At 47.4% G+C, this 140,433-nt stretch overlaps 3 long non-coding RNA genes across 4 annotated transcripts; 2 read left to right on the top strand and 1 right to left on the bottom strand.

The window, feature by feature from the left end:
• Positions 1 to 28,540: 28,540 nt before the first annotated feature.
• Positions 28,541 to 43,983, top strand: LOC141071298 (uncharacterized). The gene is made up of 2 exons (XR_012226678.1): positions 28,541 to 29,221; positions 37,267 to 43,983. It is a non-coding gene; the product is annotated as an uncharacterized lncRNA (long non-coding RNA).
• Positions 43,984 to 47,650: 3,667 nt separating this feature from the next.
• Positions 47,651 to 96,617, bottom strand: LOC141071271 (uncharacterized). 2 transcript variants are annotated; one of them, XR_012226676.1, is made up of 4 exons: positions 96,465 to 96,617; positions 59,673 to 59,763; positions 48,247 to 48,295; positions 47,651 to 47,991 (listed from the first exon to the last, which is right to left on the bottom strand). It is a non-coding gene; the product is annotated as an uncharacterized lncRNA (long non-coding RNA). The 2 variants fall into 2 exon arrangements; XR_012226675.1 differs by having other exon boundaries at positions 47,651 to 48,295.
• Positions 96,618 to 130,653: 34,036 nt separating this feature from the next.
• Positions 130,654 to 137,563, top strand: LOC141071249 (uncharacterized). Its single transcript, XR_012226673.1, has 2 exons — positions 130,654 to 131,565; positions 136,442 to 137,563. It is a non-coding gene; the product is annotated as an uncharacterized lncRNA (long non-coding RNA).
• Positions 137,564 to 140,433: the final 2,870 nt, after the last annotated feature.

The following is a 140,433-nucleotide window of genomic DNA, read 5'->3' on the forward strand; positions in this document are numbered from 1 at the left end:
CCAGGAAGACCCCACTTCTTACCCCGAGACATAAAAAAGCCAGGCTGGAGTTTGCCAAAACTTACCTGAAAAAGCCTAAAACGTTTTGAAAGAATGTTCTTTGGTCAGATGAGGCAAAAGTAGAGCTTTTTTGGCAAAGGCATCAACATAGAGTTTACAGGAGAAAAAAAGAGGCATTCATAGAAAAGAACACGGTCCCTACAGTCAAACATGGCGGAGGTTCCCTGATATTTTGGGGTTGCTTTGCTGCCTCTGGCACTGGGCTGCTTGACTGTGTGCATGGCATTATGAAATCTGATGACTACCAACAAATTTTTCAGCATAATGTAGGGCTCAGTTCACACTGAAAGCTGGGTCTCCCTCAGAGGTCATGGGTATTCCAGCAGGACAATGACCCAAAACACACTTCAAAAAGCACTAGAAAATGGTTTGAGAGAAAGCACTGGAGACTTCTAAGGTGGCCAGCAATGAGTTCAGACCTGAATCCCATAGAACACCTGTGGAGAGATCTAAAAATGGTAGTTTGGAGAAGGCACCCTTCAAATATCAGGGACCTGGAGCAGTTTGTCAAAGAAGAATGGTCTAAAATTCCAGCAGAGCATTGTAAGAAACTCATTGATGGTTACCGGAAGCGGTTGGTCGCAGTTATTTTGGCTAAAGGTTGTGCAACCAAGTATTAGGCTGAGGGTGCCAATACTTTTGTCTGGCCCATTTTTGGAGTTTTGTGTGAAATGATCAATGTTTTGCTTTTTGCTTCATTCTCTTTTGTGTTTTTTCATTTAAGACAAATTAAATGAAGATAATAATACCAAAGAATTTGTGTTTGCAATCATTTTCAGGAAGAAACTGAATATTATCTGACAGAATTGTAGGGGTGTCAATACTTTTAGCCACAGCTGTATGTCCACAACGTGCATCAAATAATTCACATACACTACATTACTGCATGTTAAAGAGATTGTCCTGCTCCTCCTTTATTCGTTTGTACTTCGGTCATGGAGAGGCACTGCTATAGGTGATCGCGACAGTTGCCAGGACAGTCATCTGATACTCAGCCTGTTACTTCAAATTAATAGGGCGTACTGTTAGACAAAACAAGCTTGGAATTGGATGGTTGGTTCAGCAACTGTCAAAATTGCTTACAGTATTGTCTCCTTAGGGGGTTTTCACATTGCGTTCAGGCACCAGTTCGTTGGCCTATCAGGGCTTGCATCCGTACCCCCACAAAACGGGATACGAGCATATGTGCCGATGGGGCCACAGACTATAATGGTGCCAACAGAGCGAATGTGTGCTCTGTCATGCATCATTTTCAGGCGTGTATGCCTACTGGAGGTGGACACTCAGACGTAGTAGACTGCATCTGGGTGTCCATGTCCAGTTAGTGTACTCTCCTAAAAATGATGCACGACAGAGCACATGTTCACTCTGTCGCCACCATTATAGTCTATGGCGATTTTATAGGGGTCAGACGTAAGCCCTGACTGGGCCAATGAACGAGTACCTGAACGCAATGTTGAAAGCACCCTTACACCTGATGTCAGATCAGATGGTAAAGCGAAAGGCATCGCACAGCCCTTTTAAAACTGTTTACTTATCATAAATAAACATTGTATGAACGTATTTCCTTGTGTTTGGATCTATAATTTTTAATTCTACATTAAGATATTGCTAAAATGAAGTTAAGATAGAACTAATACTCATTTTATAAAAAACATAGTAAATGGGAGATACACTAACCAAGATTTGGTTTTAGAAAATATAATTTCATAAGGCTTTCATAGGACATATTCATATTCAAAGTCTCTTTTCCCTGCATAAATTGTTCCGCTGTTCCCTCCTTCTCCCTGCCAGGAACTTTTGCAGTAACTCATGTAAGGAAAAAATACTTCCTGTTTCTACAAAGAGCTTAGAAGGATTCAGTTAGCCAGATTTTAAAGGGGTTGTCCACTACTAGCAGAATCCCTTCTTGATCAAATTGTTTAGCCCCCAGAAAATAATAAAGCCTATACTAACCTCTCGCAGCGGCACCGTTCCTGCAGTGTCGGCAGTCGCTCTCCCTGGGGCTCTTGTGCGGTGTTGTGACACATGACACTGGGGCCCAGTCAGCTGATCCTGGACTTCCTCTTGATGTTCAATTTGTACAAGCGGGGACAGTGATGCCAGTGCTGACTGGGCACCGGTGTCACGTATCACAACACTACATGAGAGCCCCAGGGAGAGCGGCTGCCGAAACCGCAGGAACTGAGCCGGCACGGGAGGTGAGTATAGGCTTTATTATTTTATTGGGGCTAAGTTAGGGTTATGACAAGAAGTTGTTCAGGTAGTCGACAACTCCTTTAAGCATGTGATATCATAGACCTAATAGAAAACAGAATAATTAGCTGGGTAGAAGGGCAAAACATGCAATTGTAAATGCACAGTGCTGTTTAATATGATGATTGCAATATATTAAGAAGATAAAAACTTTGATGGGAGTGCTTCTTTAAATGAACCAGACTAGAAAATCTCTCATCCATCTCATCACTATGGTTTTAATGCCACAAAAATGTTTTATGACAATGTATAAGTATGATGTTGCCACTGCTCATCTATAATATAACGCTGTAAGCGTCACTCTGTCCGAAGCCTTTATAGACTGCGCAAGCGCGACGCGCCTGCGTAGTCTGGCTCCAGACAGAATGAGGCATCCAGCGGTGAGGAGCGTGTATGGCACCGGAGATGGCGGTACGGGTAGACACTACATACCGCGATCTCGGGCACCATACTTGCCTTCGGCCGGAGACCGGGGCAGAAGTGTGGCTGGAATCGCGCATGCGCATAGCACTATCCAGCACCATTTTACTGAAGACACATTTGCAGTGTGTCTTCAGCAATATGGCGCCGGACAGCGCGGTATGGGCATGCGCGTACTCCGGCGCCACACTCCTCCCCCGGCTTCCAGCAGAATGTGACAGCACTGGAGCACAGGAAAGAAGGGTGAGTATAAATGTTTTTTTTTTGTATGTGTGTAGTTTAATAGGGGTGAGGGGGACCATACATATCAGGATAAGGGGGGGTGATGGGACCTTGCATACCAGGAAAGGGGGATGAGGGGACCATGCATACCAGGATAGGGGGGTGAGGGGACCATGCATACCAGGAAAGGGGGATGAGGGGACCATGCATACCAGGATAGGGGGGTGAGGGGACCATGCATACCACGAAAGGGGAGTGAGGGGACCATGCATACCACGAAAGGGGGGTGAGGGGACCATGCATACCACGAAAGGGGGGTGAGGGGACCATGCATACCACAAAAGGGGAGTGAGGGGACCATGCATACCACAAAAGGGGAGTGAGGGGACCATGCATACCACAAAAGGGGAGTGAGGGGACCATGCATACCAGGATTGGGGGTTGAGGGGACCATGCATACCAGGATTGGGGGTTGAGGGGACCATACATACCAGGATTGGGGGTTGAGGGGACCATGCATACCAGGATTGGGGGTTGAGGGGACCATGCATACCAGGATTGGGGGTTGAGGGGACCATGCATACCAGGATTGGGGGTTGAGGGGACCATGCATACCAGGATTGGGGGTTGAGGGGAGCATGCATACCAGGATAGGGGGGTGAGGGGACCATGCATACCACGAAAGGGGAGTGAGGGAACCATGCATACCAGGATAGGGGGGTGAGAGGACCATGCATACCATGATGGGGGGGTGAGGACCATGCATACCAGGATTGGGGGGGGTGAGAGGACCATGCATACCAGGAAAAGGGGGTGAGGGGACCATGCATACCAGGATAGGGGGGTGAGAGGACCATGCATCCAGGAAAAGGGGGTGAGAGGACCATGCATCCAGGAAAAGGGGGTGAGAGGACCATGCATACCAGGATTGGGGGTGAGGGGGCCATGCATACCACGATTGGGGAGTGAGGGGTACTATGCATACCAGGATAGGGATAAGGGGGTACCATGCATACCAGGATAGGGATGAGGGGGTACCATGCATACCAAGATTGGGGGATGAAGGGACCATGCATACCAGGATTGGGGGGGGTTTGAGGGTACCATGCATACCAGGATAGGGATGAGGGGTGCCATGCATACAAGGATAGGAGGGGGGCAGCATATACCAGGATGGGAGACCATATACCAATAAAAATGCTCGCCAGCCGGGTATAGAATGGGTTCAATAATAGTGTTAATAAGATCCAAAAGGCACACCCCAAGGGTAACAGGAACTGTAGATCTAAGACCTCAAGAAGAATGTCAGTAACTTCAGCCCAAAAGATACAATACAATGACAGAACCATACTAGATACAGTGAATCAGCATTGTTTTCCTTGCATCGTGGATCCTCTATGTGACCTCATATTGAAGATATCCTAATTACCTGAGCCCCCTGATGAACCACCTATGGGGAACGCGTTGAAGTGTTAGATATGTGATAAGTAACCTCTATCCATAATATTACATTTACTTAATATTTTTAATACAATGACTGATTTTAGTTGCTAGCCAATATGTGGTATTGATTCATATGTCTATACTGTGACAGTTTGTGGAGAAACACTGATTATCGGGTTACAATACGGAAAAAGCATGGATATCTGTTGCCTATGAGCTATCTCTTTTTTATATGCAATCCATTTAGGACAACACTGATTAGCCACACAGTATCATAGAGAGACTTTAATAGCAGTATGTCTTATGTTGTCATGTTTTTAATGATGCTTTAATAATTGAATGAGCGTTGATTTTTGGCTCTATGGATCTCTAGGAGCACTGACACTTTAGCAAGTCATTTGCACTTTTTCCTGTTGAGGAGACATTATAGAAAGAAAGATTAAACACACTTTATCCTCTTGTGGGAAACAGTGAGATTCATTATTACACCCTTATGTGACCTCCATATATACGTATAGGTGTGTAGATACTGAGAATGACATCAGGCATTTAGTCCTTGTTGATTGGTTTCTCAATAGAGTGTTGAGATTATACCGTGCACTGCTGTTCAATACATTGAGTGTTTATATATGTCCTTGTTATTAGGAATATGAAGAACTCAGCCTATTACCTTCCTCCCTTCCTTATCCTGATGTACTGAGTGATTGATTTTTTTTTCTCTATTATCTCCGAGTCCAGAGACAGAAATTAATAGGGATTCATACTGTAGGTACAGCCATTGTGGAGCGGGGACGCCTTTTGTTGCAATATTTAGGAGGACAACCTCCGCTAAAAGCTAGACTCAGAATATAGGGCTACTTAGGGCATCGTTAGGGTGGTTAATAGTGATTATAGCTAGTTGTTGGTTTTTGTTCGTTAACTGTATATTATTTATTTTCATTTTTAAATATATTTAATAAAATTGTCAAGTTTTATTTTTTTATATGTTTGATGACCTTCTTTTACTGGTGCTTCTCACAAAATATCAAAATGTTAGTTTATTTCAGTTCTTCTATGCAAAAAGTGAAACTCATAAAGAGTCATTACAGAGTGATCTATTTCAAGTGTTTATTTCTGTTAATGTTGATGACTATGGCTTATAGCCAATGAAATCCTAAAAGTCATTATCTCAGTAAATTAGTATAATTAACAAAAAACACCTGCAAAGGCGCCTAAGCGTTTAAAAAGGTCCCTTAGTCTGTTTCAATAGGCTCCACAATCATGGGGAAGACTGCTGACTTGAAAGAAGTCTAGAAGGCAGTCGTCGACACACTCCACAAGGTGGGTAAGCCGTAAAAGGTAATTGCTAAAGAAGCTGGCTGTTCACAGAGTGCTGTATCCAAGCATATTAATGGAAAGTTAAGTGGAAGGAAAAAGTGTGATTGAAAAAGGTGCACAAGCAACCGGGATAACTGCAGCCTTGAAAGGATTGTTAAGAAAAGGCCATTCAAAAATTTGAGGGGAGATTCACAAGGAGTGGACTGCTGCTGGAGTCATTGCTTCAAGAGCCACCACACACAGACGTATCCAGGACATGGGCTACAAGTGTCGCATTCCTTGTATCAAGCCAGTCATGACCAATAGACAATGCCATGCCAGAAGCGTCTTACCTGGGCCAAGGAGAAAAAGAACTGGACTGTTGCTCAGTGGTCCAAGGTGTTGTTTTCAGATGAAATTAAATTTTGCATTTCACTTGGAAATCAAGGTCCCAGAGTCTGGAGGAAGAGTGGAGAGACACACAATCCAAGCTGTTTGAGATCTAGTGTGAAGTTTCCTCAATCAGTGATGGTTTGGGAGCCATGTCATCTGCTGGTGTAAGTCCACTGTGTTTTTTTAATCAAGTACTTTTCATTAAGGCATATATCAAAAATCTAATACAGTCTGACACAAACTTCAGACAGATACCAAAATTACAAATCAGATTGAAACATTTTCATTTAACATGAACTAGCCCCTATACCCAGTACCCCCTCTCCCTCCCCATACCCCATCCCAATATCCTTTATTATCAAAACTGGTATTTCTCCGCTTGATAAATTTATACACCACTAAAGCTCAGCCGCACAAGTACAATTTCTGCAGCGGTAATTAACCCACTCCCGACCTACGCAGGCAACAACTCAACAGACGCCACACACCTCTTCAAATTTTGTATGTTGACCTCTCTTAATGTAAATATTCCTTTCCATGAGGACAATAAAGTTTATTTTATTCACAATCTCATTTTTGACTGGTGGTTTTTCATCTAACCAATGCATCGCAATAAGCTTCCTAGCAGCATATTGCAATCTTGCAATAGCCAGTTTCCCACATTAATCCGTAGCAATATCATCCATACATCCCAGGAGGCAAGTCAGCGGGATACGCACAATATTTACCCCTTCACTTCTTGAATCAGATTGAGCACTTTCACCCAAAAGGGCTGAAGGCGAGAACACGACCACATCATGTGTAGAAGGCCGGCTCCTTCCTCAGAACACCTTGGACATTTTGAGTCCCTTCTCAGACCTGCCTTCATCATCCATAACGGGGTCCTGTAAACTCTATAGATTAAATATAGCTGTGACACCCATTTAGCCTCACTTAAAGAAACCTTGGAATATATTGTAATATGGACTCCCACTGAGACTCCGATAAAGGACCAAGGTCCACCATCCATTTTTCCCTCAACATGAACGGATGTCTCAGTAAAAAAGTTTCTAACACCCTATACATCAAAGTGATGAACCCCCTGTAATTCCTCCGAGGTCCTATGAGATTCAGCAAACTATCTGGCTGCAGAACCAGACGTGACACCTCATTTTGTTTATTTAGGGCATGTCTCAGCTGCAGATACTGGAAAAACATCTTCTGGCTCAGAGGAAACTCATTCTTGAGCATTTCAAATGTTTTAATAACACCACCATCGAACAACTGAGACACGAACAAAATGCCAATACGCCTCCATTGACCAAACCTCTGCAATCTCATGAGCTCCATCATTCTAGGGTCAAACCAAATTGATGCATATCGAGTAAATTCTGTCACCCCCCTCCACTGTTTAATTTTTTGCCAAACTTTCCCCATCATAACTGGGAATTTTTCTGGGTTCAATCTAAATCTACCTGCTTCCAAACTAGCTAACAATGGCCCCTTCCCCACTATATATTCAGTGATTATCCCAGCTGATGTATTTTGGCTAGATTCTCCCCAGCCCAGCATATGCTGACATTGGGACGCTATATAATATATCCAGGGGTTAGGGACCGCCAAACCACCCTCGTCCTTTGATCTCTGCAGATGCTCTAATTTAATGTGTGCTCGTCCACCCTTCCAAATCAGATCCCTAAATAGAGTATTCTATAAAATTTGCTCTGTGCCAGCCATACTGGAGCATTATGCAGTATATAACGGAGCTGAGGCATAAGTATCATTTTGATCAGCTTGACTCTACCTGCCACAGACAGAAATAGTTTCTTCCAAGTTCCAATCTTCCGCTGAAATTTCCCAAGCAAAGGAGTCAGGTTGAGCCGCACATAGTCCTCTATTTTGTCCGAAACCACGATACCCAACTATTTAAACTCATGTACCACCCTTAAGGGGATCCCAGGGTCAGTTCCATTGTGTTTTATTAAGGCCAAAGTAAGCGCAGCCGTCTACCAGGAAATTTTGGAGCACTTCATGCTTCCCTCTGCTGACAAGCTTTTTGGAGATGGAAATTTCATTCTCCACGAGGACTTGGCACCTGTCCACACTGCCAAAAGTACCAATATCTGGTTTAAAAACAACAGTATCACTGTGCTTGATTGGCCAATTTCAAAAACTGACCGTCACATCCAAGCATAAGCATAGTGTGAACAGGTGCTTAACCTAGTCACCAACTCATATACTATTCAAGCAAAAAAGGAAGCACACTGTAGCGCCAAACCATGCAAACATGGAAAATGAATAATGAATTGCATTACTGCATTAGAAGCACTCTACCTGTTAGCTGCAGGCATTTTTAATCAAACCAGGGCCATTTCCCCTCCACAGAGACATAGACTTCAGTCCTAACAGAGGATTTTTCATAGGTTCCCATTCAGATGGAGACTACAGTCTTAGTGAGGATTGGCATAGAATAGGGACCTGGAAAACGAGAAATGCCTTAACGTGGCTTCCAGGTACACATAACTTGGCCATTTTATGCGCTAAACTTTCTCAATTTTTCATACTTCTAATGCAGTAATGCAATTCATTATTCATTTTTCATGTTTGCATGGTTTGGCGCTACAGTGTGCTTCCTTTTTTGCTTGAATGTGCTTGATTGGCCAGCAGACATGCCTGACCTTAACCCCATAGAGAATCTATGGGGTACTTTCAAGAGGAAGATGAGAGACACCAGACCCAACAATGCAGAAGAGCTGATGGCTGCTATCAAAGCAACTTGGGCTTCCATAGCACCTCAGCAATGCCACAGGCTGATCGCCTCCATGCCACGCCACATTGATGCAGTAATTGATGCAAAAGGAGCCCTGACCAAGTATTGAGTGCATTTACTGAACATACATTTCAGTAGGTCAACATTTCAGATTTTAAAATAATTTTTCAAGCTGGTGTTCTAAAGTATTCTAATTTACTGAGATAATGACTTTTGGGTTTTCATTGGCTGTAAGCCATAATCATCAACATCAACAGAAATAAACACTTGAAATAGATAATTCTGTTTGTAATGACTCTAATATGAGTTTCACTTTTTGCATTGAAGACCTGAAATAAATTAACTTTTTGATGATGTTCTAATTTTGTGAGAAGCACGTGTATATACAATATACTTCTGAGAGCATCTATGATATTGAGAAGTTGGAAGCTACTCTACAAAAGTCATAAAGGTGTGAGAAAACATTTGTCTCTGGGGGCATGTTCCTTTTTCTATAAGGTCAGAAGAACATGACTTCTGTGAGACGTAATAAAAGACGGTCCTTCTATCAGCCCTGATTTCTTCAGATACTGTGTATTCGAGCTGAGAACTGGGTTTGATTACAAACACTTCCAGGTTTCCTCTAAGGGCAGTAATTGTGCGGGACAGTAGACTATAACAAAGCTGAGTGTGATTACAAACACTCCCAAATCACCCTTCACAGTTGTCAGTGTTTGGGGGGAGGGAGAATACTGTACAGCAGAATTGTGACCATAAACTCTTCCAAGCCGCCTGTCAATGAAGTATTAGTGTGTGGGAAGGACAGAGCTATTAAACGAGAGCTGCTATTGCATATGTGTTTGTAGTGACCCATAGCTCTGTTGTGATGTATTCACCTTTCCCCACATTGACCACCATGAAAGAAAATCTTGAGGTATTTGCAATCGTATTCAGCTTTGCTGTATTACCGCTTCCGTCACACTAACTGCAGTGAGAGGACATCTGCAAGTGTTTGTAATCACACTCACTGACTTATACTGTGCAGTAGGTGCAGAGATCAGGGCATGTTCTTTTTTTTCCCCCTGTATGACAACTCCCACTTGTGCTTTGTCAACATCATGCAGGGGGCAAAGTACACGCCATTACAAAAGAATTTCTGGTAACGCCCCCTTGGAATTGCCATAAATTACAAAATAAACTTTACAAGCTAATATCTCAGCAACTGATATAAAAAAATAAAAACGACATTTTACTCAGCTCTGCAGCCACTATGTGATGTGAAGGGTCCAGTTACACATGCTAAAACTGGTGAAAGGTCCTTTAATAACGTTGTTGCACATACAGCATTGAGACTGAGACACTCAGGCTGAATGGTGGATGAGGGATCTTTTGATGTCCCTCCTCCAATTTTATATTTGGAGGCGGATACAGTTTAAATCAAAACGTTGTGCATAGGTAAGCGGTATGGCATACAGATCTTTCCAGGAATTTGGATGTCCTGGCCCACGGGCAAGACAGAAAGACAGACAGATGTGGCTCGCAGGCCTCAATTTGCCCTGATCTGACATATACTGCAGTCACTATTTCTAAGTGCAGATTAAAATTTCAAGGAGTGATGAAAATTGATAGGTAGTACATGTACTGGAAATTGCAATTTTTTTTGCAATAACAAATGAACAGATCTTTCTGCAGGTTCCAAGCTTATCCGTCACTTTGGAAGCAGACTGATCTTTGATGTTAAAAATGGTGAACAACTTCTGCTTCCCAACATGATTAAATGACAAATCAGTGGGAATAACTTGGCAGTAGCCAGAAACCATGAGTATGAAGGGCTTTTAATACTTTTCTGTAGCATTCACTGACAGCTGTTGCCAATCAAGAGACGTGAAGCAGCCATATCTATACTAATATGCTTGAAACACATCAGAAAGGACCTTGAGGAATCACACAGAGATCCTTAAAGTGATGACTATGCTGTACACTATATGTAGACCTTCAGTGTTCCAACACGTCCAAAATTTGTAAGCCAAAATCAGCAGTGAAACAATCAGAGGAACAGTATAATAGAAACACATCACCACTTCTGGATTTATCACCCACTCCTGGTTTGGGCTTACAAATACTGATGTAAAATACTGACCAAATACTGAGCGTGTGAATGTGGTGTTACAGCGAGCCGGGAAACTCAACCGCTCACTGCACTTGCGTTAAACTCTATATGTATAGTTCTCGGAAATTCTAACAAAGTGCAAAAGATGCACAGTCAAGTGGCATTTGGTACCTTTAAAAAAATATAACATTTTGAGGCAAGTATTCTGGAGTAATAGTAGATGATATCGCAACAGAGTTGAACTTGAGCAAAGGAAGAAGTCAACTCATCCACCACCATCACAAGAGTCCTCCATACCCTGAGGCCTCTGATCATGTGACCCCCTAACTCCACCTCATCACAAGTCCTGTATGCATAGAACAGCCATAATAGGCTCTGAAGGTGGAGGTATGTGGAGATTCTCAATTAACTCCTTCATTGCTGAGCCTAATTAGGTGTATTTGTGTCACCGCATTGTAAGTTCCCAAACTTTTTTTTATTTTTTTTACTTTTCCTCTGAAGTAGACACTTCCCAATAGTGAAAGGCAGGGAACAGTGACACATATTTCACACACAGTATAATAACTCTTTCATGACACCACTTAGAATGAAGCCCCTCATCCCCCCCACCACAGTACATTGTACCACAGCGCCGTACCCCTCCTCCTTGAAATAGTACACCATCCCATGATACACGAAGAAGATCAATACGTCTGCTCCACTGCATTCTGTGGGTGGAGCGGTGCAGCTGGGGTTATATAGTAACGTCATTGGACATACAATAATGACGAGGCACTGATGGCGCAGAGGCCACTGAACACAAATACTATTGAAATTGGTTTGTGCTGCTGAGCACCTCGGACAGCTTCTAAAATTTGCTTATGTCCTGCTGGATCTGTGATGGTTGGGAGGAACAATTGATGTATGAGGGGCGATTATTTCTATTATGACCTTTACATTGTAATAGAAATATATTGGATTGGATGCATAGAATTCCAGAAGCTAGCAGTATTTTTGGGCCATTTCATTTAGACTGGTGTTGGGCACGCAAGACTTAAAGGGGATAGCCGTGACTTAGTGCTTAGGCACATTTTTTGTTTTTCACAGATTGTTGCTACCTACCTAGCTGTTGTGCTCGGAACCATTCATCACCAGCACAGAGCTGTCACAAACCGCTCCTGACGGGAATTATGCTGCCTCTTCTGACATCATGTTGAGAGCGCGTCAGCTTTTTTTCCGCCCATGCTCTGATGACGAGGCGTGACTTCAGACGTTATTCTTACTGACAGTCGGCTCCCCCAGTTAGGCAACAGAAATCAGGCTGTCAGTCAGAATGACGTCAAAGTCCTGCCCCGTCAACAGAGCAGAGCGAAAATGAAGCTGTCACTCTGTCGACGTGAATCCCCGGCAGGAGCGCCAGGCACAATAGGCTGGTAGGTAGTGACTACATGCCTGTTAGGGCTTAGGCACATTTTTTGTTTTTCACAAAGTCCATGCTATTCCCTTTAAAGAAGGTGCGCTCTGTAATACAGTGCAACTAATTCATTAAAGGGAACCTGTCACGTGATAAAATGCTATTAACCTGCAGATATGGGTTTGATCTACAAGTTAATAGCGTTTTGAACCTCCAGATGTTTGTACTCAGATCCCTGCTCCTGGGACAAAATGAACTTTATTCCTCATGGCAGCATTCAGCTATCAGTCACTGTGGGCGGCGCCATTGCAGTTTCAGTCACCATTCTGTGTATAGAGCGCAACAGTGGTAACCATGTCCTAATGCTGAGCTGCTGTCAGTCAGTGCCAGGGCGTGATTACAGTCGCCGCTCTCTATAAACAGAGTGGTGACTGAGCCTGCATCGGCACTGCCTTATAACTGAACTCCAAATGCTGCCTGGAGTTTTTTAGTTCATTTCCCACCGGCAGCAAAACTCTATTTTCGGGCGCTGGACAAGTTAAGAACGCTATTAACCTGCAGATTAACCCTATATCTGCAGTTTAATAGCATTTTTTACTTATCATGTATTTGATGTGAGGGAGTAGCCACTACCCATGTCTGCTCATGCCACGCCCATATTGGTGCAGCTGGCTCGGGACTGTTGTAAACGCCAAATGCTGCAATATTTTTGTGATGCTGCCAAGTGTCATAAATGTATTACAAATTATTAAGGTCTTTTACTCCAGAATTTATTTGTAAGGTCTTTGTACTCTGCCCCCTCCGCCTGTTGGAGTATTGTGCCTTTAAGTCGCTGTGTGTTTTCTATTAGGCTTGGAAATAAATAATTGGCATCAGCCGTTTTGTTGCCATTCTAGGGCAAATAAATAATTTTTCTAAACCGGTGTGTGTTTTCAAGTAGCCTGAGAAATGAATAATTGCCATCAGCCATCTTGATGCCGTTATAAGGCAATATACACTCACTGGCCACTTTATTAGGTACACCTGTCCAACTGTGTGTTAAGACTTAATTTCTAATCTGCCAACCACATGGCGGCAACTCAGTGCATTTAGGCATGTAGACATGGTCAAGACAATCTCCTGCAGTTCAAACCGAGCATCAGTATGGGGAAGAAAGGTGATTTGAGTGCCTTTGAACGTGGCATGATTGTTGGTGCCAGAAGGGCTGGTCTGAGTATTTCAGAAACTGCTGATCTACTGGGATTTTCACGCACAACCATCTCTAGGGTTTACAGAGAATGGTCCGAAAAAGAAAAAAAATCCAGTGAGCGGCAGTTCTGTGGCCGGAAATGCCTTGTTGATGCCAGAGGTCAGAGGAGAATGGGCAGACTGGTTCGAGCTGATAGAAAGGCAACAGTGACTCAAATTGCCACCCGTTACAACCAAGGTAGGCAGAAGAGCATCTCTGAACGCACAGTGCTTCGAACTTTGAGGCAGATGGGCTACAGCAGCAGAAGACCACACCGGGTACCACTCCTCTCAGCTAAGAACAGGAAACTGAGGCTACAATTTGCACAAGCTCATCGAAATTGGACAGTAGAAGATTGGAAAAACGTTGCCTGGTCTGATGAGTCTCGATTTCTGCTGCGACATTCGGATGGTAGGGTCAGAATTTGGCGTAAACAACATGAAAGCATGGATCCATCCTGCCTTGTATCAACGGTTCAGGCTGGTGGTGGTGGTGTCATGGTGTGGGGAATTTTTTCTTGGCACTCTTTGGGCCCCTTGGTACCAATTGAGCATCGTTGCAACGCCACAGCCTACCTGAGTATTGTTGCTGACCATGTCCATCCCTTTATGACCACAATGTACCCAACATCTGATGGCTACTTTCAGCAGGATAATGCGCCATGTCATAAAGCTCGAATCATCTCAGATTGGTTTCTTGAACATGACAATGAGTTCACTGTACTCAAATGGCCTCCTCAGTCACCAGATCTCAATCCAATAGAGCATCTTTGGGATGTGGTGGAACGGGAGATTCGCATCAGGGATGTGCAGCCGACAAATCTGCGCCAACTGTGTGATGCCATCATGTCAATATGGTCCAAAATCTCTGAGGAATGCTTCCAGCACCTTGTTGAATCTCTGCCACGAAGAATTGAGGCAGTTCTGAAGGCAAAAGGGGGTCCAACCCGTTACTAGCATGGTGTACCTAATAAAGTGGCCAGTGAGTGTATATAATTATTCCGGACCGGTGTGTATTTTTTAGTAGTCTGGGAAATAAATATTGGGCATCAGCCATTTCGTTGCCATTAGTAGGCCAAGGAAATAATATTTTCTGGACCGTTGTATGTTTTCTAGTACTGTTTTCCAAAACTGAGAAGAGCATCAAATAGGGAACGTGGCTGTAGTGGTACTGGTGTAGCTGCTGATGGTGGCGATGCTTTGGCTGATGCAAGTCATTCTGCACCTATGTGGCCAAATACAGTATCTACCTATGGTGTATGCAGGCAATAGTACGTTATGTGTCCTTTTGTAGTCTTGAATACCACTGCATGAATGGTGAGGTCACAAGATGTTGAAATGATGTTAGATTGGATGACTGAGAGTATCTCCAGTTCCTTTGCATTATCTTCTACCCAGCCCACTGTAGAAAGTGCATAGTTGGCACCTGAGGACCATGGCCATCCGGCGTCCACCTCACCCCCTTGAAAATCAGCCAAGCAGTCTACGTCCAAGTCATGCAGCAGTCTCTTCTGCTTTTTCATGACTCTGCTGGCTGTGGTTCCATGGCCCATCCACTTGGCCCTGACCAAGAGTGAAAGAGACTGAGTGCACTGATGCCCAACCACTTGTTATGTTGGAGGATGAGTACGTGGGAGGGCTGCTGAGTGTACACGGTCAGTGGATTACCACAGGACATGTCAGGTGATGATCAAACTCCGTTACCAACTGTAGTGTCTTTCTGCAGTGTGCCGACCCGCAAGGAGGGCAGAATTGAGATGGTGGAAGATGATTTGGGGGATGATGAGGTCCTAGACACAACATGAAGCAGAGGCCATCCTAGTGACATGCACAGATTGAAGGAAGAGGAGGTGGCCACGCTGCCACAGCAGTACAGCAAATGATGGAGAAAGGTGCAAAGACACAGCACCTAGCCAGTACGTTGGCTGCTGCTACCACTGCACCTCTCAAATCAGCACACCAAAAACAGCGCAAAAGAGCTCCCTGGTGTGGCATTTCTTGAGGGAATGTGCTGCCAACAAGCGACAGGTGGTTTACACGCTGTGCCTTCAGACCCTGAAGCGAGGCATAAATGTTCTGAACCTGAGCACCACTTTTATGATGAGGCATGTGAATTCCAAGCATGAGGTGCTGTGGAGCACACGCCTTAAAAAAAAATGACAGATCTGAGCCTCCTCCTGCTCCCATGATCAACAGGGCCACCTGCCTCCCTGCAAAGAGAGGATATGACAGCATCACCACCAGCGTCACCAAGCATCTCCACATCATACCATGGAAGTGTTCACCTTTCCATCACCCAAATCCTCAAAAAAAAAAAGAGGAGATAACCGACTTGCCACCCATGAGCCTTGTTTTTGAATTACAGAACTTCGAAATTACTGGCCTTTTAAATTTTTTCATTCCAGTTGATGGAAACGGACAGTTTTAAAAAACTGATGGCGGTGGCTTTGCTGCAGTATTGTTCCCGCCTTTACTTTTCCAGGTGGGCCATCCCTACCCTGCAAAAACATGTTGAGGACCAAATCTGGTGTGCAGTGGGCAACGCAATCAGTGCCAAGGTCCACATAACCATCAAAGCATGGACCGACCAGTTAACACAGCCAGAGTAGTTGCATCTCCTTAACTGCCAATGGGTAAATGTAATGGTGGCTGGGACAGAGGCGGAAGGTGTTGTAGACCATGTTCGAGCTCCACCGAGGATTGCATAACGTTTATCTATTCAGGTTTCCTCCTCCTTCTACTCCGCTTCCTCCACCACCTCCTAATCTGATCACAGTAAGACCTACACCACCAACTTCAGCACAGCCAGAGGGAAATGACAGCAGGCTGTTCTGAAACTCATCTGTTTGAAGGACAATGTGCAGGAGCTTTGGACTGGGATCAAACAGCAGACAGAGGACTGGTTGGTGCTGGTGACCCTCAAACCTGGCCTGGTGGTGTGCAATATTGGGCGAAATCTTGTAGCATCTCTGGGCCTTGCTGGTTTCACACACATCCCTTGCCTGGTGCATGTGCTGAACTTGATGGTGCAGAGCTTACTGATAAAACTACCCACACATGTCAGAGCTGCTGCTAAAAGTGCTGTCAGAGTGTGCAAACTTTCGGCGTTCTCACTCTGCTGCTCCTCGCATGTCTGCGCTGTAGTGTCACTTCTGCCTTCCCGCTCTCGTGCTCATATGCTAACAAGGTACTCCACCTTACATATGCTGGAGTATCTGCATGAACAGCAGCAGGCAATAGTGGAGTTTCAGCTGCAGCACGCACAGCTGAGTCACTCTGCAGAAAAACACCACTTCGCCACCATTGAGTGGGCCTCCATGTGGGACATGTATGTGTAGGGAAGTGGACTGACCTATGGACCTGTCTGCAGCAGGAAGGTGAATGCAAAATGTGCAGTAAAAGTACTTGACGTGAACTGGTGCATATGTATGTGGGGAGACAGCTAGAGACAGTGAAACATGATGAAGTACTGGGTTTTGACCACTAGGGGGAGACCAAGAACAGCAGGAAAAGGAGGCGGTGGAGTACTAAGGTTTGCCACAAGATGGAGGCAGAGAGCAGTGAGAAAAGGGCTTAACAGCAGCTTAAGGCTAGGAAACCGCATAGTCATGGTGGGAATTCCCAGGGAGGGGAATAAAAAGGCAAAGAGAGTTCCAGAAGGAAGCCAGTCCAGGAGGAGGAGTTCAGCAGAGGAGGAGACTGAAGGAGGAAGAGACTGAGAGGAAGAACTCTGGGAGGAATTGGAAGGAGAAAGTCAGGGGGGTGGCCCTGACAGGAGAGCTGCAGGACAGAGGAAGCCCGGGGGTACCAGACAGATGGACTCAGACAGGCGAAGCGCTGTGCTGGTAGGTATAGGGCAGCCACAGTGATAGAACCGCGAAGATCGTCGCTTTCAGGGAAAACAGGAGGTGAAAAGTACCCAGTCATGTGTGTACGGAAGCTGTTGTGCTGCTGTGGTCGTCAAGAGGACGGCCAATAAAGAGGACCTGTTGAATGTACACCGGTTTCTGTCTCCAGTCTGTTCGCAGCCGAAGGGGACCACCTCCAAGTCGGCACACGATCCTACAAGTGGCGTAGTCGGCAGGATCATTACCGCCTAATGCACCAACGCCAGCAGTGAGACCGCGCCGAAGATCCAAAGGCCCCAAGCTGAACGGGTTGAAGATTTACCGTTGTGGATTACAAAATTGGACTGTGTTTGAGATTGCTGGCTTTAATCAGAAGAACCTTGAACAAAGAGGACTTTGTAGAAATGGCTGTGGCATATAAGCGCCTGAAAGAATCGCAGGACTTTGCTGCCAAATTGGACTACCAGGGGCTGTGACGAACCCGCCCCTGGGGGGAGCGGTGCACATCTAGTGACAGCCGCCCCTTCCCACTGAATGCTGACAAATGGGTGGAGGGGCTGACCAATGCCCCACCTAAGAACGGGAGTGACCCTGGTGAAAAGGCTGGGTGCGGCTGCTTGGCGCCATTAAGCTTCTGGACATCGGACACGATGCAAGGCTGCAGCTGCCATGGCCTCGGATGCATGGAATGGAAATGGAGTTAGGAGGTCGAGGCCCACCATGTCACTTGCGCCTGGGAGTCACTGCTGGCGTATCGGACACTCACCCAGGAGGAAGACTGACCAGGGACTCCACTGCAGCTGCCGACTCTCCCAGCGGAACCATTGGGCCTGGAGGCTGGTCCTGCCAGATGGCTGGATGAAGAGCAGCGGTATGTTCCAGATGACGGGACTGGGAGCTGCGGAGGAGCAACGGACACCAGCGACACCTCCGTCCCTCCAGTCACACGGATGCGCCGGCTCCTGGAGGAGCCGCGGGATGGCCTGTGGGGAGCCGCGGCGCCGGGGAAAGTGAGCGTTCCCCTGGCCCAGCCGGCGGCACTGCAGGCAGTTCCCGCCCCCACGCCCCGTGCACGAGACAGGCCCCAGGGCCGCGACATCGGCCCTCAGCTCTCCCGCTTGGCCTCTCCTCGTCCAGCATCCCCGGCTCCCGAAGGATCCGCGGTACACGCAGGGCCGACCAATGTCCATGTCATCAGCCCGAGCTGCCCCGCCCGGCAGCGCCCCGTCCCGCATCGCCGGCGCAGAACGGACCTGCGGCCTGCCCACCAAGGCCCGCGGTCACCCCTGCCGGGCTCCACATCCCGGCGGCAGACTACCGGGACTGCTGTGCGCTGTTGAGCAGCATGGGGACTGTTCCGCATCCCCTTGGGGTAAAATACCCAACTCCTGATGCGGCAGGAATGTGTGGGGGTTCTTCCCACAAAGGAAGGGGGCGCACCACTGTTTGAAAATTGAAAAATGTTTGAAATAATTACCTCATAAAAAAGTTTACTAATGATGTATGGTTTAAAAAAAAAATAGCTAATAAAGGAATAAATGTTATCTGTGTAAAAAAAACGGAGATGTTCAACAGGTCCCGGGTACTAAGTTGGAGAAAAAAAAAGCTTGCAATGACTGATCTTAACTGAAGGTACAAGATGGTTTATAGAATTGAAACAGATAGCGGTCCATAGATCAGCTCCTAAGTAGCACAAACACCCCAAAATGAAAGAGGGGAGCATGTGGTAACCTGGTAGGCCAGAGCCTCGGTCGTTGCGCTCCAAATTTGAAAATGGTGCTGAAAGTGAGAAAATTGAGGGGAAAGCACCCATTGAGAAGTCCGGGTGGTCCAATCCCAACAAGAAGGAATTGTCATAGTGGCGTATGCGCCGGCGAGTAGCCGTAAGCTACTCGGAACATGATTGCTCCCGGTTCTGTTCAGCTCCCCGTGTATCATGGGCTTTGCTCAACAACCGGTCAAACAAAAAGGTGGGGAAGCTTGAGAAGGGAAAAGAAAGGGAATGAGATTGTCGAGGATGACAATGTTAAAAGGAAAGGAGTATGTAGGGAAGTGGACTGACCTATGGACCTGTCTGCAGCAGGAAGGTGAATGCAAAATGTGCAGTAAAAGTACTTGACGTGAACTGGTGCATATGTATGTGGGGAGACAGCTAGAGACAGTGAAAGATGGTAAAGTACTGGGTTTTGACCACTAAGGGGAGACCAAGAACAGCAGGAAAAGGAGATGGTGGAGTACTAAGGTTTGGCCACAAGATGGAGGCAGAGAGCAGTGAGAAAAGGGCTTAACAGCAGCTTAAGGCTAGGAAACCACATAGTCATGGTGGGCGGAGTTACAGGGACTCTAGAAGGGAATTCCCAGGGAGGGAAATAAAATGGCAGAGAGAGTTCCAGAAGGAAGCCAGTCCAGGAGGAGGAGTTCAGCAGAGGAGGAGACTGAAGGAGGAAGAGACTGAGAGGAAGAACTCTGGGATGGACTGGAAGGAGAAACAGTCAGGGGCTGGCCCTGACAGGAGAGCCACAGGATAGAGGAAGTCCGGGGGTACCAGACGGACGGACTTGGACAGGCGAAGTGCTGTGGTGGTAAGCCTAGGCAGCCACAGTGATAGAACCGCGAGGGTCGTCGCTTTTAGGGAAAGGTACCCGGGCCTGTGTGTACGGAAGCTGTCGTGGTGCTGTGGTCGTCGAGAGGACGGCCAATAAAGAGGACATGTTGAACGTACACCGGTTTCTGTCTCCAGTCTGTTCGTGGCCAAAGGGGACCACCCCCCAGTCAGCACACGATCCTACATATGCCATCTTGCACTGCTTCAAATATTCCACCAATAGTGCCAGCGCTGATGATGCCATCATCAGAGTTACTATATCACTTATATGCCTGCTGAAAAAATACTATTCAGGCCATGTGCTGGAAACGAAGGAAGAGAAGCAGGGCCAATTCACACTGTTATCGGGTCTCTCGTCAACACATGGCTCTGAGGGTAGGTCCCAACAGTGGCCAGGTACCCAACTGTACAGCCAGGGGACAGTTTGGAAGGATAAGGAGGAACAACCGTGTTCAGAGCAGGGTGACATTCAGATCAGCTAATGCGAATCACTGGAGCATGGCTGGGGGATATAGAGTACCCAGATGATACACCTCCCACCGAGGACACCTTGTCTTTGCCTCTGGGCAGCCTGAGACACGTGAGCTAATAGATGCTGCAGTGGCAGTGCCTACGCAACTACCACCGAGTTGCTCGTATTGTCAGCCAGTGCAAATGCCTGGGTGACCCACTGTGCTGGATCCTCGCTACATGGACAATATACCATCAGTACTACTGTCACTGGTGCGGGAGCACCAAATGTGTGAATACAAGCAGATGCTGGTAGAGAAACTACTGATGACTTTCCCACCTGACAGCAGGGGCTCAGTGGAAAAACGAGGCGGAGGAGGGATTCGCCAGCTTGAATACCGCCAGCACCTTGGAAGGAAGGTTTAGTGAATGTGGTAAAAAATATGGCAAAACTATATGAGCCAGCCACAACATACAGCACCATCATCTAATAGGGTCCGTATTAGCAGGAGCCTTCATTACAACAACATAGTGAAAGAGTACGTAACAACATGTTGACAGATGGGCCTGACGCATTTATCTTCTGGGTCTCCAAATTGGACACATGGCCTGAATTTTCCCTTTATACCTTGGAGGTGCTCGCCTGCCTGGCGGCAGGTAAAATGTCGGAACGTGTGTTTAGCATGGCCAGGGGTGTGATCGAAAAACGGATGCATCCGCCTGTTCAAATACAATGTGCGAAACCTAACATTCCTCAAAAAGAACCATGTGTGGATTCCATACCTTTGGATGACTAGACAACTATGGCAACTGCACCCAGCCATTATTCAACTCTATTTGCCTTTTGTTTCATTTGGGTGCCTCCTCCCCAAATAAAAAACCCAAGCAACCATGTTAGCTACCTCCTCCTCTGTCTCTTCACCTATACCACGACCTACACCTCTAGATAGCTAGTTTTAGTTTTGTTAAATCTAGATTGTTTCAAGTCAGTTCCATAAAAAAATACAAAAAAAAATGCAAAAAAAAATACAAAAAGAACAAAAAAAAATTGGATTAGTCCTTCCTTGTCTCTTCCATCCATACCCCCACGTCCACCTCTTCTTCCACTTGGACCTATGCCTTGTGGTCTAGATAGCTAGTGTTAGTTTTGTTAAATCTAGGTTGTTTTAACCCCTTTACGACCTATGGCGTATAGGTATGTTTTAAGTCGCCTCCCCCTGTTTGATGCTGGCTTCCGCACTGAGCCCGATTCTTTTACGGCACATGACAGTTGATTTCATCAGCTGACATGTGCCCCTAACAGCTCTGGGTGGAATCGCGATCCACCCACTGCTGTTATCATGTTAAATGCCGCTGTCAATCTCTGACAGTGTCACAGTCATATGATTGCGGGGCACCGATGGATTGGTATGACAACTAGGGGTCTGTAAGAGACCCCTGTGGTTGTCATTGCTGCTCTGCTACGAGCGCCGCCCAGTGGTTGGCATTCATAGCAGATGAGCATTTCTGCTACACATGGTGGGGCTGAAGATTGCAGCTTCAAGTCTCCTAGGGAGACAATTGAAGAATGTAAAAAGTAGAAAAAAAAATATTTTTAAAAATATAAAAAAATGGAAAAAATTAAAATTTTATTTTATATTTTTTTCTCTAAATAATGGGGTGACAAATGGGGGATTTGATTTCCTATTTTTTTTTATTTTGATCAATATAGGGTCTATCACAGTGATCAAAAGGAACTAATAGGAAAAATTCCGTATTTGGCAGATCTCGGCAGGCGTCATTTTTTTCCTGGAAGATGACGTGGAGGGCCTGGGGTCGAATCAGGAGGACCCGAGAAGGGCGGAGGTATTGGGGGGGTCTCGGGGGGACCACAATTATATCAGAGGAGAGAGAAATGAATTTTAAATTGGACTTTATTTTGTGATCGCCGTTTTTTGGACAATAACAATGATCACAAGACAGAGGACTGTAAAACTGTCCCTGATCATGTCTTCCAGGGTTTCAGCTATCCCCGGTAGCTGTGACCCTGGAGAGTTTCTGATATTGGGGGGCTATACCCTTATTTCTGAGCGCCATTAAAAAGCAGCACTGAGGAATAAGTACCCTTAACTGCCGCCTTTAAAAGGCATATTGGCAGTTGTTATGGAGTTAAGTCAGTTCCTTTACAATAAAAAACTGTTGGCTTACTTCTCCCTTGACTCTTGCACCTATACAGCCACGTCCACCTCTTCCTCCACTTGGATCTACGCTTCCTGGTTATAGGTTGCTAGTTTTAATTTTGTAAATTCTAGGCTGTTTTAAGTCATTTACAAAAAAAAAGAAAAACAATGAAAAATAGAAAAAAAGATACAAAAGATCCGTTATTTTATTTTACTTAGTTATACAGTGCTGTGCAAATTAATTGAGACAAAGCATTTTTTTAAGTAAAAGCGTAAGTTGGTTAGGCCTGTTTCACATTTCAGTTATTTGACATCAGTCAAAATCCGCCAGGTTGTGAAAAAACGGATCCGTTATTTGACGGATCCGCTTTAGCAGGTAGTGACCGAAATTTAAAGGAAAACGAGAGAGAGAATTTTCCGCCGCCAGAACGGCATTCGGGGTTAAATTCGGGCAAGGAAATCCTTCCGGGCATGCTCAGTGTAAAAAAGCAGATCAGTATGTCTTAAGAGTGTGGGAGGAAACCCACACAAACATGGGGAGAATACTGTATACAAACTCATTGCAGATGTTGTTCTTGGTTGGATTTGAACCTAGAACCCCAGTGCTGTGTAAGCAGGTTGCGGGATGCAGTGACAGACAGAAAGCAGAGCAAGGGTTAACCAAATGTAACAGTTTAATAGAACAGGGTATTCACTCCTCGCAGGGAAGTAAATGGTTAAAGAATGGGTAGTAATAATAATAATAATAAATTTGATTTATATAGCGCCGACATATTCCGCAGCACTTTACATTTCAGAGGGGACTTGTACAGATGATAATAAGAATAAGAATAATGGAAGTAAAACAATAGCAGTCCAGTTAAGGAACTTATTGTGTCCTTTATACTCCTCTGCAGGTGATCCCACTATGGTATATAACCCAGTATGGTATACAGCCCAGCATGGTATACAGCCCACCATGGTATATAGCCCAGCATGGTATATAGCCCAACCCCACATGGTATATAGCCCAGCCCCACATGGCATATAGCCCAGCCCCACCATAGTATATAGCCAAGCCCGACATGGTATATAGCACAGCCCCACATGGTATATTGCACAGCCCAGCATGGTATACAGCCCAATATGGTATACAGCCCAGCATGGTATACAGCCTGCCATGGTATATAGCCCAGCATGGTATACAGCCCACCATGGTATATAGCCCAGCATGGCATACAGCCCAGCATGGTATATAGCCCAGCATAGTATACAGCCCAGCATGGTATACAGCCCAGCATGGTATACAGCCCAGCATGGTATATAGTTCAGCATAGTATACAGCCCTGCATGGTATACAGCCCAGCATGGTATATAGCCCAGCATGGTATACAGCCCAGCATGATATATAGCCCAGCATAGTATACAGCCCAGCATGGTATATAGCCCAGCATGGTATACAGCCCAGCATGGTATACAGCCCAGCATGGTATATAGCCCAGCATGGTATATAGCCCCGCATGGTATATAGCCCAGTATGGTATATAGCCCAGCATGGTATACAGCCCAGCATGGTATATAGCCCAGCATAGTATACAGCCCAGCATGGAATACAGTCCATCATGGTATATAGCCCAGCATAGTATACAGCCCAGCATGGTATATAGCCTAGCATGGTATACAGCCCAGCATGGTATATAGCCCAGCATAGTATACAGCCCAGCATGGTATAGAGCCCAGCATAGAATACAGCCCAGCATGGTATATAGCCCAACATGGTATACAGCCCAGCATGGTATATAGCCCAGCATGGTATATAGCCCAGCATGGTATACAGCCCAGCATGGTATGTACCCCAGCATGGTATACAGCCCAGCATGGTATATAGCCCAGCATGGTATACAGCCCAGCATGGTATATAGCTCAGCATAGTATGCAGCCCAGCATGGTATACAGCCCAGCATAGTATATAGCCCAGCATGGTATACAGCCCAGCATGGTATATAGCTCAGTATAGTATACAGCCCAGCATGGTATACAGCCCAGCATAGTATATAGCCCAGCATGGTATACAGCCCATCATGGTATACAGCTCCCTCAGAATAGCCGCTAGCTGGGGGCCCCTGGGGGGAGCGCGGGCCCTAGGCAGCTGCCTGGTCTGCCTGCCCCTAACGCCGGCCCTGAATATAGTTAGCATGTCTTACCAGGAAATAACAATGAGATATAATGGAGGAGGCTCTATCACTGACAGTGACCTCAGATATAAAGGAGGAGGCTCTATCTCTGTCAGTGACCTCAGATATAATGGAGGAGGCTCTATCTCTGTCAGTGTCCTCAGATATAATGGAGGAGGCTCTATCTCTGTCAGTGACCTCAGATATAATGGAGGAGGCTCTATCTCTGTCAGTGACCTCAGATATAATGGAGGAGGCTCTATCTCTGTCAGTGACCTCATATATAATGGAGGAGGCTCTATCTTTGTCAGTGACCTCAGATATAAAGGAGGAGGCTCTATCTCTGTCAGTCACCTCAGATATAATGGAGGAGGCTCTATCTCTGTCAGTGACCTCATATATAATGGAGGAGGCTCTATCTCTGTCAGTGTCCTCAGATATAATGGAGGAGGCTCTATCTCTGTCAGTGTCCTCAGATATAATGGAGGAGGCTCTATCTCTGTCAGTGTCCTCAGATATAATGGAGGAGGCTCTATCTCTGTCAGTGTCCTCAGATATAATGGAGGAGGCTCTATCTCTGTCAGTGACCTCAGATATAATGGAGGAGGCTCTATCTCTGTCAGTGACCTCAGATATAATGGAGGAGGCTCTATCTCTGTCAGTGACCTCATATATAATGGAGGAGGCTCTATCTTTGTCAGTGACCTCAGATATAAAGGAGGAGGCTCTATCTCTGTCAGTCACCTCAGATATAATGGAGGAGGTTCTATCTCTGTCAGTGTCCTCAGATATAATGGAGGAGGCTCTATCTCTGTCAGTGTCCTCAGATATAATGGAGGAGGCTCTATCTCTGTCAGTGACCTCATATATAATGGAGGAGGCTCTATCTCTGTCAGTGACCTCAGATATAATGGAGGAGGCTCTATCTCTGTCAGTGACCTCAGATATAATGGAGGAGGCTCTATCTCTGTCAGTGACCTCAGATATAATGGAGGAGGCTCTATCTCTGTCACTTACCTCAGATATAATGGAGGAGACTCTATCTCTGTCAGTCACCTCAGATATAATGGAGGAGGCTCTATCTCTGTCAGTGACCTCAGATATAAAGGACGAGGCTCTATCTCTGTCAGTGTCCTCAGATATAATGGAGGAGGCTCTATCTCTGTCAGTGACCTCAGATATAATGGAGGAGGTTCTATCTCTCTGTTACCTCAGATACAGTGGGTGCAGAAAGTATTCAGACCCCTTTAAATTTTTCACTTTGTTTCATTGCAGCCATTTGGTAAATTCAAAAAAGTTCATTTTTTTTCTCATTAATGTACACTCTGCACTCCATCTTGACTGAAAAAAAACAAAAATGTAGAAATGTTTGCAAATTTATTAAAAAAGAAACACTGAAATATCACATGGCATGAGTATTCAGACCCTTTGCTTAGTACTGAGTAGAAGCATCTTTTGATCTAGTACAGCCATGGGTCTTCTTGGGAATGATGCAACAAGTTTTTCACACCTGGATTTGGGGATCTTCCTTGCAGATCCTCTCCAGTTCCGTCAGGTTGGATGGTGAACATTGGTAGACAGCTATTTTCAGGTCTCTCCAGAGATACTCAATTGGCTTTAGGTCAGGTTCTGGCTGGACCAGTCAAGAATGGTCACAGAGTTGTTCTGAAGCCACTCCTTTGTTATTTTAGCTGTGTGCTTAGGGTCATTGTCTTGTTGGAAGGTAAACCTTCAGCCGAGTCTGAGGTCCAGAACACTCTGGAAGAGGTTTTCATCCAGGATATCTCTGTACTTGGCCGCATTCATATTTCCTTCAATGGCAACCAGTCGTCCTGTCCCTGCAGCTGAAAAACTCCCCGATAGCATGATGTTGCCACCATGTTTCACTGTTCGGATAGTATTGGGCAGTGCCTGGTTTTCTCGCATAACGCTTAGAATTATCACCAAAAAGTTCTATCTCCGTCTCATCAGACCAGAGAATCTTATTTCTCATAGTCTGGGAGTCCTTCATGTGTTTTTTAGCAAACTTCATGTGGACTTTCATATATGTAGGGGGTAGACTGACCTATGGACCTGTCTGATGAAGAGGGAAAAGTAAAGAGGATGATGTATACAATGCTTTATTCTGACATGCATGGGTTTGTGAGGGACAACAGGTAGAATTGGGAAAAGACAGTGTAGTACTGGGTTTTGGCCACAAGATGGCGATAGACAGTAGTGAGAAAAGGCCTTAACAGGCAGCCTTAAGGCCCCGTCACACATAGCGATCTCGCTAGCGAGATCACTGCTGAGTCACAAGTTTTGTGACGTAACAGCGATCTCACCAGCGAGATTGCTGTGTGTGACAGCGATCAGCGACCGGCCCCCCTGCCGGTATCGCTGATCGCTCTGGGAAATCTCTGGACATTTTTTTTGTAGCTGATCTCCCGCTGGCCAGCACGCTTCGCTGTGTGTGACAGGCGGGAGACCAGCGATCAGCGATAAAATAATAAAAAAAAATAAAAAAAATATTACTATTCTCACCTTCCGACGTCCCGCGCAGCATTCCTGCCTCTCTCCACGCTCCGGTCCCAGTAATCCTTTGCAAGAATGACCGCGAGACTTCGCGATCCTGCGAGAACGGACGTCATCGCGGTAATTCTCGCAAAGGATTACTGGGACCGGAGCGTGGAGAGAGGCGGGAATGCTGCGCGGGACATCGGAAGGTGAGAATAGTAATATTTTTTATTTTAATTCTATTTTTGACATGAATCAGCGCTGAACACAGCGATGCCGCACACGCGGCGTCGCTATGCTAATCGCTGGTGAAGCTGTCTGTTTGACAGCTCACCAGCGATCACATAGCGATTCACCAGCGATCCTGACACGTTGATATCGCTGTTGGGATCGCTGGTGAGTCGTTATGTGTGACGGGGCCTTTAGGCTAGAGAAACCGCATAGTCATGGTGGGCGGAGTTACGGGACGGAGAAAGGGATTTCTAGAAAGAGGAGATATAAGGAAGGAGAGTCCCGGGGGAAGGGCAGGCACCCAGGAGGTAGAGAGTAGTGATGGGCATCCGGATCTTTTTGGTGATCTGGCTCTCACGGCTCTGCTCACCAAAAAGAGTCGGCTCTTTTTGGATCCTAAATGGAACCCTATTGCTTACGTGCTCAGGAGTCCATAACTCCGCCCACCTGCCACATAAGCCGTGATAGTTGACTTTGTGGAACTTTCTACCATCTCACTACTGAATCTGTGGAGCTCAGCCACAGTGGTCTTGGGTTTCTTCTTTACCTCTCTCACCAAGGCTCTTCTCCCATGATTGCTCAGTTTGGCTGGACGGCCAGGTCTAGGAAGACTTCTGGTGGTCCCAAACTTCTTCCATTTAAGGATTATGGAGGCCACTGTCCTCTTAGGAACCTTGAGTACTGCAGGAATTCTTTTGTAACCTTGGCCAGATCTGTGCCTTGCCACAATTCTGTCTCTGAGCTCCTTGGCCAGTTCCTTTGACCTCATGATTCTCATTTGGTCTGACATGCACTGTCACCTGTGAGGTCTTATATAGACAGGTGTGTGCCTTTACAAATCAAGTCCTATCAGTTTAATTAAACACAGTTGGACTCCAATGAAGGAGTAGAACCATCTCAAGGAGGATCACAAGGAAATGGACAGCATGTGACTTATGTCTGAGTGTCTGAGCAAAGGGTCTGCATACTTATGACCATGTGATATTTCAGTTTTTCTTAAGAAATTTGTAAAATTTCTAAATTTCTTTATTTTTCAGTCAAGATGGGGTGCAGAGTGTACATTAATAAGAAAAAAAATGAACTTTTTTGAAGTCTAAATACTTTTTGTAACCACTGTATAATGGAGGACGCTCTGTCAGTGACCTCAGATATACACACGGCTCCGCTCCGTACACACATGGCTCTGCTCTCATAAACTTCCCCTCACCCAGCACCATGCCAACCAGCACAGCAGAGTCCTGCATACACTGAGGCCCCTGATCATGTGACCCCTGACTCCACCTCTCCTGTGACCTCATCACAGGTCCTGTGCGCACAGAGCAGCCATATATGTGGTGTGCGGCTCTGCAGGTGGGGATGTGTGGTGTACAATGTGCTTGGTACACTGTAGTTCAGGGATGAGTGCGCGATCCTGCAGCGACCAGAGCCCGAGAGTGTGAGGCCCCCCTGGGGGGAGCAGTTGCCCGGTGAGGCCCCGTACTGTGCGCCCCATGCCCGGTCCGCGAGTATTTGTTTGGTAGAGGCTAAATCCAAGTCGGCTAAAGGACCTCTGCTGACGTCATGCCCATGTGACCAGAAGGGGCGGCGCCTCTTCCTCCATAGAACAGAGCAGAGAGAGGAAGCTGCGGGTGTCATGGCGGGAACTGGAGCATTTTGTGCGGATTTGGAGGGTCATTCTCCATAGAGCACATGTCATAGCGGGATTTGGAGTGTTTTGGGGTCACAGATCAGGTAAGTGAATGTTCATGCACGAGCTGGGGGTCTGCCTGGGCAGAAGGGGGTGATGTTGCTTGCATGGGGCTGCATGTGCATGCTGGAGGGGGGTCTGCCTGGGAAGAAGGGGGTGGTGTTGCTTGCATGGGGCTGCATGTGCATGCTGGGTGGTCTGCCTGGGAAGAAGGGGGTGGTGTTGCTTGCATGGGGCTGCATGTGCATGCTGGAGGGGGGGGTCTGCCTGGGAAGAAGGGGGTGATGTTGCTTGAATGGGGCTGCATGTGCATGCTGGAGGGGGGTCTGCTTGGGGAGAAGGGTGATGCTTGCATGGGGCTGCTTGTGCATGCTGGAGGGGGGGTCTGCCTGGGCAGGAGGGGGTGATGCTTGCATGGGGCTGCATGCGCATGCTGGAGGGGGGTCTGCTTGGTGAGAAGGGTGATGTTGCTTGCATGGGGCTGCTTGTGCATGCTGGAGGGGGGTCTGCCTGGGAAGAAGGGGGTGATGCTTGCATGGGGCTGCATGTGCATGCTGAGTGGTCTGCCTGGGAAGAAGGGTGATGCTTGCATGGGGCTGCTTGTGCATGCTGGAGGGGGGGTCTGCCTGGGCAGGAGGGGGTGATGCTTGCATGGGGCTGCATGCGCATGCTGGAGGGGGGTCTGCTTGGGGAGAAGGGTGATGTTGCTTGCATGGGGCTGCTTGTGCATGCTGGAGGGGGGTCTGCCTGGGAAGAAGGGGGTGATGCTTGCATGGGGCTGCATGTGCATGCTGAGTGGTCTGCCTGGGAAAATGGGGGTGGTGTTGCTTGCATGGGGCTGCATGTGCATGCTGGAGGGGGGTCTGCCTGGGAAGAAGGGGGTGGTGTTGCTTGCATGGGGCTGCATGTGCATGCTGGGGGGTCTGCCTGGGAAGAAGGGGGTGGTGTTGCTTGCATGGGGCTGCATGTGCATGCTGGGTGGTCTGCCTGGGAAGAAGGGGGTGGTGTTGCTTGCATGGGGCTGCATGTGCATGCTGGAGGGGGGGGTCTGCCTGGGAAGAAGGGGGTGGTGTTGCTTGCATGGGGCTGCATGTGCATGCTGGAGGGGGGTCTGCTTGGGGAGAAGGGTGATGCTTGCATGGGGCTGCTTGTGCATGCTGGAGGGGGGTCTGCCTGGGCAGGAGGGGGTGATGCTTACATGGGGCTGCATGCGCATGCTGGAGGGGGGTCTGCTTGGGGAGAAGGGTGATGTTGCTTGCATGGGGCTGCTTGTGCATGCTGGAGGGGGGTCTGCCTGGGAAGAAGGGGGTGATGCTTGCATGGGGCTGCATGTGCATGCTGAGTGGTCTGCCTGGGAAAATGGGGGTGGTGTTGCTTGCATGGGGCTGCATGTGCATGCTGGAGGGGGGTCTGCCTGGGAAGAAGGGGGTGGTGTTGCTTGCATGGGGCTGCATGTGCATGCTGGGTGGTCTGCCTGGGAAGAAGGGGGTGGTGTTGCTTGCATGGGGCTGCATGTGCATGCTGGGTGGTCTGCCTGGGAAGAAGGGGGTGGTGTTGCTTGCATGGGGCTGCATGTGCATGCTGGGTGGTCTGCCTGGGAAGAAGGGGGTGGTGTTGCTTGCATGGGGCTGCATGTGCATGCTGGAGGGGGGGGGTCTGCCTGGGAAGAAGGGGGTGATGTTGCTTGAATGGGGCTGCATGTGCATGCTGGAGGGGGGTCTGCTTGGGGAGAAGGGTGATGCTTGCATGGGGCTGCTTGTGCATGCTGGAGGGGGGGTCTGCCTGGGCAGGAGGGGGTGATGCTTGCATGGGGCTGCATGCGCATGCTGGAGGGGGGTCTGCTTGGGGAGAAGGGTGATGTTGCTTGCATGGGGCTGCTTGTGCATGCTGGAGGGGGGTCTGCCTGGGAAGAAGGGGGTGATGCTTGCATGGGGCTGCATGTGCATGCTGAGTGGTCTGCCTGGGAAGAAGGGTGATGCTTGCATGGGGCTGCTTGTGCATGCTGGAGGGGGGGTCTGCCTGGGCAGGAGGGGGTGATGCTTGCATGGGGCTGCATACGCATGCTGGAGGGGGGTCTGCTTGGGGAGAAGGGTGATGTTGCTTGCATGGGGCTGCTTGTGCATGCTGGAGGGGGGTCTGCCTGGGAAGAAGGGGGTGATGCTTGCATGGGGCTGCATGTGCATGCTGAGTGGTCTGCCTGGGAAGAAGGGGGTGGTGTTGCTTGCATGGGGCTGCATGTGCATGCTGGAGGGGGGCCTGCTTGGGGAGAAGGGTGATGTTGCTTGCATGGGGCTGCATGTGCATGCTGGAGGGGGGCCTGCTTGGGGAGAAGGGTGATGTTGCTTACATGGGGCTGCTTGTGCATGCTGGAGGGGGGGTCTGCCTGGGCAGGAGGGGGTGATGCTTCCATGGGGCTGCATGTGCATGCTGGGTGGTCTGCCTGGGGAGAAGGGGGTGATGTTGCTTGCATGGGGCTGCATGCTGGAGGTGGGTCTGCCTGGGGAGAAGGGGGTGATGTTGCTTGCATGGGGCTGCATGCTGGAGGAGGGTCTGCCTGGGGAGAAGGGGGAGATGTTGCTTGCATGGGGCTGCATTCTGGAGGAGGGTCTGCCTGGGGAGATGTTGCTTGCATGGGGCTGCATTCTGGAGGAGGGTCTGCCTGGGGAGATGTTGCTTGCATGGGGCTGCATTCTGGAGGAGGGTCTGCCTGGGGAGATGTTGCTTGCATGGGGCTGCATGCTGGAGGAGGGTCTGCCTGGGGAGAAGGGGGAGATGTTGCTTGCATGGGGCTGCATGCTGGAGGAGGGTCTGCCTGGGGAGAAGGGGGAGATGTTGCTTGCATGGGGCTGCATGCTGGAGGAGGGTCTGCCTGGGGAGAAGGGGGAGATGTTGCTTGCATGGGGCTGCATGCTGGAGGAGGGTCTGCCTGGGGAGAAGGGGGAGATGTTGCTTGCATGGGGCTGCATGCTGGAGGAGGGTCTGCCTGGGGAGAAGGGGGAGATGTTGCTTGCATGGGGCTGCATGCTGGAGGAGGGTCTGCCTGGGGAGAAGGGGGAGATGTTGCTTGCATGGGGCTGCATGCTGGAGGAGGGTCTGCCTGGGGAGAAGGGGGAGATGTTGCTTGCATGGGGCTGCATGCTGGAGGAGGGTCTGCCTGGGGAGAAGGGGGAGATGTTGCTTGCATGGGGCTGCATGCTGGAGGAGGGTCTGCCTGGGGAGAAGGGGGAGATGTTGCTTGCATGGGGCTGCATGCTGGAGGAGGGTCTGCCTGGGGAGAAGGGAGATGTTGCTTGCATGGGGCTGCATGTGCATGCTTGAGGGGGGGCTGCCTGGGGAGAAGGGGGTGATGTTGCTTGCATGGGGCTGCATGTGCATACTGGAGGGGGGTCTGCCTAGGCAGAAGGGGGTGATGCTTGCATGGGACTGCATGTGCATGCTTGAGGGGGGGCTGCCTGGGGAGAAGGGGGTGATGTTGCTTGCATGGGGCTGCATGCTGGAGGGGGGTCTGCCTAGGGAGAAGGGGGTGATGTTGCTTGCATGGGGCTGCATGTGCATGCTGGGTGGTCTGCCTGTGGAGAAGGGGGTGATGCTTGCATGGAGCTGCATGTGCATGCTGGAGGGGGGGTCTGCCTGGGGAGAAGGGGGTTATGTTGCTTGCATGGGGCTGCATGTGCATACTGGAGGGAGGTCTGCCTAGGCAGGAGGGGGTGATGGGGCTGCATGTGCATACTGGAGGGGGGTCTTCCTGGGGAGGAGGTGATGTTGCTTGCATGGGACTGCATGTGCACACTGGAGGGGGGTCTTCCTGGGGAGAAGGGGGTGATGCTTGCATGGGACTGCATGTGCATGCTTCAGGGGGGGTCAGCCTGGGGAGAAGCGGTTGATGTTGCTTGCATGGGGCTGCATGCTGGAGGGGGGGTCTGCCTAGGGAGAAGGGGGTGATGTTGCTTGCATGGGGCTGCATGTGCATGCTGGGTGGTCTGCCTGGGGAGAAGGGGGTGATGCTTGCATGGGGCTGCATGTGCATGCTGGAGGGGGGTCTGCCTGGGGAGAAGGGGGTGATGCTTGCATGGGGCTGCATGTGCATGCTGGAGGGGGGTCTGCCTGGGGAGAAGGGGGTGATGTTGCTTGCATGGGGCTGCATGCTGGAGGGGGGTCTGCCTGGGGAGAAGGGGGTGATGTTGCTTGCATGGGGCTGCATGCTGGAGGGGGGGGTCTGCCTGGGGAGAAGGGGGTGATGTTGCTTGCATGGGGCTGGAGGTGGGTCTGCCTGGGGAGAAGGGGGTGATGTTGCTTGCATGGGGATGCATGCTGGAGGAGGGTCTGCCTCGGGAGAAGGGGGAGATGTTGCTTGCATGGGGCTGCATGCTGGAGGAGGGTCTGCCTGGGAAGAAGGGGGAGATGTTGCTTGCATGGGGCTGCATGCTGGAGGAGGGTCTGCCTGGGGAGAAGGGGGTGATGTTGCTTGCATGGGGCTGCATGCTGGAGGAGGGTCTGCCTGGGGAGAAGGGGGTGATGTTGCTTGCATGGGGCTGCATGTGCATACTGGAGGAGGGTCTGCCTGGGGAGAAGGGGGTGATGCTTGCATGGGACTGCATGTGCATGCTTGAGGGGGGTCTGCCTGGGGAGAAGCGGGTGATGTTGCTTGCATGGGGCAGCATGCTGGAGGGGGGTCTGCCTAGGGAGAAGGGGGTGATACTTGCATGGGGCTGCATGTGCATGCTGGGTGGTCTGCCTGGGGAGAATGGGGTTATGCTTGCATGGGGCTGCATGTGCATGCTGGAGGGGGGGGTCTGCCTGGGGAGAAGAGGGTTATGTTGCTTGCATGGGACTGCATGTGCATGCTTGAGGGGGGGGTCGGCCTGGGGAGAAGGGAGTGATGTTGCTTGCATGTTGCTGCATAATAGAGGGGGGTCTGCCTGGGGAGAAGGGGGTGATGTTGCTTGCATGGGGCTGCATGCTAGATGGGGGGTCTGCCTGGGGAGAAGGGGGTGATGTTGCTTGCATGGGGCTGCATGCTGGAGGTGGGTCTGCCTGGGGAGAAGGGGGTGATGTTGCTTGCATGGGGCTGCATGCTGGAGGAGGGTCTACCTGGGGAGAAGGGGGAGATGTTGCTTGCATGGGGCTGCATGCTGGAGGAGGGTCTGCCTGGGGAGAAGGGGGAGATGTTGCTTGCATGGGGCTGCATGCTGGAGGAGGGTCTGCCTGGGGAGAAGGGGGAGATGTTGCTTGCATGGGGCTGCATGCTGGAGGAGGTCTGCCTGGGAAGAAGGGGGAGATGTTGCTTGCATGGGGCTGCATGCTGGAGGAGGGTCTTCCTGGGGAGAAGGGGGTGATGTTGCTTGTATGGGGCTGCATGCTGGAGGAGGGTCTGCCTGGGGAGAAGGGGGTGATGTTGCTTGCATGGGGCTGCATGTGCATACTGGAGGAGGGTCTGCCTGGGGAGAAGGGGGTGATGCTTGCATGGGACTGCATGTGCATGCTTGAGGGGGGTCTGCCTGGGGAGAAGCGGGTGATGTTGCTTGCATGGGGCTGCATGCTGGAGGGGGGTCTGCCTAGGGAGAAGGGGGTGATACTTGCATGGGGCTGCATGTGCATGCTGGGTGGTCTGCCTGGGGAGAAGGGGGTTATGCTTGCATGGGGCTGCATGTTCATGCTGGAGGGGGGGTCTGCCTGGGGAGAAGGGGGTTATGTTGCTTGCATGGGACTGCATGTGCATGCTTGAGGGGGGTCGGCCTGGGGAGAAGGGAGTGATGTTGCTTGCATGTTGCTGCATAATGGAGGGGGGTCTGCCTGGGGAGAAGGGGGTGATGTTGCTTGCATGGGGCTGCATGCTAGAGGGGGGTCTGCCTGGGGAGAAGGGGGTGATGTTGCTTGCATTTTGCTGCATACTGGAGGGGGGTCTGCCTGGGGAGAAGGGGGTGATGCTTGCATGGGGCTGCATGCTGGAGGAGGGTCTGCCTAGGCAGAAGGGGGTGATGGGGCTGCATGTGCATACTGGAGGGGGGTCTTCCTGGGGAGAAGGAGGTGATGTTGCTTGCATGGGACTGCATGTGCATACTGGAGGGGGGGTCTTCCTGGGGAGAAGGGGGTGATGCTTGCATGGGACTGCATGTACATGCTTCAGGGGGGGTCAGCCTGGGGAGAAACGGGTGATGTTGCTTGCATGGGGCTGCATGCTGGAGGGGGGTCTGCCTAGGGAGAAGGGGGTGATGTTGCTTGCATGGGGCTGCATGTGCATGCTGGGTGGTCTGCCTGGGGAGAAGGGGGTGATGCTTGCCTGGGGCTGCATGTGCATGCTGGAGGGGGGGTCTGCCTGGGGAGAAGAGGGTTATGTTGCTTGCATGGGACTGCATGTGCATGCTTGAGGGGGGGTCGGCCTGGGGAGAAGGGAGTGATGTTGCTTGCATGGGGCTGCATGCTGGAGGGGGGTCTGCCTGGGGAGAAGGGGGTGATGTTGCTTGCATGGGGCTGCATGCTGGAGGAGGGTCTGCCTGGGGAGAAGGGGGTGATGTTGCTTGCATGGGGCTGCATGCTGGAGGAGGGTCTGCCTGGGGAGAAGGGGGTGATGTTGCTTGCATGGGGCTGCATGTGCATACTGGAGGGGGGTCTGCCTAGGCAGAATGGGGTGATGGGGCTGCATGTGCATACTGGAGGGGGGTCTGCCTAGGCAGAATGGGGTGATGGGGCTGCATGTGCATACTGGAGGGGGGTCTGCCTAGGCAGAATGGGGTGATGGGGCTGCATGTGCATACTGGAGGGGGGGTCTTCCTGGGGAGAAGGGGGTGATGCTTGCATGGGACTGCATGTGCATGCTGGAGGGGAGTCTGCCTGGGGAGAAGAGGGTGATGTTGCTTGCATGGGGCTGCATGTGCATGCTGGGGGGTCTGCCTGGGGAGAAGGGGGTGATGTTGCTTGCATGGGGATGCGTGTGCATGCTGGAGGGGGGGGTCTGCCTGGGCAGAAGGGGGTGATGCTGCTTGCATGGGGCTGCATGTTCATGCTGGGTGGTCTGCCTGGGGAGAAGGGGTGATGTTGCTTGCATGGGGCTGCATGTGCATGCTGGAGGGGGGTTCTGCCTGGGGAGAAGCAGGTGATGTTGCTTGCATGGGGCTGCATGCTGGAGGGGTGTCTGCCTGGGGAGAAGTGGGTGATGTTGCTTGCATGGGACTGCATGTGCATGCTTGAGGGGGTGTCTGCCTGGGGAGAAGGGGGTGATGTTGCTTGCATGGGGCTGCATGTGCATGCTGGAGGGGGGTCTTCCTGGGGAGAAGGGGGTGATGTTGCTTGCATGGGGCTGCATGTGCATGCTGGAGGGGGGTCTGCCTGGGGATAAGAGGGTGATGTTGCTTGCATGGGGCTGCATGTGCATGTTAGAGGGGGTCTGCCTGGGAGAAGGGGGTGATGTTGCTTGCATGGGGCTGCAAGTGCATGCTGGAGGGGAGTCTGCCTGGGGAGAAGAGGGTGATGTTGCTTGCATGGGGCTGCATGTGCATGCTGGAGGGGAGTCTGCCTGGGGAGAAGAGGGTGATGTTGCTTGCATGGGGCTGCATGTTCATACTGGAGGGGGGTCTGCCTGGGAAGAGGGTGATGCTTGCATGGGGCTGCGTGTGCATGCTGGAGGGGGGACTGCCTGTGGAAATGGGGGTGATGCTTGCTTGGGGCTGCTTGTGCATGCTGAAGGAGGGGTCTGCCTGGGGAGAAGGGGGTGATGTTGCTTGCATGGGACTGCATGCTGGGAGTCTGCCTGGGGAATTGGGTGTAGGTTGCATGGGACTTTGTGCTCGGGGTCTGCCTAGGGAAGGAAGTGCGCTGCCGCTCGCCCTGCCGGGTGCGCTGCCGCTGTAACCAAGGTTTTCCCCCAGAGCTGCACCTTTAAGGCTAGGGCCCCCCTGTTTTGGTTACTGTGATGTGGTAGTGGGCTTCATACAGTCTGATCAGAATGTACAGTAATAACCTCATGTTCAGGTTGTACATTTTAGCTGATGGGCATTAGATCACGGTGTGAATATTGGGAAGGGGTGGCCATGTCTTTTTGTACAACTTAGGCAGGATTTTTCTTACATAAATGTCTTTTGTTTTCTTCTAGGTGTTGTGGGTTTCCTCCATCTTCTCTCACCGTGCCCTCCACAGTAGTGACCTCTTTGGATGCCAATTCATCATTTGTCATCTCTCCACCAAGTGCAGTGCTGGTGTCTCCACCATCCTTGTTCTGCCAGGATAGGTGTGACCCAGCGCCCCTCCGATGTCCAATAGATGAGTCTAAGATCTCTGAAATTACCCTCCCCTCTTCCGACGGCTTGCTAGGGTTGGTTCTGTGGGGGTCTACCACCTTTTGATTTCCTTTATCCAATATTTAGTTCTCACCTTTACCATATTTGCCTTACATACTGTCTGTACTTTGATGCTTCTCTGTCTTTTTTTCGGGGCTTTGTTTTATGTTTTTTGGGTCATCCTAGGACGTATTATCTATGGCACAGGGCCCACCTAGATCCCCTTCCCTTTACCCACGCTCGTGTCCTATAGTGTATTCAATGAGAAGTGAATTTTGTGTTAAGTACCGCCATATAATTTCTCCTACGCCTCATTGGGGGACACAGACAGTGGGTGTTATGCTGCTTGCCACTAGGAGGACACTAAGTAAACCAGAAAAAAATTTAACTCCTCCCCTGCAGTATACACCTTCTCGCTGGATGAGATTTCCAAAGTTCTTGCTTAGTGTCTGTAGGAGGCACTTGGATCTGGCTTCAGACCCCACTGTTTTTATTTTCCCTTTTGATTTTTCTGTAAATTTTTATTTGTTAATTAACGGAGTGAAGGGGGCGACTGTTCCTTTCTACGGCCCGCTCTCCCCCGAACCAACAACAGGCAAGCACGCGGAGTATACCTCCCCGTACACTTTCCTGCGACGAACGGGGCTGATTCCTCTGGCGATGGTTCCTTTACTGTCCCAGTAATCCACAGATACGAGGGCATGAGGAGGGCTCTGGAGCACAACAGATGAAGCATGGAGTGCAATGGAAAAGACTGGAACAGCGCTTCCGAATGCCCTGAATCAACCCCATAGCTCTCCATCCCCCTGCCCATAGGGAGGATCGATTGAGCATACCCCTTTAAGAACGCCTCCAGCTCTGCTACATCAGCCCAGGAGGATGAGAAGACCTGCATGGGTGGTCCCGGACAGCGCGGCCGGCCTGAGCACTGGAGTAGAGGTATGGGGTCGGTTCCTGTTTCCCGGGAGAGGTGCTGACTTTGTCTCAGTGGAGGTGCACAGGCGAAGACCCCCTCCCCCCGCTCTCGGCGCTTACCGTGGGTAGGCAAAAAGTTTAGTCCCTGGCTTTTCTGGCCTACTAGGCCGCAATTTGAATAGCGCCGTCCACGCTAGCGCTGCCATCCCCCCTCCTTGGCGCCTCTCGTCCCTTACGAGACGCGCAATCCTAGTCTCGGGGGCCATGTCATTTACTTCAGCCTTCTCTTGACTCGGAGTGTGAGGCGCGCACTCTGCCTGATATCGGGTGACACCACTGGGCCACCGCTATTCCTCCCGTGGACACCGCATAGGACCGGGGTAAGCTGCATCTGCCCTCAGAACAAAGCTTAACCCGTTCCCAGCACATTCCCTGCAGCTGCAGACCAGACTCTGCTTTTAACCCTTTCAGGAGCGCTATGTCTCAATCTAAGGAGGCTAAACGGGCTGCTAAGAAGCACACCGCGTTTTTTACCTTGTGTACCACTTGCAAGAATGCCTTGCTCAGTGCCCAGACTAATCCGTTATGCACGGGCTGTGACCCGGCCTGCGCTCAAACATTCCTCGCCGCTGTCGCTGCTGACGGACTTCCTGTGTTTAATCCCCCTGAGTGGGCTGCGTCCCTGTCACGGTCGGTGGAGTCACTGACCCAGGCTATAGACTCACTCCGGGAGACCTCTTTAAGTCAGAAAGCGTCTTTACCTCCTAAGAAGGGCTCTGGCGACGGCCGGGAACCGTCCACCAGCAGGGGCCGTACTTGTTCAAGGGATGGTCAGGTCTCTAGAAAGCGGACCCATGACGCGTCCCCTAGTCACGCTCACGCTTCCGCATCGGTGAGTTCTGTCTCTCGCTCTCCCTCTCCCTCTCCTAATGTTCGCAGTGAGCACGACTCTGAATTCGAATCTGACACGTAAGCCCCTCAGAATCCCCCAAATGACCAAGAGTTGCTTGATTCTCTTATAGAATCAGTCAACAGGATTCTGGAGTTGGATGAGGAAAATATTCCCGCTCCAGCACACGCTATCTCATTTAAGAGAACCAAACGTGTATGCAGGTTATTTACCAGCCATCCGGAGTTTAAGGACATTGTCCAGAAACATAGGGATCGGCCACATAAGCGGTTCACAGGGCAAAAGTCTACTGAGGCTAATACCCTTTTGTTCCAGACCTAATGAAGGATTGGTTACAGTCCCCTTCGGTGGACGCTCCTATCCGTTTCTGAGGGCTCCTCAGTCAGAAACCCCTCCGATCGTGAAATTGACTACCTTGCCCGCTCAGTTTTTGAACCTTCAGGAGTGGCGCTTTTTCCATCTTTCACGGCGACTTGGGTCACGAAGGCAATGGCCGCTTGGACATAAGTCTTAATTCCAGCCTTCCAGGGCACCAATCTTCCACCCGGAGGCAGCCAGTGTCGCCAGGCAGATAATTCACGCAGCGGACTTTGTAGTGGACTCTTCTTTAGATGCCGCCAATAGCGCTGCTCAAACTGCCGGGCAGATGTCACATCTAAAAGATCGTTGACTTCTGCCCTATCAAAATGGTCGTCTTTTTGGAGAGAAACTGGACCAGCTCATTTCTGATACTACCGGGGGAAAAAGTAAATTCCTTCCTCAACAAAAGGCTGTTCGGCCGTTTCGGAACCAACAGCCGACGTGTTTTTGATCTCTTCGCAACAACTCCAGTTGGTCCTCTTCTACCTTCTCTTCCGGTTCAGGTCGGTCCCCACGCGGAAACAGAGGATCCCAAGTCTAACCGCTCTTGGTCTGTGAAAAATGAGGATGAATGAACTCATGGAGATCAACATCCAACACTGTGGAGACACCATCACATGTTTCTCAACGCAGTGATTCCAGAGCAATGCCCCCAGCCCTTATGGGAAATATGCAAAAACATGCAAAACACAAGCCGCGGAGACACCATCACATGTTTCTCAACGCAAGCAATGACTAGCCAGGTCTTTCCCCGGGAAGGAACAACCACGGGAAGGGCAGTCTCCAATAAAGGAAACCACCTATGCCAAAACATGGTATCCATCCACAGACAGCTGTTTCGGGGTATTGCCCCTCATCAGTGTGGAGTAGGAAACTGGCTAGTAGGAGCAATGCCTAGTAAAAGACTGTGAAAAATGAGGATGAATGAACTCATGGAGATCAACATCCAACACTGCGGAGACACCATCACATGTTTCTCAACGCAGTGATTCTAGAGCAATGCCCCCATCCCTTATGGGAAATATGCAAAGAGACTGCCCTTCCCGTGGTTGTTCCTTCCCGGGGAAAGACCTGGCTAGTCATTGCTTGCGTTGAGAAACATGTGATGGTGTCTCCGCGGCTTGTGTTTTGCATAACCGCTCTTGGAAGCCCAGGCCTAGGGCATCTGGATCTATGGGAGCCAGATCTCATAGATCTTCTACGCAATGACTTGTTGCGGTATTCGGCAGACACCGACAAAGTAGGCGGTCGTCTACTTTCCTTCTGTCACACCTGGCTCGCGGTCGTCAACAGCAAGCGGGTTAGGGAGCTGGTGGCCTCCGGATACAAGATAGAATTTTCTTCTTCCCCTCCAACATGGTTTTTCCCATCATCCAAACACCCCCCCCCCCCAAGAAAAAGACAAGAGCCTTCCTTCGGGCTGTTCAGGCTCTGCAAAGGAACGGAATCATCACTCCGGTCCCTCAGCATGAAAGGTTCAGGGGTTTTTATTCAAACCTTTTTGTGGTTCCAAAGAAGGATGGGACGATGTGGCCCATTTTGGATCTCAAACTGTTAAATCAGTTTGTCAAGGTACGGAGATTCCGAATGGAATCTCTCTGATCAGTTGTCGCTTCCATGGAAAAAGGAGAGTTCCTAGCATCCATCGACATCAAGGACGCTTACCTTCACATTCCGGACTTTTTCCCGACCGACATCTCACCATTCGTTTCAGCATAAGAGTTCTCAGAAAGATGGTGGCAGCGATTGAAGCAGTCCCATTCGCACAGTTTCATCTCCCTCCCTTACAACATGCATTGCTGTTAGCTTGGGACAAGAACCCGTTCTCCCTGGACCGTTGGTTCCTTCTTTCTGTCCCTGCGGGTCACATAAGCCCTCAAGTGGTGGACACTGAAGTCCTCCCTGAATCAAGGGAGGTCTCTTCTCCCAGTAAGATGGTTGGTAGTAGCCACCGACTTAAGTCTTCTAGGCTGGAGTGCGGTCTTTCGTCACCACACGGCACAGGGTCGTTGGTCAACTCGAGAGTCACGTCTCCCCATCAACATTTTAGAGATACAAGCGATCAGATTAGCTCTACGGAGTTTTCACCATCTCCTCGCAGGTCACCCCATCAGGATCCAATCCGACAACGCCACGACTGTAGCCTATATCAACCGCCAGGGAGGTACTCTGAGCAGGATGGCCATGCACGAAGAGAGTCACATCCTCCATTGGGCCGAGACCAACCATTCGCCCATCTTAGCAATCCACATCCCGGGCGTAAAGAATTGGGCGGCAGATTTTCTCAGTCACCAAGGCCTTGCCTCGGGAGAGTGGTCTCTTCATCCGGAAGTCTTTCAGCAGATGTCATCAGTGGGGGACTCCAGATGTGGATCTCATGGCCTCAAGACTAAACAACAAGGTTCCTCGATTCATTGTCCGATCGTGCGATCCATGCACCATCGGAGCGGATGCCCTAGTTCTACCGTGGCACCGGTTCCAGCTCCCGTACATCTTTCCCCCTCTTCCCTTGCTTCCGAGGGTCATCAAGAAGATCAGAATGGAGGGAGTACCAGTAGTCGTGCCAGATTGGCCGCGCCGATCATTGTACGCTGAACTAATGCAACTAGTCGCCGACGTCCCCTGGCGACTTCCAGATCGCATGGATCTACTCACAGGGCTTGATTTACCACCAGGACTATGGGGCCCTGTCTTTGACGGCGTGGCCATTGATTCCTGGATTTTAGCACAGGCTGGGTTCTCTCACGACGTAATTTCCACCATGATTAGTGCTAGGAAGCCCGTGTCCATGCGCATCTATCACCGCACCTGGAAAACCTTCTTTTCGTGGTGCAAGGATCATGGTCGATCCCCTCTAGTGTTTTCCATTCCGGCCATATTGGCATTCCTTCAATCCGTATTAAAGTCAGGCCTCCCGCTTAGCTCGCTCAAGGGCCAAATTTCGGCCTTGTCAGTGCTATTCCAACGCAAAATTGTCACCAAACTTCAGGTCAAGACGTTTGTTCAGGGAGTTTCCCATGTGGGGCCTCCTTTATAGAAGGCCATTAGAATCATGGGACCTTAACCTGGTTCTTACAAGAGGCTCCATTTGAACCGCTGCAGGACGTGCCACTGACCATTCTCTCTTGGAAGGTGGTCTTTCTAGTGGCAATTACGTCAATTAGACGAGTTTCGGAATTGGCGGCCCTGTCCTGCCGTCCTCCGTTCCTGAATTTTCATCAGGACAAGGCAGTTCTCATGACGTCCCCGTTCTTCCTGCCCAAAGTAGTCTCCTCTTTCCATCACAATGAGGAAATTGTTTTGCCTTTTGACCGGCACCAGTCCATCGCATTGAGAAGGCCCTCCACACCCTGGATGTGGTTAGGGCTCTGAGACGGTACATCTCGCGGACAGCTCCATTCCGCAAGTCAGATGCCCTGTTCATACTTCCAGAGGGGCATAGGAAGGGTCTAGCCACTTCAAAAGCAATGCTAGCGAGGTGGATTCGTTTGGTGATTCAGGAATCCTACCGTGTCAGGAACGCGCCTGTCCCAGCAGGGATTAAGGTACACTCTACCCGCTCAGTGGGCGCCTCTTGGGCCATTCGGCACCAGGCCTTGGCAGAACAGGTCTGCAAGGCTGCGACTTGGTCCAGTCTGCATACTTTTACAAAACATTACCAAATTCATTCTCAGGCCTCTGCAGATGCAGCTCTCGGCAGACGCATCTTGCAATCGGCATTACCACAGTGTTGACTCTGGTACATGGGGTATTATCAGATGTATGCTCCCCACCCAGGGACTGCTTTAGGACTTCCCACTGTCTGTGTCCCCAATGAGGCGTAGGAGAAATAGGGATTTTTATGTACTCACCGTAAAATCCATTTCTCTGAGCCAGTTATTTGGGACACAGCACCCACCCTGTTTAGCCTATTGGCTCACTGTAGCATTCTTAGGTTTTGACATAGTTATGGTTATTGTTCACTGTTTATGCTCCTGCTTTTTTTCACTGAACTGGTGAAATCTCATCCAGCGAGAGGGTGTATACTGCAGGGGAGGAGCTAACTTTTTTTCTGGTTTACTTAGTGTCCTCCTATTGGCAAGCAGCATAACACCCACTGTCTGTGTCCCCCAAATGATTGGCTCGGAGAAAAGGATTTTTGGTGAGTACACAAAAATCCCTATTTTTGCAGCTGAAGTGCCCGGGGACTTTGGTGCAAAATGTTTTTTTGTTTTTTTTTGTCATTAATCTTTAATGTGCCTTAATTCATTGTTTTGATTTCTAAAACTAATTATCATTCATGTGTATGTATACATATATTTATATATTTTAGTTCTATTTGACTTGTAATAAAATAGTTTGACAGATATGAGTTGAATTTTCATTTCTAGAATGATAAAGCTCGGTGTGACATTAGTGGATTTCCGTGTTTTTCGCTTTGTAAGGCGCACTTTTTTCCTCAAGTTGGGAAAATTCGGGTGCGTCTTATAAAGCGTACATGCCTTACTGATATTGTGGGTGTAGGCTGAAGGCTGGGGGGGGGGGGCCCGGTGGCTGCTGCCCGCTGCCTGCTGCCCGCTGCTGCAGGTGTCTCCAGTGCCTAGCGGTGCTGCGTGAGTGGACAAATTAGCGGAGTCCACTGCACACGCACAGGGAAACGTGGAAGTATCGGGGCTCTGGCATGTCGCAAAATGTCGGCAGAGCCCCGGGCATTGCCGGACACCCACGCAACACCGCTGGGCACCGGAGAGAGCAGCAGCCAGCAACCGCCAGAGACCCCCGCACCAGCGCGCTGCACATCAGAGCACCCCCTCATCCCTGCCTGCGAAACTTAGGAACTCGCTATCTAAAGAGATCAAGTTAGCCAAACACGAGTATGCAAAGATTCTGGAGGAAAGGTTCTCATCAAAAGATACTAGATCTGCATGGAGAGGATTAAGAGAGGTCACCAATTATAAAAGCCACCCCACTATAGTGAACCCCAGCAGAAGTCTGGCAGCAGAGTTAAATGAATTCTACTGCAGATTTGAGGCAAGCTCTACACACAGTTGGCTATTCATCTCTAAGCTCCTCAGTCTGTTCATATAAAGATCATTCATTGTGCAACACCCAAGTAGTGATCTCCGAGGCAGAGGTGATACGCATCCTGAAGGGACATAAGGTCAAAAAGGCACCTGGCCCTGATGGTGTATCTCCAATGTGTCTGAAAGTATGTGCTACCCAGCTTGCCCCTATACTGACAAATATATACAATGTGTCACTGAAAGAGTGCGTTGTACCTCAGTGTTGGAAAAATTCCACAATTATCCCTGTCCCCAAGAAAGTGGGATCCTCTGAGTTGAACGACTATAGACCAGTAGCACTCACATCTATAGCTATGAAAGTCTTCGAAAGAATTATGATGTCCCACCTGATAAAATTCACGCAGAAGCTATGGGACCCGCTTCAGTTTGCCTATAAGGAGAATCGTTCGGCAAACGACACTGTCAATCTGGCACTGAAGTACATTTTGGATCATACAGATGAACGGCACTCATATGTCCGGATTCTTTTCATGGACTTTAGCTCAGCGTTCAATACCATTGATCCGAATTTACTTCATAAGAAAATGGTAGCTCTTGGAGTCCCTCTCAACTTATGCTTGTGGATTTATAACTTCCTGACAGCCAGGATACAGAGTGTAAAAGTTGGACCATTCACTTCGGACACCTTGGTCACAAACATCGGGGCACCTCAGGGGTGTGTTTTGTCCCCGTTACTGTTTTCTCTCTATACGAATGATTGCATCTCTTCAGCAGACTCAGTAAAAATCTTGAAATTTACCGATGATATGACACCGATTGGTCTCATCAGGGGAAATGCTGAAGACTTGTATCGGAGTGAGGTGGAAAGAATATGTGACTGGTGTAAAGCCAATAATCTTGTACTCAACACTAAAAAAACTGCTGAGATGGTTGTGGATTTTAGGAAAGATCAACATGAGATACTTCCAATCTACATCCATGACGAAGTGGTTCTTAGGGTCACAGAGACCAAATTCCTTGGTGTTATCATCTCTCATGATCTTAAATGGGGGAAAAACGTGGATGCTGTTATAAGAAAAGCACAACAGAGGATGTTCTTCCTGCGTCAGCTGAAAAGATATGGTTTGTCTAAGAATCTGCTGATCTTATTCTTTAATGCTGTCATCAGATCTGTGATTTGTTCCTCTCTGATAGTCTGGTATGGGGGAGCCACTGCGCATGACAAACTCCGCTTACAAAGGACTTTCAGAACAGCAGAGAGAATTATAGGCTCCCCCCTGCCTAAAATCCAGGATCTTTAAGATAAGAGTATTCGATCCCTCTCACCCGGGACACTCCTCATTCCAACTACTCCCTTCAGGACGTCGCTTCAGAGTCCCCAAATGCAGTACCAACCGCCATATGAACAGCTTCTATCCACTCTCTGTTCAACAATTAAATCGTCATGTGTAGACTATATACTGTATCTGTCTTGTTAGATGTTACTTGTTGTATCTGTTGTTATATATTATGTTGCCTCTTTGCCACAAAGAATTCCTTGTATATATGTAATATGTACTTGGCGATAATAAATTTGATTGATTGACCTGCAGAATCGCCCCACTCTTGCCTCCTCCAGCAGCGACCCTGGGACACCGCTTCACCGCAGCCACGACCCCTGGGTAAGCAATAAGATGCATGGATTATAAGAAGCACCACCATTTTATTAAAAAATGGTTTTCTTATTTTTCTCCGAAAAATACGGTAACTGCATTTGGATCTGTATCGGGCTGTGTCCACACATTGTGGTTTATTGGGGGAACTATCTGCAGGGAAGTCCTCACCAGTAGACCAGACCCGCACTTCCATGGAGCCCATACAGCTGGACCAGCTGTATGTTTTGTTTTTTTGTTTTTTTTAAAGTCCATAATTGTTTTTTCTTAAAAATACATCAGCTGCTTCTCGCTGAGGGTCTGACTGCTGCTGTCACCACTGATGGGACAGGCTATGGCAGATTTTCCAGAGGAAAAAATATCTTTGTAATGTTAGGCAATATTCACATTTTATTTTTTGGATACTAATGGTTTACAAAATTCTGATGACCTGTGACAGAGCTGGAATGAATGTGTCGCGTGGATTTATGTCTTGTTACATCAAAGAAGGAATGTGCTCCTCAGACCTCCTGGAGACCACAACCCTGGATCAGACCTAAAATCACAGGACAATAAGGGGATGTGCACACGTTGCGGATTGCTGGGCGGAATTTGCATCTTTTGGCAGAATCCGCAGGTCAAAATCCTCGCGTTTTTTATGCGGATTTAGTGTGGATTTGGCCTGCGTTTTTTTACTTACGGATTCTTATAATGGAATGGGAATCTGCACAAAGAATTGACATGCTGCGGAAAAAAACCTGCTGCGTTTCCGCGCAGATTTTTCCGCAGCATGTGCACAGCGGGTTTTTTTTCTCCACAGAATAACATTGTACTGTAAATCCCTTGCGGATCCGCAGGAAATCTGCAGCGTGTGCACAGACCCTAAAACCTCACCCTCCTTATCTATGAACTTTCCCAATATTTATGGCTACCACTGTTTATCACTCTCCCATATTGATAGTTCTGCTTCCCTTGTCTTATTACTGCCAGTACTGTTCTGTATAATATGTGACTCTTCACATGTTGTGTCTCACTCATGCTGGCATAATAATCAGATGAGTGCAATCCTTTGCATATTGGCCTGCACTCGGAGCAATGTTCTTCTATCAGGCCGGGCAGATCAGTGGGGTTTTCTCATCTGGACTCGCTTGCAATGTGACTGAACTCGGATGGGTCTGAGCAGAAAACATTGGATGCCATCCGGCCCATCAGTGCGACATTTATAAAGATACAATTCTGTAATATGGAAAACGAAAATGGTTCTGTAAAAGATTAATAGATCATGATTAACAAAAACTGGTTTAGCACAATAATGAGAAGTGAGAACAAATCCTCCCTGTGAAGATCTGATGTTGTGGGTTGTAATAATCACCTAGGCAGGTTACCGATGCAACTATTTTTATTCCATAAATCCAGGGTTGTACAACAAATCCATGTAGATGGCCAACATGTAATGTCCTCAGTCCACAATTTCCCCATCTGACATCTCCAAAACTCCATAGTCCATGGGGTCCTTTAAATGATGGTCCATCTTCTGGCGGCAGCGGTCGGTGTCTGGTACCTTCTGCTGAGCCTCTAGTCTAGTCCATAAACACATGCAGCACTCCCAGAGTGACGCGTAAATAGCAGTGCAGCGATTGGCAGGGAAGACCACAAGCGTATGTCCGGTGCTCAGCTTTCTCTGCACGTGTGCGGTATTCACAGTCATGGAGTGCACAGCACCTGTGGAGAAACAGGGTTAGTGAGTGCTCTTGTCCACTGGCCCAGCTGTCATTAGCAAGACTGCATGGACCAGGGCTCATACCACTGAACCCCCGCTCTGTTTGTGGGAAGAACACTACACAGACAACGCAGGGTAAGCGTAAAATAGTGTGGCCAAGCTTTACTGAACCACAACACCCACTAGTAAACAGAACAATTCCAGCACTGACCCCAAAATGGTGCACATTACAAGGTCTCACCCTTCCACTGACTCACCGGGATGCTAGTGGATGTTATGTCAGAGCTCTCAGGGCTGCTATTCCACCTGTGATAACACAGAAGAGAGGTCACAACAGGCGTAGGGAGATAACCGAAAGCAATCCTGTGTTCTTTCAGCCGGGTCTGACATACCCTCAGCTGGGATCCTGAAGAGTTTCTTGTCCGTTGAGTGTTTAGCAGAATGTATGGCTGGTGGCTGTTTGTGATGAGATGAGACCCCGTCTCTCTGTCTCAGGGTCTTTTTATACCTCAGGCAGGTAAGCTATTTTTAGAATTACCCAGTTTCCTTCAGTACACCCTCACAACCTTTCCCTATCTACATTCAAAGTCAACAAACTGATTCCAGAATATAAACAAACATCAGATAACACGTATCATTGTGCAAGTCGGTCTTCTTGACCCACAAGAATCCACACTTAAATCCACAAGCCAAATATACAGACAAAGTCAATTCCTCCAGGCCTGCAAAAACATAGCCATCTGGGCAATTAAGATATACTCTGGTTTCTTCACAGCACCTTTCTCGGTTTCTGCCATGGGGCGCAAGGCACCTTTATCTCCCGCGGTCCCGCTGTAGACAGCGAACGCAGCCTGCCGCAGCGCCGATGCTCGGTGGATGGAGCGCGTTGCTCTCTCAGCTGTGCGCTGCTGCTGGTTATCGCCAAACTGACTGCTGCAGCCCACGCTTTTCCTTTTATCTTACCCCGCCACCCCGGATCATGAGGTTGGTCCGGCTCCTCATTACTGCCCCATGCAACATGGGAGTCAGCCTCAACAGTTCCGGACCAGGCTCGGTACAGGTACCCACAGCTCGGTCTTCGTCTTTACAACATAACTATAAAGTTAGCGTGCACTCAAGTCCTAATGGTGAGGTGCAGGTGTAATGGACCAATAGGTCCTATTACCAATGATAATCTATTCACCGCACACTCAGAGGAATTTAATGCAAACAAGTGTTCATTTTATTATGTACAAAACATGTGGGAGCCAGAAAAGAATATAAAGCACCAGGTAGAAGCGATATAAATATTACGACGTTTCGGCTCAGTCCGAGCCTTTATCAGTTTATCGCTGCAAATAAAGAAAGATACATCAAAACTTATGTAGAAAAAAGACAAAAGAGAGAGTATACAACACCATAAATAAATCACATTATCCAAATATAATACAGTGATAAAAACACATACATATACATACAAATTATATTGTTTACATGGAGAACATAGATGAAATGGGCTCTTGCCCGGATTTATTTATGGTGTTGTATACTCTCTCTTTTGTCTTTTTTCTACATAAGTTTTGATGTATCTTTCTTTATTTGCAGCGATAAACTGATAAAGGCTCGGACTGAGCCGAAACGTCGTAATATTTATATCGCTTCTACCTGGTGCTTTATATTCTTTTCTGGCTCCCACATGTTTTGTACATAATAAAATGAACACTTGTTTGCATTAAATTCCTCTGAGTGTGCGGTGAATAGATTATCATTCGTCCTTACAACAGCACCCCCACCAGCAGTGTCACCGAGCATCTCCACCCCATCCCATGGAAGTGTTCAGCTCTCCATCACCCAAACCCTATAGAGAAAGAGTAAATACACTACCCGCCCACTGGCCCTGGTCCTGAATAACAGCATTTACAAATAAATGGCTTTTGAAACGCTGCATCTATTGGAGAAAAACTGTTAAAAAAGTGATGGTGGTGGCTGTTGTGCAGTACATGGTTCCCATCCACCACTAATTTTTCATGCGGGGCCATCCCTGACCAGCACTCACATTTTGCAGCCAAAATCAGGTGTGCACTGCGCAACGCCATCAGTGGCAAGGTACAGATAACTACCGATCCGTGGAACAATGAGCACGGGCAGGGACGTTACTGCGCAGGAGCTGTGGATAGTGATTAAACAAAAGACCGATGAATGGTTGGGGCCGCTGAACATAAGTCTTGGCCTGGTGGTGTGTGATAATGTGTGAAATCTGATAGCAGCTCTAGGCCTAGCCTGTTTGATGTACATCCCTTGCCTGCCACAAGTGTTAAATTTAGTTGTGCAAATCTTTATTAAAAATTACCCATATGTTAGAGCTGCTGCAGAAATTGTAGGACGTCTGTGCACACTTATGGCGTGCACACTTATGGCGCTCACACCCTGCAGCTTCTCGCCTGTCTGCCCTGCAGCGCCACTTCTGCCTTCTTGCTCAGCGCCTCATATGCAACGTATCAACAAGGTGGAAGTCAAGAGTTGAATACGCTGTAGACACTGCGAGCAGAAGCAAGCAATAATGGAGTTTCAACTGCAGCATGCACGGGTGAGTCGCTCTGTGGAACAACACCACTTCACCACCATGTAGTGAACACAACAGGGTGGCCCTCAGTCGCTCACGAGCATCACTGGAGCATGGCATGAAGGATATAGGACACAGACCAAACACCTCCCACAGAGTAACAGCTTACTCTAATGTCCTATAAATGACTGCCCTGTTCCTGATCTAAGGATCTGGGCTTTTAGGTGAGATGAATCTGTGCTGCACTTTATGTACATGCTCAGTAGTGAGGCAGTGCTGTGGGGTCAGGAGTCAGGGAAATGTCCTATAAATGTCCTATAAATGACTGTCCTGTTCCTGACCTAATGATCTGGGCTTTTAGCTGAGATGAATCTGTGCTGCACTTTATGTACAGGCTCAGTAGTGAGGCAGTGCTGTGGGATCAGGAGTCAGGGAAATGTCCTATAAATGTCTGTTCTATTCCTGACCTAATGATCTGGGCTTTTAGCTGAGATGAATCTGTGCTGCACTTTATGTACAGGCTCAGTAGTGAGGCAGTGCTGTGCGATCAGGAGTCAGGGAAATGACCTATAAATGTCTGTACTGTTCCTGATCTAATGATCTGGGCTTTTAGGTGAGATGAATCTGTGGTGCACTTTATCTACAGGCTCAGTAGTGACCAGTTCTGTAGGATCAGGAGACAGGGAAATGTCCTATAAAAGTCTGTCCTATTCCTGATCTAATGATCTGGGCTTTTAGGTGAGATGAATCTGTGCTGCACTTTATGAACAGGCTCAGTAGTGAGGCAGTGCTGTGGGATCAGGAGTCAGGGAAATGTCCTATAAATGTCTGTCCTGTGCCTGATCTAATGATCTGGGCTTTTAGGTGAGATGAATCTGTGGTGCACTTTATCTACAGGCTCAGTAGTGACCAGTTCTGTAGGATCAGGAGACAGGGAAATGTCCTATAAAAGTCTGTCCTATTCCTGATCTAATGATCTGGGCTTTTAGGTGAGATGAATCTGTGCTGCACTTTATGTACAGGCTCAGTAGTGAGGCAGTGCTGTGAGATCAGGAGTCAGGGAAATGTCCTATAAATGTCTGTCCTGTGCCTGATCTAATGATCTGGGCTTTTAGGTGAGATGAATCTGTGGTGCACTTTATGTACATGCTCAGTAGTGAGGCAGTGCTGTGGGATCAGGAATCAGGGAAATGTCCTATAAATGTCTGTCGTATTCCTGATCTAATGATCTGGGCTTTTAGCTGAGATGAATCTGTGCTGCACTTTATGTACAGGCTCAGTAGTGAGGCCGTGCTGTGGGGGCAGGAGTCAGGAAATATCCTATAAATGTCTGTTCTATTCCTAATCTAATGATCTGGGCTTTTAACTGAGATGAATCTGTGCTGCACTTTATGTACATGCTCAGTAGTGAGGTAGAGCTGTGGGTTCAGAAGTGAGGGACATGTTCTATAAATGTCTGTCCTATTCCTGATCCAATGATCTGGGCTTTTAGGTGAGATGAATCTGTGCTGCACTTTATGTACATTCTCAGTAGTGAGACAGTGCTGTGGGATCAGGAGTCAGGGAAATGTGTTATGAGTCACCGCAGGAGGCAAAAACAGAAATGCAAGCTAAGTCCAGAAGACCAGAGAGGTTGGCAGGTATCGGATTGCAGACCCCTGAACCTATCAACACAACTAGCAGTAGCCGTGGGGGGTTCCTACGATTCCCTAGACCCCTCGATCACAGCCGGAGGACTAGATAGCCTAAAGACAGAAAGGGAAATCTAAACTGCCCCAGAGCAGACCCCAAAGCAAAAGGCAGCCCCCCACATATAATGACGGTGAAGCAAGAAGAAAGAACACAACACAGACAGAAAGACTGAGCAAAGACGGGGCCCAAGCTAACTAGATATGAAAGGACAGGAAGGCTGCTGTCTGCAATCCGTGAAAAACCCTATGAAAATAAGAGCCAACAGACTGACGGTGAAAAAGGCCCTGAAGACGCTAGGCTTCAAAAAGACTATGTCAGTACTCAGGAATATTCTGAAGACAGAGCAACCGGCAAAAGGAGATTCAGCTCACCCCAGCAGGGAATGGCAGAATCCAGAAAAGCAAGGCAAAAAACAAAACACAAATGCAAAAAGGCAAAGCAGAAAACTTCGCTTTAGAGGAGCAGGAATCAGACTGGTGTCCTAGAAGTCCACAGAGAAATCACCCGCAGGGCAGAAGGGCGTCGGCAGCCTTATATCCAGTCAGTGACTCCACTCAGCCAGTCATCATCATTAGGCTCAGGTGCCTGATAATCAGGCTCACTACCTTCCCTCACCAGAATAGGGAGTTCACCAGACCTCAGTGACGAAGGGGAAAATTAACTCACAACAGTACCTCCCCCTTGAGGAGGGGTCACCGAACCCTCAACCACGCCACCAGGGCGATCAGGGTGAGCCCGATGAAAGGCACGCACCAATCTTTTGGCATGAATATCAGAGGCAGAGACCCAGGAATTATCCTCCTGACCATAACCCTTCCACTTAACCAAATACTGGAGTCTCCCTCTAGCCAGACGGGAATCCAGTATTTTCTCTACCTCATATTCCATGTTACCTTCAACCAATACAGGGTCCGGAGGTGCCACCCCAGGAACAACTGGTTCAACAAACCTCTTCAGCAAGGACTTATGGAACACATTATGGATTTTAAATGTGACAGGAAGAGCCAAACGAAAAGAGACCGGATTAATAATCTCCAAAATCTTGTAAGGTCCAATAAATCTAGGCTTAAACTTAGGAGAAGCCACCTTCATAGCAATATTTTTTGATGATAACCACACCATATCACCAATCTTAAACTGGGGACCAATTGTCCTATGTCGATTGGAAAACCGCTGGGCCTTTTCCTGGGAGAGAGATAACTTATCCACCACTTGGTCCCAGATCTGGTGCATTCTCTCCACCACAGTGTCAACACCTGGGCAGGCAGAAGGCTCCACCTGCCCTGAAGAAAATCGAGGATGAAACCCAAAGTTACAAAAAAAAGGTGACATCAAAGTGGCAGAACTAGCTCTATTATTTAAAGCAAATTCGGCCAAGGGCAAAAATGAAACCCAATCATCCTGATCAGCGGAAATAAAACATCTCAAATACGACTCCAAGGTCAGGTTTGTTCTCTCTGTCTGCCCATTGGTCTGAAGGTGAAAAGCAGAGAAGGAGAACTGAATTCCCAGCTTGGAACAGAAAATCCTCCAAAATCTAGACACAAACTGAAGTCCTCTGTCAGATACAATGTTCTCAGGAATCCCATGCAAGCGAACCACCTGTTGCAAAAACAGGGGCACCAACTCAGAGGAAGACGGCAACTTAGGGAGTGGTACAAGATGAACCATCTTAGAGAACCTATCACAAATCACCCAAATAACAGTCATACTTTGAGAGACCGGCATATCAGAGATGAAATCCATTGAAATATGGGTCCATGGCCTCCTGGGGACCGGCAAAGGCATCAACAACCCACTAGAGCGAGAACAAGATTTAGACCGGGAGCAAGTCCCACAGGACTGCACAAAATTCCTGACATCATGAGACAAGGTGGGCCACCAAAAAGAGCGACTCACCAGATCTCTAGTACCAAAAATACCTGGATGACCAGCCAATGCAGAGCAATGAACTTCAGACATCACTCTCTTCTTCCACTGGTCAGGAACATGCAACTTTCCACTGGGACAACGCTCAGGTTTGTCCTCCTGGATCTCTTGCAGAGCAAGTCTCAAATCGGGCGAGATGGCAGAAAGAACTACCCCTTCGACTAAGATGGTAGCAGGCTTGGTCACCACAGGAGAATCAGCAAAGAAGCTCCTAGAGAGGGCATCTGCCTTGACATTCTTAGTTCCAGGAAGAAAAGAGACCACAAAATCAAAACGTGTAAAAAGCAAGGCCCACCTAGCCTGTCTAGGGTTCAAGCGTTTAGCCGACTCTAGGTAAATCAAATTCTTGTGGTCAGTGAGGACCACAACTTGATGTTTAGCTCCCTCCAACCAATGTCTCCACTCCTCAAATGCCCATTTCATGGCCAACAGTTCCCGATTCCCCACATCATAGTTACGTTCAGATGGAGAGAACTTTCGGGAAAAGAAAGCACAGGGATTCATTTTAGATGTTACAGGATCCTTTTGGGACAAAACAGCTCCTGCACCAATCTCAGAAGCATCCACCTCTACCTGGAACGGGAGTGAGACATCAGGTTGCCGCAAAACCGGGGCGGAGGTAAATCTCCGCTTCAGCTCCTGAAAGGAAGCAACAGCCTCCGGAGACCAATTCAACACATCAGCACCCTTCTTAGTCAGATCAGTCAATGGCTTGGCAATACTAGAAAATTTTGCTATAAATTTCCAATAAAAATTAGCAAAACCCAAAAACTTCTGGAGGGCCTTCAAAGAAGTGGGCTGAACCCAATCATAAATGGCCTGTACCTTGGCCGGATCCATTTTAATAGTTGACGGAGACAAAATAAATCCCAAAAATGAAATCCTCTGTACTCCAAAAAGGCATTTCGATCCTTTGACATACAGAGAATTCTCCCTCAAGATCCGGAACACAGTCCGAATATGTTCCACATGAGAATCCCAATCCTTGGAGAAGATCAAAATATCATCCAGATAGATAATCAAAAATTTATCCACAAAGTCTCGGAAAATATCGTTCATGAAGCACTGGAAGACAGAAGGGGCATTAGTGAGCCCAAAAGGCATCACCAGGTACTCAAAATGTCCCTCCGGAGTATTAAACGCCGTCTTCCATTCATCCCCCTGCTTAATGCGGATAAGATTATACGCCCCCCTGAGGTCAAGCTTGGTAAACCAGCAAGCACCTCTAACTCTAGAGAATAGATCCGAAATCAGGGGTAACGGATACTGATATTTAATAGTAATTTTGTTGAGGGCACGATAATCAATACAAGGCCTTAAAGAACCATCCTTTTTGGCCACAAAAAAAAAACCGGCACCTAAGGGTGAAGAGGATGGTCTAATATGACCCATCTCCAACGCCTCCTTAATATAGGACCGCATAGCCTCGTGCTCGGGTACAGATAAATTGAAGAGCCGACCCTTGGGAAATTTACACCCCGGGCTCAGTTCAATTGCACAGTCATAACTCCTATGAGGAGGCAAGGACGCAGACTCATTCTCACTAAATACATCATAAAAGTCCGCCAAATAGTCAGGAACATCATGCGACTGAGGAGAGGTGGAAAAAACCGGAGCCTCACTAAAGGCACACCGACAACCCCAACTCACCACAGACACAGATTTCCAATCCAAAACTGGATTATGAATTTGCAACCAGGGAAACCCCAGAACAACGGCATCATGCAGACCATGCAACACCAAAAATCTGCAATTTTCTTGATGGTCTGGGGCGATCCGCATGATCACCTGGGTCCAAAACTGAGGTTTATTTCTCGCCAAAGGAGTAGCATCAATCCCCCTCAAAGGGATAGGCGTCTGCAGAGGTGTCATCGGAAATCCACAACGGTTAGCAAAATCCAAGTCCATTAGGTTTAGCGCTGCTCCCGAATCCACAAAAGCCTTGGCGGAAAATGTGGACAGGGAGCAGATCAGAGTAATTGCCAGAAGAAACTTAGGTTGAACACCACCAACAGAAAACGTGTGTGCAAAGCGTTTCTCTCGTTTAGGACAAACAGAAATAATATGCAAGGCATCTCCACAGAAAAAACACAGCTTATTACGCCTTCTGAACTCCTGACGTTGCGCCTTAGACAAAACTCTATCACATTGCATAGGTTCAGATGTCTGTTCAACCGGTGGCAACACCTCTCGTGCAATCCTGCGTTCAAGTAAACGCCGATCAACCTGAATGGCTAATGACATAGAATCGTCCAGACCAGAGGGAACAGGAAATCCCACAATAGTATCTTTTACAGCTTCCGACAAACCCTTCCGAAAGAGAGCAGCCAAGGCATTATCATTCCAGGTAGTAAGGACCGCCCACTTTCGGAACTTTTGACAGTACAACTCTGCAGAATCTCGACCCTGGTTCAATGCCAACAGGGTCTTTTCAGCCTGATCAATAGCATTAGGTTCGTCATACAACAACCCCAAGGCTTGAAAGAATGCGTTCACATTAGTCAGAATAGGATCATCTGGTTTCAAAGAAAACGTCCAATCCTGGGGATCGCCACGCAGCAAAGAGATGACAATTTTAACCTGCTGCGCGGAGCTCCCTGACGAGTTAGGCTTCAAGGCAAAAAATAATTTACAATTATTTTTGAAACTCAAAAATTTAGATCGATCCCCAAAAAATACATCAGGTATAGGGATCTTTGGTTCAACAGCATGCGAACGAGCAAGATGGGCGGAAATTCCCTGCACTTCCGCAGCGAGCTGCTCCACACGATCAGATAATTGCTTTATCTCCATTGAGAGAAAAAAAATTCCCCCTACGGCCTCAGAGATATAGAGGAAAGAATATACACACTTTTTTTTTTTTTTTTTAAACACAATTCTTTCCTGCTATTGAGTACCCTAAGATCTGCGGTATGGCGGGTGATTCTGTTATGATTGAGTCACCGCAGGAGGCAAAAACAGAAATGCAAGCTAAGTCCAGAAAACCAGAGAGGTTGGCAGCTATCGGATTGCAGACCCCTGAACCTATCAACACAACTAGCAGTAGCCGTGGGGGGTTCCTACGATGCCCTAGACCCCTCAATCACAGCCGGAGGACTAGATAGCCTAAAGACAGAAAGGGAAATCTAAACTGCCCCAGAGCAGACCCCAAAGCAAAAGGCAGCCCCCCACATATAATGACGCTGAAGCAAGAAGAAAGAACACAACACAGACAGAAAGATAGCTTGGGCCCCGTCTTTGCTCAGTCTAACTAGATAGGAAAGGACAGGAAAGCTGCTGTCTGCAATCCGTGAAAAACCCTATGAAAATAAGAGCCAACAGACTGACAGTGAAAAAGGCCCTGAAGACGTTAGGCTTCAAAAAGACTATGTCAGTACTCAGGAATATTCTGAAGACAGAGCAACCGGCAAAAGGAGATTCAGCTCACCCCAGCAGGGAATGGCAGAATCCAGAAAAGCAAGGCAAAAAACAAAACACAAATGCAAAAAGGCAAAGCAGAAAACTTAGCTTTAGAGGAGCAGGAATCAGACTGGTGTCCTAGAAGTCCACAGAGAAATCACCGGCAGGGCAGAAGGGCGTCGGCAGCCTTATATCCAGTCAGTGACTCCACTCAGCCAGTCATCATCATTAGGCTCAGGTGCCTGATAATCAGGCTCACTACCTTCCCTCACCAGAATAGGGAGTTCACCAGACCTCAGTGACGAAGGGGAAAATGAACTCACAACAGAAATGTCCTATAAATGTCTGTCCTGTTCCTGATCTAATGATCTGGGCTTTTAGGTGAGATGAATCTGTGCTGTACTTTATGTACAGGCTCAGTAGTGAGGCAGTGCTGTGGGTTCAGAAGTCAGGGAAAAGTTCTATAAATGTCTGTTCTGTTCCTGATCTAATGATCTGAGCTTTTAGGTGAGATGAATCTGTGCTGCACTTTATGTACAGGCTCAGGAGTGAGGCATAGCTGTGGGGTCAGGAGTCAGGGAAATGTCCTATAAATGTCTGTTCTATTCCTGATCTAATGATCTGGGCTTTTAGGTGAGATGAATCTGTGCTGTACTTTATGTACAGGCTCAGTAGTGAGGCAGTGCTGTGGGATCAGGAGTCAGGGAAATGTCCTATAAATGTCTGTTCTATTCCTGATCTAATGATCTGGGCTTTTAGCTGAGATGAATCTGTGCTGCACGTTATGTACATGCTCAGTAGTGAGGCAGTGCTGTGGGGTCAGGAGTCATGGAAATATCCTATAAATGTCTGTTCTATTCCTCATCTAATGATCTGGGCTTTTAGCTGAGATGAATGTGTGCTGCACTTTATGTACATACTCAGTAGCGAGGCAGTGCTGTGGAATCAGGAGTCAGGGAAATGTCCTATAAATGTCTGTTCCTGATCTAATGATCTTGGATTTTAGGTGAGATGAATCTATGCTGCAGTTTATATACATGCTCAGTAGTGAGGCAGTGCTGTGGGATCAGAAGTCAGGGAAATGACCTATAAATGTCTGTTCTGTTCTTGATTCTAATGATCTGGGCTTTTAGCTTAGATGAATCTGTGCTGCACTTTATGTACACGCAGGGCTGCCACTACGAATTTCAGGCCCCATGCTGGCGAAATTTTTGGGGCCCCCTTGAGACTCCGCCCAGGCTCCATCCCAGCCCCTCCCTCCACCCCTCAAACTGTCCGCAATCCCACCGCTCTCTCTTGGAAAAATTCCACTTCTCACCAATTACACATTAACAGTTCAAATCTCAAGATCACACACATAGCCAGCAGCTTTTGTTTTGGCAAAAGATTTTTTAAATCTGCCACCACGACAAGGTAGACTGTTTTGGTCAGGCCCTACTCTACTTTAACCTATTAAACATTTGTTATAATATCCAATGCAATTTAGGTACAGTATATTTGTAATTTATTTTTCAATTTTTAAAATGACCAATAATATCACATCCAAAGGGACAAATTCCACCGCACCATGTCCAGACCACATATTACCACCACATAGTGACCTATAATACTACATACAAGGAACAAATACAACCACACCATGACCAGACCACATATTACCACTACAGTGACATAATAATAGCACATACAAAGGAAAAATACCACTGCACCATGCCCAGACCACATATTACCACCACATGGTAACTGAATACTACAATACTGATCATTAATAAAAAAAAACCCATAATACTATCACCATAAGTGCCATTATACACAGGAGATCTGTACTTAGTATGCAATGTCTGTGTACAGGTAATAGTGATCACCAGTGACATTATGCACAGGACCTCTGTATATAGTGCCAGTGTACAGGTAATACAGTGATCACCGGTGACATTATGCACAGGACCTCTGTATATAGTGCCAGTGTACAGGTAACACAGTGATCACTGGTGACATTGTACACAGGAACTCTGTATATAGTGTATAGTGTCAGTGCACAGGTAATATAGTGATCACTGGTGACATTATACAAAGCCACTCTGTGTATTGTGTCAGTGTACAGGTAACACACTGACTCACCAGTGACGTCTCTAGGTGAAGTCCTTCAGCTTTGCTTTTCATCCTTCATCCAGCACAGACCACCATCATGTCTTCCAGCCAGGGATCGTCTCTGCAGGAAATAACACCGTTATCTAGAGCACCACTTGCAGAACACATTGCTTAATTTTTCCCAACTTCTACAATACACCAGATGAAGAAACAAAGGCGACATAGTGTCGCTCTGCACAGTAAAAGGACCTTCCCCCATTTAAAACCGTATTCTCAAAAAAATAAAATAAATACATCACTGCAGTAATAATATCCCTTATTTAGCCCCTATGGTAATAATATCCCCCATCCTGGCCCCCGTGTGTCTCATTCCTGGCTCCAGCAATATTTTCTCTCATCCTGCCCTCATGAGTATCCATTCTGCCCCCATATGATCTCCAGATCCTGCCCCATCTGTCTTCATCATATCCATCCTGCTGCATGATCCTGCCCCCTGTGTCTCGCATCCTACCCCCTCCTGTGTCTCACATTCTGCCCACTCGTGTCTCACTGTCACATTCATCCCCTCCTGAGTCTTACTGTCACATTCTGCCCCGTGCCTCACATTCTGCCCCCTCCTGTGTCTCACTGTCACATTCTTCCCCCTCTGTTATGAATGGGTCACCGAGGAGAAAAAAAGCAAAACAAGCTAAGTCACAGAAAACCAGAGAGGTTGGTAACTATGCAGATTGCAGATCCCTGATCCTACCACACAACTAGCAGCAGCCGTGTAGCGTACCTACGATGTTCCTAGACCCTTCGTCACAGCCGGAGGACTAAATAAGCCTGAAGCATGAAAAGGGGAAAACTAACTGCCCCAGAGCAGACCCCAAAGGAATAGATAGCCCCCACACATGTATTGACAGTGAAACAAGATGAAGGCACAAACACAGGCAGGAAAATAGGCTGAGCAAACGATGGGGCCCAAACTAACTAGAAAGGAAAGGAAAGGAAAGACACTGCAACCTGCAAAAAACCCTACAAAAATAATGTCCAACACTTCTGATAGCAAAATTAACCCTGAAGTCACTAGACTTCTCCCACTATATCAGCACTCTGAAATATTCTGAGACAGAGCAAAAAGAGACCAAACTAGTAAGGGACAAAAAGCAAATAGGCAAAATACTGATAAATAAGAGAGGAAATTCAGCACAGCCCCCAGCCGGGGCTGGCTGACCACACAAAAGACTGAATAGACCAACATAATCAAGTGTGAACATTAGTAGAAAAACTTAGCTTTAGATGACTGGAACAGAGCTGAAAACCAAGAGCTGACAAGCCAGAAGGAATTACCAGCAACTGAATAGGGCGTTGGCTGTCTTAAATCCAATCTGAGACTCCTGAGGTCCAATCGTCATCCTCATTCTCAGGTGGCAGATCTCCACTGATCAAATCAGCCTCACTACCTCCTGTTACCACCAGAGGGAGTCTGGAAGGAGAACTCACAACTGGTGAACCAGAGAATGAACTCCCAACAGTACCCCCCCTTGAGGAGGGGTCACCGAACCCTCATCCACGCCACCAGGCCGATCAGGATGGGCCCGGTGAAAAGCACAAACTAATCTATTGGCATGAATATCGGAGGCAGAGACCCAAGAATTATCCTCCTGACCATAACCCTTCCATTTGACCAAATCCTGGAGTCTCTGTCTAACCAAACGAGAATCCAATATTTTCTCTACCTCATATTCCACATTGCCTTCAACCAACACAGGGTCAGGAGGTGCTGCCATAGGAACCACTGGCTCAACAAACCTCTTCAACAGAGATTTGTGAAATACGTTATGGATCTTGAACGTAACTGGAAGAGCCAATCGAAACGAAACAGGATTAAGAATTTCCAAAATCTTATAATAAATCTTGGCTTAAATTTAGGAGATGCAACCTTCATAGGAATATTCTTAGACGACAACCAAACCATATCACCCAGTTTAAACCGGGGACCAATGGTCCTATGCCGGTTGGAAAATCGCTGGGCCTTTTCCTGAGAGAGTGACAACTTATCCACCACTTGGTCCCATATCTGCTGCATTCTCTTAACCACAGTGTCCACACCTGGGCAGGACGAAGATTCCACTTGCCCTGAAGAGAATCAAGGATGAAACCCAAAATTACAGAAAAAGGGTGACATCAAAGTGGCAGAACTAGCTCTATTGTTCAGTGCGAATTCGGCCAAGGGCAAAAATGAGACCCAATCATCCTGATCAGCAGATATAAAACATCTCAAATAAGACTCCAAGGTCTGTTTTTTTTCTCTCAGTCTGTCCATTGGTCTGGGGATGAAACGTGGAGGAGAAGGATAACTGAATTCCCAGTTTGGAACAAAAGGCTTTCCAGAATCTGGAAACGAACTGGACTCCTCTGTCGGACACAATGTTCTCAGGAATCCCATGTAACCGAACCACCTGTTGTAAAAACAAGGGCACCAACTCAGCGGAAGATGGCAACTTTGGGAGTGGTACAAGATGAACCATCTTCAAAAATCTATCACAAATCACCCAGATAACAGTCATTCTCTGAGAGACAGGAAGATCAGAAATAAAATCCATTGAGGAGAGCTAACTAAGCCTAAAGCAAGAAAGGGGAAATCTAAACTGCCCCGGAGCAGACACCAAAGTAATAAATAGCCCCCAAACATATATTGTCGGTGAGACAGGATGAAAACACAAACGCAGGCAGAAAAATAGACTGAGCAAATGATGGGCCCACACTGACTAGACAGGACAGGAAAGGAAAGACACTGTCTGCAATCACGCAAAAAATCCTGCAAAAAGTCCAACACGTCTGATGCACAAAAACACCGAAGTCGCACGACTTCGCCCCCACTATATCAGCACTCTGGTATATTCTGAAAGCAAATCAAAAAGAGACCAATATGACAGGGGACAAAACAAACTGGCACATGCAGTAACGTATGGGCGGTGATTCAGCACAGCCCCAGCTGGAGCTGGCTGACCCGCACAAAGCAGAGATAGACAAAACCAGATCAAATGCAAACAGAATAGCAAATGATCCACTTAGCTGAGCATGCAGGGAAAGAGCAGGAGACATCAGACCTCAGGAGGCACAGGAAGAAAATAAATCACCAGCAGGGATAGAGGGAGTCAGCTGTCTTAAATCCCAATCAGAAACCCCAGATCTCCAATCGTCTTCCTCATTATCAGGTGGCAAGCCTCTGTCAATCAGATCAGCTCCACTACCCCCAGTAACCACCAGAGGGAGCCCAGAAAGAGAACTCTCAATCTGACCAGCTCCACTATCTTCAGTAATCACCAGAGGGAAGCCAGAGAGAGAATTCACAACATGGTACCATGAGGATGTGTGTTGATTACAGGCGAATTAACAGTATTACACATAAAGACGCCTACCCATTACCTAGAATTGAAGAATCATTAGCTGCACTGAGAATTGCTAACTATTTTTCTACCCTGGATCTCACCAGTGGGTATTGGCAGGTTCCTGTGACAGAGGCGGACAAAGAGAAGAGAGTGTTTACAACACCAATGGGCCTGCGAGTTTAACTACATGCCGTTCGGGCTCAGTACTGCCCCAGGGACATTTCAATGGCTAACGGAATGCTGCCTAGGACATAAAAATTACGAAACTGTCCTGCTGCACCTGGATGACATCATTGTCTTCTCTAAAACCTATGAAGACCACTTGGAGCACCTGGGTGAGGTGTTCGAGGCCCTGTCTAACTTTGGCTTGAAAGTGAAGCCGTCCAAATGCCACCATTTGAAATCCAAGGTGCAGTACCTAAGCCATGTGGTGAGTGCGGAAGGCGTGGCACCAGACCCTGACAAAGTCACCTTTATCCGGGATTGGAAGAAACCCAGCAATATTCATAAAGTACGACAGTTCCTTGGGCTGATAGGCTACTACCGGAGATTCATCAAGAGCTTCACCAAAATAGCAGCCCCTCTGCAAGACTTGCTAGTGGAACAATTCAAAAAAGCCAAGAACAAGAATCTTCAGTTTGAATGGAATAACAAACTGGAAGACTCCTTCACGCGGTTGAAGGTGGCTCTCACGGGAGATGAAGTACTGGCCTATCCTGGCTATGACCAACCATTTGTACTCTACACAGACGCCAGCAAAGTGGGATTGGGAGCAGTGCTCTCACAGGTGCAAAACGGCAGACAAAGAGTGATTGCCTAAACCTGCAGGAAGCTTCATCCCACACTGAAAGGAACCCTGACAACTATAGTTCCTTTAAGCTGGAATTCCTCGCCATTGTCTGGGCAGTGACAGATCACTTCAAGCACTACCTAGCTTCCGCAAAGTTTACTATCTACACGGACAATAATCCGCTAACCCACCTGGAAACGGCAAAATTGGGTGCACTGGAGCAGCGATGGATCACCCAGCTGTCCAACTATGAGTTCACCATCAAGTATTGAGCGGGGCAGAAAAATGCCAATGCGCATGCGTTGTCCAGGATGTCCAATCCACCCGAGGGGGAAGAAGACCTAGAAGAGCTTGAAGAAGTTGAGTTACCAACCTTCCACCGTCCAGCTGCGGCCCAACGCTCCCAAGGAGTCAGAACTAAGCGCTACATCATGCAACAGGCCACGTTTAGTCCATTGCCCCATCATGACTGGGCAGAGAAGCAGGATGGCGATCCGGCAGTCTGCCTGGTAAAGGAGTTCCTGACGCAGGCTGATTCACACTCTGGCCCAGACGCTCCACAGGACACACGGCAGTTATGGAAAGAAAAAGGCAAGCTGTTCATCTATGAGGATAAGCTGTGTTGGAGGAGCATCAACTCACGAACCCATGAGCTATTTTGGCAAGTTGTGGTTCCGAGGAGGGATGCACCTATGGTTCTGGAAGCATATCATAATGGAGCTGGTCATTTCAGTTGGAAAAAGTTGGAGGTCCTGCTCCAGGAAATATTTTACTGGATCGGCATGCGAGGAGCCATCGAGAGGTGGTGTCGAGAGTGTGGTCCGCGCAATTTGCGAAGAAAGGACCGCAAAAACCTGCGAGCCTTATTGCAACCAGTCATTAAATAGCAGCCATTGGAGCTAGTGGCATTAGACCACGTGAAATTGACACCCAGCAGGTTGGGCTACACATACGCTCTAACCATTGTCGATCACTACTCCAGGTTTCTGGTCATTGTGCCTGTTAAGGATCAAACAGCGAGAACAGCAGCCAAAGCATTTCAGAAGTACTTTTGTCGACCGTACGGCTACCCCAAACGAGTGCTCACTGATCAGGGCCCCGCTTTTGAAGCAGAAGTGTTCCAGGAGTTTTGTAACCTGTACGGCTGCAAGAAGATCAGGATGACGCCCTACAATCCACAGACAAATGGCATGTGTGAGAAGATGAACCAGGTGGTAATTGACCTATTGAAGACTTTCCCCCTGGAAGAGCGGAATCTATGGCCGGAAAAGGTGCCGGATTTGGTGGATCTATACAACCATGTCCCAGGAAACTCCACCAATTGCAGCCCAGCCTCTCTGATGAGACCAAGACCTGGTAAGTTACCCATTGATTTGGATATGGGAGTTCTGACACCTGAGACAACATCTCCACACACAGACTGGGATACAGAGTGGCAGCAGCAATACCGCAAAGTGCAAGATTCTGTAGAACGAAGCTTGTCTCAAGCAAGACAGAAGCAAAAAAGAAACTATAATCAGCACGCCCCTGCAGTTCCCTTGTCACCGGGAGAACAGGTCCTCAAGATAAAGTAAGATGCACAAATTAAATGACCAATGGGAGGCTGAACCCTACACCGTCCTGCCTTCAAGTTTCGATAATACCAAAGTCTGCCTCATATGTAAAGATGGGGGAGAAACCTCAGTGGTAGTGTCAAGGGATCATCTAAAGCCATGTCCTGACCAACTAAAGGAAGGAATGGAAGATCAAGACATTCTTCAGCCCATGGAAGAAGAGGAGAAGAAGATCAGCACAGTACTCGGAGAGTTCCCTTCAAATTGGACACGAGTGAATCAGGCAATAGTTGTGCCTGTCTTGCTCTTTTGCTCTTTCCACAGCCAGTAGTGCCAGAAGGAGAAACCACTCAGGACCAACCTGAAGACTAGCAAGCTCTGGCAGCGGACACCACCCCAGCAGAGGAGCAACAGAATTTGACCCTCGCTAGCGGCGAATCTGTCATGCCCATGGTGAGCATCAGTAATAGTAGAAAGTCGGGTATACCTGTCCTACATAGAGTCACCAGTAGCGTAGCTGAAAAAGAACGCACTATACCAGTGGTAGCAAGCACAGTGAATCAGAGTAGGTCACCAGCAATACCAGTGCTACTCAGGTCTACATGTAGTACCCAAGGTCAAACTCCTATCAGGTTTTGTATGTAAGTAGATCATGCAAATAAGATACGTGAATGTGTAATGTAAATATGTAATCTAAATAAGTAACCGTTAAGCATATGTGCCTACAGAGACTCTGTAAGAACTTTTGAGCTATTCTATTTGACTTGCTTTAATGGACGATGGGTCACTGGACTCGTTGTGACCAAAACACTACTTGTAAATAGTTAACAATATGCTTCACGAATAACCAAGGGACAACGACGCATGGACTAATCATCAACAAGACTATTTTTGAGCTTTAATTTTTGTAGTTTTTGTGTTTGAGACGCTGTAAATGGTTATTATGGTTCACATGTTGTAATGATAACACTTAGTTAAAATTAGCACACGGGACTATGGAAACAAAGGGGAATATGGCACTCCAGAAATCCGGTTGCCACAGTGGCCTTGCCTCCCTCCCAGGGGGTGATGACTTGCCTGGAAGCAGAAAAGAGTTCCCTGGTCAGATAACTACAACACACACTTTCCCTACTCCAGACCAGAAGAGGGAGCTCTAAACCCTGTTATGGGGGCGCTTCCATGAAGTTTCTGGGCTGGAGGAGGGTGAGAGAGTCAGAGTCTGAGAGTGAGAGAAGCCTATACACAGTCCTGCACCTCCATTATCCCCATCTTTGATCTAACAATTGCCCTGGGGACTAGCTCCACCTGTGGGGAGCAGAACTATCTCTGCTGCATTGCCATTATACCCAGCGGTCTGAACTGCAGCGTCGGCCTACACCTAAGTTGCCAAACACCACAGGTGGCATCACGAACTTATGCCCACATAAACTTTATTCCTCATAAAACCTTATTTCACTGGACACTAGGGCCACAGACCGGGTCCCCGTTACTGTGACACTTCCCCTTTAAGTACCGACCCAATACCGCATATCCCACGGCCCTAGGGGTGCTCCACTTGCATGGGCTCATGTGCAGCAAACAGAAGTGTTGTGAAATACAAAGTACATTAAAATGTTACATAAGTTTTATAATATAATGAATAAATGAACACGCTGGGCCGAACTGGTATTCAGGCTGGACACTAAAGGTGTTTAGTGGTTGTAAAAAGTTATCACTAATTTTTAGTTGGGAGGGCCTGACCCCTAGGACTCCCACCAATTGTCAGAAGAGGGTGGTCCTGAAGTCCAAGTGTGAATGGAGCAGTAGTCAAGCGTGTGCACTCTCTCTCCATTCATTGCCTATGTGACTGCAGAAAAGAGGTAAGCCCTGTACTCCGCTGACTGTAGTTGTCTGTGCTCGACCACCTCTCCATTCACACTTGAGATTCAGGATCTCCAATTCTGGCAATCAATGGGGATCCCAGTGGTCTGCCACCTACTGATCTACCAGTAGGTGAAAAATTGTGACAATGTTTTTACAACTAGAATACCTTTTTAAGGGAATGCAAAGATTAAAGCTGCATAAAGTTTGGCGCCCAAGACTTGTGACCACCATAAGTCTAGATATTGATCAGATAGCAGTAATATTTTGTATTATTAGATCATTGAATATATGGGGCTTGTATTTGGACACTGTGCCACTTAAAGAAGTTACTCAGGAATTTTTTTTTTTACTACAGACCTAAAAAGTAAACGGCAACTAGATGCTAACTAACTGCCTGTTGTACACGGTGCCAGTTCAGTGCTGTTGTGGCACCTCTGAGGGTCCAGTCGCCACAGAGGTCCTGCACCTCATTCAGAGGTGTGGTATCCTACTCTAAGGTAAGGTGGGAGCACTACCCAGGACTCTAACATTCGCACCCAACACACACCAGTTCAGTCAGGGCATCTGGGTGTACCATTGGGGAGGAAGGCCTCATCCCAGGGTGGATAGGAAAGGGTGTTGGGGAGTGAGTGGGAAAGGTAGGGAAAAGGGGAGGAGCTTACGAGGTGAGAGTGAGTGAACAGTGACAGTTAGTGGGTAGAGTTAGTGTTGAGGTAAAAAGATTGTTCAGGAAAGATTCAATCAGTCAGTCCGAGGGGAGTGAGAGGAGTGGGGGCTGACAGAGTCTGAGGAGAGTTGGTGACGGGACAGCAGAGGAGAAGGATAAGAGTAGGAAGAGCTACAGAGAGAGTCGTGAGGAAGATCTGAAGGAAGCTCCTGGGAAAACAGAAGGGGTCCTTGAGGCACGAGTAGTGTGGAGCCATCCGTGGGGCCCGTATCCAGAAGTGGAAGGACCAGGTCACAGTGGGGGAGCCGGCCCCTAAGTCTAGTGGAGAATAACCAGGCTCAGCTAGTATGCCGGAGGCTGAGGTAGCTGTTAGTGCTTCAGCCGCAACCACATTCATTCCCTAAAAAGGCAGCCAGATAGGAGCTAGGGGACTCCGAGAACGTCGCCCGACAAGGTCCACGGCTGCTGGCTTGGGGACACTGTGAAGGCGCAGGGCAAAAGAGGTAAAGATCAGAGTAGTGAGATGGCCAGGAAAGGTGGACATCAAAGGGAGTCCTGGAAAAGTGCTTCCCAATCTACCTGGGAGTTTGCTGGGCCCCTCACCTGGAGGACACAGTGCCAAGCGGGTAACAATGTATACAAGAACAGTGAGTAAACCTTTGAAACTGCACCCCGCTGTGTCCCTTATGTCATTTGCGTCTCACCTGACATGCTCCTCACGCACCACCACAGCCACCATCTTAACTGATAACACCTTAACTGCCCTGGGACAAAGCTCTACCTGTGGAGAGATATAACATCTTGGCTGGATTACCACCGGTTACAGAGGATCTGGTCTGCAGCGCTGGTCACCCCTGACCAGAAACCACAGGTGGCATCACGACAAACATCCCTTACAAACTACCCCTTTCACCATCATCATTTTTCATCTACCCCATCATCATCACCATTTAATAATTTTACTGGACACCAAAGGCCACGGACCGGGTCACTGCTGCCGTGACATCCCCTTTAAGAACTGACCGGTATGGTACTGAGTAACCTAAGGCCCTGTGTGGTGCTCCAACTGGCGTCACGAACAGGATTTTGGAGCTCGGTAAAGCTGGGTACTAGTTCGTAGCTCGGGAAAGCTGGGCACTAGGAGCCCGGCAAAGCTGGGTACTGTGTGTCAGAGACTTCATTGTACTGTGTGCCAGAGACTTTAATATATTGTGAGTTAGAGACTTTATAATAATAGTAATGATAATCTTTATTTATATAGCGCCAACATATTCCGCAGCGCTTTACAATTTAACAGTTTCAAAACACAAGTCATAAGTAACAATGTTAACAATACAATAATTAAAGCAAAATAAGATGACCCTGCTCGTGAGAGCTTACAATCTACAATGAGGTGGGGGAGATACAAGGTACAAGTGTGTATTTACAATGGTGTATTTACAATGATGGTCCAGCCATCTTGAGGGAGTGAGGGATGGATGCAGATAGCCCATTCACAACACATGCACACTTACACATAGAATGACTTTGATTAGTGAATGTGATAGGCCGCTCTGAACAAATGTGTTTTGAGGGAGCGCCTGAAACTTTGCAAATTGTGGATTGTCCTAATTTCTTGGGGTAGAGCATTCCAGAGGATTGGCACAGCATGGGAGAAGTCTTGGAGTCGGGAGTGGGAGGTATGAATTAGTGCAGAGGTTAGTCAAAAGTCGTTTGCAGAGCACAGCAGTCGGTTAGGCTGATAGACAGAAATGAGGGAGGAGATGTAGGGGGGGTGCTGCACTGTGGAGAGCTTTGTGGGTGAGATCAAGTACTTTGAATTGGATCCTATAATGAATGGGCAGCCAATGTAAGGACTGGCGAAGAGCGGACGTGTCCGAGTACCGATTAGCCAGATAGATGACCCTGGCTGTTGCATTAAGTATGGACTGGAGAGGGGAAAGTCGAGTAGCGGGGAGGCCAATTAATAGAGCGTTGCAGTAGTCCAGGCGGGAGTGGATCAATGCTACAGTGAGGGTTTTTGTTGTTTCCATGGTGAGAAAAGGGCGGATTCTAGAAATGTTCTTTAAATGTAAGCGGCAAGAGCGGGCAAGAGATTGTATATGGGATGTGAAGGAGAGATTGGTGTCAAACATAACACCCAGACAGCGCGCCTGCTGTCGGGGTGTTATTGTGGTGCCACCCACGGAGAGGGAAATGTCAGATTTAGGGAGGTTAGTAGACGGCGGGAGCAGAAGAAGTTCAGTTTTGGAGAGGTTGAGTTTCAGATAGAGAGCGGACATGATGTTGGAGACTGCGGACAGTCACTGGCTTTCTGTAGTACAGCAGGGGTAAGGTCGGGGGATAACGTATATAGTTGTGCATCATCAGCATAAAGATGGTACTGAAAGCCATATCTGATGATGGTCTGTCCAATTGAGGCCGTGTAGACAGAGAAGAGAAGGGGGCCAAGGACTAAGCCCTGAGGTACCCCTAAAGCGAGATGAAGAGGAGATGATGTGGAGCCAGAGAACAAAACACTGAAGGAGCGGTCAGAAAGATAGGAAGAGAACCAGGAGAGAGCAGTGTCCTTACTGCCTAGTGACTGGAGCCTAGAGAGTAGGAGATGGTGGTCAACAGTGTCGAAAGCTGCAGATAGGTCAAGAAGAATGAGCAGAGAGTGGTCACCATTACATTTTGCTGTCAGAAGGTCATTGGTCACTTTGATGAGTGCAGTTTCAGTCGAATGTAGGGGGTGGAAGCTGGACTGTGAAGGGCCTAGAAGGGAGGGAGTGAAGAGGTAATGGGTAAGGCGGGAGTAAACTAGGTGATCCAAAAGTTGAGAGATGAAGGGGAGATTGGAGACTGGTCTGTAGTTGTTTGTGCAGGATGGGTCGAGAGCGGGTTTCTTTAGTAATGGAGTAACGATGGCGTGTTTGAAGGAGGATGGAAAAATGCCCGAGGAGAGGGAGAGATTAAAGATTGCAGTTAGATGAGTTGTGATGACTGGAGAAAGAGACTGGAGGAGACGTGAGGGAATGGGGTCGGTAGTGCATGTAGTCGGATGATAGGAAGAGAGAAGTCTGGAGACTTCTTCGTCTGTGATGGGATCAAATGTGAAAAGTGAGCCAGGGGAGATGCAGGAAGTGATGGGAGTCACAGCACTTGGTGGTTGGGAGCAGATTTCCTGATGGATATTATCTATTTTTTCTGTAAAGTGGGAGGCCAGGTCATCAGCACAAATGTCTGTGATAGGGGCTTGTGCTTTTGGCCTGAGGAGGGAGTGAAAAGTGTCAAAAAGTTTCTTGGGGTTGTTGGCTAGTGAGGAGATCAGGGTGGTGAAGTAAGCCTGTTTGGCAAGGTGAAGAGCAGCGTTATAGGTTCTTAACAAAATTTGAAGTGGATGAAGTCTTCTGGTGTGCGGGTTTTTCTCTAAAGGCGTTCAGCACTCCTAGAGCATCGCTGGAGAAATTGAGTTTGCGATGTGAGCCAGGGCTGTTTTACTCTGTCCGTGGAGTTTCTGAGGGTGAGGGAGCTACTTAGTCAAGGTTGCTTCTAAGAGTGTCATTGTAGTGATGAACAGCCAGATCAGGACAGGAAAAAGAGGAGATTGGGGACTGTGATGAGTGTAGGGAGTCTGAAAGTGTCTGAGGGTTAATGGCTTGTAGATTTCTGAATGTGTGGTAGATAGGAGTGAGCTGGGGTGGGCGAGGATTTGTGAGTGTGACTGAGAAAATGTTGTGGTCAGAGAGTGGAAGCGGTGAGTTATTTAGTTGGGAGATTGAACAGAGCCGGACAAAGACCAGATCAAGAGTGTTACCGTCTTTGTCATTCAGTCGGTCAGTCATTCCGAGAATATCTTCTAAGGATAATATCTGAAATATGCCTGAAAAATAATTCCCTGCTATAGATGCTTCATTATTATTATTACTATGCTTCACTATTACTATCAATCTGACAAATGATCTGCTTCATCCTCAGGTATGTGTCCCAGCTGCAATACCATCATCACCCATCTTTCCTGAGCCCCAATCAATCCTCCCTGTAGTATCTGTCTTCTATCAATGGTATGTGTCCAAGCTGCAATACCATCATCACCCATCTTTTCTGAACCCCAATCAATCACCCCTTTATCTGTCTGCTATCAATGGTATGTGTCCCGGCTGCAATACCATCATCACTCATCTTTCCTGAACCCCAATCAATCACCCCTGTATCTGTCTACTATCAATGGTATGTGTCCCAGCTGCAATACCATCATCACCCATCTTTCCTGAGCCCCAATCAATCACCCCTGTAGCCGACTGCTATCAATGGTATGTGTCCTGGCTGCAGTACCACCATCACCCATCTTTCCTGAACCCCAATCAATCACCCCTGTATCTGCTATCAATGCTAAATCTGTCCTTTTAGATCTGACCATTTTTTTCTTGTGACTTCTAATTAATCATCTCCTGTGTCTGTCCAGTCTCCCTACTGCTCCTCCCTCCTTCTGATCACACCTGGCCTGTTTGATGTGCAATAGACATCTTATAAATTCAGACTACGAGGTCTGTCTGGACCTCGGTCTGTCATTCCAAGGATGTCTTCTAAGGATAATATCTGAAATATGCCTGAAAAATAACTCCTGGCTATAGATGTTTCATTATTATTATTACTAGAGTTGAGCAAAACGAGTCGAACAAATTCATAAGTCGGCGACTTTCGCTGAAGTCGGGTTTCATGAAATGAAACCCGACCATAGCGTGAGGTCGGCCACGAGCTCGGCGACCAGGGCGCCAAAGTCGCGTTTCAAATGATGCTTCCCGTGCCCTTTTTCAGCCAATGATGGAGGACGCACACTGTGGGCAACGCGATGACATAGGCATAGGTCACCACCATCTTTGAGAAGGGCATGCAAGTGATTGGCTTGCTGTGTGTGGCGTCACAGGGGCTATAAAAGGGCGTGCACGCCAAACGCCATCTTACTTCTGGCGATCTTAGCATAGGGAGAGGCGCTGCAGCTGATTCAGAATAAGGGAGAGCATTAGGAAGGCTAAAAGAAAAAAAAAACTGCTTCTGCTGATAGCGCCTTTCACTGTAGTTAGTGTGCAGTGAAAGGTGATGATTTTTGCTTTTGTGCAGCAGCGCTGGTGGTGATTAGGCTGCCTTTTAAGGCTACCTGCTAGCTGCAGTGCTGTGTTCACACTGGTGTTCAAACTGCTTTTTTCAAAGCAATCCAAATTTTATTGTTTTGTCCTGGTGAGTTACTGAGCATTCATTTTTTCACATAGCGTACAGCGGTGTACGTTCCTCACACAGTACCGTGTACCGGCTGTTATCACGGCAAAATTGAAGCTATCTGGGTGTGACTCTGTAAGAAAAAGCCGAGGAGTTTGTCCGTTCTTACAGACCTACACCTTAGAGTTTTGTCCGTTTTACAAACAGTTTCGTATATCTACTTTTTGATTACATTCAAAACTAGACAGAGACAGCGTGTGTCAGTCCGTATACAAAAACATGGAGCTTGACAATTTTACATACACACACTGTACAGCGGTGTACGTGTACGCTCCTCACACAGTACCATGTACCGGCTGGTATCACGGCCAAATTGAAGCTATCTGGGTGTGATTCTGTAAGAAAAAGCCAAGGAGTTTGTCCGTTCTTACAGACTTACACTCTACGAAGATTCCAATTCTGCCCAATTCTATATACACCTTGTAGTTTGTCATACACTAGGCAATTTCAGCCTGTTACATTGCGGTGTAATCTCTCCTGGGCCTGAGACAATAGTTCAGCGTCCTCCAATCTACAGTGAGCTTCAAATTCTCACCAATACTCTATACAACGTCCACCTTGTCATACAGCATCCAATTTCAGCCTGTTACATTGCGGTGTAATCTCTCCTGGGCCTGAGACAATAGTTCAGCGTCCTCCAATCTACAGTGAGCTTCAAATTCTCACCAATACTCTATACACCGTCCACCTTGTCATACAGGACCCAATTTCAGCCTGTTACATTGCGGTGTAATCTCTCCTGGGCCTGAGACAATAGTTCAGCGTCCTCCAATCTAAAGTGAGCTTCAAATTCTCACCAATACTCTATATACACTGTCCACCTTGTCATACAGCATCCAATTTCAGCCTGTTACATTGCGGTGTAATCTCTCCTGGGCCTGAGACAATAGCTCAGCGTACTCCAATCTACAGTGAGCTTCAAATTCTCACCAATACTCTATACACCGTCCACCTTGTCATACAGCATCCAATTTCAGTCTGTTACATTGCGGTGAAATCTCTCCTGGGCCTGAGACAATAGTTCAACGTACTCCAATCTACAGTGAGCTTCAAATTCTCACCAATACTCTATACACCTTCCACCTTGTCATACAGCATCCAATTTCAGCCTGTTACATTGCGGTGTAATCTCTCCTGGGCCTGAGACAATAGTTCAGCGTCCTCCAATCTACAGTGAGCTTCAAATACTCTTTCCTTGTGTCCTTCACCCCTACCAAAAGTGAAGGATGCGGCAGGCCACACTACAGATTACTCCATGGAGCTGTTTTCACATACCATGCCTGGGTTATCAAGTCAAATCGTGAATTCCCCAGTCCAAGATGAATCTGACATGGAGTGCACTGATGCACAGCCACTGCTAGATTTTTCTGCTGGTACATTCACTCAGAGCAATACATTGTCCTCACAGTGTACTGCGGCAGAATCAGACCTTGATGAAACTCAGGTGCCCCCTCGCGCATACTATACCACCTTACACGGTGACACAGAGGAAGGTTCACATGAAATTGAAGAGGAGGTGATGGATGACCCAGTTGTTGACCCAGATTGGCATCCATTGGGGGAAGAGGGTGCCGCTGCCAATAGCTCAGAAGAGGAGGAGGAGGATCCGCAGCAGGCATCGACATCGCAACAGCTGTCATCTGGCAGGCCCGGAACAGTCCAAAAACGTGTCACAAAAACAAAAAAACTTGCAGGACAACTTGGCCAGACGGTCAAATTAGCACAGCGTGCAAGGCCTCAAAATGTCTTCCATAGTAGGAAGAGTGCAGTGTGGCACTTTTTTTAACAAAATCCTAATGATCTGTCAAAAGTTATCTGTAAAAAGAAAAGGGGGAGACAGGGCGCTTCCAATGCGTAGGTCTGTATGGAAAGTAGATGAGTGCACAGCAAGTGTTAGGCTCACCTGATAGGGTTGTGAGAGTCACAACACCTATAATCGCATAAAACAGCTGCAGCAGTCTGCACGAGGTCCAAGGACTTGGTACAAAGGGAAGGCTGGTAGTGCAATAAGAGACAGCGCTGCTGTGGTAGAATTCAAGGTATCTTTATTGCCATCGCGTTTCCAGAGCCAGTCCCAGCTCACTTCATCAGGGCATGTTACAGAAGTTCATTGCAGGGGTATATATACACATAAAAAAAAAAATAAAAAGGGGGAGGCGCCAAGAATAGTGAGGTGACACGTCAGCATGGATACATATACATGAATCATGCAAAACAATAAAACTTTATTACAACCATATTAAAAACGATGTTTAAAATGCCATAAAAAGAGTGTTGTAATCTGGTTCATCATGTGTTATGGAAAGACTCTTATTATTTTATTTCATTTGATGTATCTGCTTTATATACAAACATTGAACATGAGTTGGGTCTTGAATGTTTTAACAGGTTCCTTTTATCAAACATTCGTTTATCTGTTGCACAAAAAGCTTTTATCTACAAAGGGATGGATTTTATTTTGCATAATAACTTTTTTACTTTTCTGGGGGAATTTTATCACCAGACACGTGGGACCGCTATGGGATCACGAGTAGCACCTACGTATGCAAATCTTTTTATTGGGGTCTTTGAACAAAATTTTATCACCAATGAGACTTTTAATAAAGGCATCATTTTATACAGAAGATACATTGATGACCTGTTCTTAATCTGGGACAATGACGTTTTAGATGTGGGTGCTCTTATTTGTTCCATCCAGAATAATACATGGGGCTTGACTTTTACCCCACATGTTAATAATCAGTCCATGGATTTTTTAGACATCACATTTTTCATCAGGGATTCCAAGATTTGCAGTAAAACGTTTTTTAAAGAGGTGGATTCTAATAGTTATGTACATTTTAAGAGTGGACACTACAAAAAATGGCTTTTTAATATTCCTCACAATCAGTTCCAAAGGATAAGAAAGAACTGCACTAATGATGAGGATTTTAACACACAATCCGAGGTCCTGAGGGAAAGGTTCCTTGCTCAGAGGTATCCCAAAAAACTCATTAGTTCTACATGTGATAATGTTTTTAAAAATTTTAACCAGAATATTCTCCTCAGCAAATCTCTGGCTAAACAAAAGAAAGATGATGCTGAACTCTTTAGAACAAATTTTATTACAACATTCAGTTCACAACAGAACAGGATAAGAGATGTTCTAAATAATTTATGGCCCATCATTAAGAAGGACCCGATATTTAATGGGGTCCTTCCAGACAAACCTGCTATCACCTTCCGAAAGGCCAGGTCATTAAAGAATATTCTGGCTCCAAGTAGACTTCTACCCCAGACGCCTACTACCCATACCATTTCATCACCAGGGATTTATAAGTGTCACCGTCCTAATTGTGCTTGCTGTCATACCATTTCACACTGCACGTCTGTGTTTGTCCACCCCATTACACTTGAAAAATTTCCCCTCAAATTCCACCTCACTTGTCATTCCTCTCATGTTATACATGTCATTTCCTGTCCTTGTCCCAGATTGTATGGAGGTCGCACTACACAAGCACTACATTGTCGCATGAATTCACACCGTCACAATATCAAAATAGGCTTCCAAAAACATGGACTTTCACGACACTTTGACACCACACATTCCAGAGATTTCAGTAAAGCCACCATTTATCCCATTGATCACATACCAGACCACATCCCCAATAGGTTTCAATCACTATGCAGAAAGGAAGTTTTTTGGATCTACAAACTCAAATCTATTGAGCCCGATGGTCTTAATATCATCAATGATGTTTTTTATTGATTTTATTTTGACCTTGTGTTTTAATATCTTATCCTTTCAATTCCTTTATATCATCATCTTCGTTTTTTAAAGAAAAACATTTATGCATTTTTTTTTTCACCCAGGAATTTTTTTTTTTAATTTTTTTTCAATTTTTTAAATTTTTTTTTATTTTTTTTATTTTTATTATGTCTTAACACTCAATTTTTAACCATTTTTATATCACCTATTCCAGAGAGTTTCTTCTTGTTGTTCTTTTCTCCACCTAGAAAAAAAGATATTTGAGACTAGTTTTAGCTATTTACACATGATTTTAGCCATTATCTCCTTACTTTCAAGTTTCACATGTAGCATAGTGGACTAATACCATGAGTTATATCCTCTGAGGCAAGTTCTAATCCACCCCAGGACTCGGGAGTCATTTTTTAATCTTTTACCTCGTGATCCCCCCCGTGTCTTTTTATTTTTTAATCACGTTTTTTATACCAACACTCTTTTTATGGAATTTTAAACATCGTTTTTAATATGGTTGTAATAAAGTTTTATTGTTTTGCATGATTCATGTACACTCACTGGCCACTTTATTAGGTACACCATGCTAGTAAGGGGTTGGACCCCCTTTTGCCTTCAGAACTGCCTCAATTCTTCGTGGCAGAGATTCAACAAGGTGCTGGAAGCATTCCTCAGAGATTTTGGACCATATTGACATGATGGCATCACACAGTTGGCGCAGATTTGTCGGCTGCACATCCCTGATGCGAATCTCCCGTTCCACCACATCCCAAAGATGCTCTATTGGATTGAGATCTGGTGACTGAGGAGGCCATTTGAGTACAGTAAACTCATTGTCATGTTCAAGAAACCAATCTGAGATGATTCGAGCTTTATGACATGGCGCATTATCCTGCTGAAAGTAGCCATCAGATGTTGGGTACATTGTGGTCATAAAGGGATGGACATGGTCAGCAACAATACTCAGGTAGGCTGTGGCGTTGCAACGATGCTCAATTGGTACCAAGGGGCCCAAAGAGTGCCCAGAAAAAATTCCCCACACCATGACACCACCACCACCAGCCTGAACCGTTGATACAAGGCAGGATGGATCCATGCTTTCATGTTGTTTACGCCAAATTCTGACCCTACCATCCGAATGTCGCAGCAGAAATCGAGACTCATCAGACCAGGCAACGTTTTTCCAATCTTCTACTGTCCAATTTCGATGAGCTTGTGCAAATTGTAGCCTCAATTTCCTGTTCTTAGCTGAGAGGAGTGGTACCCAGTGTGGTCTTCTGCTGCTGTAGCCCATCTGCCTCAAAGTTCGACGCACTGTGCGTTCAGAGATGCTCTTCTGCCTACCTTGGTTGTAACGGGTGGCAATTTGAGTCACTGTTGCCTTTCTATCAGCTCGAACCAGTCTGCCCATTCTCCTCTGACCTCTGGCATCAACATGGCATTTCCGGCCACAGAACTGCCGCTCACTGGATTTTTTTTCTTTTTCGGACCATTCTCTGTAAACCCTAGAGATGGTTGTGCGTGAAAATCCCAGTAGATCAGCAGTTTCTGAAATTCTCAGACCAGCCCTTCTGGCACCAACAATCATGCCACGTTCAAAGGCACTCAAATCACCTTTCTTCCCCATACTGATGCTCGGTTTGAACTGCAGGAGATTGTCTTGACCATGTCTACATGCCTAAATGCACTGAGTTGCCGCCATGTGATTGGCTGATTAGAAATTAAGTCTTAACACACAGTTGGACAGGTGTACCTAATAAAGTGGCCAGTGAGTGTATATGTATCCATGCTGACTTGTCACCTCACTATTCTTGGCGCCTCCCCCTTTTTTTTTTTTTTTTTTATGTGTATATATACCCCTGCAATGAACTTCTGTAACATGCCCTGATGAAGTGAGCTGGGACTGGCTCAGGAAACGCGTTGGCAATAAAGATACCTTGAATTCTACCACAGCAGAAAAGTTATCTGTAAGAAGTGCGCAAAGATCTTTAGCCGAGGGAAGAATCTGAGAAATTTGAATACCAGTTGCATGCTTAGACATTTAACCACCATGCACTTGCAAGTGTGGACAGACTACCAAACCTCACGTACCACATGTGCACCTGCTCCGAATGAAGGTAGTCAGCAATGCTACATCGCTTCCCCCACTGTAAGCCCACCGGTTAGCACACCATCAGCAGCAAAAGTCGAGGTGTCGTCGCAAGGGCAAAACAGTCATGGAATCACAATGTTATTGCTACGAAAGACTGAATCTAGGCCATCAGCAACATCACCAAAACCATCACCATCACCAACCCTCTCTCAGTCCGCCATGTCCACCGCTAGATCCACCATATGCAGCTCTCAAGTACAGCTCACCCTACCGGAGACTCTGAGTAGGACAAGAAAGTACTCATCCTCTCATCCGTGTACACTGGCTTTGAACGCCCACATTGCCAAACTAATCTCGTCAGAGATGATGCCCTACCGTTTGGTTGAAAGCAAAGCTTTCCGCGAGCTCATGGCCTACGCAGTACCACGCTATGACCTACCCAATCGGCACTTCTTTTCGCGAAAAGCCATCCCAACCCTCCACATGCATGTGAAAGACTGCATTGTCCATGCACTCAAGCAATCAGTGAGTGGAAAGGTGCACCTGACACCAGATGCATGGTCCAGTAGGCATGGCCAGGGCCGTTACGTGTCCATCACTTCGCACTGGGTTAATGTGGTGGATGCAGGATCCACAGGGGACAGCGGAGGTGGGACAGTGCTGCCTAGCCCACGGTATAGGAAACAGTTGGCTGTAGGCGTTCAACCCTCCTCTTCCTCAACAAGCGAAAGCTCGTCCACAGAGCGCAGTCGCACGAGCACTCCATCCGCAGCTGCCAGTATCGCACATGAGGTGTCCCACTATCGAACAGCTAGTGGTAAGCATCAGCAGGCTGTGTTGAAGATGATGTGTTTGGGCGACAACAGACACACCGCGGAGGTACTGGCCGACTACTTGCAACGACATACTGAGTCATGGCTGGGCAGTCTACATCTTGAGGCAGGCAAGGTAGTTAGTGATAGCGGACGGAATTTTGTGGCAGCCATAGCCCTTTCAAAACTCAAATACCTTGCCTGGCTCACACCTTGAACCTGGTGGTGCAGTGCTTCCTCAATAATTATCCGGAGTTAACAGCCCTGCTCCATAAGGTGCGAAGACTGTGCTCGCACATCCGCCGGTCGCACGTACACTCCAGTCGTATGCAGAAGCTGCAGCGATTGCTCCACCTTCCCAACCACCACCTAATAATCGACGTTGCAACAAGGTGAAACTCCACCCTGCACATGGTTCAGAGGCTGTGCGAACAGAGGCAGGCTGTAATTCATTTGTGGGAGGATACACGGGCAGGCAGTTTGCGGGCAGACATCGAGTTGTCTGGTGTGCAGTGGTCGAAGCTGAAAGACCTCTGTAAAATCCTTCAGTGTTTTGAGGAATGCACACGGCTGGTAAGCGCAGACGACGCCATCATAAGCATGAGCATCCCACTTATGCATCTGCTCATGCAAACTTTGACGCACATTAAGGAGCAGGCGTCTGCAGCCGAGGAGGAAGAGGAGGAGGGAAGCCTTGTTGACAGTCAGCCATTGTCTGGTCAGGGAAGTCTCGTGGACGAGGTGGAAGAAGAAGAGGAAGAGGAGGATGATGATGGGGATGATTATTTTGGGGAGGATGCTTCTCAGGGGGCAAGAGAAAATGTTGGTGTGGCAAGGTCAGGTACAGGGCTTGTGCGTGACAGGAGGGATGTTGATTTGCCAGAAAGTGCTCCTCCACCCAGAACTCGCAGTGCTTCATTGACACCGGGAACATTGTCCCACATGTCTGATTATGCCTTGCAGATCCTAAAAAGGGACCCCCGCATTGCCAAAATGATGAACGTTGACGACTACTGGTTGGCCAGCATCCTGGATCCACGCTATAAAGGCAAATTCCAAAACATCATGCCACAGGAGAACCTAGAGCTAATATTGGCTAACAAACAAGCAACTCTGGTAAACCGTTTGTTTGAGGCATTCCCAGCTCACAGCGGTGGTGATGGTTCTCCCACGAGCCTTAGGGGGCAACATGTTAGAGGTGTTCGTGGTGCACACAGCCGAAGTGGCGTGGGACACAGGGGTTTCATGACCATGTTGTGGACTGATTTTTCAAGTACCGCTCGCACGACTGGTAATACTGCATCGATTGAAAGTGACAGGAGACAGCAGTTGTCAACTATGGTAACAAACTACTTCTCCCATATCGATGTTCTCCCTCACCGGTCATTCCCCTTTGACTATTGGGCCAGTAAACTTGACACCTGGCCTGAATTGGCACAATATGCCTTACAGGAGCTTGCTTGCCCAGCTGCTAGTGTGTTATCTGAAAGAGTATTCAGTGCTGCTGGATCAATCCTGACAGAAAAAAGGACCCGTTTGTCTACCCAAAATGTTGATGATCTACAGTAACCTTCATTAAAATGAACCATGCATGGGTTTCAATTGCTTTTGTCCCACCCTCCCCTGCCGACACGTAGGTTGCCAGAAAAATGGCTCGCTTTTGTCCTCCTCTTCTGCGGACTTCTCCAATTCCTCCATTTGCAGCTGCTGAATGTCCAGCATCAACATATGCCATTTTTTCAACCTCCCTAACTGGGCTGCCTCTCCCCACAGGGCCGGGGTCACCACCTGGTGCACGCACCTGTGCGAGTGCCATTGCCCTGGACAGGTGGGTGGGCCCACTCTTAGGCGACGGCACTGGCACAGGGTCCCTCATAGTTCAATCAAGTGTCTCTGACAGTGGGGGTGCACACCCGCCGTCAGACACACCGGCGTACTATGAGGGGCCCTGTGCCATTACCGCCACCCATGAGTGGGCCCCCCTGCTTGCTCAGGGCACCAGCACTTGCAATACTTACCTCTCCCTGCTCCACCACTGTGTAGTCCGGGCTGTTAAATCCTTCACTGGGACTGCAAATACAAATTTGGTGAAGTTATAGATGATGTTTAAGACGTAGCTATGTCCTGTCCTGCTGGGCTCTATCTTCAGATGATCAATGGCTTCCATTTGTTAAGGACGTCGACTCCCAATGAGATGCAGTGATGGTTTATCATCAGCTTTCACGGTTTTCCTACTCACAGAAGTGTGCCATTACTGCCCACATTTTTTAAATATGTCCTCTCATGCCAATTCAATAGAAGCGCCTACGGCCTGTTGCTTCTGTCTTTTGCACTCCAAAGTTACCTGACATGTCATGATAGGCAGTGAGGACAATGTCTCTACATCTCGCCCTGTGATCACAATTTGATGGAGATGAGTGGGCTCCATGGTACTGCGATACAGCAAACCTTTCTTCACAAGAACTGTATTCACTGTCTCCACAGACAAAGTAATTGAGGGTCAGCATCTTCTCTGAGAATTCTCCCGGGAGTTTTTCCCGTGATTAGTAATTACAAAATGTCTGCAATCACTCGACTTTCTGTCTGTACTTGTATCCATCTCGTTTCCTCTTCCAGAGAGTCTGGACTGTCTTACTGAGACTGAACTATATATGAAGATTCAAAAATACCCCAACAGTGTATACTGGTGTACGCTTCGAATACATAACCCTTTTCCAACTTTTTAGATTCTTGTGTAATCCATACTGAGGCTGAGAGTGTCTTTGTCGGACTCTGGAAATATACACAGAGATTTTTAATGTTTAAACTATGCTATATATACCTGCTGTTAGGCTTCGGATTCCTGACACTGCTCGGCAGGAGTCCAGAGCCAGACATTCAGCAGTCTCCCATTCTCCTCCGACCGCTCCGGGTGCTGCTCAGCAATCTCGGCGAGCCAGGCATGCTCCTCAGACTTGTTCTGTGAGCCTGGATGTTGCTGCCACCTCTGGTGCAGCAATGGTAGCGCAACCTGCTCCACAGGGAACCGCTCCAGAGGCTAAGTCCTCGTGCCGTGCTACTGGGCATGCCCGCAACTTGACCTCTCACTGGAGAGCAGGGGTCACATGCTCAGGTCCTGCGTCGGATCTGATTGGTTCTTCCCAGGGTAATGGAAGGTCCCGGAAGCGCATCGCTATAAAAAGCCCACATGGCGGCTCGGCGATGCGCTAGTGTAGCATATTATGCTGTGTGTGTATGGTGATGGATGCATGGACTGGTGACTGACTTATTATGAAACCCCTTCCCTTGGATAATACGATTGGTGACTGAGTGTTGGGTTAGTCAGCTCCAGATTGTGGCAAGCTACACGCCACTGTGCTTTCCGCACCTACACTAGCGTCCGGTTCTCCAGTACCGACGCCTGCGGCTTTAGTTATTGCCGCGCTGCGGTAGCAGCGTCTATTGGCGGTTGCGGCTGCAACGCCATCCGCTGAGCTTCCTGTGAAGCTAACAGGGCCAGCGGCTTTATATTTATTTCTGCCAAGCGACTCTGTGTCTGAACAGAGCCGCTCTTAGCGTTCGGGTGACGTTAACCCGAGCTCAGTACTTCACCTTCTGGTGCATCTGCCATTGTCCAGCAGCGGTCTTACCACCTACCGCACGGTGGACCCCGGGCGGCGAACGCACCTCCTATTATTTATATCTGGTGCGTTCCGCCGACCCAACATTACACTAGCGCCTGGCTCTGGCTGGCAGTGGCAGACGTGCAGCAGTTGCAGCGCTATATTCGTCAGCTGGAGAGCAGGTTGGCGGCTATTGAGAGCACCAACTCAGCTGCGAATACTGCGCTAGCTGCTGCTCAGACAGTCGCTGAGGCTGTCTCACGTGTGCCCGCATTTGTGCCCGCATTTTTGCCCGCTTCCCGACAAGTTTTCGGGTGACAGCGCCACCTGTAGGGGATTCGTGAGCCAGTGCTCAATTCAGCTCGAGTTACTGGCTGCACGGTTTCCTACAGAGCGGGCTAAGGTGGGCTCTTCTGTCACTCTTGTCTGGCCGGGCATTACAGTGGGCTACACCATTGTGGGAACGTGATGATCCTGTGGTTCAGGGTGCTGCTCAGTTCCTTGCGGCCCTGAAGCAGGTCTTTTTGGACCACGGATCACGCACGATACCTCTTTACAATTACTCTACCTAACACAGGGGTCACTCTCGGTCAGCCATTATGCCATTCGGTTCCAGACATTGGCTTCCGAATTAGAGTGGCTGGACAAAGCTTTAGTCCCGGTGTTTTGGAGAGGGTTGGCTGAGCACGTTAAAGACGCTCTAGCTACCACAGAGGTTCCCACAAGTCTGGAGGAATTGATTGCCGTCTCCACCCGCATTGACCTCTGGTTTATGGAGCGCGGGCTGGAACGGGCACAATCCAGACGTAGGGTTAATTTGGCTCCCACATTCACCGAGCCGCTAACATACCCCTCACAGGAGCTTTAACCCTCCGAACCTATGGAGGTGTCTCGCACCGGCTCAAAGCCGCGTCCGATGCGAAGCTCTGCACGTTGCTATCAGTGCCGACAGTTTGGTCACCCGGCTAGCACGTGTCCTCTGCGGGTGAAAAGACGTCCATGACCAGTGGCCTTAGGTGGTGGGCAGTCCAATATGAAACCCTTCTCGCCCAAACCGGTATTCCGGGGCATTTTAGACAGTGGGTCTTCCACCTGGGAGGCAGAGGTTACCGTGGATTCCGGGGCCAAGGGAAACTTTATGTCCTCCACCTTTGCCCAGAGACACGCTATCCCCCTGGTGCTATTACCACAGCCTCTAACCATCAGGGTGGTTAACGGTGCTCCGCTACCCTCTCAGGTGACCCATCAGACAGCTTTACTCGGGCTCTCTATCTCACCATCTCATTGTGAGACTCTGTCCTTGCTCATATTACCTGATGACATCGACCAGGTGCTTCTCGGGGTTCCCTCGCTCCGTTGCCATTCCCCTCACATTGATTGGGCTTCGGGGAACATACTGGGTTGGAGCAAGGACTGTGAGGGAAGGTGCCTGAGGGGCAGTGTTCAGGTGGCTTCCACTGAAGTGCCTGCGGATCTCTCTGCACTTCCTTAGCCCTACCACCAGTACGCGGACGTCTTCTCTAAGGAGTCTGCGGAGACACTCCCGCCACACCGCCCATATGATTGCCCGATAGATCTCATGCCAGGCATAGAACCTCCTAGAGGCTGTGTGTATCCACTATCACTCCCTGAGACAGAAGCTATGTCACAATACATCCGGGAGAACCTGGCTAGAGGTTTTATCAGGAAGTCAGTGTCGCCGGCTGGTGCAGGGTTCTTTTTCGTTCAGAAAAAGAGCGGAGAGTTACGTCCCTGCATTGATTACAGAGGTCTCAATGCCATAACAGTGAAGAACAAGTACCCTCTTCCGTTGATCTCTGAACTGTTTGACAGGTTGCGAGGGGCCCGGATTTTTACAAAACTAGATCTACAGGGGGCATACAACCTGATCTGCATTCGCGAGGGAGACGAGTGGAAGACAGCTTTTAACACCAGGGATGGCCACTATGAATATCTGGCCATGCCCTTTGGCCTGTGTAATGCGCTAGCTGTCTTCCAAGACTTCGTCAACGACATCTTCCGCGATATGCTGTCTACTTCGGTGGTGGTCTATCTGGATGATATACTCATCTTCTCGCCAGATTTGACCACTCACCGGAGAGACGTATGCAGGGTCTTCGACCGTTTACCGGCGAACTCTCTATACGCCAAGCTGGAGAAGTGTCAGTTTGAGCAGGAGTCTTTGCCATTCCTGGGCTATATCATCTCGGCCCAGGGATTGGCTATGGATCCGGCCAAACTACAAGCGGTGATGGATTGGCAAGAACCCCATTCACTCAAAGCGGTGCATCGCTTCTTAGGGTTCGTAAATTATTACCGCCAGTTTATACCGCACTTCTCCACATTGGTAGCTCCTTTGGTTGCTCTCACCAAGAAAGGAGCTAACCCAAATGCTTGGTCAGAACAGGTCTCCAAGGCCTTCTTGTCTATCAAATCCCACTTTGCTGGCTCTCCCATCTTACACCATCCCGATGTGATCAAGCCATTTATTCTGGAGGTAGATGCCTCTTCTGTCGGTGCAGGAGCAGTCCTTTTCCAAAAGGATGCTCAAGGTCGGAAGCATCCCTGCTTCTTCTTCTCAAAGACCTTCTCACCAGCAGAGAAGAATTATTCCTTTGGTGACAGGGAGCTGCTAGCCATGAAGTTGGCCTTTTCAGAGTGGAGACATCTCCTGGAGGGGGCTCGATTTCCCTTCCAGGTATATACGGACCATAAAATCTGGTCTATTTACAGACGGCCCAGCGCCTGAACTCCCGTCAGGCTAGGTGGTCGCTCTTCTTTCCCGCTTCCGCTTCACCCTGCACTACCTCTTTGGAGAGAACGTCCGTGCGGATGCTCTCTCATGCTCGGTGGTCTCAGTGGAGGAAGGAGAGGCTGAGCCTCGGTTAATTCTCCCTCCGGAGAGTTTTACGACCGTGGCTCCAGTTGCTCTCGAGTCAGTGCCACCAGGCAAGACCTTGTTGCCTCCTCAGCTACGGCCGGAGGTCCTCACCTGGGCACATGCCTCCAGGGTGGGTGGTCATTTTGGCAATAAATGGACCACCGAACTCCTGGCAAGCTCATATTGGTGGCCACATATGGCTCGAGAAGTTAAGGAATACGTACAAGCATGCATTTCGTGTGCTTGGAACAGACCCTCTAGACAGAGGCCGGCGGGGCTGTTATATCCTCTGCCAGTGGCAAATAGACCGTGGGAGATGGTTGGCATGGATTTCATAGTTGGCCTGCCCAAGTCTGGTGGCAGTACGGTCATCTGGGTGGTCACCGACCATTTTTCCAAAATGGTGCATCTGGTGCCACTCGCACGGCTGCCTTCCGCCCGTGGTCTTGCCACTTTGTTCATAAAGCACGTGTTACATTTACATGGCATGCCGGACAAAATCGTGAGTGACCGAGGTCCCCAGTTTGCGTCTCGGTTTTGGAGGGAGCTCTGCAGCCTACTCAGCATCGAGCTAAATCTGTCCTCCGCTTACCATCCCGAGATGAATGGCTTGGTCGAGAGAGCCAATCAGACCTTGGTTACCTACCTGCGGCATTTTATCTCTGCCAGGCAGGATGACTGGGCATCCTTGCTACCTAGGGCTGAATTTGACCTAAACAATGCGGTGGCTGATTCCACTGGTCAGACGCCCTTCCTCCTAAACCATGGTCAACATCCACGTGTCCCTGTTCCGATGCCAGTGTCCTCCACTGACTCCAGGGTGGCCCGGGACATTTGGGATCGCAATCAGGATGCTATCCGTGCTTCTAAGGAAAGGATGAAGGCATCTGCCGACACCCATCGGCGACCCGCTCCAAGCTTCTCCCCTGGCGACATGGTGTGGCTCTCCACCCGAAACATTAAACTGCGGGTCGAGTCTCCCAAGTTCGCACCGCGATACATTGGACCATTCAAGGTCCTCGAGCGACTTAGCTCGGTGGTCTACCGCCTGGCTCTTCCTCCACATTTGGCTATTTCGGACGTGTTCCATGTGTCCCTCCTCAAACCAGTTCACATGGCCCGGTCTTCTGAGTCATCTGCCAGGTCATCAGACTTATCGTCTGACGAGTTTGAGGTTAACGCCATTGTGGGGCGCAGGTTTGTCCGTGGCAAAAATTTTTATTTGGTGGACTGGAAGGGTCACGGGTCCGAGGCTCGGATCTGGTGGAAAACATTCATGCACCGCTCCTGATCTCAGCCTTTGAGCGCAGTGAGGCTCAAAGGGGGGGGGCCTTAGGAGGGGTGGTAATGTTAGGTATCGGATTCCTGACACTGCACGAGTCCAGAGCCAGACATTCAGCGGTCTCCCATTCTCCTCCGACCGCTCCGGGTGCTGCTCAGCAATCTCGGCGAGCCAGGCATGCTCCTCAGACTTGTTCTGTGAGCCTGGATATTGCTGCCACCTCTGGTGCAGCAATGGTAGCGCAACCTGCTCCACAGGGAACCGCTTCAGAGGCTAAGTCCTCGTGCCGTGCTACTGGGCATGCCCGCAACTTGACCTCCCACTGGAGAGCAGGGGTCACATGCTCAGGTGCTGCGTCGGATCTGATTGGTTCTTCCCAGGGTAATGGAAGGTCCCGGCAGCACATTGCTATAAAAAGCCCACATGGCGGCTCGGCGATGCGCTAGTGTAGCATATTATGCTGTGTGTGTATGGTGATGGATGCATGGACTGGTGACTGACTTATTATGAAACCCCTTCCCTTGGATAATACGATTGGTGACTGAGTGTTGGGTTAGTCAGCTCCAGATTGTGGCAAGCTACACGCCACTGCGCTTTCCGCACCTATACTGTGCTTCCCGGACATGTAAGGGCATGATAGACCTGTTATTGCTCGATCTCGCGTGCCAGAGCCTCGCGTATCCCTCTAGTAAGCTTGACGCGTACCGCGGGGGCAGGCCAGAGTCTCGTTCGTTAACGGAATAAAGCTGACAAATCGCTAGCACAACTCAAAACGGATATACCACACCACACACAGAATTGACAAAGCTTTCAATGTGTGCATCTTTTCTTTAGGTGGCATGGTTGGGGTTTCCCAGGTGGAGTCCAATTAAGCTGCAGGCTCCACTTCTGGTGGTGCCCTTTTGGACATTCAGCTTTGCAACCATACTGCCCCGGAAACCAAACACTTTGCCTTCATGGACGCTGTTTGGAGGTTCGTGGGAATAACGCCGCCCGATCGGCAGTTGGCATAATTTATTGGTGGGAAGTCTGACGGTATATGTTCGTGTTCGATTTCAGATTCTTTTTTTTTTGTTTGTATTTTACATTTTTATTCCAGCCTTTCTTGACTTCATAAGGGCACGACAAGCCTATATCTGTGTCTCCTCCACCTCCTCCTTTTACTCCTCCACCTCTTTTCTAAATGTAGTTGCCCTTTTCCATGTTATTTTTGTCTTCTGAGCATTTTGTCTGCTTTGGGACACCTTTTAAGGTGTTTTGTAATTGTTTTCTATGTGTTTGTATTTGTTTGTGTTTGCCTGCCATTGTTTTCAATGGGGTTCGACGGTGTTCGTCGAACTTTCAACGAACTTGCCTCCTGTGCGACGAACCAAAACACTAGCAGGTTGGCTCAACACTACTCCTGATATATAGACGTACATTTTTAATGTTTAAACTATGCTATATATACCTGGTATCTGGTGATACTGTACCCTTTCTGCCAGGAAGTCCTCCTCCACCCACCACTCTAAGTGTATCATTGACACCTGGAACATTGTCCCACATGTGTGATTATTTCTTTCGGATCTTCTTGTTATATTGTGGTGTGATCCATCCTGAGTGTGTGAGAGTCTATGGGTTACTCCTGCAATTTAGATGTACATTTAAAAATTACCCCAACACTGTATACAGCTCTACGCTTGTGATACATTACCCATTTACTGCTTGTTATATTCTGGTCTAATCCAAACTGACCAAGTGAGAGTTATTTTCTGACTGTGGAAATAAATACTGAGATTGACAACAATGACACCTACAGTACACTGTGTACAGCTGTACTCTTCAGATCCATTACCATTTTACGGCTTTTTAGATTGTGTTGTAATCCAATACTGAGCCTGAGAGCGTCTGTGTGTGCCTCCTGAAATATCTATGGAGATTTAGAATGTTTAAATTATACTATATATACCTGCTATCTGATGATACTGTACACTTTGTCTACTTTTTATATTCTTGTCTAATCCATACTGAGCCTGTGAGCGTATCTGTGTGACTGATGGAATATATAAGGAGATTGACAATTATCCTTTGACTGAATAGAGCTGTATGCTTCTGATACAGTACCATATATCTGATGTTATTGTGGGTCTATTTTCTGCAAAATTTTGAAGTTTGGTAGAAGAGGCCGTGGACGTGGGGGGCCAGCTGGTGCTGATGGTGGTGGTGCATCTGCTGGTAGTGGCAAAAGCACAATAGCAGCTAAGGCAGGAGGTGTTGAGCCTGCATCATGGTCTGGCTCCAGACGCCTGGAAGTCTACCTTTTCTGGGAGTAGGTTAACCGCTTTTAAAGCCGGAGCATGAGTGTCATGATCTGAATTTAATGTGACAGTTTTAATTTGCACAGGGTGAACTTTTTTTACTTTGGCAAGTGCCAAGTGACTTGTCTGTCCCCGATGGTGGTTAGTGGTATCGCACTTTAGGTTTAATGTGCACGTAATTATGAATCAGGTGTGGGGCTCTATAAGGGAGTCTCAGGGTGCGCAATCACGGCTGCTGATATTGATTGATTCATTCTGAGTTTGTGAAGCCTGGGTGAACATGGAGCTGAAGAGGAGTCCTGCGCAGTCAGCCAGAGGAGACGAGTGGCAGCTAATGGTGTCTGCAGGAATTGCTGGCATGGCGTGGAGGAGTCGCAGTTTGTGGTGTCGGCGGGAAGTGCGTGCATGGCTTTGTGGAGTGGCGACTATGGAGAGAGTTGCACGCGGCATGCTCGACTTGGTGGCCAAGAGCTGGACTCAAGCATGCTTAGAATTTTGGCAGAGGCTGACTCATCCTTGGGACTCTGTTATTGGACTGCTGCAACTGGAGATGGACTCTGCTCCAAGGCTGCACTATGGTGTAGGATCCAGGATGGTGATGGATCCGGGTGGAGGAGAAGACGCACGCAGGTTTTGGGGCTCTGTTGCAGGAGCATAAGCACAGAGCCTAAAGCTAAGTGGTGTTTCCCCTGTATTGTCTTCTTTCCTCATGTGTGTTGTTAGTGCAGTGGTGGGATTAGTCTCCGCACCGACCAATTCCCTAGTGAGGGTTTAGGGTCAGGGCGAGCAAGGGTTTAAGGTTCGCGTGCGGCGACAGGTGCGGAGCCTGTATAGGGAATGTGAGGAGTGCAGGGACACTGGCTCAGGGAAGTACAGGAGGTCTCCATGTCCCCATTCCCTATCGCAGGGCCCACCATTGTTAATGTTACCCAGGTCCCCCTTATTATTTAAATTCGCCGTACTGGAGGCGGGGTTTCCAGAATTTATATTAACGTGTAATACCTAAATTCGCCAGGTGGAGGCGGCGTATCCATCTGCACGTATTATTATTTAAATTCGCCACTGGAGGCGCTGTATCCAGGGTCACGTGTGTTATGGGTCCGCCTTGCGGTATCATCTGCGTCCAGACACACGTGACCATGACAATGAGGAACTGGTTTTGGCTTACACTGCCGAAACAGACTCCAGCAAATATGCCCTCCTCTTCTGTATTTTCAAAAAATGCAAACACTGAGTCGTCAAGTACTGGCTCCTGGTCAGGAAGAACGCCTTTCCTTGTGTCCTTCACCCCCACCAAAAATGAATGATGCAGCAGGCCACACTTCACATTAGTCCATGTAGCTCTTTCTATCATACCATGCCTGGGTTATCAAGTCAAATCGTGAATTCCCCAGTTCAAGATAAATCTGACATGGAGTGTGGGTGGCCAGCCAGGGCAGTGGGGTTAATCGGTACCGGGCCGGTGTCTCACAGGGATGTGTCATGGTGGTGGTGACCCGTTCCGTGGCCCTGGGCGTCTATGCGAAGGGGTGAATTACATTTATAGGTGAATGATACGTGACGCCACCTGTGGTTTCTGATTAGATTGACCAGCGCTGCAGTGTTGCTTCTCTGGGACAGATGTTGTGATGCAGCTAAGATGTAGAAGCCCTGCACAGGTGGGGCCGTAGTCGCAGGGCAGATGAAAGAGTTGGTAGATGGTGCTCAGTGCAGGATGTAGTAGAGCCGTGAGCCAGGCACAGGAGAAAGATGACAGACACAGTCGTGCAGTTCCTTTACCTGTACTTGGTAAGTGCCGTCCAGGACCCAAAGTACAGATGGAGAAAAAGTTGGTCAGCCTGGAAGCCAATTTGGAAATCTCTCTCTGCAGATAGGTAGTGTGGCCTCCGTTCTAGCGATTATCAGAGGTACTCGCAGTGCTGAGTTCAATGAAGTTCCCCCTGTTGATTCTCTTTTGGAACTTTCTCGTATAGGAGGCAGCCGTAGCCTTTTCCTTCTGGCTCCCACATGTCGCTGCTGGGGCCTCCGAGCCTTAGTTGGGTACGAGCATTTACAGCTGCTACTTCCTCCGGTTTCTGCTGCAGGAACGTCAGTGTCCCTACAAACTCGGAGACCGGAATCCGGACCATGCGCTTCAGCTAGGAGTGAGCCTTAACTCTGCTCATCTTCCAGCTCCCCTTCTCACGTCCACCACTTCCCCTTCCCTTCACAGACTGCCCTAACTTACCTCCTCCCGACCACAGAGAGCAGCTCCTCAGCAGTCAGGTTCAGAGGTCTCCCTGCTGGCCTGGAGTGGGAAATGTGTTGTGTGTTGGTTTAACTGCTAGAGAGATCCTTCGTTGCTACCAAGCATGACATCACACTCCCTAGGAGGAAGATAATGCCACTGTGGCGACCATACTCCTGGGGGCGCCACAAGTGCACTGATGCCCAACCACTGCTAGATGATTCTGCTGGTACATTGACCCAGACCACTACATTCCCCTCACACTCTGCACAGCCAGAATCTGGCCCTGAGGAAACTCAGGTTCCCCTTCCCGCATACTATACCACCTTACACGGAGACAACGAGGAAGGTGCAGATGAAAGTGAAGGTTCCTTGAGCAGGTGGGGGGGCACACTCATGGGCGACGGCACTGGCACAGGGCCCCTCATAGTACGCAAAAGTGTCTCTGCCGGTGGGAGGGCCCACCCGCCGTCAGACGCACCGCCCACCTGCCGTCAGACACACCACCTCACACCGCCGTACTATGAGGGGCCCTATGCCAGTGCCATTGCCAATGAGTGGGCCCCCCTGCTTGCTCAGGATCACAGCACTTGCAAAGTTGAAATACTTACCTCTCCCTGCTCCACCGCCGTGACGTCTTCCGCGTTTCCTGACAGTGATATTCTGATCAGAGAGCGCAATGACATCACGTCTGTACACCCTCTGCCTATACAGCCAAGTGCATTGAGATGGAAGATGGGGACGACAAGGATTCCAGACTAGTAAAGGGATTCCCTAGTGAGGAGACTTATTTAATTGTTTTCAAAGTTGGGACAGCAATTTTTGTGGAGCACTATACTCTGGAGAATGATATATGTGGCCCACCATACACTGGAGCATTCCAAAGGTGGACATCAGACACTGGAGCAGCATTTACAGGGCCCATTATACACTAGAGCATTAGAAATGGGGCCCATTATATATGTAGCATTATTTGGGCCCATAAGACAGTGGAGCTTCATCCATGCGGACCAACATATACTGTAGCATTATGTGGAGCTCATCATATACTGTTTCAAACATTATATGGGACCAATGATTCTGTATGGAGAAATATATGGGCCTCATTACTCTGTATAGCGCACTATGCGGTGGCCGTAATACTGTATGGAGTAATATACTGTACGTTTTTGGAGCTATTGGAGAATTTAAAATGGATAGCAGTCATGAGATGTAAAAAGTGAAGTATTTTTCATTGTACTATACCGCTATTTCTCTGCCGTATCGGAGCATCATGAGTTGTGGTATGTGTTAAAGGGGCACTCTTTGGCCCAGGGCACATGAAAACCTGGAGCCAGCCCTACCCCCCCCACAATTTTAGCCAAATAACCCCCAGTTTTCAGTGCGTAACTATTATTATGAAGTAAATTAAGGTTGACAAGCTTCAGTAATAAGAATTGATGTTTTTGGCATTCAAAAGGGCACTGTAGGTGTGTTTACTGTCCTCCACTCCCTGCTGACTTTGCTTCCCCATTGACTTGCATTGGGTTTCGTGTTTCAGTCGGCCTTCGACTTTTCACGCTAATCGGCCGATTTCTTTCGACCCGACTTTTGAGAAAGTCGGGTTTCATGAAACCCGACTCGACCCGAAAAAAGGCAAAGTTGCTCATCTCTAACTATTACTATGCTTCACTATTACTATCAATCTGACAATCGATCTGCTTCTTCTCAGGTATGTGTCCTGGCTGCAAAACCATCATCACCCATCTTTCCTGAACCCCAATCAATCACCCCTGTATCTGTCTGCTATCAATGGTATGTGTCCCGGCTGCAATACCATCATCACCCATCTTTCCTGACCCCCAAACAATCACCCCTGTATCTGTCTGCTATCAATGGTATGTGTCCCGACTGCAATACCATCATCACCCATCTTTCCTGAACCCCAATCAATCACCCCTGTATCTGTCTGCTATCAATGGTATGTGTCCCGACTGCAATACCATCATCACCCATCTTTCCTGAACCCCAATCAATCACCCCTGTATCTGTCTGCTATCAATGGTATGTGTCCCGGCTGCAATACCATCATCACCCATCTTTCCTGACCCCCAAACAATCACCCCTGTATCTGTCTGCTATCAATGGTATGTGTCCCGACTGCAATACCATCATCACCCATCTTTCCTGAACCCCAATCAATCACCCCTGTATCTGTCTGCTATCAATGGTATGTGTCCCGACTGCAATACCATCATCACCCATCTTTCCTGAACCTCAATCAATCAACCCTGTATCTGTCTGCTATCAATGCTTTATCTGTCCTTTTAGATCTGACCTTTATTTTTTTTTTACTACTGGTATTTCTTCTGTGTAGGATTTTTTTCTGTTTTATTTTGGAAGAGACCATTAATGTGGATTATAGAAATAGTGAAACTAATTGGATGTCACAAATATCCTCAATTTTCAAAGATGCGGGAAATAATGGAACTAATGGGAATCCTGATGGTATCCATGAGGATAAAGCAACTCTGAAGGAGATACCATATAAAAGAACAAAGTCATGGTGGTATAAGAATTCCCTTGAACACTATATGCAACGTAATTTAATTCCACGTGGTTTACCGATATAGGTATTTCCGTCCTTCCCATTAGAGGATGACACTTTATTGAAAAAATGGGAAGATGCCTGTAATACATGTTCCCGCCCTTTAATGGAAATATTGATTGAAGTTGATAAGAAGAATATAGAGTCTATGGAAAATAATATTAAAATGTTATAAGAAAAGCTTCAAAAAATCTCACTGCTGAACAACTAACTAAATTTGATGGTGATCTGAACACATCATTTTCTAAATGGGAATCTGAAATTCAGAAACTCAAGGTAACAAAATTTCAACGTGACCTTCAAGATTATCAAACCAATAAGGTTTACAAATAGCGTGGTCGATCTATCATGAAAAGATCTGGAAGCTCCTTAGCAAGCACTAGTTCCTGGAGTTCTACAAGTATCCCTAATGGTGACTCTTCTAAGGTTTTGAATAGATACACTACGAGATTTACAACTGGAAAAAGAAAATCCAACTATTGTGATCAGGAATCCAATAATGAGGGGAATTTAAAGGTAATTAATTTGTCAGATGTGCAATTAACTCACGATCACATTTCTGTATTATCTTTGGGTTTGCGCTTTTGCCCTACAGCAAAAACTGACCATTTTGTGGCTATTAAGGATACCATTTTATTTGCATGAAAGTTATTGTGAAAAAAGTATCACGCTGATAAGTCATCTCCAAATTCTTTTTCCACAGAAGAGGAATGGGCAGCGCTACAGGCGCCAGAAGCTCTTATTGCAGAGGAAGAAGAGACTCCAGGTAAATTCCCTGATTATATTAAAAAGAAATCAAAGTCCTTCCCTCCTATTTCACAAAACTCATCTATTGAGGTGTTTGTGAAGATGGTTTGTGATGAGATACGCCAACTACCATCTACTAGGCCTTTTGATCATCTCAATTCTGAGCAGAGATTAGCATTGGAACATCTTAATGAGATGAAAAATGTTGTTTATAAACCATCTGATAAAGGCGGTAACATTGGTGTGTGGCCATGTATTCAACATGAAAAGGAGGCACTTAGGCAGATCCACAATGTTATGAGCGGTTGCCACAGGATCCAACTTTTTCATATCAAAAAGAATTATTTCGTATTCTAGAAGAAGCTTTGGAGGAAGGGATAATTTTGAAATCTATCTGGGAAGGACTAAGAGTCGATTCACCATCTGTTCCAACATTATATTTACTGCCAAAAGTCCATAAGGATATGAAAGAACCAGGACGGCCTATAATTTCTGGAAATGGTAGTTTATTGGAACCCATTTCAAAATTTTTAGATTTTTATTTAAAACCTATAGTAAAAGAACTTCCTCCTTATATAAAGGATACCACGGTGGCACTGCAGAGACTGGATGGGATATACATAAATGCCAATATGTGTATTGTAACATGCGATGTGGAATCGTTATACACATCAATTCCACATGAGCAAGGTCTTTTAGCAGTGAAGCGGTATTTATCCAGTCGTGGGCTTGATGTTTCATTAGTAGGTTTTTTAATGCGTTTGTTGGAGTATGCTCTTTTACATAACTATTTTGTTTGTAAGGATCGATTTTATGTTCAGAAGAGAGGCGTAGCCATGGGTGCGGCTTTCACACCCTCCTATGCAAATGTATTCATGGGGGCATGGGAGCATGAATATGTTGAAAATGGGGATTATATTTCATCAGGTTCAGTTGTATTATGGATGAGATTCATCGATGACATTTTATTTGTCTGGCAGGGTTCCAAAGCGCAATTGGAAGGATTCCTTCAATATTTGAATGAAAACAGTATTAATATTAACTTACCTGCACGATTAAACAGGATTCCATAAATTTTCTGGATCTGAAGATATTGGTTGATGACACAGGATTTCTTCTCACTTCCATCTACCGGAAAGAAACGAGTGTTAATGCATTGCTCCATGCCAGTTCATCACATCCAGCGCATATCATCCGTGCGATACCAATAATGATATAATTCAATTCTGTGTCACATAAGGATTCTCTTAGTACTTTTGCTTCCCCCTGACCCCGCACCTTTTATGCATAAATACCAGTTTTATATCGGTTCAGATGTATGTAAACTGCCACGGTCCGTTCCGATGGGCGGGGCTTATTCAACTGCTCCCCCCTCCCTGTCTTGCTCTACACAAGAAGAAATGCGTAGAGCAAGGCAGGGAGGGGGGAGCAGGTGAATAAGCCCCGCCCAGTGGACCGGAACGTGGCAGTTTACATACATCTGAACCGATATAAAAAAGGTATTTATGCAGGAAAGGTGCGGGGTCAGAGGGAAGCAAAAGTACTAATAGAATCCTTATGTGACACACAATTGAATTATATCATTATATATCTCAAAAAAGGGGTGACAGATTCCCTTTAAGAACTAGACGTATCTGTGATCGACAAGATGTTTTCGAAGAACAGGCCAATGAACTTACGAATAGATTTTTCAAAAAGGGGTTATCGGAGAAATATTGTGCATAAAGCTTTTGTTAGAGCCAAAGAAGCTGATCGGCAATCGTTGTTAATTTCTAAGGCAAAAAATAAAGAAACAGATGGTCATGTGCGGTTCATGACAAATTTTCACTCTAGACGGCATGAGATGACTGGTATCATCTCGAAGTTTTGGCCTATTATTTTACAGGATCCAGGTATATCTAATTTATTACCTGAGAAACCTTTGGTTGTTGCTAATCGCAACAAAACTTATGAGGAAATATGAAGATTTGATGCTGTATTATTAGTGATATATATCTTCTAGAACAGTTCAAGTTTGAATGTAAATGCAGATCTTTAAACTGTGAATTCGTTATATATGATTTTAATCATATATATATTAATTATTGTGATACTTTTTTGTTCCTCATATGATGCATTGTGAATAACTCCTTATGGCCTAATATTAATGGTTGTTCCATATATGGTTCTAATTTTATATATGTCAACATTGTAATCACGATATTTTTTCTTCATTTGACTATATTTATTCTCTCTCCATTTTTATTGTCTTCTAATAATGGTGGTATCATTGATGTTTGTTTATCTATGTAAGCTGTTTGGTTCTTGTTTTATTGATTATGTCGGTAATTATGCCTTAAATACAAATACGTATTTTTCGCATTATAAGATGCTCCGGATTATAAGACACACCAAAAATGTTGGGGAGAAAAATAGGAAAAAACTTTTTTTTAATAAAATGGTGGTGCTTCTTATAATCCAGGCATCTTATTGCTTACCAGGGGTGGTGGGAAGTGGAGTCCCAGGGTTGCGGCTGGAAGAGGCAGGAGTGGAACGTTGCTTCTAGGATGAAGGGGTGTTTTGATGTGCGGCTAGCCGCTGCTGGTGTCCGATGCTGCCACTGTGCTATGTCCCCGCTCTTTGTACCTGGTACTACCGCTCGCTGTGCCTGCCGGGTGCTGCCGGCCGCTCTATCCTCCGGTGCTGCCAGGTGCTGCCGCCCGCTCTGTCCTCCGATGCTGCCGGGTGCCGCCGCCCGCTCTGTCCTCTGGTGCTGCCGCCCGCTCTGTCCTCCGATGCTGCCGGTTGCCGCCGTCCGCTCTGTCCTCCGGTGCTGACAGGTGCTGCCGCCGCCGCGCTCTGTTCCCCGGTGCTTGCCGCCGCGCTCTGTCCCGTGCTGCGTGGGGGGGCTCTGCCGTTCCAGCCATGCTTTGTTGTCTGTTTGGTGGATTGCTTCCTGGAAAATGGCTGCCGCGCAAGCGCAGATGGAGATCTTCGCACAGACAACAAAGCATGGATGGAATGGCAGAAGCCCCCACACAGCACAGGACAGAGCACGGCGGCAAGCACCGGGGGACAGAGCGCAGCGGCGGCAGCACCCGGCGGAAAGAGCGTGGCGGCAAGCACCGGACACCTGCAGCGGCAGCACAGAAAATTATATCGGCATTGTAAGACCCACCCCTATTTTCCCCCCAAATTTGGGGGAAAAAATACGTCTTACAAAGCGGAAAATACGGTGTATGTAATTAGTTAGAATCACTACTTTGCACCTTCCACATTGTTTAATGATCATGTGGTATTTTTGACCTGTGAGTTATTATTTATTGAGCAATTATCTTATTTCGCAATTGCACATAGTCACTTTACATTCTTATTTATATTATTATGCATATGTGGAGTCACTGATCCTTCATCACATCCCTCGGCTGACGTCCGGTCTGTGTCTACGTCATGTAGGGCTTGGCGTCGGCCCGCTCGCGTGACTAGTATCATGATGTTTATCTCGAGGCGTGGGACGCAAGGGTGACGGGATTCTCGGCATGCGCACAATTAGTTCATAACACGGTCATTTGACCGGAATCACTTTCTATTTAAACTGTATGTATCTATACACTTTAACACCTTGTCATTCTAACACGTACGTCAACATGTGCTTAAATCACCCTACATGGGTCAATATAATAGCATTGCTACATGCACAACCATTTACCAATGGCCATTTTTTATACTAGTAAACTGGCCATCATTGAGCGATGCCTCAATTATTTTTCCATTTAGTTCATTACCAGTATACTCTCACATGTATTGTTGCTATCATATTTGCACTGTGCCAAGTGTATCAGTGGATTTATGTATTCAGCTGCTTCTTTGGACACACAATTTTTATAGTTTTTACATTATTCACATTATTATTTGGATATGCACCCCCTGTCATCTTGTTGTGAACTGCATTGTATTTCTATATGGTATGCATTGCTGAATTCCACCCCTCTCTTCCATGCTCCTGAATGCCCCATGTGAACTGCATTGTATTTTTATATGGTATGCATTGCTTACCCATCTTCTTGTATCCATAATTGTACTCCATTCTTGTTATCTCTGCAACACATCTAAGTGGTCTGTATAATCCCTTCCCCCTTTTATGACATTTGCATAACTCTGTGCATTTGGCCTGGGCAGTCACACCCCACTTTCACTCACAGCTGATTGTGTTTAGCTGCACATATATTCAGCACCATGGGTCTGCTCCAGACGTAGTCGGCTCCATCTACTTCAAAATCCAAGTACTTATTTCTAAGTACTCTGAATTAGACTAGAATTGGACTGGAATTGACTGTAAGTTAACGGACTATAACACCACAACAATGTTTCGCCTTCTTTTTACTATCACCCCCATACTACTCTATTTCTCCCTAACTCCTGCAATCCCTCCACCCAGTAAGGAACTAGTCATTTCTCCCTCCATCCTTCCCAGCCATCTCACCTCTTCGTCACAACTGTTCCTCCACATACAATCCTTTTTCTCCAGACACACACGGCCACATCATGTCCTATCCTGCTCCCATCTTCTAATGCTCTGTCTACTACTCCTCATTGCTGGCGATGTATCCCCAAATCCTGGCCCTCCTCAACACATCCCCAAACTCATTTCTAACATCCTGCCACGATCCTCTATACGTCTTCACAACCATGATAACCTCATACCCATTCATCCAGCCCTCATTCCCCCGGTCCCCCTACCTGCAGCACTATGGAATGCACGCTCTGTCTGCAACAAGCTATCGTTTATCCATGACCTCTTTATCACCAACAAACTCTCCTTCCTTGCCATCACTGAAACCTGGCTCACTCCCCATGACACAGCCTCTCCAGCTGCGCTTTCCTTCAACACTTTCAATTCTCTAGTCCATCCCACCGCACCTCCTCCTCCTCCTCTCATTTCTGCTGAAGACTTTGCCTCCTTCTTTAAGCAGAAGATTGACAAGATCAGACAAAACTTTGGCCCGCAGCCCCCAATGCCCCTCTTAGCCGCTCAGCCCTGTTCTGCAAAAGCCAGCTTCTCCACCATGACAGATCAGCTCTCCACCCTTCTGCAAGATCACACCTCACCACTTGTGCCCTCGACCCACTCCCGTCTCACCTTATCCCTAACTTGGCCACAGTTTTCATCCCATCTCTAACACACCTCTTCAACCTTTCACTTACAAATGGTGTCTTTCCCTCATCCTTCAATCATGCCTCAATCACACCCATCCTCAAAAAGCCCTCCCTTGATCCATCCTCTGTGTCTAATTATCGCCCGATATCTCTTCTCCCTTATGACTCAAAACTACTGGAACTTCATGTTTATCTTGAACTGTCCTCCCTCATCTCCTCCTGTTCCCTCTTTGATTGGTTACAATCTGGCTTCCGACCGCATCACTCAACTGAAACTGCCCTAAATAAAGTCACTAACGACTTACTAACCGCGAAGAGCAAGCAACACTACTCTGTCCTCCTTCTCCTGGACCTGTCCTCTGCCTTCGGCACCGTAGACCATTCCCTCCTGCTACAGACTCTCTCATCTCTTGGCATCACAGACTGTGCCTTATCCTGGATCTCATCATACCTGTTATGTTCCAGGTTGGATCTGACAGATAAATGCACAAGTAACCTTTTTTTCCATGAGCTGTGTGCTCAGAGTTTGCTTTGCCCCCGGTGGCCATTAGGGTCATTGCACTGTGGTGGTTTCAGTTCAAGTTTTCCCCCGGTGACCGTTAGGGACAATTGCACACTGGTTACTTTGGTTTAGTGCACGTTATTATGAAACAGGTGTGATTGCTCAATAAAGGTGTGGAAGTTGTGCTCACTCACTGTTGGTGATTTTGCTCAGTCGCAACCAAGCCTTGGGGAAGAAAGGAGCTGGATGAGAGTCCTGGGCAGCTCAGTCGGATTCCTGGAGTGGCAGCTATGGTGTCAGTGAGGAGTGGCAGCTATGGTGTCAGTGAAGAGTGCTGGCAAAACTTGGTGGAGTGGCAGCTATGGTGTAAAGCTGCACTCAGTTGCTGGACTCTGTCGCTGGAGGGCTGCACTCAGTTGCTGGACTCTGTCGCTGGACAGCTGCACTTAGGTGCAGGACTCTGTTGCTCCAAGGTGGCACTTGAGTGCTGGACGTTGTTGCTGTAAAGCTGCACCCCGGTGTTGGACCCGGCCGGAAGAAAAGATGCACAGGTGATGGTCTCTGTTGCTAGGAGAAATAGCAACAGAGCAAAGCTAAGTGGTGTTTCCCTGTTTTGTCACTTTTCCTTGTGTGTGTTTTAGTACAGTGGTGGGATTAGTTTCCGCACCGTCCACTGCACTAGAAAGGGCTAGGTGCAGGGTGAGCTAGGGTTATTAGGTATCCTGATCGGCGCCCGGTGCGGAACTGGCCTAGGAAACGTTAGGATTGTAGAGATACTGACTCACGGGAGTGCAGGAGGTCTCCAGATCCCCGTTCCCTACTGCAGGGCCACCATTGTAATTGTTTCCCTGGTATTCCCCTTTATCCTGAACTTCGCCTGCTGGAGGCGGTGTATCCAGCTGCACGTTCTATTATTTAAATTCGCCCTGCTGGAGGCGGTGTGTTCAGTCGCGTGTGACCAGGACAATACCTAACAGACCGAAAATTTAGTGTCTCCCTCTCACACGCCACCTCCTCACCTCGCCCCCTGTCTGTTGGTGTTCCTCAAGGCTCTGTCCTAGGACCCCTACTATTCTCCATCTACACCTTTGGCTTGGGACAGCTCCTAGAATCCTACGGTTTGCAGTATCATCTCTACGCCGATGACACGCAGATCTACCTATCTGGACACAACCTCGCCTCCTTACTGACTGAAATCCCACAATGTCTGTCTGCTATCTCAGCCGTGTTCTCTGCTTGCTTTCTCAAACTGAAAATGGACAAAACAGAATTCATCATCTTTCCCCCTCTCACTCTACCCCTCCATCAGACCTATCCATCAAAGTCAATGGCTGCTTTCTTTCCCCAGTCCCGTACACTTGGTGCCTTGGGGTGTTCCTCGACTCTGCGCTCTCTTTCAAACCACATATCCAAGCCCTCGCCTCCTCCTGCCGCCTCAAACTCAAAAATATTTCCTGGATCTGCTCATTCCTCAACCACGAAACCACAAAAACACTAGTGCATGCTCTTATCATCTCCCGCCTCGACTACTGCAACCTCCTACTCTCTGGCCTCCAATCTAGCACTCTGGCTCCGCTCCAGTCCATCTTACACTCTGCTGCCCGACTAATCCACCTGTCTCCCCGTTATTCCTCAGCCTCCCCCCTATGCCAGGCCCTTCACTGGCTTCCATTTGCCCAGAGGCTCCAATTCAAAACCCTAACCATGACATACAAAGCCATCCACAACCTCCATACCTCTGTGACATGGTCTCTAGGTACCTACCCGCACGCAACCTTCGATCATCTCAAGATCTCCTCTACTCCCCCGTTATCTCTTCTTCCCACAACTGCATACAAGACTTCTCCCGTGCTTCCCCCATACTCTGGAACTTTCTGCCGCAACACATCAGACTCTCACCATCAATGGAAACCTTCAAGAAGAACCTGAAGACCCACCTGTTCCGACAAGCCTACAGCCTGCAATGATCCTCGGTCTACTGAACCACCGCATGACCTGCTCTACCATCTCCTACTGTATCCTCACCCATCCCTGTAGACTGTGAGCCCTTACGAGCAGGGTCCCCTCTCCTTATGTACTTGTGTGTCCCTTGTCTTCCACATGTTTATTATACTTGTCTATATTAACCCCTTTTCACATGTAAAGCGCCATGGAATAAATGGCGCCATATAAATGCATAATAATAATAACAATAATATTACTCTTGCACATCTATTGTTTGGTTAATAAGGTTTTGATATTCAATAACTCGATCTATATTTGTCCTTTACTTTGTTTTTTTTTCTTGTAGTCTCTGCAGAATGAAAAGCACAATAAACAGACTGGTTAAAAAATAAAAAACCATACACTTATATCACCAATCTCCTGTCTCTGCCCGGTCCTCCGCTGGCTCGCTAACTCCCTTTCTCCCACCTGAATTACCTATTCGCATCTTCCTTACTAACAGCCCAGCACCTTGCAATTCAAGTGGCACAAACATGAGAACACCAGAATTGGCCGGTCCTACGTTCTCTGCACAGATGAGAGCATGTTCACACTGAGCAAGTGACAGATGTGATAGTCTGGAGACGCCGTGGTGAATGTTATGCAGTCTGCACACCATCACCTGGTAGGACGGGTACTATGTGATAGCCAACGGCTCCTGACTGCTATTAGGTACCAGGATGAAATTCTCAGAGCCATTGTCAGACGTTACTGCGGTGCAGTGGACCCTGGGCTCCTCCGAGTGCAGGACATTACTTGACCTCATGTGACCAGACTGGGTACACAGGTACTAGATGATGAAGGTATTGATGAGTCCACAGGGCCGGTTTTAGGCAAAGTGGGGCCCTAGGCAAAGTTTAAAATGGGGCCCCAAATGCTAACATATTGCACATAACAGAAGTATTTCGATTGTATTTACATGCGCTGAGTTCAGGCCGCTAAATGAGTGAGATGGACAAAATTTAAGAAGTCGTTCAACACTTGTTTCCCGGCCTCTTTCCACCATCTGAGAAAGAATGATGGGGACAGAACAATCACTAATGGATCACTAAGGGTGCGTGCACACGTTGCGGTTTTTGCTGCGGATCCGCAGCAGTTTCCATGCAGTTTACGATACCATCAATCAATCTCTCTCTCATCCGCACTGCCAAACAGCACTAGAACCTGCATCAAATCCGCTGCACACATGCTAGGAATGCACAGGAAAAATGCATGTGTTTTACCCTGCAGTTTCTGCCAAGAGATATGGATTCTCTGCAGAAAAAGCTGCATATTAATCCGCACTTCCCATAGCATGATGCACCCCATAGTTCTTTATATAATGTATTCCCCATAGTCCTCGATACAGTATAATGCAGCCCACATATAGTTTAATGCAGCCACCCCATAGAGCATAATGCAGCCACCCCATAGAGTATAATGCAGCCCCGCCATACAATATAATGTAACCCCCATAGAATATAAAGCAGCCCCCCTCTTATAGTATAATGCAGCTACCCCTTAGAGAATAATGCAGCTACCCCAGAGTATAATGCAGCCACTCCACAGAATATAATCTAACCCCCTCATAGGATATAATGCAGCCCCTTATACAGTATAACTAGCTGAAGAGCCCGGCGCTGTCCGGGCATAGTACCTAACTGTGGATATTTATAACATATTATAATTATCCTCCATTCCACAGTCCCATGCCCATATAGCCAACATACCTATCCTCCATCCCATAGTTGAGTGCCCATATACCCATCACACATCCATCATCTCATAGTCCCATGCCCACATACCCATCATACATATCCTCCATCCCATAGTCCCGTGCCCATATACCCATCATACATATCCACCATCACAGAGGCCCGTGCCCATATACCCATCATACATATCCTCCATCCCATAGTCGAGTGCCCATATACCCATCACACATCCTCCATCCCATAGTCCTATGCCCATAAACCCATCACACATCTTCCTTCCCATAGTCCCGTGCCCATATACCCATCATATATATCCTCCATCCCATAGTCCCGTGCCCATATACCCATCATACATATCCACCATCACAGAGACCCGTGCCCATATACCCATCATACATAACCTCCATCCCATAGTCGAATGCCCATATACCCATCACACATGTCCTCCATCGCATAGTCCCGTGCCCATATACCCATCATACATATCCACCATCCCATAGTCCCATGCCCATATGCCCATCATATATATCCTCTATCCCATAGTCCAGTGCCCATATACCCATCACACATCCTCCATCCCATAGTCCTGTGCCCATATACCCATCATACATATCCTCCATCCCATAGTCCAGAGCCCATATACCCATCATACTTCATCCATCCCATAGTCATCCATTATGACATCATAATGAGCGGCAGGGCTTGCAACCTAAGATGACATTAGCGTCACCATGGCAACCATTAAGATATCATAATGAGGGGTGGGGCTTGATACACACACTTTTTCCCCAATATGTAGATAGGGACAAAATTGTTTGGTGAATTGGAACGCGCGGGGTTAAAATTTCACCTCACAACATAGCTTAGGACACTGTCGGGGTCCAGACGTGTGACTGTGCCAAATTTTGTGGCTGTAGCTGCGACGGTGCGGATGCCTATCCCGGACATACACACATACACACACATACACACACTTGAGCTTTATATAATAGATGTAGCCCCTCCATAGAATACAATGTAGCCCTCCTCATATGGTATAATGCAGCCCCCATCGAATATAATAAATATAATACAGCCCCCCCATAGAATATAATGTAGCCCCAAATAGAATATTATACAGCCCACCTCCCCATATTATATAACACAGCTTCCCCCTATAGAATATAATGTAAAATGTACCCCCCATGGTATATAACACAGCCGCATAGTATATACCCCAGCACCACATGGTATACACCCCAGCCCACCATGGTATACAGCACAGCATGGAATATAGCTCACCATGGTATAATATGGCCCACCATGGTATAAAACAGCCCACCATGGTATGCAGGCTGTATACCATGCTGGGCTGTATTATACCATGATGGGCTGTATTATACAGCCCATCATGGTATAATACAGCCCAGCATGGTATAATACAGCCCAGCATCGCATATAGCCCCCCCAGAATTGTATAATACAGCCCAGCATGGTCTAATACAGCTCAGCATGGTATATAGCCCCCAGAATGGAATAATACAGTCCAGTATGGCATAATACAGCCCAGCATGGTATATAGCCCCCCAGAATGGAATAATACAGCCCAGCATGATATATAGCCCCCTCAGCATGGTATAATACAGCCCAGCATGGTATATAGCCCCCCATAATGGTATAATACAGCCCAGTATGGTATATAGCCCCCCAGAATGGTATAATACAGCCAAGCATGATATAATACAGCTCAGCATGGTATATAGCGCCCCTCAGAATGGTATAATACAGCCCAGCATAGTATGATACAGCCCAGCATGGTATATAGCCCCCCCCAGAATGGTATAATACAGCCCAGCATGATATAATACAGCCCAGCAAGGTATATTACAGCCAAGCATGGTATATAGCCCCAGAATGGTATAATACAGCCCAGCATGGCATAATAAATCCCAGCATGGTATATAGCCCCCCAGATGGTATAGTAAAGCCCAGCACGGTATAATACAGCCCAGCATGGTATATAGCCCCCTCAGAATGATATAATACAGCCCAGCATGGTTTAATACAGCCCAGCATGGTATATACCCCCTCAGAATGGTATAATACAACCCAGCATGGTGTAATGCAGCCCAGCATGGTATATAGTCCCCCAGAATGGTAATATGCAGCCCAGCATTGTATAATACAGCCCAGCATGGTATATAGCCCCCCAGAATGGTATAATACAGCCAAGAATGGTATAATACAGCCCAGCATGGTATAATACAGCCCAGCATGGTATATAGCCCCCCAGAATGGTATAATGCAGCCCAGCATTGTATAATACAGCCCAGCATGGTGTATAGCCCCCCCAGAATGATATAATACAGCCAATCACGGTATAATACAGCCAAGAATGATATATAGCCCCCCCAGAATGGTATAATACAGCCCAGCATGGTATAGTACAGTCCACCATGGTATATAGCCACCCCAGAATGGTATAATACAGCCCAGCATGGTATATGGCCCCCCCAGAATGGTATAATATAGCCCAGCATGGTGTAATACAGCCCAGCATGGTATAATACAGCCCAGCATGGTATATAGTCCCCCCGAGAATGGTATAATACAGCCCAGCATTGTATATAGCCCCCGCAGCATGGTATAATACAGCCCAGCATGGTATATAGCCCCCCCAGCATGGTATAATGCAGCCCAGCATGGTATATAGTCCCCCCAGAATGATATAATACAGCCCAGCATGGTATATAGCCCCCCAGAATGGTATAATACAGTCCAGCATGGTATATAGTCCCCCAAAGTGGCCCCACAGTCCAGTACTCGCACTGATTAAAAAAAAACACTCCTCACCTTCTCCTCTTGCCTGCGCTGCTGGCTGCTCCTGTCTCCTCCTGCTCTGTCTGGCACACAGTGAGAGCGCGATGTTGTCATCGCGACCCCGCTGTGTTAGAGGCAGAGCGGGGAATGATGGGAGAGGGAGCGTCGGCTGACGCTCTCTCCTCCATCACTGCCTCCTTCAATGCGGCAGCGGGAGTCGGCGCTGGGGGCAGGTGGGCCCCCCTGGCTCACAGGGGGACCATAGCTGGCTGGGGGCCCCTGGAGCAGTGGGAGCCCTAGGCAGCTGCCTGGTCTGCCTGCCCCTAACACCGGCCCTGTGAGTCCATGATCCCCATACCCAGGAGCAGACCTGGTGCAACTTGTACAGCCACACAGGGGTCCAAGAGGTTGGGGGCCACTATCACCTCCAAAACAGGCCCAGACCTGAATCCAATTGGGAACCTCTAAAACATTATGTATCAATGCATCTAATTCCGGGGTCTGGGAGGCTGTGGTTGGTGTTGCTCAAAAAGCTGATTGCAATAGACTCCATGGATGAGCGGTTTATGTCTATTAATGAAAAGAAGGGCGGCTATATTGGGCACTGATATATATTTTTTAAAAGTCAGAAATGTATTTTTTAACTTTTGAGTTCCTTGATTATTATTCTCACTGTAAGAGGAAAATAAACAAATGAGATGAGAAAATGTTTTTCATTTTGCATAATAATTCTGCACAATAATAGTTACTCAATACTTCTGCGCACAGAGATATTCTCCTAAGAAAGAAAAAACTTTATTTTTAATTTCCTAAATATTCAGGTTTCAGATTTATTAACATTTTGAATCAATCAGCAGCACAGTAGTTGTTCAATAATAAAATAAATCAAAAATACAAATTGTGCACGCAGTTTATATATGTAGTGTACATGCATACATCTGCAAAAATTTGGTTAATCATCCTTTACATTTCATTTCTATCTATTATCTATCTAGCTATCTATCTCTATCATCACTCTTATGGTGACATCACAATAAAACCAATGTCACAAGTGATGTGATGACATCATCACATTCTATATTCCATTGTTGCAGCCTAAGTGAAATCACTGCCTTACAGACTCCCAAGTGGGAGGCAACCCATTTTGTTTTTCGTGACAAACGAAGCAAAAATGCATTTTAAAATGGATAAAGAGAGAAGAGCCCAAAGAGATTGGGTTCTGAGAGAGAAGAGAGGAATAAATGAAGAGCAGGTACCATTGTTCGCTTTAGGGCGAAAAGACTCTATATTACTGGACATGGACACTGAAGCCTCAGAAATGGCTTTCAAACGACAAAATCTGGAGAAAATGAGAAAGACCAAAAGACATGAGATCCTTACAGAGAAAAGGAAAATGGAGACCCTCATGGATTCTCACTCTGCAGCCTCCGCTGAGCTTCAGAGGGCCTTTCTTATCTCACTGAAAAAAATCGGAGATCTGGTCCCTGAAATACGGAGGAGGAACAAAGAAGACATCCTCAATAAGCGTAGAAACATCAGCGCAGAGTTAGAGCTGGAAGAGGTTCTCCAAGAAACACCAAGACATGTCACATTCTCCAGATCTGAAAGTCTGGTGACACCAAACCTACAAAGAGCGGCAGCCCAGAAGAGGATCAGGAACAGCAGAGACTGGGTTGTCCAATGTAGAAGACGTCTCATCTATGCTAAACCCATTATAAATGGGAATGGGGCATCACGGAGGTCCAGGACATCAGCTGTGCACATCTCCATCCCAGAGAACAAACAGCTGAGTGATTCTCCACCAAACACCTCACTGGATAAAGAGGGACCAGGTAAGATGGACACTGCTCAGTATAATAAGACTGGGGTGAGTGGGATTATACTCCTAATATTATGTACTGGCCACAATTATCGAAAATGTAGAAAAACTGTCTTTGTTGTCCATAGCAACCAATCACAATGCGCTTTCATTGTTCTATAGAATGTTAAGAAATAGAATCTGTGCTGTGATTCATTGCTATGGGCAACAGGAACTTTTTGCTAATGGACAGTTTTTATGAATGGGAGCCCAAATATTAGACATTTCCTGCTCATTTACATAATGCTGTATAAAATTGTAATATTTCTTCTGGAGCTATATTTGTTAACCCCTTCTTGAGCTGGTAACTGTCCGTTTTTTTTTTCTTACTCCTTATAAAACCAATAACTATTTTTAATTTTTCTGCCAAAGTAGCCATACGTGGACTTGTTTTTTTAGTGGACCGAGCTGTAGTTTTGAACATTATTTATTTTACCATTCAATGTTCTGGAAAATAGGGAAAAAGATTTAAAGTGTGGGTAAAAAAAGTGGCAAAAATGACCTCACAAAATATTTCTCCATGTCAGTGACAGCTATGATAATGCTGAATATACATAGGGGTTTTCATTTTATTTGATGTTGAAAGAAAATTGTGAATTTAAAAAAAAAAATTGGTTTGTGACCCCATATTTTGAGACATTGTATCTTTTTATTTTGATAGCTTGATGGAGCTGTGTGAGGACTTTTTTTTCCCGTGTCGAGTTGTAGCTTTTATTGATACCTTTCTTGGGTAGAGCGGACATTGTGATATCTCTTCATTACAATTGTTTAAGTGGATCCGGCATTCTCAAAAAATCAATTTTCATTTTTTTCTCATTTCAGTGTTTACGGTTTGCATTAATAATAATAAATATTGCATTTTTGTGTATCGGACCAATATAGATGTGGTGATAATACAGATGCAAATTATTATTATCATTATTATTGCTATTATTAATTAAAGTTTTTACATTTTCTGTTTTCTTCTGTAACAATTTTTTCAGTTACTTCTTTTCTTTAGTCTCCTTAGGGGACTTGAACCTGTGATTTTCTGATCGCTTGTACTGTGATAGAACTGCATATAGCTAAATTAATGTTCTCATATGAAATTAAGCCAGGCTGGTCTTCACAGGAGAAGGGAAGTGAGAGTCAGGGGCTTTCAGCAGGCCCAGGTAGTCATTTTAAACAACCAACCCCCAGCAATTATGTCCTGCAATTGCGTAGACACAAATTGGAAGTCACTTAGTTTAAATACAATTGTCAGCATTGAAATGGATAAACTACAGTAATCGGAGAACACTCTGGTCGCTGACGTTATAGGCAGGTGGCAGCTATGTAATACAGCAGGCATTGGTACGATTCATGCTCAGCTCCTGAGCCCGCTCCATACATTTACTACACAACCTGACAAACATTTCCACCATGTGTTCGCTAAGGGGCTAATCTTGTATCATCTCTTGCAGATGGAATGGATAAGATGTCCATCGATGGAGTGGAAATGATGTCCATCGACACACCATACATGCCGGCACGACGCCTTGGTGATGCCAGTGTACAGATTTCTCCACACAGAGGACTGGTCCACACAGACCAACCTATGGACCTTTACAGTCTTGAGTTCCTGAAAGATCTTGGAAAAGGAGGCTATGGAAAAGTAAGTGTCAATTTATATTTGTCCGTGACCCTCAATGTATCCTGCACAGATACACAGGAGGGATGGACTCATTCATTACAGGATGTTCATATGTAATGATACTTGGAATAAACCAGTGACATGTTACAGAGTAATAGATGGGAGTTTGGTCTGATCTGTTGTGATTTTTCTCCAGGTCAGCTTGGCATCAGATCCGGTCAGTGAAGGACTGCTGGCCATTAAGATCATGGACAAGAGATCTTGTGAGCACATAATCTCTACAGAGGTAGAAGTCCTGAGACTGGCTGCCGGGTGCCCCTACCTAATGTCTATGAGGGCGTTTATGGAGACACCTACGGAATATGCAATAGCCATGGACTATATGGCCGGAGGAGACCTGTTTCACCACATGAAAGATTCAATGATGTTTAACACAAAGACAACAAGGTAAATGTCTTATAGCGAATCTTAATAATCCGCTGCCCGCACAATGTAGTCCTGGAGCAATGGAGAATGACAACAAGAGCAAATAATGAGGTGAAAAGGACACGTTTGTGATCTCATGTTCTCCGTATGAATGTGTATGTAACCACTGATCCATCTTTTACTTTCATCTCCACAGACTCTTTGCGGCAGAGATGGTGTGCGGACTACAATTCCTGCATGAACACGGCATCATACATAGGTAATCATTTCACCTCCATAAATCTGTCACCTGTGACTCTCTGTTGTCTCCTTACATATCTATTGTAGAAAGTTATTTTCATGAATAATCCTCACAATCAGTGTCTGCTCCTTCTCCCTGCAGTGACCTGAAGCCAGAGAACATCCTCATCCAAGACAGCGGACACATCAAAATCTCCGACTTTGGCTTATCAGTCATGAATGTGTCTGAGGGTGCCATAGTGAGGTGGAATGCTGGCACTAAGGGTTACGTAGCGCCTGAGGTAAGGAACATCAGTGTGTGATTGGTGCCGATAGCAGGAGGGATAATCTGATCCCAATGTATCCTGCTCACATCTAATCACAGACCGGTACTCATATTCTCTGTGTGTCATTCTTCCCGTTATATTCAGCTTCTCTCCAATCTCATGTTCCCACAGATAATGAATGAGGAAGGATACAACCATCTGGCAGACTCCTTTTCCTTCGGAGTCATCCTATATATGATGAGTGTAGGTGACTGGCCATTTTACAGCAGAGGCTCACTGGACGAATACCACCAGTCTCTGCGTGAGGACATCCCTTATTTTCCACCAGGGATATGCACTAATACCATTGACATCATAAAAGGGATGAGTAGTATCAGGTAATAATAAATCTTTATTTTTATATAGCGCTAACATATTCCACAGCCCTTTACAGTTTTGCACACATTATCATCACTGTCCCTGATGTGGCTCACAATCTAAATTCCCTATCAGTATGTTTTTGGAATGTGGGAGGAAACCGGAGTACCCAGAGGAAACCGACGCAAACACAGGGAGAACATACAAATTCCTTGCAGATGTTGTCCTTGGTCGGATTTGAACCCAGGACTCCAGCACTGCAAGGCTGCGGCGCTAATCACTGAGCCACCGTGCTGCCCAGATGGATAAAGAGGACGGTGGACTACAAGGATAGAAGATAAGATGTGGACAGTCCATAGACATTGTGTAATAACTTATCAGTAATAATACATAATCTAATGACTAATGGTCTCATTCATTTTCTAGCTTCTCTGCAAAACTCCATCTACCCGATTTGCCATAACATCCATCAGGTCCCACCCGTTCTTCCACTCCATAGACTGGAGCGATGTGGAGTGCGGCAGATCCGACCCACCATTCCCATATTACTATGTAAGTATAACACATACGGACATCCATAATGTTACCCAGTAACGCACTTACCCACTATACCCCTTATTGTTGTATCCCCCAGTAAACTGTATAGACTGAACGTCAGGAGCTGATTCTCAGACGTGTATATTTCTCTTCTTACAGCAAGACTATTAAGCTGATAACAATCAGCCCCATTCCAGTAACATCCAGGATTGAAGATTTACATTAATCGGATGAGACGACAAAACTGGACTTTCGCATTAACCGGACTGTGACAAACCTACCGAGCTTCCACCACATAACACCCACGTAGATTTGAGCACCAAACATCCAGGGATTTATTCCGATTGCCATATTTGGGATCAGGAAGGAATTTTTTTCCCTTGATATGAGGACAATCCATCAACGAGTCCTCAGGGTTATTTTTCGCCTTCCTCTGGAGCAACATAGCAAGTAATTAAAGGCTGAAATTGAAGGACTTCTTTCAGCAATACTTGCTATGTCACCATCTGGACGACTCATCTTACAATGTGGTGGTAAGGAGAAGACTACTGAATATGGACAGACAGAAGGCAGCAGCTGCTCCTTCACCTACCAGATATTTACAGAAAGAAGGCAGCGGCTGCTCCTTCACCTACCGGATATTACAGAAAGAAGGAAGCGGCTGCTCCTTCACCTACTTGGTCATGTACAGAAAGAAGGAAGCGGCTGCTCCTTCACCTACTTGGCCATGTACAGACAGAAGGAAGCGGCTGCTCCTTCTTCTACTTGGCCATGTACATACAGAAGGAAGTGGCTGCTCCTTCACCTAAAAGGCCATGGACAGATGGAAGGAAGCGGCTGCTCCTTCACCTTACTGCCCATGGTCAGACAGAAGGCCATATGGTTGATCGCAATGCTGTAGGAATCCAGGAAAACTTCAACTACACAGATCTCGTCTCTGTCATGTGTGATCCAGACCTGGATGTCCAAAATCAGCATAAGTGCAAACCAAGGCCCAAGAAGTGGAATCGTCATCATCTGCTCCTTTATACAGAAAGTCACTGTATCTACACACTTTCTTTTTCATATTTGCATAATACTTTTATGCACAAATATATATATATATATAAAACATCTATGTTGCTTTTGGTTAGATTCTTCTCATATACAGACCTGCTTTTTGGTATCTTTAGCAATATGATCGGGGTCAGGACAAGGTATTTTGAAGCCTTAGGCAGATGAAGCCAATGGCATCCTTCCAAGCAAAGTAATGGGTCAGAAACTATGCTAACAGGACCCCTAACGCAGCACCTCCACCCTCCAAACAGTCAGGAAATACGCTTTGATGACCACTTCCACTAAAATTGTTTCCTTTTTCACCAAAAATACCAGCAAAAGTGAAAAAAAGTGGCGTACTTTTAGTTGTGAGGCTTAACGGAGCACATTTTCAAAGTTTTATGTAGAACCAATCATTGTAGATCATTTACGCAATACAAAGGTCAAATAAAAATATTCATCCCTGACATCTCATATTTTAGATGTCAAACCCAATAATGGTCATGGGAACTATCATAGCTTAACTATAATGGGGGCTGTTTGGTTTCAATTAATGTCATGCTGTAAGAGTGTGGACTGTATTGCATGTATTGTGTCATGCATTATATTTATAATGTAAACGGAGATGTGTCCTTGTTACTGAAGACTTAACGGCTGCGCAGTGTGGAGTCGGGAGCAGCGCATGCCAGGGTGGATTTGATTTAAATCTAACTGATTTAAATCACGATTTAAATCACGATTTAAATCAAAGTTTCTACCTAAACTAGTTCTTGCTACTTTAACATGCAAGTAGATGAAGATTTTTAGAATCACTTTTTATATTACTTTTTTCTCCCCAGTTTAATGGGTTAATCATTCATATTTGGACACCACTGTTCTGTTGTACTTAGGAAGGAGAAAAATAATCCTGACTTTAATAACAATTTAAATAGATTTATTCAACTGAAACAATAACAACATTACAGCATAAGTTATTTGCTTAAACAAACATCCATGTTTGTTAACTAATTTGGCTAAACAAAATATATATATATTTTAAGAAACTTAGACTGTCAGCCCAGCCGACACATGAAAAACTTAAATACTACTGTCCCTGCTGTCCTCTGTAGCTCACTTGTCGTCATCTTCATCATCATCTTCTTCTTTGTTCCTATTCATAATCTGGAAAAGAAAAACAAGCTTTCCTGCTTTATTGGGTCCCAACCGATTTCTCAATTTAGAATGAATGAGTCCAAAGGAAGAGAATATTCTTTCAACGCCTGCAGAAGAAGCTACTGCTGCTAAAAGTGAAATCATTACTTGAACAGTCTCTAAATCCAAGCGCTTAAGTGACTTCCACCAGTTTACTGGTGTGACCTTCCTTAAAATATCTTCAGCAAACATATATTTCTTGAATGGTTCCCCCTTAGCTCTGAAGTTTATTATAGTTGGCATTAAAGATGGATGATTGCTGGATACCCATGTCATAGCTAACTCCTCTTCCTCAGCACTTAGGTTTTGACCCTGATATTGGATATTGACAATATTTGCCAAAAAATGAGCTGGAGTCAGTGCTTGTCCCATTCGTTTGTTTACTGCTTGTAATTTAATTCTGTCCATGTGTAGTTCTGTTTTTAAGTGTTCACTCAGTTCCTTCCAAATTTCAACAGCATCCGCAATAAAACAGCTATTTTTCTGTATTTTGTTTAAAGCTTGAGAGATGGGTTTCAGGAAGCTCAGCATATGTTCAACATTTCTCTTAAGCCCAATGTTGAGGATTTTGGCCGTGACAGTGCCATCTATTTTATCTCGATTTTCTTCACAAAGTGTCATCAGAATAGGCCAGTTTTTGATATACTGCTCAAAACAGTCCACCACAGAGTTCCATCTAACATCTTGTGGGAGCGTTAGCTTGGTTCCACCCATCCTTTTCAGAGCTGCTGCAGCAAAATGATTATTACGGAAGTATTTAGCAATTTCAACAACATTAGCCTTTATTTCTGGAACACTTAAGTCTTTGGCTAAGAGGTGCAGCAAATGAGCACTGCAACCATATGTTATTAGCAGCTTTGTATTCCCTCCCTGCTCTTCTAAATCTCTTCTCATCTTGGATACGTTTGCAGCATTGTCAGTGACCAAACTGCGTACTAGACATTTGAATTTTTGTTCACATGTCGTTATAGCTTTTACTGCCACTTCTTGTAAGTATTCTGCTGTGTGTGCATTTCCTGACGTATCAGTTGTTTGTGCAAGGAAGACTTTACCTTCTTCTGTTGTTATACAAGCACATACAATAGGATCACTGTGGACATTACTCCACCCATCAATACTTAGGTTAACAATTTTACCCTCCAGAGCTGTTGCACATTGCTCCATTTCTCTGTCATACACTTGATCCAGCAGTTTCCTTGCAACATCAGCTCTGCTGGGTGGACTGTATCCTGGTCTCAGTGACTGAACCATATTAATGAAATGTGGGTTCTCAGTCAGATGGAAAGAAGAGTTCGTTGCATAAATAAACTGGGCAATTTTTTCAATCAATCAACTCTTTTTCTAATCTGCTAGTTCTTATCACAAACCTATCTATGGTGGTTCCAGGAGGTAAAGGTTTTTTTCTTCCTTTTGGGTGATGGTGATATGTGGCTGTGGGTGTCTGATGATGATGCTGCTGCTGCTAATGAAACACTATCCTGGATGGATAACTCTGAAACTGTAGAACAGGATGATGGTGATCTTGGAGGTGGATAGTTTCCAGAATCCATGAATTCCCCTAAACAAAAAAAGTCAATGCTGTTATTTTATTGTTTATACAATTTCTGCTTATTGTACACAACACATCACTGCCCCTGCCCCAAAAGGAATATTTGTTTTTCTTCATAACTGTACCAAATGACAGTAACATGCAGTAATAATAAGAAATATAATTTTTCTCACACATGACAGTTCAGTCTTTAGAAATAGGATTCAATAAAAATGTTTATCAACCTGAAGATCCTGCCTGTTCAGAAGTGTTTCTTTGGTCATCTTCATCACCGCACTTCTCATTATGTTGCCTCATTCGCGCCACCAGGCCTTGCATCTCTTTGTTGCATCGTTTGCATTTTGCACGCATGCCTGCCTTACCGATAGGCGAAGGAGCTTCATTAAAATATTCCCAAACTGGGTCTCTTTTACGGCCTGCTGCCATTATAAGGAAAGAATGTAATAAACCTCAGATCGTACACACAAACAGATCCAGACTTGTCTGTCTGTGGCTATGCTGCAGTATTGTGCTCAAAGTTTCACTTTCATTTTCTTGTCTGCTTGCCCTTCCTCCTCCTCACACTTAGATTCACATTCTTCTTGTGTTGTGCAGATCTATTCCACTCCAAACAATCAGAAACATATTGTCTAACTTCTTGGACTTGGCACTGAAGGGGTTGATTCTGTATTCATAGGTTTGTAGAACAATAGGATTAAGGTCTTTTTCTCAACTCTGTTCATGTTGTAACATTTTTGCCGTGAAGAAGAGGCTGGGACCTCTGCGGAGTCAAATTCAGTTTTGAGAACTACGTAAGTAAAGCGAGCGTCTGTGATAATATAGGAGAGAAACTGCCCACTAATCCTACAGAAACCTCTGGAAGAGCATGGCATTGTGAATGTTACACATATACAGCCTTTATTCTACTGAGTTAAACAACTCAGCTTTATCTCATGATGGAAGAACCTTTGGATGGTAAAATATTTTCCTCAAAAAGCAGTTTATTGAAAAAAATCCGATTTAAATCAAAAAAATCCGATTTAAATAAAAAAAAATCCGATTTTTTTTTATTTTTTTAAAAAAAAAACATTGATTTTTATCCACCCTGGCGCATGCGCATACTGCACTGCAGCACCATTTTATTGAAGAGTGCCTTTGATGAAATGACGCCGTAGTGCGGACGCCGCCGACGCCAGTCCCTAATTCAGCTGAACGTGGGTAATCAGATGCACATCCAGCTGAAGTGTATGGCAGCTCAGGAACGTGCCGGTCCGTGCTCCGCAATATAAGTTGCCGGACAATCAGAGGTCAGCAGCTGATGTCGGTGTGCACGTGACTGGGAGCATGGCAGCGATGTCATGCGTCTCCTTGACTTGGACGCTGAAGCCAGGAACTGGCTTCAGAAGACAACGCTTTGCAAGAGAAAAATTAGGAGTGCAGGCAGTGTGAGGGAACATATGTAGAAATCACAGGTACGCGGTGTGGGGAATATATATATATATATATATATCTCAGCTGGGAATGTCAGGAACACCGCACTGAACTTGCTCACTGAGCCAGTGCGCGTGTCCTGAGTAAAGTGAACTGTGCTCAAAGATACCTGTGAAGCGGGCAGCAGTCGAGTAGATGCGTACTTCAGAGCCGCAGGACATGAAGCACGTGACTGCTGGGGCGTGGCCAAAACTCCAGAGAGCAAGGAGCTGCAAGAGAACTCCTAGCAGGGTAACTGTGAGACAAAGTTACCAAGGGGCATAGACAGGGAGAATAGTCAGACGTAGCCAATGAGTCAACACACAGAGATAGCGGTAAGGTACAAGAGGGGCGAGCATAGAGTAGTCAGGTCACAGGCAATGAGTCATACACAGAGACAATACGCAGTACAGAATCAGCAGGCAAACTCACAACGGTAAACAGAACCGGGTCAGAACCATATAAACAAGCTACAACAACAAACAGGCACACAGGGGTCAGCACACTAGGCCAAAGGCAAAAGTATAACTGGCAGGGATTGAAGCTTCCCAGGGGTTTAAGAAGCTCTCCCAGAACCAGAAAGAGGCCACAATCATTAACCCCAGGTGTGCAGGTCAAAACCTGCACCGAGCTCCAGACACTAACCCCTGACGTGCAGCTCAAAAACCTGCACTGGGATCATGACAGTACCCCCCTCTCAACGGGGGGCCTCTGGACCCCCAGGCTTCCCCGGGTACTTGGCATGGAAAGCCCGAACCAAGCGATCTGCATGTACAGAGTGAGCAGGGACCCATGAGCGCTCCTCTGGTCCATATCCCTTCCAGTGGACCAGGTACTGCAAAGAGCGGCGCACCCGCCGAGAGTCCACAATATGTCCGACCTCATACTCCAATTGACCCTCCACCAGCACTGGAGGAACAACAGGCTCGGAGTCCTCTTTGACAGACCCTACGGGTTTCAACAGAGACTTATGGAACACATTGGATATTTTTAAGGAGACGGGGAGATGCAACCTATATGCCACTGGGTTGACTATCTCCATAACCTCGTACAGACCAATGAACTTTGGTCCCAACTTAGCTGATGGTACCTTTAAGTTGATGTTACGTGTGGAGAGCCAAACCTTCTCTCCCACCTGAAACATGTCTCCCGAGGCTCTCTTTTTGTCAGCAAAATATTTGTATCTCCCCTGGGCCCGAGAGATATTACGCCGGACTTCAGCCCAGAGGTCTTTTAACCGTTGAACGGACCCCTCTGCCCCTGGACAATCGGAATCCACCCGTGAAAACTCCCCAAAATGCGGATTAAACCCATAGTTAATCAGGAATGGGGACATGTTGGTGGACTGACTCACCCGGTTGTTAAAAGCGAATTCCGCCAACGGTAACGCATCACACCAATCCTCCTGTCTGGCGGAGGTCAGACACCTGAGAATTTGTTCCAGGGATTGATTGGTGCGTTCTGTCTGACCATTACTCTTCTGGTGATATGTCGACGAGAAGGAGAGTGAGATGCCCAATTTCATACAAAACGCCCTCCAAAATTTGGCCACAAACTGCACACCTTTCTCAGACACAACATTCAGGGGTACCCCATGCAATCGGACCACATGCTGCACAAACAACCTTGACAATGTTTCTGCTGAGGGTATTGCGGCCAAGGGAATGAAATGGGCCTGTTTAGAAAACCTATCCACCACCACCCAGATCACGGTATTGCCCCTGGAAGGTCGGTAATAAAATCCATTGGAAAGGTGAGTCCATGGCCTATCAGGAACCAGTAAAGGTATGAGTTCCCCAGCCGGTCGGTTATGCGAACTTTTGGAACGGGCACACATGCCACAAGCAGAAACAAATTCCTTGACATCGGACCTTAATGAAGGCCACCAAAAACCCCTGGCTACTGCCTCTCTAGTAGCTGTGATACCTGGATGAGCACTCAACCTAGACTCATGAAACTCCTGCAGAAGTCTAGGCCGCAAAGAATCCGGAACATACAGTTTATCCCCCGGCCTGGTTCCCGGAGCTAGGGCCTGAGCCCTTAGAATTTCTTGTTCCAACTCAGTTGAGACCCCCGCCACTACCACCCCTGGGGGAAGAATGGAGGACGGCGGCTCAGGAGGAGACACTGGATCAAAACTTCTGGACAGGGCATCCGCTTTAACATTTTTGGACCCCGGTCGAAAAGTAATGGAGAACTGAAAGCCACTCATAAGCATCAAGAATAAAAAGGCTAGACTGGACTTTGCTAAAAAACATCAAAAAAAGCCAGCACAGTTCTGTAAGAACATTCTTTGGACAGATGAAACCAAGATCAACCTCTACCAGAATGATGGAAAGAGAAAAGTATGGCGAAGGCGTGGTACAGCTCATGATCCAAAGCATACCACATTATCTGTAAAACACGGCGGAGGCAGTGTGATGGCTTGGGCATGCATGGCTGTCAGTGGCACTGGGTCACTAGTGTTTATTGATGATGTGACACAGGACAGAAGCAGCCAAATGAATTCTGAGGTATTCAGAGCCATACTGTGTGCTCAGGTACAGTCAAATGCAGCCAAACTGATTGGTCGTCGTTTCATACTACAGAGGGACAATGACCCAAAACATAAAGCCAAAGCAACCCATGAGTTTATTAAAGCAAAGAAGTGGAATATTCTTGAATGGCCAAGTCAGTCACCTGATCTCAACCCAATTGAGCATGCATTTCACTTGTTAAAGACTAAACTTCAGACAGAAAGGCCCACAAACAAACAGCAACTGAAAACCACCGCAGTGAAGGCCTGGCAGGGCATCAAAAAGGAGGAAACACAGTGTCTGGTGATGTCCATGAGTTCAAGACTTCAGGCAGTCATTGCCAACAAAGGGTTTTCAACCAAGTACTAGAAATGAACATTTTATTTACAATGATTTAATCTGTCCAATTACTTTTGGTCCCTTTAAAAACAGGGTGGCACATGTTAAGGAGCTGACACTCCTAAACCCTTCATCCAATTTTAATGTGGATACCCTCAAATGAAAGCTGAAAGTCTGAACTTCAACTGCATCTGAATTGTTTTGTTTAAAATTCATTGTGGTAATGTCTAGAACCAAAATTAGAAAAATGTTGTCTCTGTCCAAATACATATGGACCTAATTGTATATTTATGTGCCTTTAATACTATCATGTGTTTATGAATACTCACCCGTGTTCTGAGCCCTGCCCTTTAGGATCAGTCTGTACTTTTTTAATCTTTGTGCACGGATTGTTCAAACAAAATTTATATATTCTTTAACCCCTTCATGACCGGAGCTTTTTTCGGTTTTGCGTTTTCGTTTTTCACTCCCCTTCTTCCCAGAGACATAACTTTTTATTTTTCCATCAATATGGCCATGTGAGGGCTTATTTATGCGGGACAAGATGCAGTTTTGAACGACACCATTGGTTTTACCATGTTGTGTACTAGAAAATGGGAAAAAAAATTCCAAGTGCAGTGAAATTGCAAAATAAGTGCAATCCCACACTTGCTTTTTGTTTGGCTTGGTTCACTAAATGCTAAAACTGACCTGCCATTATGATTCTCCAGGTCATTACAAGGTCATAGACACCAAACATGTCTAGGTTCTTTCTTATCCAAGTTGTTAAAAAAAAGACCCGTAGCGTCTCCATTTTTTGGGATCTCGGTTTGGGTGAGGGCTTATTTTTTGCACGCTGAGCATGGCGTTTTTAACCCCTTCACCCCCAAGGGTGGTTTGCACGTTCATGACCGGCCAATTTTTACAATTCTGACCACTGTACCTTTATGAGGTCATAACTCTGGAACGCTTCCATTGATCCCGGTGATTCTGACACTGTTTTCTCGTGACATATTGTACTTCATATTAGTGGTAAAATTTCATTCAAATAACTTGCGTTTATTTGTGAAAAAATGGAAATGTGGCGAAAATTTCGCAATTTTCCAACTTTGAATTTTTATGCCCTTAAATCACAGAGATACGGCACACAAAAAACTTGATAAGTAACATTTCCCACATGTTTACTTTACATCAGCACAATTTTGGAACCAAAATTTTTTTTTGTTAGGAAGTTATAAGGGTTAAAAGTTGACCAGCGATTTCTCATTTTTACAACACCATTTTATTTTTAGGACCACATCACATTTGAAGCCACTTTGAGGGGTCTGTATGATAGAAAATACCCAAAAGTGACACCATTCTAAAAACTGAACCCCTTAAGGTGCTCAAAACCACATTCAAGAAGTTTATTAACCCATTAGGTGCGTCACAGGAATTTTTTTGAATATTTAAAAAGAAATGAACATCTAACTTTTTCACAAAAAAAATACTTCAGGTTCAATTTTTTTTATTTTACCAAGGGTAACAGGAGAAATTGGACTGCAAAAGTTATTGTGCAATTTGTCCTGAGTACGCCGATACCTGATTTGTGGGGGGGAACGACTGTTTCGGCGCATGGCAGAGCTCAGAATGGAAGGAGCGCCGTTTGACTTTTTCAATGCAAAATTGGCTGGAATTCAGATCGGACGCCATGTCACGTTTGGAGAGTCCCTGATGTACCTAAACAGTGGAAACCCCCTACAAGTGACCCCATTTTGGAAACTAGACCCCCCCAAGGAACTTATCTAGATATGTGGTGAGAACTTTGAACCCACAAGGGCTTTACAGAAGTTTATAACGTACAGCAGTACAATTAAAAAATCATATTTTTTCCACAAAAATGATCTTTTCACCCTCAATTCTTATTTTTCCAAGGGTAACAGCACCCTAAAAGTTATTGTGCAATTTGTCCTGAGTACGCTGATACCCCACATGTGGGGGTAAACCTCTATTTGGGCGCATGGCAGAGCTCTGAAGGGAAGCAGCGCCATTTGACGTTTTTGGCTGGAATTGAGATCGGACACCATGTCGCGATTGGAAAACCCCTGATGTACCTAAACAGTGGAAACCCCCCACAAATGACACCATTTTGGAAACTAGACCACATAAGGAACTTATCTAGATGTGTGGTGAGCACTTTGAACCCCCAAGGGCTTCACAGAAGTTTATAATGCCCGGGCATGAAAATAAAAAAATCGTATTTTTTCCACAAACATGATCAATTAGTCCCCAATTTTTTCATTTTCCCAAGGGTAACAGGAGAAATTGGACCCCAAAAGTTGTTGTCCAATTTGTCATGAGTACGCTGACACCCCACATGTGGGAGAAAACTACTGTATGGACACACGTCAGGGCTCGGAAGGGAAGTAGTGACGTTTTGGAATGCAGACATTGATGGAATGGTCTGCGGGTGTCATGTGCGTTTGGAGAGCCCCTGATGTACCTAAACTATTGAAACTCCCCACAAGTGACCCCATTTTGGACACTAGACCCCCTCACGGAACTTATCTAGATGTGTGGTGAGCACTTTGAACCCCCAAGTGCTTCACAGAAGTTTATAATGCTCGGACGTGAAAATAAAAAAATCATTTTTTTTCCACAAAAATGATATTTTTGCCCCCAAATTTTTATTTTCCTAAGGGTAACAGGAGAAATTGGACCCCAAAAATTGTTTTGCAATTTGTCCTGAGTAGGCTGATACCCTACATGTGGGGGTAAAACACTGTTTGGGCGCATGGCAGAGCTTGGAAGGGAAGGAGCACCATATGACTTTTTCAACTCAGAATTGGCTGAAATTGAGATCAGACGCAATGTTGCATTTGGAGAGCCCCTGATGTGCCCAAACAGTGGAAACCCCCAATTCTAACTCCAACCCGAACCCCAACACACCCCTAACCCTAATCTCAGCCCTAACCCTAACCCTAGCCCTAACCCTAGCCCTAACCCTAATGGAAAAATGGAAATAAATACATTTTTTTTATTTTATTATTTTTCCCTAACTAAGGGGGTGATAACGGGGGGTTTGATTTACTATTTGTGGCGGTTTTTATGTTTGGCAGCTGTCGCACGCTAAAAGACGCTTTTTATTGTAAAAATAGTTTTTGCATCACCACATATTGAGAGCTATAATTTTTCCGTATTTTGACCCACCGAGTCATGTGAGGTCTTATTTTTTGCGAGACGAGTTGACGTTTTTATCGGTACCATTTTTGGGCACGTGACATTTTTTGATCGCTTTTTATTCCGATTTTTGGGACGCAGAATGAACAAAAACCAGCGTTTCATGAATTTCTTTTGGGGGGGTGCGTTTACACCGTTCCGCCTGCGGTAAAATTGATAAAGCGGTTTTATTTTTTGGGTCAGTACAGTTACAGCGATACCTCATTTAGGTAGTTTTTTTATGTTTTTGTCGGTTTTATGCAATGAAAACTATTTTATATAAAAAATAATTATTTTTGCATCGCTTTATTCTGCGAACTATAACTTTTTTATTTTTTCGCTGATGACGCTGTATGGCAGCTCGTTTTTTGCGGGACAAGATGACGTTTTCAGCGGTACCATGGATATTTATATGCGTCTTTTTGATCGCGCGTTATTACACTTTTTGTTTGGCGTATGATAATAAATCATTATTTTCTGCTTCGTTTTTTATTTTTATTTTTTAAGGGGTTCGCTAAAGGGGTTAACTAATGGGACAGTTTTATAGGGCAGGTCGTTAAGGACGCGGCGATACCTAATATGTGTACTTTTATTGTTTTTTTTCTTATTATTTTCAAAAAATGAATTTATTGGGGAATATTTTTTTTTTTTTACTAATTTATTTGGGGATTTTTTTTAATTTATTTTTACATTTTTTTTTAATTTTTTTTTTTACTTTATTACATAGTCCCAGGTGGGACATCACTGTCCTGTGACAGATCGCTGATCTGTCACATCACAGATCACTGTGACAGATCAGCGATCTGTCACAGGCAGTGCCGAAGGCTTCCTCATGCCTGCGCTTTGCAGGCACTGAGGAAGGCAGCTTCCTGCAGGCCCCCGAAGGCCCCCGTCGCCATCTTGGATTCGGGGGCCTGGAGGATAGGAGCCCCCCGCAGCAGCGCTGCACATTGCGCTGCCGTGGGGGGCTCAGGGAAGCACGGAGGGAGCCCCCTCCCTGCCGATGCTTCCCTTTAACTCCCGGTACACCGCGATCATGTTTGATAGCGGTGTGCAAGGGGTTAACGTGTCGGGGGCGGTCCGTGACCGCCCCTGACACATTGTGCCGGGTGTCAGCTGTGATAATCAGCTGACACCTGGCCACGATCAGCGGCGCTCACCACGTGGGCGCCGCTGATCGCGGTAGACGTACTATCCCGTCCACGGTCATACGGGCCCGGGTACCGTGGAGGGGATAGTACGTCGGATGTCAGGAAGGGGTCAATGACACCACATTTGTGCAGATACGATCTTTTGATTGCCGTTATTGCATTTTAATGCAGTATCGCAGCGACCAAAAAACGTAATTCTGGCGTTTCGATTTTTTTCTCGCTACGCCGTTTAGCGATCGGGTTAATCTTTTTTTTATTGATAGATCAGGCCATTGTGATCGTTGCAATACCAAATATGTTTGATTTTTTTGTGTGTTTTATTTTGAATGGGGCGAAAGGGGGGTGATTTAAACTTTATTTATTTTATATTTTTTAAACTATTTTTCTTTCACTTTTGGCATGCTTCAATAGCCTCCATGGGAAGCTAGAAGCTGCCATAGCTTGATCGGCTCTGCTACATAGAGGCGATGCTCAGATCTCCTCTATTTAGCAGAATTACTGCATTGCTATGAGCTCCGACCACAGCGTCACACTCATAGCAATCCGGCATCAACAACCATAGAGGTCTCAAGGAGACCTCTGGTTGTTATGCCGACGAACAAATGACCCCCCGATCACGTGACGGGGATCAGCGGTGCGCGTATTTCCAGCCCAAAGCAAAGCATTACTGGGACCGGAAGATGCCGGGAGCGTCGCAGAGCAGATCGGGGGCCGTCGGATGGTGAGAATAACAATATTTTATTATTATTTTGTTACATCCTATCAGGGCTGTGGAGTCGGAGTCGGAGTCGTGGAGTCGGAGTCGGTGCTCATTTTGGTGGAGTCGGAGTCGGAGTTGGAGTCGGTATAAAATGGACCGACTCCGACTCCTAAAATATATAATAAATTGGGTACAATAATTCAATGCAGGATGTGCTGAATATTTTTTCATAGGAGTTTGGGAAAGTTATGAAATGTCCTATAAATGGCTGTTCTATTCCTGATCTAAGGCTACATTCACACACAGCGTTTTTCCTGTGTTTTTTGAGGATACGTTTTTCAGCTGCAAAAGCTGATCATCTTTTTAAAAAACCGCATCACCTGAAAGGTTTTTGAGCTCATAGATAATGTTTTCAATATCAAAAGCAGATTAGAAATCTGCTCTATATATCCATTTATCCATATCTGTCTATCCATATCTTATCTGTACCAAAAAGAATGAAAACCGGGTAGTACACCAATATATATTCTGTTCTATCTAAATATCTTGATTATTGGATCATAAAAATGATTAAATGTCTGAGGATCACATTGTACTACAATAAATTTTTCACTTAAATATAAGCAATATATGTGGGAGTCGGAGTCGTGGAGTCGGTGTAAGGGAAATTGAGGAGTCGGAGTCGCAGGTTTGGCTTACTGACTCCACAGCCCTGCATCCTATCTTTTACTACTGATGCTGTATAGGCAAAAAAGTAAAAAGTTGGTCACACAGGTCAAACACTATGTTTGACAAGTGTGACCAACCTGTCAATCAGTTTTCCAAGCAATGCTACAGATCGCTTGGAAAATGCTAGCATTCTGCAAGCTAATTACGCTTGCAAAATGCTAGTTTTTTGCGGGAATGCCGCATGCGGATTTCCCGCGGCAGGAATTTCCGTGTGCACATAGCCTTATGATTGTAATTTGCACCAAATCCTCTATATGATCTGCATATTAACATGTGCATGACCTACGGTACTATATTTTTGTGATGTCTTACAATTTGTTCAACATCTGTTAATTCTATAACTGTTAGATTGATATAGACCCCATAGCAGGAACTCGCACCAGTCACCAGTACAGGTGATTTATGTCCCTAGCTATTAGATCTCTGCCAACCTGTGAGTTAATAATTATTCAGGCCATCAGTCAGTGATATATAGGTTTCTATGTAGATGCAAATAAGTAAGGCTCTGTTCATACAACTCACAATGAACATAAATAAAAGGTACCGTACATTTTCCCAGGTGTACATCAAGTGCACGGCCCCCCCTCTCTGAATCAGGGCTGTGGAATCACAGACAATTCTGGATGAAGTTGGTAGAAATGTATTGCTCAGGTTATAAAATAAAAAAATAAATATCGTATAATAAGCTGAGAAACTTAAATTTAAACGTGTCTAAAGTGCTTTTTATAAAAAAAACAGTGATAATTACAGTGTTCTAGTGGCGATAAAAAATGAGATATTACCTCAACATTTATGAAGATGTCAAATCAGGAGTCCCATGAAAAAAATGGAAAAATGGAATCGATGGACCCAGCACCAATGCATGCAACTTTTTTTGCAGAATCTCTTTGTATTGAAGCCAAATTCCAACACTCACTGGGAACTCTCCTAGCATAAGTGAAGCCCAATAAAGGCTATAAACGTGTTCAGGATACTTGGCGAAAGACTATGGTGTGAACAAAGTAAACACACGGCCAGTGTTCCAGGTCCTAGCTACAAAGACTGAATTCTAAGAAAGGGTATTACATGGTACTCTACAGAAACAAGCCAGAACGTTATTCATGTTTATCTGACAGTATGTATTGAGCACTAAAGAAAAACGGTGTGTGGAATTAGACCAAATTCAGATGACTGTGTATCATGGGTCTCTTAACTGGAACGCGACAGCCACATAAGTCTATGAGGCTGTCAAGTTCGGGTCAGGCGACCAAGTCCTGAAGTCTCAGACTGGGAATGTTGGAAATGAGAAGCCAGCCCAAGTGATAACACACCACCCCATAGACACCAGTCTACGCATCATTACTTTATAGCAGCCAGCAACTCAAGTGACATAATTATCAATGAAAACAATAATCCAATATTCTTTCCAAAAGATCATGTATAAAAACGGTCTCTGCTGCTGCCACTTTGAACCTTGGCGCTAAAAGAAGGTGCTGACTTTCCATCACACACGTTCTTTGCAGGTAGTTCCATACCAGAATGGGCATATTCAGTAAAGGCGTACTGACTTACAGTGTTAGATGAGGTGGCTGCAGTAGACAACGAGGCAGCTCGGTGGCTCAGTGGTTAGCATTGCAGCGCTGGGGTCCTGGGCTCGAATCCCACCAAGGACAACATCTGCAGGGAGTTTGTATGTTCTCCCTGTGTTTGTGTGGGTTTCCTCCGGGTTCTCCGGTTTCCTCCCACAGACATACTGATATAGGGAATCTAGATTGTGAGCCCCATCGGGGACAGCAATGATAATGTCTGTAAAGTGCTGTGGAATTAATGGCGCTCTATAAGTGGGTAAAATACCTTTAAGCAAATAGTATTTTAGAAACTTCCATCTAATTCTACATATTGGCTCTCATAACCGCCCCTTCTTATAGAAGCCCTACTGTCACCTGTCAGATCCTACTCTGACCCGCCATCTAACCCTGACACAGTCCATTCCCCTGCGACACTGCATCGTCCGCTGCTGGCTCTAGCAATGGTTAATGTGGGATATCGATGTTCACTCTATGTCTACACCGTCATACCTCACCGTCCCTTCTGGAAAGGAGAAACATATTCAATAGGAAAGGATTACCTATGGCGATAGAACGACACCGTCGCACTCATCTGCACGTATAGCTGAGGTTTCTACGGATACTTCTTTTCAAGCAGCTCTTGCAGCCCTCGCAGGTGAAGACCCCATAATGCTTGCCGCTGGACTTGTCACCACATACAACACAATCCACCTGGATGCCAGGTCGCTCGTCATCGCCCTGCTCGGGGTCACTCATCCCTCCGGGCGGGGGAGGCCTCATCCTCCTCGGAGTTTCTGGGGTAACCTTTCCCCATCCCATTAGTGTCTCCATTGGGGTCTCCCCAGCCCCCATGGCCATAACAGCACCAAAAGTTGGGGAAAGAGCAGAACCCAAAGCTGAGCGCTCTCTAGGCAGCTGTGGGCATTATGGGGCGGCCAGACTGGTGGCTGGCCACGGGGACAGTGTGAGGGGCTGGAGGTCAGGCTTCGGGGACACACAAACAGGACAGACCGGTCGAGTGAGAGCGAACAGGATGGAATGAGATCCAACTGCCCCGAGGGCTGCTGTAGCTGTGACAGCCCAGCTATGGCGCGTCAGTAGGGGGCACTCACTGGGCACAAGTTGGAGACGCCGGCAGCAGGGAGCCACGTACCCCGGATGTGCCGTGTACAATGTGCTTGGTACACTGTAGTTCAGGGCTGGGTGCGCGATCCTGCAGCGACCAGAGCCCGGAGAGTGTGAGGCCCCCCTGGGGGGAGCAGTTGCCCGGTGAGGCCCCGTACTGTGCGCCCCATGCCCGGTCCGCGAATATTTGTTTGGTAGAGGCTAAATCCAAGTCGGCTAAAGGACCTCTGCTGACGTCATGCCCATGTGACCAGAAGGGGCGGCGCCTCTTCCTCCATAGAACAGAGCAGAGAGAGGAAGCTGCGGGTGTCATGGCGGTAAATGCTAGACTGTATGGGCTCCTTCCAGGTGTGATGTCAGCTCTGGGGGCGTGTCATACCAGGGGGGGCGTGTTCTGACAGCAAAGGCAGGAAATAGTGATGGGTAAAATGCGATTTTTTTGGTGAGCCGGCTCTTTTGGATCGGCACACCAAAAAGAGCCGGCTCTTTTGGCTCCGAAAACGACTCTTCATTTCCTATTACCTTTGGCTTTAAATTTGAAGCCAAATTCTGGTATGTGTTAACCCATGATTGTATACCTTTTAGTAAAAATCTACACATGTGCCAATTTATGACATAAAACAGAATAGTTTCCAGAATAACCAGATTTTATATTATTTGCTGTAAAAACTTTAACAAACACAAAATGAACATGCAAAATAGCAACAAGAGCCTAATTATCAGTGTCACATTTTAAAGCTACCTTCACACTTCACAAGTTCGCTGTGGACTGTCTGCTGCAAACAGTCTGCGGCAAAACTGCAGTGTCACATGTCGCATCTGCATCCAGGCGGATTTAGATAAGGAATTTGTGCCGTTGTGGGTCGGGCGGTGACAGCACGGAGCTGTGCGATCGGTCCCCGGAGGCCAATCACGGAGTTCTGTGCGCATGTCATGCGTGCGCACAGAACTGCCTGTCGCATCTCCGGCCCCGCCCCCTGAGGCAGGGGCATAAGAGAAAATGCAGCGCTGGAGCCGGGAAAGGTAAGAATTGAGCCTACCCCTTTAAACCTGATAATTTCCAAAATAACATTTTGAGTATTCTGTGTAGTATGAAAACATTAACAAATATAAAATGTGCAAAAATATAACAAATGCTCAAAACAGCAGCAGAAAACCATTTTTAAAAGTGCAATCTTTTGCAACCATCTTAGCCAACTCTCTATCAACTGCACTCTTTCTTGCTGGGGTCATGACTTTATCTGGCATAAATTGGAGTATAGATCTCTGGATTGTTGCAGGTCGTGGTCTAGCTGATGCCTCAGAGGTGGTTGCAGACACTGCAGCAGCAGTTCTAGTAGTTGCAGTGGTGCTTTCATGTTCCTCAATCTGCACTGTTGGATGTACATTTCTAATATGTCTGTGAAGGTTGGTGGTAGACCCTGCTCGGTATGACAATTTTATCTTACAAATTTTACATTCTGTTTTTGTGTTGTCGATGTAATCAAAATGCGACCAAATCCTACTTCGTTTGCGGCTGTCACTCATCTTGTTATCCACTGTACGTGCACTCCTCTTCTCTCTGCAGGCTATCAACCTCCCTCTTTATTTATTTGTGGGTATTTTAAAAATAGTCTGTGAGGAAATTAATACCCAAGTTCCTCACCGTCACCAATATGGTTGCAAAATTGGGAGGATTTGATTTGATTACACGCACCTCAATCTGCATGCACTACTGTTTGTTACACTCTGTATCCGTCCACGACACATCCATCCAGGGTAGGGCAGGCTGCCAGGAACACAGCGTGTGTGTTAACTTAAAAACAATCACAAGAGGGCAAGGAATGCTTGTCACAGATTGGAGGGGGGCGGGGCTGTGAGTCAGTGCTATGTGCGGCAGCAGGAGGAGCATGCATTCTTTCTCAGTCTCCTGGATAAGATCAGAGTGACTACTGCCGGGAGGGGCGGGGCAAGAGGGGACTGACTGTGGAACGTGAACTGGCAAAGAGCCGTTTAAATTTCAATTGGCTCCCTGCCAGGAGCCGGCTCATATGATTCACTATAAAGAGCCGGCTCTTAGAGCTGGCTCCTTCGGGAGCTACCCATCACTGGCAGGAAGAGAAGACGCCATTACATGTGTCTCTGCCGTCTGGTGCTGGGAGGGAAGCCTCCATTACACACTGTCTCAGCTGTCTCTCTGGTGCCGGCGTCTGTGAGCAGTGTGGAGTTAGGTCAGCAGCGTCAGTAACAGGTTGGTGTCTTCTTAGATGTTTGGTTGATGGGGCTAACTAGTGGGATTTGAAGGCTTACCTGGGAGCTGTTGGGCTCCCGGAGGGGAGGGGGGGATTAATGCACGCTGGTGGGGTCTGGGGGGTTAATGCACGCTTATGGGGTCTGTTTAGGGTCTGGAGGGGTTAATGCTTGTGGGGTCTGCTTGGGCTCCCAGAGGGGTTAATGCATGCTTGCAAGTTCTATTTGGGGTCTGGGGGGTTAATGCATGCTTGTGGGGTCTGTTTGGGGCAGGGGGCTTGGGGTATATAATGCACACTTGTGGGGTCTGGTTGTACTTTGGGGGGTACTAATGCATGCTTGTGGGGTCTGGTTGGGAAAGGGGGGTGGGGTGTTAATGCACGCTTGTGGGGTCTGGTTGTACTTTGGGGGGTTCTAATGCATGCTTGTTGGGGTGGGGGGTTAATGCATGCTTGTGGGGTCTGGTTGTACTTTGGGGGGTGGTTCTAATATATGCTTGTGGGGTCTGTTTAGGGGCAAGGGGGGTGGGGGTTAATGCATGCTTACGGGTCTGGTGGGGTCCGTGGAGGGTTAATGCATGCTTGTGGGGTCTGGCTGTACTTTTGGGGGGGGGGGGGGGGTTCTAATGCATGCTTGTGGAGTATGTTTGGGGCAGGGGGTTAATCCACGCTTACGGGTCTGGTGGGGTCCGGGGGGTTAATGCATGCTTCTGGGGTCTGGTTGGGGGTGGTGGGGTTAATGCACGCTTGTGGGGTCTGGTTGTACTTCGGGGGGTACTAATGCATGCATGTGAGCTCTGCTTTTGGCTCCCAGGGGCGTTAATGCACGCTTGCAGGGTCTGTTTTGTCAGGGGGGTGGGGGTTAATGCACACTTGTGGGGTCTGCTTGGGCTCCCAGGGGGGCTAAGGCTGGCTTGTGGGGTCTGTTTGGGTCGGGGGGGTTAATGCACGCTTGTGGGGTCCGGCTTTGTCCTGGGGGGTTAATGCACGTCTGAGGGGTCTGGCTGGGTCTCCGGGGGGGTGTTAATGCATGCTCCCGGGGTCTGGCTGGGTACAGGGTGTGTTAGTGCACGTTTGTGGTGTCTGGTAGTCCCGGGAGAGAGGGGTTAATGCACGCTTGTGGTGTCTGGTAGTCCCGGGAGAGGGGGGTTAATGCACGCTTGTGGTGTCCTGGGAGAGGGGGGTTAATGCACGCTTGTGGTGTCTGGTAGTCCCGGGAGAGGAGGGTTGATGATGCACGCTTGTGGTTGTGGTGTCTGGTAGTCCCGGGAGAGGGGGGTTGATGACGCACGCTTGTGGTTGTGGTGTCTGGTAGTCCCGGGAGAGAGGGATTAATGCACACCTGTGGTGTCTGGTAGTCCTGGGAGAGGGGGGTTAATGCACGCTTGTGGTGTCTGGTAGTCCCGGGAGAGGAGGGTTGATGATGCACGCTTGTGGTGTCTGGTAGTCCCGGGAGAGGAGGGTTGATGATGCACGCTTGTGGTGTCTGGTAGTCCCGGGAGAGGAGGGTTGATGATGCACGCTTGTGGTGTCTGGTAGTCCCGGGAGAGGAGGGTTGATGATGCACGCTTGTGGTGTCTGGTAGTCCCGGGAGAGGAGGGTTGATGATGCACGCTTGTGGTGTCTGGTAGTCCCGGGAGAGGAGGGTTGATGATGCACGCTTGTGGTGTCTGGTAGTCCCGGGAGAGGAGGGTTGATGATGCACGCTTGTGGTGTCTGGTAGTCCCGGGAGAGGAGGGTTGATGATGCACGCTTGTGGTGTCTGGTAGTCCCGGGAGAGGAGGGTTGATGATGCACGCTTGTGGTGTCTGGTAGTCCCGGGAGAGGAGGGTTGATGATGCACGCTTGTGGTGTCTGGTAGTCCCGGGAGAGGAGGGTTGATGATGCACGCTTGTGGTGTCTGGTAGTCCCGGGAGAGGAGGGTTGATGATGCACGCTTGTGGTGTCTGGTAGTCCCGGGAGAGGAGGGTTGATGATGCACGCTTGTGGTGTCTGGTAGTCCCGGGAGAGGAGGGTTGATGATGCACGCTTGTGGTGTCTGGTAGTCCCGGGAGAGGAGGGTTGATGATGCACGCTTGTGGTGTCTGGTAGTCCCGGGAGAGGAGGGTTGATGATGCACGCTTGTGGTGTCTGGTAGTCCCGGGAGAGGGGAGTTAATGATGCACGCTTGGGGTGTCTGGCAATCCCGGGAGAGAGGGTTAATGATGCACGCTTGTGGGGTCTGGTTGGGGGGTTAATGCATGCTTGTGGGCTCTGGTTGTACTTCGGGGGGGTACTAATGCATGCTTGTGGGGTCTGCTTGGGCTCCCAGGAGGGTTAATGCACGCTTTACGTGTTTGGTTGGGTCCCGGGGGGGGTTAATGCACGCTTGCCGTGTTTGGTTGGGTCCCGGGGGGGGTTAATGCACGCTTGCTGTGTTTGGTTGGGTCCCGGGGGGGGGTTAATGCACGCTTGCCGTGTTTGGTTGGGTCCCGGGGGGGAGGTTAATGCACACGCAGGGTTGGGTAGTCCCGGGGGGGGGGGGGTTAATGCACGTTTGTGAGGTCTGGTTGGGCTCCCGGGGGATTAATGCATGCTTATGGGTTCTGGTTGGATCTCAGGGGTTTTTAATGTACGCTTGTGGGTTCTGTTTGGGTTTCCGGCGGGATTAATGCATGCTTGTGGGGTCTGGGTGGGCTCCTTACTGTGGGGGGGATTAGTGCACGTTTTTGTGGTTTGGTTGGGCTCCAGGGGTGGTTAATGCATGCTTTTGGGGTCTAGTTGGGCCCTGGGGGGGGTTAATGCACGTTTGCGGGGTCTGAGTGGACCCTGCATTAACCCACCCTAGAAGCCCACCAGATCCCACAAGCGCGGAGGGTTTAATTTACACTTGTGTGTCTGGTTGGGCTCACGGGGAGGGGGTTAATGCATGCGTTTGTGGTCTGGTGGGCTCCTTGGGGGTCTAATGCAGGGCCCAACCAGACCTCTCAAGCGTGCATTAACCCTTCCCCGGGGCCCTACCAGACCCCACAAGCATGCGTTAATCGACCCCCAGAAGCCCAACCAGACCCCACGAGCGTGCATTATCCCCAGTAGGGCCCCCCGGGGACAAACAGACCCCACAAGCGTGCATTAACGCCTCCTGGTCTGGTTGGGATCTTGGGACAGGGGGGGGATTTAATGCGCAATTGTGGTGTCTTGGGGACTTGATGCTAGGGCGAAGGGGCCTGTCTTCATCTGTTGTGACTTGAAAGGGGTGGATTTATTTTGGGGTAGGCGCTCGACTGGTAGGGCTTTTTGTTTGGGGAAGAGGTGCTATCTGGTGGGGGTTTATACTTTCGGGGGATGGACATCCGACGGGGGTTTATGATGGGGAAGCTGGACATCCGATGGGACTTATGCTGGGAGGGGGTGGACGTCCGATGAGGTTTATGCTGGGGAGGGGTCAGGGGTGGACGTCCGATGAGGTTTTATGCGGGGGGTGAATGTCCAATGATGGTTTTATGCTGGGAATGGCATCCAATAGGGGCTTAAGGGGGGTGGACGTCCGATAGGGGCTTAGGCTTAAGGGGGGTGGACGTCCGATGAGGGTTTATGCTTGGGGGCGGGTGGACGTCGGATGGGGGCTTATGCTTGGGGGCGGGTGGACGTCGGATGGGGGCTTATGCTTGGGGGCGGGTGGACGTCGGATGGGGGCTTATGCTTGGGGGCGGGTGGACGTCGGATGGGGGCTTATGCTTGGGGGCGGGTGGACGTCGGATGGGGGCTTATGCTTGGGGGCGGGTGGACGTCGGATGGGGGCTTATGCTTGGGGGCGGGTGGACGTCGGATGGGGGCTTATGCTTGGGGGCGGGTGGACGTCGGATGGGGGCTTATGCTTGGGGGCGGGTGGACGTCGGATGGGGGCTTATGCTTGGGGGCGGGTGGACGTCGGATGGGGCTTATGCTTGGGGGCGGGTGGACGTCGGATGGGGGCTTATGCTTGGGGGCGGGTGGACGTCGGATGGGGGCTTATGCTTGGGGGCGGGTGGACGTCGGATGGGGGCTTATGCTTGGGGGCGGGTGGACGTCGGATGGGGGCTTATGCTTGGGGGCGGGTGGACGTCGGATGGGGGCTTATGCTTGGGGGCGTGCGGACGTCCGATGGGGGCGTGCGGACGTCCGATGGGGGCTTGTGCGCTTGGGGGCGGATGCGGACGTCCGATGGGGGCGTGCGGACGTCCGATGGGGGCTTGTGCGCTTGGAGGGCGTGCGGACGTCCGATGGGGGCGTGCGGACGTCCGATGGGGGCGTGTGCGCTTGGCGGCGTGCGGACGTCCGATGGGGGCTTGTGCGCTTGGGGGCGTGCGGACGTCCGATGGGGGCGTGCGGACGTCCGATGGGGGCTTGTGCGCTTGGGGGCGTGCGGACGTCCGATGGGGGCGTGCGGACGTCCGATGGGGGCTTGTGCGCTTGGAGGGCGTGCGGTCGTCCGATGGGGGCGTGCGGATGTCCGATGGGGGGTTTTGCTTGGGGGTGGAGGGTGCATGATGGGGATTTATGCTTGAGCGGGCATCTGATGGGGATTTATGCTTGGGGGAAGGGGGCACTTGGGCTTTGATGGGTTTATCCTGTGGGGTCCACTGATTAGTGTGAGGTGGAGGTTTATGATTGGACAGGGGGGGGGGTTACCCTGTGTGGCCCTCTGGTTGGTGTGCGGGGTGGTTAATGCTTCATTGGGGCACACAAAAAGCTATGTTTGTATGCTGCTTATGCTTGGAGGGAACACTACTAACTGGCATGAAGCTAATCCGTTTTAGCTTAGTGTTAGTAGGAGGCAGACATGGGTCTGGACCACCCAGGCTGGTTTCTGCCTTAGGTCTTGATTTTTTTTATTAATGATTTCCCTTTTTCTTTCAGATATGGCGTTTAAGGGCGACAGAGTGGAGTTATCACTCTGATCTCCCACCTAGAATTGTCACTACCATATCATCTGTGGTCTACGAGGCATCAAGAGTGTTTGCGGTTTTCCGGCGGATAGTCCTTGCCACTAATCCCCCTACCCTCTCGCCCCCCCATATCCAGATAGAGTAGGGAGGGAAGACAAATCCCGTTACCTGCCAGTCGCCTGAAAGTTTGTGTAAAGGTTAGGATTTGAAATCTTCAGGACAGGTATATCCTACCAGGCAGTGAGGGGGCTCCATTAAAAAAATGAAGGGACAAGACAAATATGTCCTAGTTTCCCCTGAGCAATATGGACATCTCCTGGGGAAACCTTCCTATTCATGCGGCCTCCACGTTTGACAGAGGCTCCTGTGACCCTACTCTTAAAAATCCAGGCTCTCGTCTAGCCTCTGGTGGCCGGGCCACACCACCTGCGCCCTGAACAATCATGCTCGCCAACTTTCTAGTGCTTCCTGCCCTCTACCTATCAGGGTAAGAGTACTTTTCTTCTGCAACAGAAGACTAAACTCCTGCTTCCCAAGAGGTGCACAGTCCAATTGTGGTTTCGGAAATGTTCAGTCCAAAAAAGCAACCAACAGGACAACTCTCCTACCCGCCAGGAAAAGAAACCTTCCTTCAGGCCAACCCCCTCCTGGCGTCCACAAACCCATCAGCGCTGGTCTACTACGCCTGGATCTAGCAGACTCCCTTTGGCATGACGGGGCGTTCTCACCTTGGATGTCTCTCAGGGTTGGCTGCCGTCTCCTTCACTATTCAAGGCTGGTATTATGATATCTGGTCCTAGACACTGGAAGCAGGCCATGGGGGGGGGGGGCCGAGCCACAGACCCTACCATCAGTCCTGCCCGCATGCACCAACAGCATATTACAGTTGTACAATACATAAGAAATGCATTGCATGAAACAAGCAAAATTTTTCAATGCAAAAAAATGCACTTTTATAAAATTAAAGGTTTCTATATATGTAAGAATGTTATTTAGCCAATATTTCTGTAAGTAAAAGTCTGAGGTTTCTGTGGGAAATCTTAATTTGTTCCTCTTAAACTGGTTCTGAATGTAAATAAAACATTGCTCTGAGCTCCATGTTGTAATTTAGCCTTTTATTTCATGCATGGACAAGCCCATGATGCATCTGTGTAACACATGGAAGGTGCTGTAATAACTGGGTTAGGCTAGTTTCACACTAGTAGGATTTTGCGTGCGCTGCGCTCTTTTGACGGTGCGCCGAGCGCCCCAAAATGCAACATGGTGAGCTCGGCACACCGTCAAAAGGGCGCAGCGCACGCAAAATCCTACTAGCACACAGTCTGCGCACCCTATGCTAAAGGTAGGGTGCGCAGATCGCATGCAGTGATGTGCGATAGGAGATGACCGGAGGAGGCGGGGCTTAGTGGCGCCGTGCGCTGCATGTAGATACACTAGTGTGAAACTAGCCTTAGGCTGGAGTCACACTAATCTGCGCAAAATACGGTCAGTATTTTACATGCGTAATACGGATGACAGACCCCTAAATAGTGCTCCGTATGTCATCCGTAATCAAGGTGTGGTCGCGTATTTTGCGCATGTCAGCATCCGTATGCAATCCGTATGGCGATATTTTCTCGCAGGCTTGCAAAATGGACATATAATGGAGCCCTATGACAGGGTTTCTAAAAGACACCTGGTGCGTATTTCTCGCAAGTCACATGTGTGGTCCGTGTGTAATCCGTATTTTTTGCGCACCCATAGACTTGCATTGGCGTACTACGGGCGTAGTACGCTGACAATAGCAGCATGCTGCGAGTGGCACGAAGCGTAGGATACTGAGGAGAAATATACGGCTGGTGCGAGGGACCCCATAGAAAATCATTTGTCCGTGTCTAATGCGTGCTTTTAGCGCCTCTCACTCGGCCGTATTCCTCGCCAGTGTGACTCCGGCCTTAGACAGGTAAACCACTTTTGAGACAGTGAAGTTGACTTGTACAAGCTGCATAGTTGTAAGCCTTCCTAAAGGGAACATGTCACCAGGATTCCCCATAAAAAATGATATAAACTGGTGTGCATGGAGCGTGTAAGCGCACGTTCACACTGGCCAGTGAACAGAAAAACACAAACATGATGGAATACCCTGCAGTAAATGGCACAGTGCATGAAAATAATATAGGGGATTTAGTTAACATGTTCTTTATTAAAAAAGCCAAAGCCATCCCACCACTTCACGGTGACGTAATTGGGACAGTCCTAACTAATATTAAAAACCTTACCGCTTTGTCCTGTGACTTGCATGTGGATAAGGACTGAGAAGGATTAGGCCCAAATAGTGGACACGAAGGAATGGGAAACCACATCAATATATAAAGGTTTTAATATTAGTTATCACTGTCCCAATTAGGGTCACTGTGAAGTGGTAGATGGCTTCTGCATTTTTTTTAAATCGAGCGTGTTAACCAAGTACCTTATATTTTCATGCATTATTGCTGTTTACTACAGGGTATTCAATCATTGTTTCTGCCCCCCCCCCCCGTATAAAGTACTACCACTACCTGTATGTCGCCATATACATTATTCTAGAATGCTGTGTATATATAGTACGACCACTACCTGTATACCCTCTATATACAGCATTTTATAAAGCACGTCCACTATCTGAATGCCCTTATATATACACAACATTCTAGAGTGCCAATCTGCATAACTTTGTTTTTTTTGTTTTTTTTATTAGATTTGCCCTTGGGGCAGCCCCATCCAATGGGCTTCGCTTGTCTTAATCCGGTGCCTCCTCCTATCCTTCTTTGAGTCGCGTCCTAAGTCCATCCACACAGTGTCTTCCATTGCTCTTTGGTGCAGACTTCTCTTTGTGCTTTGCAGTACTTTGCTTTGTGATCGGCAGGGCAGAGACGTGTTCCTGCACAGAAGCGTCATGGGGGAGGTTGTGTGGATGATGTAGGATGCATAATCCATGGGAAGGAGGACTGTACTGGAAGAAGAACAGTGACAAGCATAATACCAGACCACCCTGTAGGTGAGTATAAGATGTTGTTCACATTTGCCTCAGACCACACGTGAGGACGTTTCGAGACCGTGCCTCAGACCACACGTGAGGACGTTTCGAGACCGTGCCTCAGACCACACGTGAGGACGTTTCGAGACCGTGCCTCAGACCACACGTGAGGACGTTTCGAGACCGTGCCTCAGACCACACGTGAGGACGTTTCGAGACCGTGCCTCAGACCACACGTGAGGACGTTTCGAGACCGTGCCTCAGACCACACGTGAGGACGTTTCGAGACCGTGCCTCAGACCACACGTGAGGACGTTTCGAGACCGTGCCTCAGACCACACGTGAGGACGTTTCGAGACCGTGCCTCAGACCACACGTGAGGACGTTTCGAGACCGTGCCTCAGACCACACGTGAGGACGTTTCGAGACCGTGCCTCAGACCACACGTGAGGACGTTTCGAGACCGTGCCTCAGACCACACGTGAGGACGTTTCGAGACCGTGCCTCAGACCACACGTGAGGACGTTTCGAGACCGTGCCTCAGACCACACGTGAGGACGTTTCGAGACCGTGCCTCAGACCACACGTGAGGACGTTTCGAGACCGTGCCTCAGACCACACGTGAGGACGTTTCGAGACCGTGCCTCAGACCACACGTGAGGACGTTTCGAGACCGTGCCTCAGACCACACGTGAGGACGTTTCGAGACCGTGCCTCAGACCACACGTGAGGACGTTTCGAGACCGTGCCTCAGACCACACGTGAGGACGTTTCGAGACCGTGCCTCAGACCACACGTGAGGACGTTTCGAGACCGTGCCTCAGACCACACGTGAGGACGTTTCGAGACCGTGCCTCAGACCACACGTGAGGACGTTTCGAGACCGTGCCTCAGACCACACGTGAGGACATTCCTACGTTGTGCCTGCCATGCCTCAAAGTGGCACAGAAAGCAGAGTAGAAAGTTGG

The sequence above is a fragment of the Dendrobates tinctorius genome, unplaced genomic scaffold (assembly GCF_039654945.1).
Source record: "Dendrobates tinctorius isolate UK_male_01 unplaced genomic scaffold, ASM3965494v1 ptg000014l, whole genome shotgun sequence".
Lineage (NCBI taxonomy): Eukaryota > Metazoa > Chordata > Amphibia > Anura > Dendrobatidae > Dendrobates > Dendrobates tinctorius.